Source organism: Narcine bancroftii, chromosome 1, assembly GCF_036971445.1.
Source record: "Narcine bancroftii isolate sNarBan1 chromosome 1, sNarBan1.hap1, whole genome shotgun sequence".
Classification (NCBI taxonomy): domain Eukaryota; kingdom Metazoa; phylum Chordata; class Chondrichthyes; order Torpediniformes; family Narcinidae; genus Narcine; species Narcine bancroftii.
This window is the reverse complement of record NC_091469.1, coordinates 159,692,020-159,810,729: the sequence shown is the minus strand read 5'-3', so window position 1 is coordinate 159,810,729 and position 118,710 is coordinate 159,692,020. Positions and strand designations below refer to the sequence as shown.

Genomic DNA, 118,710 nt, shown 5'->3' with positions numbered 1-118,710 from the left:
TACTCGTCACGAGTCCCCTTGTCCCTCTCTATCCCCGTATCACCCCTTCTCTCCCAGAGTACACCTGTCCCTCTCTATCCCCGTGTCCCCCCTTCTTTCCGTCCCCCTGTCCCTCTCTATCCCCGTATCACCCCTTCTCTCCCTGATTACCCCTGTCCCTCTCTATCCCCGTGTGCCCCCTTCTCTCCCTGTCCCCCTGTCCCTCTCTATCCCCATATCACCCCTTCTCTCCCTGAGTCCCTCTGTCCCTCTCTATCCCCGTGTCCCCCCTTGTCTCCCTGTCCCCATGACCCTCTCTATCCCTGTCCCCCTTTCTCTCCCTGAGTCCCCCTGTCCCTCTCTATCACCGTGTCCCCCCTTCTCTCCCTGAGTCCCCCTGTCCCACTCTACCCCTGTCCCCCTTTATCTCCATGACTCCCCCGTCCCTCTCTATCCCAGAGCCCATTACTTGTCACGAGTCCCCTTGTCCCTTTCTATCCCCGTATCACCCCTTCTCTCCCTGTCCCCGTCCTTATCTATCCCCATCCCCCCTTCTCTCCCTGAGTCTCCCTGTCCCTCTCTATCCCCGTGTCCCCCCTTCTCTCCCTGTTCCGCTGTCCCTCTCTACCCCTTGTCCCCACTTCTCTCCCTGTCTCCCTGTCCCTCTCTATCCCCGTGTCCCCCCTTGTCTCCCTGAGTCCCCCTTTCCCTCTCTATCCCCATCTCCCCCTTCTCTCCCTGAGTCCCACTTTCCCCTCTATTCCCAAGTCCCCCTCTGTCCCTGTCTCCTCCTCTCTCCCCGTGTCCCCTCTTCTCTCCGTGTACCCTCTTCTCTCCCTGTGTCCCCACTTCTCTCCCCATGTACCCTCTTCTCTCCCCGTGTCCCCTCTTCTCTTCCTGTGTCCCCTCTTCTCTTCCCATGTCCCCTCTTCTCTCCACGTGTCCCCCTCTAACCCTGTGTCCCCTCTTCTCTCCCCATGTCCTCTCTTCTCTCCCCGTGTCCCCTCTTCTCTCCCCGTGTCCCCTCTTCTCTCCCCGTGTCTCCTCTTCTCTTCCCGTGTCCCCCTTCTCTCCCCGTGTCCCCTCTATTCCTGTGTCCCCTCTTCTCTCCCCGTGTCCCCTCTTCTCTCCCCGTGTCCCCTCTTCTCTCCCCGTGTCCCCTCTATTCCCGTGACCCCCCACTATCCCTGTGTCACCTCTCTATCCCCCTCACTATCCCTGTGTCCCCTCTTCTCTCCCCGTGTCACCCCTTCTCTCCCTACTGTCTCCCCTTCTATCACCTCTGTCACCCTTCTCTCCCCTCTGCTTTCCCCGTCTCTTCCCTCTGACCCCCCTTCTCTCCCCTCTGTCCCCCCTTCTCTCCCCTCTGTTCCCCCATCTCTCCCCTCTGTCCCCCCATCTTACCCCTCTGTCCCCCCTTCTCTCCCCTCTGTCCCCCATTCTCTCCCCTCTGTCCCCCCTTCTCTCCCCTCTGTCCACCCTTCTCTCCCCTCTGTCCCCCCTTCTCTCCCTTCTGTTCCCCCTTCTCTCCCCTCTGTCCCACCTTCTCTCCCCTCTGTCCCCTCTTCTCTCCCCTCTGTCCCCCCTTCTCTCCCCTCTGTCCGCCCTTCTCTGCCCTCTGTCCCCCCCTTCTCTCCCCTCTGTCCCCCTTCTCTCCCCTCTGTCCCCCTTCTCTTCCCGCATCCCCCTCTCTCCCCTCTGTCCCCTTCTCCCCCCGCGTACTCCCCCTCCCCGCGTCCACCCCCTCCCAGCCTCCCCACCACCCCGCCTCCCCCTCTCCCCCCGCGACCCCCCTCTCTCCCCGCATCCACCTCTCTCCCCACCTCCCCGCTCACTCCCCGCCTCCCCCTCACTCCCCGCCTCCCCCCTCCCTCCCCCTCTCCCCGCCTCCCCCTCCCTACCCCCTCCACCTCCCTCCCCCCTCCCTCCCCCCTCTCCCCGCCCCCTCCCTCCCCACTCTCCCCGCCTCCACCTTCCCTCCCCCCCTCTCCCCGCCACCCCCTCCCTCCCCCCTCTCCCCGCCTCCCCCTCCCTCCTCCCTCTCCCCGCCTCCCCCTCCCTCCCCCCCTCCCCCTTCCTCCCCCTCTCCCCCTCCCTCCCATCCTCTCCCCGCCCGGATACCCAGGTCTGCCAATCACCCACGCAGTCCTGCCCTCGACCCAGCCCAGCCAATCATATACCTAGCCACGCCCTCTAATTGTCCCTGGTGCCAATCATAATCGTTACCCCGCCCCCTCCTACAGTGTGGCCAATCAGCAGCCAGACATGAGTGAGCTGGGAGAGCAGATGCTGGGCTTTGCAGCCGCAAACCTCGGACGAGCGGCCTGAAGCCGGAGGGAACGATGGCAGGTAGGAGCAACGTTCCAATGCAAAGGAATGTGATCCAAGTCTGAAATTAGGCCACGTGTTTCCCTTTGCTATGAGTTTATTGTCAAGTCCACTTTGGAGGGAAAATCTCTCGAGGTCGAGCAGCTTCCATGGGAGAGAAAGAATCGTCAAATGTTGAAGCCAAACCCCCTTTATCGGGATTACATGTCCATCACTAATCCAGTCCCACCCATCCCTGTCCATCACTAATCCAGTCCGGCCCATCCCTGTCCATCAGTAATCCAGTCCCGCCCATCCCTGTCCATCAATAATCCAGTCCCACCCATCCCTGTCCATCACTAATCCAGTCCCGCCTATCCCTGTCCATCACTAATCCAGTCCCACATATCCCTGTCCATCACTAATCCAGTCCCGCCCATCCCTGTCCATCACTTATCCAGTCCCGCCCATCCCTGTCCATCACTAATCCAGCCCCGCCCATCCCTGTCCATCACTAATCCAGCCCCGCCCATCCCTGCCATGAATAATCCAGCCCCACCCATCCCTGTCCATCACTAATCCAGCCCCGCCCATCCCTGTCCATCACTAATCCAGCCCCGCCCATCCCTTCCATGAATAATCCAGCCCCACCCATCCCTGTCCATCACTAATACAGCCCCGCCCATCCATGTCCATCACTAATCCAGCCCTGCCCATCCCTGTCCATCACTAATCCAGCCCCGCCCATCCCTGTCCATCACTAATCCAGCCACGCCCGTCCATGTCCATCACTAATCCAACCCCGCCCATCCCTGTCCATCACTAATCCAGCCCCGCCCATCCCTGTCCATCACTAGTCTAGCCCCGCCCATCCCTGTCCATCACTAATCCAGTCCCACCTATCACTGTCCATCACTAACCCAGCCCTGCCCATCCCTGTCCATCACTTATCCAGCATTGCCCATCCCTGTCCATGACTAATCCAGCCCCGCCCATCCCTGTCCTTCACTAATCCAACCCCGCCCATCCCTGTCCATCACTAATCCAGCCCTCTCTCATCCCTATCCATCACTCATCCAGGCCTGACCATCCCTGACCATTGCTAATCCAGCCCAACCCATCTCTATCCCAGCCCTGGCAATCTCTGAACACCACACTCTCCCCACACACCAAAATCCCAGTCCTCTATCACTAACCTGTCCATCAGTTCAGTTCCCTGCCCTCCGAATCCTAGCCACACCCACCAGAATACTATCCCTGCCCACCCTAATCCCATCTCTCCCAGCCCTGCCCAAGTGTCCCAAGCTCCACCTAACTGACCCAGCCCCACCCAAGTGTCCCAAGCTTCACTTATTTGACCCAGACTCACCCACCTCTCCCAGCCCCGTCCAGGATTATCCATCCTTCGCCATTACAGTTCCAGCCCTGCCTATCACTGATCCCATCCGCTCAACATCATCCCTACCCTGGTACAGGAGTCAAAAGATGAACACTCAGCGGCAGGACAGCTTCTTCCCCATTGCCATCAGATTCCCACATAATCAATGAACCAAAGGCACTGCCTTACTTTTAGTGCACTATTATTTATATTTTTTTATAGTTGTAGCAGAATAAGTTAATACAATTATGGAATAAAATATAGCTGAAGGGGTAAGGTTAGGATTTGGGGGTTTAGGTATTTGTTTGGGTACACTTCACAAACAGACATCTCAGTAACATTTCATAAAAGACATCTCATTTGAAATGCAAGAGCTGTGCCTAAGCATAGACTTCATGTCTGCCAGTGCCCTTACAGAAACCATGAAGAGTCCCGATGAAGACTTCACAAGGAGGTGTTAATGGAACTGATGCTGTAGAATTGAATTGGACTATTGTCTTTAAGGGAACAGATGTGCAGGCTCAGAAAATGATAAATCTGTTGTTATTGAGACTGGTGCCAGAAGTTAAATTGCTGGTTGAAGGTTGCTGTTTTAAGAGGGGACGTGTTGTTTTGCAAACAGAGAGAATCAGTTTACTGCAGCAGGTTCATGGTGAAGGCTGCAAAATTAGGAGACTTGCTAAAGACCCCATTTGAAGACGGGTTTTGTGTTCTGAGTTGAGCCTATTCTAAACCCTTGTAGTCAATTACAAGAGGATGTGGCTGGTTAATGTGTTTCTCCTGGAATAGGAGAAAAGGAAGAACTCTTTGTGGTAACCTAGAAGAAGAGGTTATCTTTTGGGCAAAACCCATAAGGGGGAAAGTTTCTTTGGCAAGACATTGAAGTGGCTGATTAAAGGAGATCAGTTTGTGTGTCCAACGAACATCGAATATCTCAACAAGAGCTTCCTGAGTAGTAACATCTTAAGTTAAAGCACCAGATCCTGGGAAAGATCATCAATGTTAAATTCTGGGCACAGGATGGAAGATTGTCTAATACCAGTGAACTTGGAGAAGTGAAAAGTGAAGGATTAGACAGTGAAACAGAGAACTTTCCTGAACTCATTACATAAGCATGCACTTCATATTAGAAGGGAGTGAAGTGAAGTTAAATATTGAACTTTTTATTATGTTTGAAGAAAACTAAACATGTTTTTGTTTAAGTTACTGTTGTCTTTCTGTGGCTGCTGGTTATTGAGAGTCGTCTGGGCTCGGAACATAGTAATGTTGAAGGTGGTTAGAATATGAATGTTTGCGCTGTGACGCTGCCGCAAAACACCAAATTCCATTGCAATAAAGCCTGATTCTGAGAGACACAAGGGATGGCAGATGCTGGAATCTTAACGCGCTGCTGGATGAACTTGGCCCGTCGAGCAGCATCCGTGGGACTGTCATCTCAAGTTGAAACCGTTTATCAAGTCTGGGAAACTGTAATAGTGAAGCCAGAGTAAAGAGCATAGGGTGGGACTGGTGAACTAGGTAGAGGTAAATCTTGACCGACAGAGGCAGAGGATTGACAGATGGCCCAAGATGCCGGCACGAATACTTGGCAGTGGTCATGAGGGGCTGCATTCTCCAGGGCAGAGCCAGACTAGTGCAGGGCACCAGAAATGGGGAGAACACCACCACCCCCCCCATTTAAGAAGGAGAGGTAGCGAAGATGACCCTAGGAACATTGACCACATTGGTGGGCCAGCAAGGGGCTCTGGGGCTGAAGGACACACACACACAGGCAGAGAGCTGTTACTGACTTAACGGTCGAGGAACCCACAACAGGCTGCAGACTGCTGGAGAGTGGCTCAAGAGAAACAGGTTTGGGAACCGGGATTCGAGAGGGTGCTGAGGGCAAGGAGGGCTCTCAAGGGCCTGATCATGTTGGAGGTTTGGTCTGGGCTCAAGTTGGCGATGGTTTGAACTGAACTGAGGCCGTGGGAGTGTTGACACTAAGGGGACTCTCTGGCACTTCTCTTTCTCAGACTGCAAGGGGTGCTCGGTAATGGTAACGGGGAATCCTTGTCTGATTTATGGCAGACTCAAGGTCATTTTATGTAATGCAGTAAGATCCCTAATACCTGTGGGGATTGGTAGATCCCGGATAAGTGAATTTTCCAGTTGCTTGAGACTGCGTGTTGTGTGAATGGAGAACTAACAGCAATTTTAAACTTCTGTATTTTTGATCCATTTATTTTCCATGATTTTTTGGGACCTGTTGCTTGAGGTTGCCACTTGCTGGAATTCCGGATAACTGTTATAATATTTCTGTTTTATTCCCATGAGAATAAATGGTCTATATCTCAGGCCAAGCTGGGGTCTCAAGCAGATCACCAAAATTGCCAAAACAGCAAAACTCTGATTAAAATGCTGGAAATCCGAGGGTAAAGCAGGAAATCCTGGAAGTTCTCAGCAAGTTATTAACAGGATCAGAAAGAACGAGACTTAACGTTTCGTCAGAACTGGAAAAATGACTGGAACTTGTGGGATTCAAAATGGACTGAGGATGGTGGAATTTGGAAATAGGAAAATGCTCATGTTCTCCAGGGTTATTCTGGTTTATGAATTCATTTATTCAAATAAGGAGTAATCTTCCTTCAAACCAGTCTTTCTGAGTCTTAAAGTACTGACAGAAGTGACGATGCAGAGAGCGTTCCATCACCTCTGTTCGTGATTCAGCCGGGCTCAAACTGATTGTGAAGAACAACTACTCCTTATTTGGAAAAGACAGTAAAAGACTAAAAATCATTGGATAAGGGACAGGACCTGGAGTACAAATTCTAAGAAACATGGCAAAGGACTGTATATCTTTATTTTAGTTCCACACATACAGCACGGTAACAGACCATTTTGGCCCACGAGTCCGTGCTGCCCAATTGCACCCAAGTAACCTTCACCCCTGGTACATTTTGAACAGTGGGAGGAGACCGGAGCCCCCCCCCCCCCAGGGGAAAACCCCACATAGACACGGAGAGAATGTACAAACTCCTCACAGACTGCGTGAAATTCAAACCCTGGACGCTAGCGCTGTAACAGCGTTGCACTAACCGCCACACTAACTGAATGTTCTGGAAAGCTGGATGTTTGTCAGTATAAACAATGCAGCCTGTGAGCCACACAGAAGACTCCCTTGTGGTGAGACCAGCTACATGCTCCAGTGCCTCTTGCTGTCATAGAGTCCTTATGCGTTGCAAAGCAACATTGGGCAGCACGGTGAGCACAGCAGTCAGCGCATCGCTGTTACAGCACCAGTGATCGGGACCAGGTTTGAGTCCCGTGCTGTCTATAAGGAGTTTGTACGTTCTCCCTGTGTCTGTGTGGGTTTCCTCTGGGACCACGGTTCAAATCCCGCGCTGTCTATAAGGAATTTGTATGTTCTCCCGGTGTCTATGTGGGTTTCTTCAAGGACTGGTGTTTGAATCCCACGCTGTCTATAAGGAGTTTGTACATTCTCCCTGTGTCTGTGTGGGTTTCCTCCAGGACTGGGGTTTGAATCCAACACTGTCTATAAGGAGTTTGTACTTTCTCCCTGTGTCTGTGTAGGTTTCCTCCAGGACCGGGATTTGAATCCCATGCTATTTATAAAGAATTTGTACATTCTCCCTGTGTCTGTGTGGGTTTCTTCCAGGTGCTCTGGTTTCTTCCCCCATTCAAAACATAGGTTAATTGGATGTAATTGTGCGGCTCAGGCTCGAGGACCGAAAAGGCCTGTAACTGTGTTGTATGTCTAAATTTAAAATTTTTTAAAAAGTACAGTGAAATTTGTAGCATACTTGTTTGTCAAGTCATCACAGGTCCACTTCAAATTACAGGAAGTCCCTGGGTTAAGAACATCCGACTGATGGGCAACTCATACTTACGAATGGACTACACGCGGCTTCAGCGGTTCGTCGGCTCGAGGAAGAAGAACGCCATCTGCCACTTTAAGTCGGATCACGTTGCCATTATCACTGTGTTGAGAGTGTGACTTTGCATTTGGCTGAAAATATTCACTTATTTACCCTTGTAACCGTGCCTCCAAAGCATGAATCCAATGAAGGTGTTGGTAAGGCAGCAAAGAAAAGGAATTGAAAACTATCACCACTGAAAATAAAGTGGAAATATTAAAGTGATCGGAAAGAGATGAGAGGCCATTGGTCAATGGAAAAAAGTAAGGCTGTCAGTCAGAGATCGGAACCATTTTAAGGGATAAAGTGAGAATAATGGAAGAAATGAAAGGCCCTGTCTCGAGGAAAGCTACAATTATTACAAAGCAACAAAGAGGTTTAATTATTGAAATGGAAAGGCTATTCATAATTTGCATAGAAAGTTAAAATATAAACTAAATGCTAAGACAAACATTTGACTTGCACTCAATAAAAAAACATATGTGCCTGTTCCGGCTTACCTACAAATTCGACTTAAAGACAAGACGTAGGAATGGATCTTGTTTGTAACTCGGGCATTGCCTGTACTGATTATAGAGCGTGGTTTCGAAACATTGGATCTGATCAAGAAAGATGTTCCATGTTAATTGGATTCCATTAAGTGGATTCTAAGTCTACTTTTGCCTTCAATTTGTCCTTCAGCCTGTTGGTGTGTGGCTTTTACATCCTTGAGCCTTGTCAGTAGAAGGATCAATCAGTACATTGGCTTCCTTTCCTAGGCAGCGGGAGGGAGGGAGGTTTGCGTGATGTTCTGAGCAAAGAACAAGGGCAAGGCCATTGGCCATTATGATGTCAGCCTTCTCCAGGAGCTCTACTGAGAGCGCCCTGGCCGGCTGTATCACAGTGCGGTACAGTTGCTGCAGAGCAATGGATCAGAGGTTAATCCACAGGACCATAAGAGTGGTGGGCGACCCAGGGGATTGCGTGTGTCGTTGCTGAGAAAAATTACGTTTTAATTTGATGTGTAGTAATGTGAAACGGAGATTACTGCTTCTCATGGTTCTGTGCCACACCTATTGTGGTTTTTAGTTGTAGTTTTGTGTGTGTTTCGTCTCCTGTAATGTAATTTGAATAAGGTTTGAATGTTTAAAAAAACCCCACCTTCTTCACCAACCTGCGCGTTGCAGACTCCGGGGGAGCAGCGGAACGGTGCAGGGCACCAGAAGCAGGGATAACACCCTCTTGTTGAGAAGGAGAAGCAGAGGAGACAACTCTACAGGACGTTGACCATGCAGGCGGACCAGCGTGGGACTCAGCGACTGAGAGACCCACACAGGCTGCAGGCGACTTGCGGTCATGGGACCTGCATTGACTGTTGGCCGCTGGAGATCAGTTCATGGGAACTAGGTATCAGAGCTGGGATTTGAGAGCGTGCTGAGGGCAAGAAGGGCTCCCAAAGGGCTTTGAGCACTGAAGGCTTCCTGATCGTGTCAGAGGTTCGGATTTGGAGCTTGTGTTGTCCATGGATTAAATAGGAGTCTGTGCAGCTACAGAGGCTGCGGGAGGGCTAGAGGCGAAACCAGGAATCTCGGTGACTCTGAAGGGACTCACTTTTGCTTCTCCTTCTCTCATACTGTAGGGGGCGCCAGGCAACACTAATGGGGACTTTTGTCTGCCTTTCACGAGGCAGAAGGCAATTTCATGTAATATTACATGTTATATACTATTACACAACAATAATAAAATCTTGAATCTTTACTTACATGTCACTACACTTGTTCCTTGATGTCTCTTTTTTTATTTGTAAAAGTTTTAAAATTTTATACAGCCCAGGCCCACACCTCTCTTCTACAACACTCTCATGATCGATAACAATCTGGACACCATGCCAACGATGGAATTCATGTCTCATAATCTCTTGGTAAAGCAGACTTAAAGCAAACAGATTTTAGAATGGCTCTATGAAGTGCTAGGATCGATCGCCTGTGCCGCACCACATTGTAAACATTTTGTAGCTCTCTGCTTCAGCAAAGAGAACGTACTTCAAGTTGAAATATCCAAGTGAAACTGTGAAGTGAATCGGTTCTTTGCCATTGAGAACCATGTGGGGCGATGGGAATTTTTCGCCTCTCAGAGTGGTCTCGAAGGACCAATGTCTCCGCCCGTGCCGAGATCTCAGCTCCAAGTTCAGAGCCGCCTGTCATTACTATCTCTGCATTAACGCAACCTTTGTACATCCAAACCTTTCGGCCTGACGGCTGTGTTGTGGGGAAACAGTGTAACATTGTGTTCGCTGATCAGCGGGTGACGTGTTGCTTTATCACAATCGTCGCTCACCCATCAGCTGAGCAGACCTTTAGCCTCCTGTAAACAGGCAGTCGAGACAACTCTCGAAAATACATCCAAGAATTGCACTAATCGCGGTTTAAATCTTGTTTAAAAATAACCAGATTTAAATCATGTTAAAGATCAAACAGCAACCCTTAGATTTGGGGAAAACTCAGGCCTGTACATTTGGAAAATCATGGACTGATGTGTGGTCAGTGTGATTTTGTTAGGGGTCAAGTCATGTCTTACCAAGTTGGGTTTTTTGAGGAGGGAGATGACAGGATGATTGATGAGGGTGGGCCAACGGATGCTGTCTACATGGACTTTACATTTTAAAAAATTTAAACATATTTCATCCCAAGAGCCCGTGTCGCCCGGTTACACCCAATTAACCCACAACCAGGCTACATTTTCAATAGTGGGAGGAAACTGGAGCCCCCAGAGGAAACCCACGCAGACACAGCGAGTACAGACAGTGCTAGGTTCGAACCCGTATTTCTGGCATTGTAACAGTGTGGCGCTAACCACCTCACTAACCATGCTGCCTAATGACTAATCACTAATCTACTTTAGTAACATGTTTGACAAGATCCCTCATGGTTGGGTGGCCCAAAAGCTGCTGATGCAGGGGATTCACGGTTAGTTGATAGTTTGGATTTGAAATTAACTGGTCCACAGAAGAGTAGGGGCGGAAGAGAATGGACATATGTGTGCAGTGGTGTTCCATAGGGATCAGTGTTGGGAACCCCTTTTGTTAATGATATAACACCTTGAGACATAGGACTAGAAATAGGCCATTCAGCCCATCGAGTGTGCCCCACCATTTAATCTTCAGCTGAACTGCCTCTGTCACTTTTTCACCCCACTCTGCATCCTGTCCTGGTGTAACCTTCAACACTATCCACGTCATCACCTATTTTACTCTCATCTGGTTCTGTTTCAGAACACTCTTCCTCAGCTGCAGCTCGTGGACTACTCACTGTGTTCAGTTCTGGTCACCTCATTACAGGAAGGATGTGGAAGTTCTGGAGAGGGTGCAGAGGAGATTCACCTGGATGTTACCTGGATTGGAAAATAAGTCTAATGAGACAAGTTTGGCAGAGCCTGGACTTTTCTTTTTGGAGCTTAAAGGATGAGAGGTGACTTAATAGAAGTCTACAAGATTATGAGAGGCATAGATAGGGCAGGAATAGCCAACACCAGAGGACATGTGTACAAAATGAAGGGAGGGAAGCTGAGGGGAGACCTCAGGATTAAGGTTCTTTTTACACAGAGTTGTGGGGGCCTGGAATTCCTTTCCAGGGATGGTGGTGGAAGCTGGAACATTAGGGGCATTTCAAAAGACTCTTAGACAGGCACATGGATGGAGGAAAAGTGCAAGGTTACGGGGTAGGGAGGGTTTAGTACTTTTTGTTAGGAATATATGGGTTGGCACAACATCGAGGGCTGAAGGGCCTATACTGTGCTGTAATGCTCTATGTTCTATGTTACCAGGGCTGGAAGGATATAATTATAAGAGAGGATAGACAGCCTCAAGGAGAGATTTAGAAAATCACAAGGGGCACAGATAAAGAAAACAAACTGAGCCTTTTCCCCATGGTACGGGAATGTAAAACTGAAAGGTTGGGATTTAAGGTGAGAGGGCAAAGATTTAAATTGGGATGTGAAGAACATCAATTTTATACTGAGGTGTAAGCTGCCAGAGAAAGTAGAAGAGATGAGAATAATTGTTATATTTAAATGAAATTGAGACAGCTTTTTTGATCTGAAACTAGGCTTTTTCCACCGAGGGTAGCCAAGATACAAACCAGAAGACGGGTTAAGGGTGAGAGGGGAAAAGTTTAGGGGAACATGAGGGAGAATTTCTTCACAAAGAGAGTGGCTGGAGTTTTGGTCACCTAACTACAGGAAGGATATCAATAAGATAAAAAGATGTTGCCCGGACTTCAGGAACTGAGTTACAGGGAAAGGTTAAACAGGTTAAGAATTTATTCCCTGGAGCATAGAAGAATGAGGAGAGATTTGATGGAGCTATTTATAATTATGAGGGGGACAGACAGAGTAAATGTAGATGTAGATAGGCTTTTTCTACATGGGTTAATGCTGAAAAGGGAAAAGTTTAGGGGGAACTTCTTCACACAGAGAGTGGTGGGAGTGTGGAACAATTTGCCAGGGAAACATCTTTTCCACATCTGCCCTGTCTAGCCTTTTTGAACATTTGAAAAGCTTCCATGAGGTTCTTCCTCTCATTCTTTTGAACTCCAAGGAGGATAGTCCAAGAGCAGTCAAACATTCTTCATATGCTAACCCTTCATTCCAGTAATCATTCTTGTGAATGCGGGCTCAATTTTAACATTTAAGAAGAATTTGGATGGGTATATGGATGGAAGGGGTATGGAGGGCTGTGGACTGGGGGAATGTCAGTGGGACTAGGCAAAGAAAAAGGTTTGGCACAAATTAGAAGAGCCGAAGGGGCCTGTTTCTGTGCTGTAATTATCTATGCTTCTATGAAGGGTTTGGAGGAAAATGGGTCTGGCTTTGTTAGCATGGGCAAACTGAGCTGAAAGGCCCGTTTCTGTGCTGTAGAACACTATGACTCTCAAGTAAAACCTCCTGAGTGGCACGAGCAAATCTCCCTATCTGTCAGGTAGAAATCCCAGCCAATAGCTGAGGAGTAAGGAATGAAGCCAGTATAATTTTCACTTAAAGGGCATTGCAATATTGAAATCAGTGACTGGGTAACGGGATTATAGTGAACAATGGTGATGGGTCCAAAAAATGACTGGGTTCAGCTCTGGTGAGAGCAAGGATTAAAGTTTACAGAAGAGGGGTGTAAACGAGATGGAATGTTTCACGGGCATTACCACCCGAGTGCTTTCAAGACAAAGTGTTCAAACAGTTCGACTGTACTCATTCCAACCTGCTGACCTAGCAGTTTTTTAAAGATTTTACCACAAGATATAGAAGTAGGCCATTCGGCCCATCAGGTCCGCACCACGATTCCATCATGAGTTGATCCATTCTTCTGCTCAGCCCCACTCCCCACTCTTCTTCCCGTAACCTTTGATACCCTGACTATTCAGATACCTATCAATCTCTGCCTCCGCAGCACCCATGGCAGCAAATTCCGAAGGTTCACCACTCTCTGGCAAAAGAAATTCCTCCACATCCTTGTTTTAAATGGGTACTGCTTGTCCTCGACTCCCATACCATGGGAAACAACTTTGCCTCATCGAACCTGTCCAGGCCTTTCAAATTTCAAAAAGCTTCTATGAGGTCCCTCCTCATTCTTCTGAACTTCAAGGAGTCCAATCCAAGAACCATCAAACGCTAATCCCTTCATTCCAGGAATCATTCTTGTGAATCTTCTCTGAACCCTCTCCAATGCCCGTGCATCTTTTCTTAAATAAGGAGCCTCAACATCACATCCCTGCTCTTACATTCTATTTGTCTAGATAGAAATGCCAACATTGTTATCAATTTTATCTATTGTTACCTATGTTATCGAAGGAGAAGCAGCAATTATCAAAAGTGACGTTCTGATCCTGGAAGTCAGATTTCAGTTGTGTGCAGTGTGAAACCCAGATTGAGGTGTAGGTGTGGTTAAAGTAGCAGGAGTCTACTTAATATCTGTTGTGCAGATACTTTGGACATTCTTTCCAGTCAGTGTTACTTCTGAAGAGATATTCATCTGTTAGTACCTTTAGAAACAAGTTATTCCCAAATATTACAAAACAAGTGGCACGTATAGCGTAGAGGTTAATGCAACGATGTTCCAGCGCCACTGACCGGGATTCGAATCCCGCGCTGTCTGTAAGGAGTTCGTACGTTCACCCTATGTCTGTTTGGGTTTACCCTGGGGGCTCTGGTTTCCTCCCACCCTTCAAAAACGTAGGTCAATTTGGTGGAATTGGGCAGCTCAGGGTCTTGGGCTAGAAGGGCCTGTTACCATGCTGTCTGCCTAAACTTTAACATTCAAAATTTAAAATTTTTAAAATGTAAACTTGGTGTTACATGCTCATGGATTGCCCATTAGCGATCTCCAGAAAATTACTGGCTCAAAGAAATCCACATCAGTACGGCAACCAGTCATAGCCAAACCTTGCCTTTGGATAGAACACAACAGCTGTAACTCCCCCTTCCTCCTGTATAACGAGAAGGGATAGTGGGGAGATGCCCAGATTCACTGACCGCAAGATCCAGTCTCCCAGCACAGCACAGTAACAGGCTTTTGACCCATCAGTCTCTGCCGCCCAATTTACACCCAATTAATCCCCAGTATATTTTGAAGAGAGGAAACTGGAGTCCCCGGGGAAAACCAAGGCAGACACGTAGAGAATGTACTAACTTCTTACAGACAGTGTGGGATTTGAACCTGAGTTGCTCGTGCTGTAATAACTTTGAAAGAAATTCATTAAAAAAAAATTATTTACAGCACGGTAGAAGCCGATCCCAGCCATTTAAACTTGTGCTGCCCAATTACACCCAAATTTACCTACAACCTCATATACATTTTGGTACATTTTAATTGGATCAATTACAACTAATCAGATATTATTAACCAGACATCAGCTATGGTGACGATTTGCAATAATACTGTCCCAGCCCAGCTTCCTGGAACCGTAGAACATTACAGCGCAGAAACAGGCCCTTCTGCCCTTATAGTCTGTACTGAACCATTCTTTTGACTAATCCCATCAACCTGCACCCAGTCCACAGCCCTCCATACCCCTCCCATCCCTGTACCTGTCCATATTCTTCTCAAATGTTAAAATTGAACCTGTATTCTCCACCTCAGCTGGCAGCTCGTTCCACATTCCCAACCCTCTCTATGTGAAGAAGTTTCCCTTCATGTTCCCCCTAAACCTTTCCCATGTCCTCTGATTTGTATCTCAGTGGAAAAACCTACCTCCATTTACTCTGTCTGTCCCCTTCATAATTTTAACTACCTCCATCAAATCTATCCTCATTCTCTCCACTTTACAGAATAAAGTCCTAACCCTGTAACTCAGTTCCTGAAGTCCAGGCAATATCCTAGTAAATCCTCTCTGGCTTCTTTTTATCGTAGTTCGGTGACCAGAACTGCACACAATCCTCCAAATTTGGCCTTTACTACTTTACCATAACATTCCACTCCTGTACTCAATATGAAGGCCAATAAGGCCAAAACCTCTCTTCACAACCCTATCCACTTCCATAATTGGAGATTTCCCTAAATCTAAACTGATGCATTTTACAGAAGTGAGATTTTTTAACAATATAAAACTTTAGTAAATAAAGGAAAGATATTTCTAATATTTACCAGAACTCACATGTAAGCCAATTTTCCAAAATACATTCTGCAGATAAATATACTTTTCAAATGTTTATTTTACTTTGATGAAGGAATGGGATCAACATAGAACACTACAGCACAATACAGGCCCTTCAACCCTCAATGTGCTGACGTACATATTCCTTTCTAAAAAAAAGATCTAACCCCTCACTAACCCGTAACCCTCTACTTTTCTTCCATCCATGTGCCCATCTCAGAGTCTTAAATCCCCCTAATGTTACAGGCCCCCACAACTCTCTGTGTTTAAAAAAAATATGTACCCATGATGTCTCCCCTAAACTTCCCTCCCTTCACTTTGTACACATCTCCTCTGGTGTTTTCTTCTCCTGCCCTTGGAAATAGGTGCTGGCCGTCCACCCTGTCTATGCCTCTCAGAATCTTGTAGACCTCTATTAAGTCTCCTCTCTTCCTTCTCTGCTCCAGAGAAAAGTCTCAGCTCAGCTAACCTTGTTCAGTTCTGGTCACCTCATGACATGAAGGATGTGGAAGCTATGGAGAGGGTCCAGAGGAGATACACCAGGATGTTGCCTGGATTGGAGAACTTGTTTTGAGGCAAGGTTAGCAGAGCTGAGACTTTTCTCTTTGGAGTGTAGAAGGATGAGAGGAGACTGACTAGAGGATTATGAGAGGAATAGATAAGGTGTACAGCCAGCGCCTGTTTCCTAGGGCAGGATCAGCAAAGACCAGAGGACTTGTGTACAGTGAAGGGAGGGAAGTTTAGGGTAGACGTTGGTGGAAAATGTTTTCTACCCAGAGAGTTGTGGGGGCCTGGAATACCTTACCAGGGGTGGCAGTGGAGGCTAGAACATTAGGGGTATTTAAAAGATTCTTAGACAGGCACACGGATGTGTTTTCTCTCTCTATATTGTACGGTCAGTTTGTTTACATTTATTTATTTGTTTACAGGTATATGTTGAGTCAGGCCTTTTTTTTGCACTATCGATTATTGGAAATTCTGCCTGGCCTTAAGGAAAAAGAATCTCAGGGTTGTATGTGATGTCAAGTATGTACTCTGACAATACATCTGAAATCATTTTTTTGAAAACTTTATTTAAAAGATTTTAAACAACTTACAGTCAAACATAACAGAAGAAAAAAACCCAATTTTTATAAATAGAAAAAAACCCGCCCATCCTCCACCCCTTCAGCCAGCTCCCTTAAGGGGAGCCAAATATAAAAATAAAGCATAGAATATAGACAGAATTTCAAAGTATTTCTAAATTCATGTACTCCAAATAGGAAGACCACATTTTAACAAAAAAAGAAAAATTGTCATGCAAGTTACATGTAACTTTTTCCATAATTATACAAGTTCTCAATTCATTATGCTAGCGTGCTATATTAACCACCACATTATCTTTCCAAGTACTAGCTACACATTTTTGTGCTACAGACAGAACTCGACGTACAAATGCAATTTTAAATTTATCCAACCCTAGTCCTTGCAAATAAACCATATAACCCAACAAAAAGATCGATGGGTCTAATGGTAATTTAATCTTAAAAAATGTTTCCAAGATCAATCTGATTCCTTTCCAAAATGGTTGTACTTTAACACAAGACCAGACTGCATGTAAAAAAAGTTCCAGTACATAGTCCACATCTAAAACAAGAATCCAAATTGCTAAACCCATATTTTCTCTGGAGTCAAATATAACTGATGTAAAAAGTTATAATTAACCATTCCATATCTGACATTCGTCAATTTAGTTACACTGTCGTGACACATAACCTCCCAGTTACCTTCAGGAAAAACGTAAGTTAAATCACTTTCCCATTTAAGCCGAGACTTCTCCCATTCCGTTTTATCCATACTGTCTTGTAACAAATGATACATATTCAAAATATAACCTTTCTTAGCTTTAGATTTCGTCAACATAGGAAAATTTATCTCTTTACCATAATTATCTTTTATCAGAGCTCTGAGTTGATAATACACAAATAAAGAATTTACAGAACTATTGAATTTCTCCCTCAATTGGTTAAAAGAAAGAAACGGGCCTTCTTCGAAACAGTCCTGAACTATCTTTAGACCTTTAGAATTCCATCTCCCTAAATGATTATTAAACATTGAAAAAGGAATAAGCTGATTATTATATAACGGGGTTTGGTTTGATAATTTATCTTTTGATCCTAAAACCATATTTCTCTTAACCCATATTCTTAACAAATCTATTAATACCGGCATATTACATTCCCATAATAAGTTCACATTCCATTTATATATAAACTGGTGTACCTCAGCTTCAGAAATACAAGCCATTTCCACCTTTGCTCAACTCGGAGGTTGGTCCATATCCATCAATCTACTAACAAATTTCAACTGAGCTGCTTCATAGTAATTTTGAAAATGAGGTAACGGCAATCCACCTAATGCATATTTCCATGTAAGTTGATGCAAAGCTACTCGTGCTAATTTTGCCTTCCATAAAATCTCTTGCACCGCTCTATTCAGATCCTTAAAAAATCTTTTAATGTCCACGGTTTGAACAACCCAATTAAGCGCAAACGCGTTTTGGCTTATTTAAGAAAAATGAAAGTTGATTTTTTTTTTCCAAGAAACACACTTGACCGAAAAAGAACATTTGAAATTGCAGAGAGTGGGTTGGGCATGTGTTTTCTTCTTCTTTTAATTCTAAGGTGAGAGGTGTAGCTATTTTAATTCATAAGAAATTACCGTTTGAATTGGAATCATTTGAAGGAAATGCTGGGAGGGTTTTGATGGTGAACTGTACATTTTTTGCTGAATCATGGACTTTATTAAATATTTACGCACCTAATGTAGATGAATGGTTTATGTCAGAGGCTTTTTTATTGTTAAATCAGGCCAATAATAATATTCTGGTTGGGGGAGATTTTAATTGTGTTTTGGACCCTTTATTGGATAGATCTCCGAAAAATATAAGGAACTCAAAGGTGGCAATACAAATAGAAGCTTTGATGAAAGATGTGAAACTGGTTGATGTTTGGAGGAGAGTAAACCCTATAGAGTCACGATTCATTTTCTAGAATAGATTTTTTTTTGGTTTCGGCACACTTGCAAGGTAGACTACTACAGCCTGAATATAAAAGTTGGGTTGTATCAGACCATTCCATGTTATTTTTCTCCTGTGTCAGTCCAGAAGTTGTACAATTGTCTTATAGATGAATGTTTAAATACAATGCTACTGAAGAAACCAAGTTTATTATTTTTTGTTAAGCAGATTACTTTGTTTTTGGCTGAGAATGTCAATTCAGTACATAGTAATTTTGTATTGTGGGATGATTTGAAAGCATATTTATGAGGGCAAATTATTAGTTATACCATGAAAGTTAAAAAGCAATTTGTGGCGGAAAGTTTAACATTGGAGAAACAGATGACTGAGTTGGAAAAGGAATTTCAGAAAGATGTTACAGAAGATTTTAAAAAGCTGCTTAACTGAAGTTGAAATTACGTTCTAATACATTACAAACTTATCAGTATGAGCGTTTAATTTACCGATCTAAGCAACGTTATTATGAATTGGGTGAGAGAGCTCATAAAGTATTAGCATGGCAATTAAATACAGAACAGATATCACAAACTATTTGGTGTGAAAAAGAATTCAACAGTTACCTATAAACCTCAGGAAATTAATGCCCAGTTTCATTCATTTTACCAAAATTATATACGTCTGAGGGAAAGCAGGACGCTGGTTCTATTGAATCCTATTTATCTAAATTAAATTGACCTGTTTTAGGGGAGGAGGAGGTTCAAGAATTGGAAGCTCCATTGACGGATTTTGAGATTAAAGAGGCTCTACAGGAGATGCCGAATGGAAAGTCGCCAGCAGATGATAGATTTTCATTTGAATTCTATAAAGTATTTTATGAAGATTTATCCTCTGTATTTGGAGATGTATTGCAGCAAGTAACTGAGGAACAGTTGTTACCAGAATCTTGAATTACTGTGATTCCCAAGAAAGATAGGGATCCGTTGAAAGTATCTTCATTTAAGGCCAATTCCTTTCTTAAATGTAGATTATAAAATTATAGCGAAAGTGTTAGGGAATAGATTTGCTAAATATTTACCTCACTTGATTGGTTTTATTAAAAATAGAAATGCGTCTGATAATATTCTCAGATTCATAACATTGGTCAATGCATTTAGACAGCAACCCAACCGCACTGGATGCGGAACAAACCTTTGATAGGATTGAATGGAAGTTTCTATTTAAGATGTCAGAGAAGTTTAATTTGGGCCCTTATTTTAATGGTGGGATTAAGGCTTTATAGACAAACCCAATTGCCAGGGGGGTGACAAATGGCCAAATTTCTTTACCATTTAAATTAATGCGATCGACTCGGCAAGGTTGTCCATTGTCACCAGCCTTATTTGCATTGGCTATCGAAACGTTAGCTCAGACAATACGACAAAACAATGAGATTAGAGAAAGGAAATTGCGGATGATGAATATAAGATTAATTCATTAGCAAATGATGTGTTGGTATATTTGACAGAACCGGAATAATCTTTGAAATATTTATTGGACTGTTTGATGAAATTTGGGGAGTTGTCTAGATATAAAATAAATTGGGATGAGAGTGAAATATTGCCAGTTGGGGATGGAGATTATTCAGAATATAAAAATAAAGTGGTCAGATAGAAATAAATATTTAGAAGTTATAATAAATGCATATTATCAATCTTTAAATAAATTAAATTATGTTCCTTTATTAAAAAGGATTAAAACGGGTTTGACTAAATGGAAAGATCTGCCATTAACATTAATTGGTCAAGTAAATTGCATTAAAATGAACAGTTTTCCTCAAATCCAATATTTGTTTCAGTCGATACCATGTTTACTCCCAAATCTGAAATGTGAATGAAAGGAAAATAGAGGGTTATGGGTTTGAGGTAAGGAAGGTTTAATTTGTTGAGTTGGTTTATATAGTTTAACATCGTTCGCCGAAGGGCCTGTACTGTGTTCTATGTACAAAGGGAGCGAGAACCAATAACATAAGATACTATTACCCTCAGGCAGCCAGTGCATACATAAATGAAAACAATATGGATTTTTATTGATCTGGTGCAAATACAGAGAAAGAGAAGATAATGCTGTTGTTGATTCAGAGAACAAACATATGTTTTTACAAGTTGATTAGTGATACAGAAATAAATGAAGGTAATTCCACTATCCTGTTGTTTAGCAGCGGCTTGTCATTACTAACACCCTTTTTCAGCAGAGGGACAGCCTTAAGACCACCTAGAGGCATCCCCGATCCAAACACTGGCACCTCCTGGACTACATCCTGGTGCGAGAAAGTGACAAACGAGATGTGCTCCACACCAGGGTCATGCCCAGCGCGGAATGCCACACTGACCACCAGCTGGTTCGCTGCAAGCTCAACCTTCACTTCAAGCCAAAGCCCAGGAACAGTAAAGCCCCCAGAAAGAGGTTCAATGTTAGAAACCTGCAGTTAGACGAAGCGAGAGGAAACTTCTAGGCAAACCTCAAAGCAAAGCTCGACGATGCAATCCGCCTCACGGACCCGTCCCCTGAAACCCTCTGGGATCAGTTGAAGACTACCATACTGCAATCCACTGAAGAGGTACTGGGCTTCTCCTCCAGGAAAAACAAGGACTGGTTCGACGAAAACAGCCAGGAAATCCAGGAGCTGCTGGCAAAGAAGCGAGCTGCCCACCAGGCTCACCTTACAAAGCCGTCCTGTCCAGAGAAGAAACAAGCCTTCCATCACGCATGCAGCCATCTTCAGCGCAAACTCCGGGAGATCCAAAATGAGTGGTGGACTAACCTCGCCAAACGAACCCAGCTCAGCGCGGACATTGGCGACTTCAGGCGTTTCTACGAGGCTCTAAAGGCTGCGTACGGCCCCTCACCCCAAGTCCAAAGCCTGCTGCTCAGCTCAGACAGCAAAGTCCTCCTCAGCGACAAGATCTCCATCCTCAACCGATGGTCAGAACACTTCCAATCTCTTTTCAGTGCCAACCGCTCAGTCCAAGATTCCGCCCTGCTCCAGCTCCCTCAACAGCCCCTAAGGCTAGAGCTGGATGAGGTCCTCACCTAGGATGAGACATATAAGGCAATCGAACAACTGAAAAGTGGCAAAGCAGCAGGTATGGATGGAATCCCCCCAGGGGTCTGGAAGGCTGGCGGCAAAACTCTGCATGCCAAACTGCATGAGTTTTTCAAGCTTTGTTGGGACCAAGGAAAACTGCCTCAGGACCTTCGTGATGCCACCATCATCACCCTGTACAAAAACAAAGGCGAGAAATCAGACTGCTCAAACTACAGGGGAATCACGCTACTCTCCATTGCAGGCAAAATCTTCGCTAGGATTCTCCTAAATAGAATAATACCTAGTGTCGCCGAGAATATTCTCCCAGAATCACAGTGCGGCTTTCGCGCAAACAGAGGAACTACTGACATGGTCTTTGCCCTCAGACAGCTCCAAGAAAAGTGCAGAGAATAAAACAAAGGACTCTACATCACCTTTGTTGACCTCACCAAAGCCTTCGACACCGTGAGCAGGAAAGGGCTTTGGCAAATACTAGAGCGCATCGGATGTCCCCCAAAGTTCCTCAACATGATTATCCAACTGCACGAAAACCAACAAGGTCGGGTCAGATACAGCAATGAGCTTTCTGAACCCTTCTCCATTAACAATGGCGTGAAGCAAGGCTGTGTTCTCGCACCAACCCTCTTTTCAATCTTCTTCAGCATGATGCTGAACCAAGCCATGAAAGACCTCAACAATGAAGACGCTGTTTACATCCGGTACCGCACGGATGGCAGTCTCTTCAGTCTGAGGCGCCTGCAAGCTCACACCAAGACACAAAAGCAACTTGTCCATGAACTACTCTTTGCAGACAATGCCGCTTTAGTTGCCCATTCAGAGCCAGCTCTTGAGCGCTTGACGTCCTGTTTTGCGGAAACTGCCAAAATGTTTGGCTTGGAAGTCAGCCTGAAGAAAACTGAGGTCCTCCATCAGCCAGCTCCCCATCATGACTACCAGCCCCCCCACATCTCCATCAGGCACACAAAACTCAAAACGGTCAACCAGTTTACCTATCTCGGCCGCACCATTTCATCAGATGCAAGGATCGACAATGAGATAGACAACAGACTCGCCAAGGCAAATAGCGCCTTTGGAAGACTACACAAAAGAGTCTGAAAAAACAACCAACTGAAAAACCTCACAAAGATAAGCGTATACAGAGCTGTTGTCATACCCACACTCCTGTTCGGCTCCGAATCATGGGTCCTCTATCGGCATCACCTACGGCTCCTAGAACGCTTCCGCCAGCGTTGTCTCCGCTCCATCGTCAACATTCATTGGAGCGACTTCATCCCTAACGTCGAAGTACTCGAGATGGCAGAGGTCGACAGCATCGAATCCACGCTGCTGAAGATCCAGCCGCCGTGGGTGGGTCACGTCTCCAGAATGGAGGACCATCGCCTTCCCAAGATCGTGTTATATGGCGACCTCTCCACTGGCCACCGTGACAGAGGTGCACCAAAGAAAAGGTACAAGGACTGCCTAAAGAAATCTCTTGGTGCCTGCCACATTGACCACCGCCAGTGGGCTGATATTGGCTCAAACCGTGCATCTTGGCGCCTCACAGTTTGGCGGGCAGCAACCTCCTTTGAAGAAGACCGCAGAGCCCACCTCACTGACAAAAGGCAAAGGAGGAAAAACCCAACACGCAACCCCAACCAACCAATTTTCCCCTGCAACCGCTGCAACCGTGTCTGCCTGTCCCGCATCGGACTTGTCAGCCACAAACAAGCCTGCAGCTGACGTGGACATTTACCCCCTCCATAAATCTTCGTCCGCGAAGCCAAGCCAAAGAAGAATAAATGGGGAACAAATTTGGTTGGAAATGAATGAGATATTCAGTATCACTGGCATTTTCTCCCAAAGGTCAACTTGACTCTTCCTGTACTTCCAGATATGCAGCGCTTGTGTTTGGTACCGACATCGATGGGTTGAAGACTCCGGGGGTGTGGTGCAGGGCACCAGTAATGGGGAGAATGCCTACCATTTGAGAAGGAGAAGCAGAGGAGATGACCCTATGGGACGGTGACCATGACGACCAACTGGTGAGGGGCTCAGCGACTGAAGGATACGCACAGGCTGTGGACTGCTAGCGACTCGAGGCAAGGAAACCACACAGGTGGTGAACTGCTATCGATTTCAGTTGAGGAATCCCATCAAGTGGCGGGGTTATAACGCTTTGAGATGAGGAACACTCATGGGATACGGGATTCTGGAGACTTCAGGTGAGGAACTCATGCAGGCAGCGGTCTGCTGGCCTCTCAAGGCTAGGAACCCCTGCAGGTGGCGGGTTGCTGTCACCTAGAGGCAAGGAACTCACACAGGCGCGGATTTGCTGGTGAATTGAGTCAAGGAATCGCTGTAGACGGCGGATATCTGGCCACTTGGGCCCAGACTATGACCCCTTGTCCTCGATTCACCCAGCAGGGGAAACATCTTACCCACATCCACCTTGTCTAAACTTTTCAATATATGAAATGTCTCTATGGGATCTCCCTCTCATTCTCCTGTACTCCAACGAATATAACCTAAGAGCTGTCAAACGTTCCTCATACGTTACCTCTTGCATTCTGGGAATCATCCTAGTAAATCTCCTCTGCACTCTCTCCAACAACATCACGACCTTTCTAAGACAGGGGGCCCAAAACTGCACACAGTTCTCCAAATGAGGCCTCCCCAGTGCCCCATAGCCTCATCAACACCTCTTTACTCTTGTACATTATTCCTCTTGAAATGAAGGCCAACATAGCATTCGCTTTCTTCACTACCAATCCCACCTGGTCATTAACATAGAAACATAGAAACATAGAAGATAGGAGCAGGAGTAGGTCATTCGACCCTTCGAGCCTGCTCTGCCATTCAACGAGATCATGGCTGATCTTAAAGTTCAGTACCCCGTCTCCGCCTTCTCTCCGTAACCTTTACTACCCTTATACTGAAGAAATAGATCTAATTCCCTCTTAAATATATTTAATGAACCTGCCTCTACTGCCCACTGTGGCAATGAATTCCACAGATTCACCACCCTCTGGGTCAAGAAATTCCTCCTCATCTCGGTCCTAAATGGTTTGCCTATTATCCTCAAACCATGGCCCCGGGTTCTGGATTTTCCTATCCTTGGAAACATCCCATCTGCATCCATTCTGTCCTGTCCTGCCAGAATTTTATAGGTCTCTATGAGATCCCCTCTCAATCTTCTAAACTCCAGGGAGTACAATCCCAATTTGCGCAATCTTTCCTCCTAAGTCATTCCTGCCATTCCAGGTATCAGCCTGGTGAATCGCCTCTGCACTCCCTCCATTGCAAGAACATCCTTCCTTAGATAAGGTGACCAAAACTGCACACAATACTCCAGATGGGGTCTCACCAAGGCCCTGTACAGCTGCAGTAAAGTATCCTTGTTCCTATACTCATACCCTCTTGATATGAAGGCCAACATACCATCTGCCTTTTTAAGCGCCTGCTGTACCTGCATGCTCGCTTTCAGAGACTGATGTACAAGTATCCCTAGGTCTCTCTGCACTTCCCCATCTCTTAATCTATTGCCATTCAAATAGTAATCTGCCCTCCGGTTTGTATTACCAAAGTGGATAACCTCACATTTTTCCACATTGTAGTGCATTTGCCATGTATCTGCCCAGTCCCTCAATTTATCCAAATCACTCTGGAGCTTCCTGACCCCCTCTTCCGTGCACACAACCCCTCCTAGCTTAGTGTCATCTGCAAATTTGGAGATATTACATCCAGTCCCCTCATCCAGATCATTAATGTAAATTGTGAACAGCTGGGGTCCCAGTACAGATCCCTGTGGCACCCCACTGGTCACCGCCTGCCACTCAGAAAACAAGCCATTTATCCCAACTCTCTGTCTTCTACCTGCCAGCCAGTTCTCAATCCACATCAATACTTTGCCCCCAATCCCATGAGCCTTGATTTTGGAAGCCAGTCGTTTATGCGGGACCTTATCGAAGGCCTTTTGGAAGTCTAGGTACACCACATCCACTGGCTCTCCCCCATCTATTTTACCTGTCACCATCTCAAAGAATTCCAATAGATTTGTCAAGCACGATTTACCTTTTGTAAATCCATGTTGACTCCATCCGATCCCTTCTCTGCTAGTCATATGCTCCGCTATTACATCCTTAATAATGGATTCCATCATTTTGCCCACTACTGATGTAAGGCTCACCGGCCTATAATTCCCCGCTTTTTCTCTACCCCCCTTTTTAAATAGTGGGGTAACATTAGCTACCCTCCAATTCATGGGTACTGATCCTGAGTCTATCGAGTTCTGGAAAATAATTCTTAAAGCATCTGCTATCTGAATGGCCACTTCCTTGAGTACCCTAGGATGTAGATTATCAGGCTCTTGTGATTTATCTGCCTTCAATCCCATCAATTTCCCCAAGACCATGAGAGATACTGATTTCTTTCAGCCTCTCCCTTGCATTAGTCTCTATGTTTCCCAACATCCTTGGGAGGTTATTTGTATCCTCTCTTGTAAAAACAGAACCAAAGTAAGAATTTAATTGGTCTGCCATTTCCTTATTCCCCATTATATATTCCCCTGATTCCGACTGCAAAGGACCTACTCTGGATTTCACCAATCTTTTCCTCTTGACATATTTATAAAAGCTTTTGCAGTCGGTTTTTATATTTGCCGCAAGCTTACTTTCGTAATTTATTTTTGCCCTCTTGATTAATCCCTTTGTCCTCCTTTGGTGCATCTTGAACTGCTCCCAGTCTTTGGTTGCGGTACTTTTTTTGGCCAATTACTCTATTTGCAGACCACGGTGGTGGGGGGGTGGGGGGGAGGCGGTGTGGTGGGGGAGGTGGAGGAACTTGCTCAGTGTGATGGTCTTGGAGTTGCTGTAACCAATCCAGACTGCCTGAGATCTCCCCAACAGGAAGTTGAGAATCCAATTGCAGAGGGAGGTGTTTAACCTTTAGGTTTCCCTGCACGAGGACACCCAGGTCCCTTTGCACATCTGAGGCCTGAATTTTCACCCCATCCAAATAATATTCTGCCTGTTTATTTCCACTGCCAAAGTGTACAACTGCACCTTTCTCTATGTTAAATCTCATCTGCCATAAATTTTGCCAGTTTCCTCATCTGTCTTTTTCCTTTACACGTTGTTTCTATACTTCCTTCGCTGCCACCTATCTTGGTGTCCATCTTATTGATTTATTTCCTGTAGTTCGGTGACCGAAACTGCACACAATCCTCCAAATTTTTTATACAACTTCACCATAACATCCCAACTCAATACTTAGATTTATGAAGGCCACTATGCCAAAAATTCTCTTTACAACCCTATCCACCTGTGATGCCACTTTCAGGGAATTCGGTATCTGTATTCCCAGATCCCTCTGTTCTACAGTGGATGGGTGGTCAGTGCCTGAGGGACCTCTCTGTGTTTACCACCTTCGATGTCCCTGGGCAATGAAGGACATTATTGATAATTGCCCACTAGCAGTTAGCTTTTTTGAAAAAACATCCAGGATAACTGAATTGAAATTTTACACTAACAAATGTGGAATCTGAACTCAGGCCTGTGCATGTTCAATAGTTGACATCCAAGGATGGTAACCACACTGAGCCCCCAACATACCCACACAGTAAAAGCAGATACATTCAATAATAAAAATGGCGGTGCCTCCAGAGCTACTGTAATGGCAGTACTGCCACTGGTGTGGACCCAGGGAGAGCGGGGAGCATAGACATAGTGCTTCCCCACCAGGTCCTACTGTCTGGTCCTACTACCAACGGTTCCCCTGAGGCTTTAAATTACCAGTTAAAGGAGCTGGTGGTGTTTTATTTCAAATCACTGAATCACAGATTCAGTGGGACCAGGCAGAAGAATGGTTTGGCACAGACTAGAAGGGCCGAAAGGGGCCTTTTACGTACTATAATATTCTTATGGTTTGGGTCTGGGGTGAAGATGGCTGCGCCTATGCTTGGCCATGGCCATGGGGGAGCAGTGGATCTCTGAGGGGGAGAACACCCTCCGTTGAGAGGAGACAACCACAAGGGCGGTGACTATGGTGGTGGACCAGCCAGGGGCTTCTACAGCAGAAGGACCCTCACAGGGTGGTGAGCTGTTGGTGACTTGTGGGCCAGGAACCCACACAGGACATGGGCTGCTGGCGACTCGAGGTCAAAGGGCTCACACCACAGGCTGCTGGAGCCCAGCTCATGGGAACCAGGTATCGGAGCCAGGATTCTAGAGGGCGCTGAAGGCAAGAAGGGGCCTTGGGCGCTGAAGGGCTTCCTGATCGTGCTCGGACCTGGAGCCTTGGGTGGCACTGTTCCCAACGCCAACCTCCTGTGGAAGGAGAATAATTTTTCATGCGGGGTGGCCTTTGTCACTGTACAGAGGAGGGATTTTCTGATGTGGAGTGCCTCTGGTAGGACCTCTTGCCTCCAGGTGATGGGCAGCCCATTTGGCTTGAGTGCCAGGAGGAGTGCCCTTGAAATAGTGCCATTCTCCCTTTCCACCAGGCCATTCCCTCAGGGGGTTACAGCTGCTGGTCCTGCTCATGGCTATGCTTTTGGCCAGCAAATATTCACGCAATTCATCACTCACAAAAGAACTGCCCTGGTCACCGTGGATATAACTCGGGTATCCGAAGACCATGAAGAGTTTACTCGGGGACTTAATGACAGTGGCCGTAGTCATATCTGGGCAGGGGAGGGCGAATGGGAATCATGAGTATTTGTCAACAATGTTGAAGAAATACACCCTCTGGTTCATGGAGGGGAACGGGCCCTTGAAGTCTATACTTAGATGTTCGAAGGGGCAGATGGCCTTGATCAGATGAGCTTTCTTCGGCTTGCACTCCACACAGACCGGGCTGCTGTGGGTCAGCTCCCTGATGTCCTTAACTGAGTACAGTAGGTTGCGGGCTCTCACAATGTGATAGAGCTTGGTGCCCTCGGCTGGCAGAGCCTGTTGTGTAGGGCTTGGAGACAATCTATTTGATTTTTGGTGCAGGTACTCCAGCACAAGGCATTGGGAGGCTCATTGAATTTCCTGGGCTGGAACAAGTTCTCGAATTTGTAGGTGGACAGTTCAATTCTCCACCTCAGGATCTTGTCATTCTTAATTTTTCCCCACTGTTTGTTGTTAAACATGAATGTGACTGCACGTTGGCCAGTCAGCAGGGTGATGGTTTGTTGGTTAGGTAATGCCTCCAGTGGTGTACAGCTTCCACTATGGCCTGGGCCTCTTTCTCAATGGCTGAGTGCTGGAGATCAGGGTACGGGAGAAAAATGCCACTGGCATGCTTGCCTGGTTCAGCATAGCAGCCAGGGGAAAGGCATCGCTCTCCACCTGGAATGGGATGGATTTGTCTACAGCGTCCGTCGCCACCTTGGCAATGGCGCCTTTGATGCAAGTGAAGGTTGCTTGGGCCTCGGTCGATGGGTGAAAGGGGGTAGTTTTTACAGAGGGTGGGCTTTGTCTGCATAATTTCGGACCCCTGGATAGTATGAAAAGTATCCCAGGCACTTTTTCAAGGCCTTGAGGTAATGGGAGAGTGGGAGCTCCAGCAGGGGCTGCATATGTTCAGGGTCAGGCCCAATGGCTCCATTGTCTTTCACGCTCCCTAGCATAGTCAGAGGCAAAGTGTGGAACACGCATTTCTGCTAGTTTTACATGAGATTTAGGGCTTTTGCTGTCTGGAGAAATGTTTGCAGGTTAGCATCATGGTCCTGCAGGTCATGGCCACAGATGGTCACATTGTCCAGGAAGGGAAATGTGTCTTGCAGTTGGTGGTCATCCACCATTCAGTCCATCTCTCTCTGGAAGACCAAAACTCTGTTCATGACTCCAAAGGGGACCCTGAGGAAATGGAAGAGATGACCGTCCACCTCAAACACCTTGTATGGCCTGTCCTCCAGTCAGATTGGGAGCTGGTGATAGGCCGACGTGAGGTCAATGGTGGAGAATACCCAGTATTCAGCATGTTGGCTATGCGGCGGAGGGGGTAGGTGTCCAAGAGGGAAAACCGGTTGATGGTCTGGCTGTTGTCCATGGTCATCCTGTACTTCTCTCCGCTTTTTACCACCAGCACCACCTGCACACCCCAAGGGCTGATGCTGGGCTCTAGTATGCCCTTTGCCAGGAGTCGCTTAACACAGCCTTGATAAAAACTCTGTTCCAGGGACTGTATCACCTGCTCTTGGTTGTCACCTGCTTACAGTTGGGAGTGAGGTTTGTGAACAGGGTGGAGGGTACCTGGAGGGTGGACTGACCACATGTCGTCAGCAGTGGGCAGTGTTTGGTCGCTGATTGACTGTGTGCGGGGAGGCAGCAGGCAATTTAAAAGGTGGTTATTACGGACAGGGAGGGAGGGGTGGGGCCCGTCATATTTGATCAGAGGGTTTTGTGGATGAGATAAAGAAAACCGGATGGTGGTTTGCCTTCCTGGTGCCAGGGTCCAGACTGTTTCTGGGAGAGATGGGACCAATACTATAAGGATGGGTTACATCTAAATCGCAGAGGTACCAGTCTCCTGTCAGGGGCATTTGCTAGGGCTTTAAACAAGTAAGGTTGGGGACAAGGGTTCATGTCAGGGAGGAGAGCAAGAACAGAGTCTTTAGGCAAAGTAAAAAGGCATTTTCACACAATCTGGAGGTGGAACAGTGGCAAGTAATAAATAGTGGCCATAGCAACAATTGTAGAGAAGGTGAGAGGCAGAAAGTTAAAGGTGGAAGATCTCTGAGATGCATTTATTTCAATGCAAGGAGTGAGGTAAACAAGGTGGATGAACTGATGGTGTAGATTGACATGTGGTGTTATGATGTGAAAGCAATTAGTGAGACATGGTTGAAGGAAGGTTGTGACTGGCAGCTAAATATTCCGGGATTTCGCTGCTTTCGACGTGACAGAATTGGCGGGGTACGAGGGGGAGGTGTGGCATTGCTTGTCAGGGAAGATATTACAGCGGTACGGAGGTAAGATAGACTGGAGGATTCATCACACGAGGCTCTGTGGGTTGAACTAAAAAAATAAGAAAGGTGAGGCTACAAACATAGGGGTATATTATAGGCCGCCCAAAGAGGATAGGGAACTGGAAGAGAAAATGTGCAGGGAAATAGCTGAGATGTGTAGTAGAAACAGGGTTGTGATAGTTGGGGATTTCAATTTTCCTAACATTGATTGGGAAACACAATCAGTGAGAGGGCAGGATGGCTTAGTCTTTGTACAATGTGTTCAGGATTGCTTTTTACAGCAGTATGTTGAGATGCCTACCAGAGGGGAGGCAGTGTTAGATCTATTGTTAGAGAACGGAATAGGGCAGGTGACAGAAGTGTACATTGGTGAGAACTTTGGATCCAGTGATCATCGGTCCATTAGCTTCAACTTGAATATGGAAAGGGATAGGTCAGGTCCGAGGTTGAAGGTCTTTGAGTGAGGGAAGGCCAGAATTGAAGAAATGAGAAGGGATTTGCAGAAAATTGTGTGGGCTGATCTTTTTTCAGGAAAGGATGTAGAGGAGAGGAGATTTGGAGGGTATTTAATGAAGAGATATTGAGAGTACAGGATCTTTACGAGCCAGTCAGATCAAAAGGCAAGGCCAAAAGCTTAAGGGAACCGTGGTTTTCTGGAAAAATTAGGAAGTTAGTTTGGGATAAGTGGGGGGCTTGTACTAAATTTAAGAAGGAAAAAAATGGATAAGATGGATGATTATTACATAGATTGAAGAAAAAAACTGAAGAAAGAAATTAGAAAGGTAAAAAGAAGGTATGAGGTGTCAATAGCTGATAAATAAAAGTGAATCCTTAGGGATTTTACAGATGTGAATACTAAAAGGAGGGTTAAGGATAGAATAGGACTGCTGGAAAATGAGAGTGGTGAACTGTGCGAGGAACCGTATCAGATGGGAGAGATATTAAATGATTTTTTCTCATCTGTGTTCACGAAGGAAAAGGACTATGTGAGATAAGTGAGGCAAATGGCTTAGTTATGGAAAAGATAGGGATTAATGGAGAAATAGTAAGATGGGTTCAGAGGAGGCTGGAGGAGAGACAGCAGAGGGTCATGGTGGACAACTGTCTGTCAGGATGGAAGCCTGTGATGAGCGGAGTACCTCAAGGATCGGTGCTGGGTCCCCTGTTGTTCAAAATTTATATTAATGATTTGAATGATGGGGTGGTTAAATGGGTAAGTAAGTACGCAGACGATACGAAAATAGGGGGAGTGGTGGATAGCGAGGAAGGTTTTCAGAGATTACAGAGGGATTTGCTTTGTCTGGAGAGTTGGGCTGAAAGATGGCAGATAGAATTTAATGTAGAGAATGTGAGGTGATTAATTTCGGTAAAAATAATCAATATAGGACATATGTAGTAAAGGAGAGGACATTGGGGAATGCACAAGAACAAGGTGATCTTGGAGTTATGGTGCAGCGTTCCTTGAAGGTGGATTCCCATGTTGACAGGGTGGATAAGAAGGCATTTGGTACGCTAGCCTTCGTAAATCATAGCATAGCATGGGAAGTGACGCTACAACTGTTTAAGACATTGGCGAGGCCAGGTTTGGAATATTGTGCTCAGTTCTGGTCTCCAAATTATAGGAAGGATATAGATAAGGTGGAGAGGGTGCAGAGAAGACTTACAAGGATGTTGCCTGGCTTAAAATACCTCGAGTACAGAGAAAGATTGAAGAGGTTAGGACTTTATTCATTGGAACGTAGATGGATGAGAGGGGATTTGGTAGAGGTGTTTAAAATTATGAAGGGAATAGATAGACTAGATGCAAGTAGACTCTTTCCTCTGAGAGCAGGGGAGGTTGAAACAAGAGGACACAAGTTGAGGGTGAGGGGGCAAAATTTTAGGAGAAACATTAGAGGATGTTTCTTCACTCAGAGAGAGGTGTCTGAATGGAATAATCTTCCAGAGGAAATAGTTGAGGCAGAATCAATACTTTAATTTAAGAGGTGACTGAATATATACATGGATAAGAGGGTTGAGCGGGTTATGGGCGGAGAATAGGTGGGGGAGCTAGTGGAGCTACTCGAGTGAACCGACGTGGACTTGTAGGGCCGAGATGGCCTGTTTCCATGCCATAAACTGTTATATGGTTATATAGAATACTTTTAAGTTGCCACTGGAAGTATAAATGGTGAACAGAGCTGTGGCAACATGAGCAATTTAAAATTCTTGTCCTTGGTGGCACCCATGGTTAGTGTTACTATGCAGCTCCCTTGGATTTTGGTCGAATGGGACTTGGAGGGCAATGAGATCTTACACTTGACTGGGGTCACTGTGAGGGAGCAACGCCGCACTCTACCAGGGTGTATAAAGCTTTCGGTGCTTCCCGCTTCAAACAAACAATTCATGGTGGGCCTTGCTAATTGATGTGGGCTGCACTGATCCAGAACGATGGATGCTCGCGTCATTTCATTGTCTGACTCGCTGCAATTGTATGTGTGCGTCGGCAGCCTCCAAAATGTCCGTCCTGAAGATGGCTGTCCCCATCGTTCGCTGGAAGTGAAGCTAGAAGTGACATCAACCCTGGTTCTGAATAAGTTCAGAACCTTTGTATCCGAATAAACTCTGTCACACTCCATCTTAATAAAGAATTTCACCCTATTGTGGTCACACTTGCCCAAGGGGCTTTGCACCACAAGATTGTGAACTAACCCTTCCTCATTATTCAATCCCCAGTCTAGAATGGCCTGTTCCCTCGTTGCTTCCTCAACGCGCTGGTTTAGAAAACAATGCCACATACATTCTAAGAAATCCACTTCCTCATTACCCTGACCAATTTGGTTCACCCAATCTCCATGTAGATTAAAGTCACCCTTTCGAACTGCTGTCCCTTTGAGGCACACATTTCCAATTTCCTGATTAATACCATGCCTAACCTCACTGCTACTGTTAGGTGGCCTGTACACAACTCCCACTAGCGTCTTCTGCCTCTTTGTGTTTCACAGCTCTACCCACATCGATTCCACATCCTCCATGCTAATGTCCTTCCGTTCTATTGAGTTTACCTCCTCTCTAACCAACAAAGCTACCCACCTCCTTTTCCCTTCTGTCTATCCCTCCTGAAAATCGAGTAGTCCTGGATGTTGAGCTCCCAGCCTTGGTCTCGCTGAAGCCATGTCTCTGTCATCCCAATTATATCATATTCATTCATAGCTATCTGCACATTCCCCAATAGCACTACCAAACAAACTCCCTGGAACATTGGTCCTGGCCCTGCCCTGATGTAGACCATCCTCGGTACTGGTCCCATCTGCTCCAGAACTGAATCTTCTCAATCCAAAGCCTCGGTGCCCCAATCCTTTCCTGATCTGCTCACTCCCTGGCCGCTCCTCGCTGGCCACTCCTTTCACTTACCTTCCTTTGAATGGCCTTCTACCAATTTACCCCTGTCACTCTCTCCTCATTCCTCCTCTTCTGGCCGCCTCCAACTCCAACTCCTCATCCGAACCATTAGGTCCTTTCATGTTTCTTGTCCTTTATATTGCAAAGGTTAAAATATCTAACTGATGTTTTGGGCCTGAAACTTTCATCATGGTATCAAAAAATGTCGGCAGGAATCTGAACAAAAACGTAGGGAGGGAGGTCCCGATCATGGCCATGTAACAGCATTGCTCAATCTGGAAAGGGGGTCAATAAAGTTTGAACTGTGTCCTCAGAGGGCCAGAGGCGAAAATGGTTGAGAATGACTGAGTTTGACCATCACACCCACACATCCCCGTCCCCTCCATTAATTCCTCCCTCTGTCTTGGAAAAGCAGCCGTCGTATTAAAGGACTCACCACACTCATTTAAGCATTTCATTGTTTTTTCTTTTTGTTCTCACTGCATTACAGTTGATTTACATTCGTTATCTGTTTACAGTTCTTTGTTTTCATGTTTTACTCTGTGTAATGTTTGCACTACCAATTAGTGGTAATTCTGCCTGGCCCTCAGGAGAAAAGAATCTCAGGGTTATATGTGATGTCGTGTACGTACTCTAACAATCAATCTGAAATCATCTTTGTACCTGATGGTAGCAGATTGAAGAGAACATGGCCTGGGTGGGGGGGGGGGGGGGGGGTGGTGAATCCATGAGGGTGGAGGCTGCTTTCTTAAGACACCGCCTCATGTAGATGTCCTCGATGGAGTGAAGCCTGGAGCCCGTGATGTTGCTGGCCGAGTAAATGACCCTGTGGAGTTCTCTCTTGTCTTGAGCATCGGCCCCTCTGTACCAGACAGTGATGTGACCGGCCAAAATGGTCTCCACAGTTCTCCTGTTGCAGTTTGAATCTTCAGTGACATATCGAATCTCCTCAAACTCCTCACAAAGTATCGCCGCTGGCGGGGCTTCAACATGATTATATCAACATGGAGGCTCCAGGAGATGTTGACACGCAGGAATTTGAAGGTCTTGACCCTCTCCAATCCTGAGCCTCCACGAGGACTGGGTCATGTTCTCCGACTTCCGCCATCCTTGGGCCTAGTTTTTCCCATCTCTCACGATAGGAAATTCCCTAATCCTGTCAACAACAAACACAAAATGGCAGCACTGGCAGAGCTGCTGCAACGACAGTACTGCCACTAGTGAGGACCCGGGAGAGTGAGGAGGGGAGACACAGCACTGCCCCTCAGGGTCCTACTGCCTGGTCATGAGGCCAAGTACTCTGTACAGCCATTAAATGGCCCATTGAAGGAGCCAATGTTTCTTTTAAAATCCTGCAAACCACAGAGGTCTGTGTCCAAGCTGGCGGTGCCTGAACTGAGTAGCTTTCCATGAGGGGTTGCAGAATCTTGGGGAGCAGTGGACTGATGCAGGGCACCAGATCTGGGGAGAACACCCCCTCCCTTCACCACGAAGAAGGAAAAGCTTGGGAGAATTTCATCAATGTATGAGAAAAATGACGGCAGGCGCCCAAACGAAATGGTGGGGAAGGGGCAGCGGGAGAAACAGAGTCCCACAGGCTGGAGGTAATAGGTGGAGAAGGGAGAGAGGCACAGCAGTGAACTGGGGGAGGGGGGAATTTCTCTGTGAATGGAGAGGGAAAAGGGAGGAGTGTTGAAAGAAAGACAGGGGAAATGAGGGAGGGAGGGAGAACAGGGCGTGGGCTAGCAGAAACTGGAGAAGCTGATGTTAATGACATCCGGTTGGAGAGAACCCAGACAGAATTTTAGGCGTTGCTCCTCCAATTTAAGGGTGGTTTTGGGTCTGTGCTCCTTCCACTCCTCTTTCTCTCACCCACCATTTTGTTCAGACACCTGTCCACATTTTGTCCCAACCTTGATGAAGACCTCAAGCCCAAAGCCTTGGTTATAGATCTTTACCCACAAAGGACACTGTTTAACCTGCTGAGTTTCTCCAGCGTCATGTTTTTACTTCACCTTCAGTGTCTACAGACTTTCCTATTTTACCTTGGCTTCATCTACTCTGTCCAGACCTTTCAACATTGGAAATGCTACTATGACATCCCCCTTCATTCTTCTGAGCATCAAGGAGTACAGTCCAAGGGCCAAATGAGCCTCATATTCTCATCCCTTCAGTCGAGGAATCTTTCTTGTGGATCTTCTCTGAATCCTCTCCACTGCTAACACATCCTTTCTTCAATAAGGAGCCCAAAACTGTACGCGTACTCCAGGTGATGCCTCACCTGGAGGCCTTTATAAGTGCCTTATAAAGCCACAAACCCACATCCCTGCTCTTGAATCCTGTTCCTCTAGATATGAATGCCAACATTGCATTTGCCTTCTTTACCACAGACTCAACCTTCAGGGGATCCTGTATGAGGACTCCCAAATCCCTTTGAATTTTTCCGCCATCCAAATAATCGTCTACCCTTTTAATCTTTCTAACAAAATGCGTGACCGTACACTTTCCTACATTGGATTTCATTTGCCAGTTCTTTGCCTGTTCTCCTTTGACATTGGTGACCCTCTGTAATGACGTCCGTTCCGATGCTTTGCAGCTGCCGTCCCACACAATGATGCAGCCAGAGCGGACCCTCCCAATTGTCCTCAGGTTAAATGTTGTGAAGAATATTTGACACTTCTCCCTGAGGAAAAAGACTCTGATCATCCACCTTAATTCCCCCCCTCATCATTTTTATAAACCTCTATCAGGTCTCCCCTTGGCCTCCCACGTTTCAGAGAAAAAAATCCCATTTGTGCAATCTCTCTCCATAGGTGTCCTCACACCCCCCCCCCCCCCAATCCAGACAGTCCCCTGGCAAATCTGAACCTTTTCCAAATCTCCACATCCTTCCCTTGGGCAACTTAGCGCCACACTATTACTGTGCCAGTAACCCAGGTTCAAATCCAGCGTCGTCTCTCAAGAGTTAGTACCGTCTCCCTGTGACCTGCAAGGGTTTTGTCCGGGGGCTCGGGTTTCATCTCGCCCTCCGAATGTGTACGGGGATTATAGGTTAATTGAGCAGCATGGGTTTCATGAGCAGGAAGGCGCTTCTACCATTCTGAATCATGAAATTATTTTAATTTAAATTCAGACATTCAACGTGGTAACAGGCCCACTCAGCCCACGAACCCCTGCTGCCCATTTACACCCAGTTAACCTACAAACCCCAGTACATTTTAAACAATGAGAGGTGTTACAAGATGAAACCAGCAACCACAAAGAAGGCAATATCACATGGGGGTAAAGATGAACAATTACTTTATTAACAAATAATTCACCTTCAAAATCCCCCATTGGTTACTATGCAAATCTCTATAACAGTGTAAAACTAATACATTCCCCAGCTTAAATATAACATATGTAATTAAAGTCTAAGTTATATTTCCAACCAGCCCACAGAAAAACTTAGACACAAAACAAACACAAAAACACACAAGACTCATAAAACTTTGATCTCAACCGAAGCAAAGATCATGAACAAAATTCAGTTTGTTTGGTAAACTGAAGCCAAAAGATCTTTGCGAAAGAGAGAAAAGAGTCGCCTTCTTGTGTTGCTGCAGAGAGAGGAACAAAGGCTTGGTCCAGATCCTTCTGGCTGCCTTTGGAATGTTCCTCCCTTTTAAAATGCCCAACATTCCAAACTGTCCTCCAGACCATAACTCATGCTCTGGGCCTCCTTCCACTCCACAGCCACCCCAAGTGGTGGTTTATCATCCAAGTCCAGAGATTTCTAGATCATCTTCTGCACATGCCCCGTCCGACTCCCACTCTCTGCAGTCCACCTTCACCTTGGCTTTCTAAGGCAAACTCACTTTTTATCATAAAACCACACAAAGCATAGGCCAATACACAAACGAACTCTGTAACATTACACTGTTGTGCCCCGCGGGCAGGCGAATGCAGTTTCATCGCGTTGTCCTGGTCCAATCAGATGACAAATAAATTTGAACTTGAGGAGGCTGGGTCATTGGATGTATTTAAGGCAGAGATTGATTGGTTCTTGATAAACCAGGGCATCAAAGGTAATGGGGAGAAGGCTGGGGAATGGGGTTGAGTAGGGAAAGGGGATACGCTTGTCAGAAATAAAACTTCTCACACATGAGTCTCTTTAAAACTGATGACACGACAAGCTTTATTTACAAGTCTGCAGAGTTGGACTCAACTGGTTTCTCACCAGTTAAGCCCCGATACATACAGTGCATTGATTTTTATACCTTTATTATTTGCCCTTCCCCTTCTTATTAATACTGTTTTAATTGGTTAGTATTACAAAAACGTTCTAAGTATAACTGCATTATTAATTATCACGTTCGTTACGTACGCTGTGAACTCTACATTCACTAAATTCTGTTTCTCACACTTCTTATCAATCCTTTGTCTCCTGCATGTCTCTCACTATGACCATGAAAAGATAGGTTTAAAAAAACATATTCAGCAGATCCTTCTGTCCTTGACTGCTAGTAAACTCTCTGTCCGTTCTGGCTTCCCTGTTTATGATTAATCATCACATTTTAACTTAAGTCTTTTTAACCTAAATTCTCTATATAACAATCCACCCCTTTCTCTCTTTAAAATGTGTTGAATATATGTATAGATATGAATGGGGATTCTAAGCTAGGGAAGAGAAATGTTTTATGATACATTAATCTCACGCTGAAATAAAAGTCTTACAGGGTCTCCCATTCCCCCTGGTTGCATAGCTTGTTCGACCATGGAAATCACCAGGCTGCGTAGACAGGGAATAATACAGGGCAAAATAAGTAGGAGGAATAAAATACCTCCGATGACCCACAAGAAGGTACGCCACCAGGTTCCTCCAAACCATTTGTCCATCCAATTAAATTGTGGGAAAGGATGCCAGGTTTGAACCGGTACATGGGACAATGTACGAATATTATCAGCGATTTTACGAACGGCTTTTCCATTATCATCAATCTGTAAGCAGCAGTTAGTCAAATTAAGCTTGCCACATACACCTCCTTCCGTGGCTAGGAGATAGTCTAGGGCTAGACGGTTCTGATATATAGCAGAGCGCATTTGACCTTGCTGGGATGCAAGTAATTGCAGGGCTATAGCTGTTTGATTTGTAACAATTTCAAGGACTGCTTGTAAGCGAATTATACGATTTAACATATATATAGGAGTACGATAACCCCAGGATCCATCTTGAGCCCATGTAGCGGGACCATAATATTGAATTATGCGTTCTGGAGGCCAATCATCTCTCCATTGTCCCAAATGTACCGTGGTAGAGCGGGGTTGACGATGTAATGTATCAAAGACCTTCACGCCTAATTTATGACCGTGATCGTGGGGTAGAAGGAAAAATTCTGGGCGGATTATTCCTAGGAAACAAGTTCCACTCCACTGTGAGGGAAGACGAGTATAAGCTTTATTACCACATACCCAGAATAATCCATTTGGGGATACTCCATACCCCCTTTCCCAAACTCTTTTAAGAACGGGATTTGATTGGTATGGTCCTGTGATGGTGGAAGTGGTACAATTCCAAAACTGAATACTGCTATTAGACAGGGGTAGGCAATTAGCTTTAAAAACAGTGGATAAGAACCAAGTCTGAGGTTTAGGAAACCAAGTGAAAACACCAGGCGAAATGCGAATCCATACAGCCTTGCAGGGACTTTCTCCTACTGGGTATTTGCCGGCTCGTGAGAGACAATAAAAACCAGAGGGGACGTTAGAGAGAGACCAGGTTTCTCTTGATCTCGTTCGGTTAGTTGTCCAAATCCGGGAAATCATGGTCAATGAATTGAAGGGTTCCCCCCACCAAGGCCATTGTTCTGACATCCGTGGACCCCCGCAGACCCAACAATTGGTTACATTAAAAGTTCCTGCAATTTTAGTTGCCAGATCTACAAAAAGGTTATCTCCCCCAATTGCATTACCGAAACTTACATGGTTATTTGGATGGACTCCAACTAAGTCCGGCTGTCTTAAAGGGACAGGCAATTTCGAGTGTGGAGTGTAACTTTTCATTGGAACAGTACGTTGGTGTATGCAAAACCAGAGTCCATCAGGGCATGGTGGGCTTGAGTCACCTTTCCAACCGTTAAGAGGGAAAGGAGTGGTATTAGGAATCTGTATATAATGACCCATATTATTTCCTTCTTTTTCCACACAAGGGGTATATGGATGTTGGGTGGTATTTTCTGCCCAGCATTTCTCAGGAACTGAGGTATGGGAAATGAAATTACCTTCCTTTCTTCCCCAAATGTGGTCCTGAAACAGGACCACTGTATCTCTGCATTTCTTACATTTCACATCTGATAAAGACATAGGCAAACTAAGAAAAATCAAAGAACATAACAATAACATTGTGAATTAAGTCTTTTTGCGAAATCGTAAGGTAAGAGGTTTTTCTCCAGGAATACAAGTCCAATCTGAGTTCGTATCAGGGTCCTGAGGCGCCTCTACAGGTCCCTTAAATCTGGATGCGTATGTCCACCCCTTCTCTCTTGTTCGTGCTGCAGCTTCTGTAGTTAAGAGAACTTGGTATGGACCTTCCCACTGGGGCTGGAGTTTTTCAGTCTTCCAGGTCTTGATGAGAATCCAGTCTCCTGGTTCCACTTTGTGTAAAGAAAAGTCTAGAGGCGGTGTTTGTGCCAATAGTCCTCTCTTTCGTAAATCTGTAAGAGAGCGTGACAGTGCCTGTAAATAGTTCCTAACAAATATATCCCCTTCCCCCAAGGTGGGACACCCCTCAACTGTACTCCAGAAGGGAAGCCCAAACATCATTTCATAAGGGGACAGCCCTACATCTTTTCGTGGGGCAGTACGAATTCTCAATAAGGCCAGGGGCAGACACTTTATCCAAGGCATTTTAGTTTCCACCATTAACTTTGTCAATTGGATTTTTAGTGTTCCATTCATACGTTCAACCTTCCCTGAGCTTTGTGGATGCCAAGGGGTATGTAATTTCCAAGAGACCTGTAATGCATTACAAATCAATTGCTGGATTTTTGAAGAAAAATGTGGACCCCTGTCTGAGTCTATAGAATCCATTATACCATATCTGGGGATTATCTGCTCTAGGAGGAGGCGAGCTACTGTAGAGGCTGTAGTATTTATTGTTGGGAAGGCTTCTACCCATCGGGTAAAGTGATCTATTATCACCAACAGATATTTCCATCTTTGAACTTGAGGTAACTCTGTGAAGTCGATCTGGATACGTTGAAAAGGGCGTATGGCTAATGGTTGACCTCCCATGGTCCCTGTCCTCATTATTTTCTTATTAATTTTTGTGCATAGGTAACAATTTTGCACCTCTTGTTGGGCCAAGGTGTAGATTCCCTTACACACATATTCTCGAAGCACTGTGTCACATAAGGCTTGGGTGCCCCAGTGGCTCTGATGATGCAGGTGTTTTAAAATATTGCAAGTTATTTCTTTATTTAGAACCATTCTTCCATCTGGTGTTTTCCATGTTCCATCAGGTAACTGGCTTGCGCCCAGCTGATCCATGTTCTTTTCTTCCTTAGCAGTGAAAATGGGAGCTGTCTTTATGCTTTGCCTTATTGGGATTAAAGTCAGCAAACGGACTTCTTGTTGCATGGCTGCTCTTTTGGCTTCTTCATCAGCCAGTCTGTTTCCAATTGCTGTCGGGTTTTCTCCCCTTTGATGGCTTGGTATGTAGACCACTGCTATTTCTTGGGGTAATGTTAAGGCTTCTAAAGTCAGAGTAATCATCTGTTCGTGTGCCAATTCCTTTCCTCTTGATGTAATTAGACCACGCTCCTTCCAGATCTTACCAAAGGTATGCACTACCCCGTATGCGTATTTGGAATCTGTGTAAATCGTTCCAATTTTCTTTGACAGTATTCTGAGGGCTCTCTGCAAGGCATATAGTTCACAGGATTGTGCTGACCAGCTTCCGGGTAGTCTTGTGGATTCTACTACTTTCCAAGTATTTCCTTCTATTATAGCATACCCATTTCTTCTCATTCCGTCAACACATCTGGCGGAGCCGTCAATGTAGAATTCATATCCTTCTCCCAGCGGAGTATCGCAAAGGTCTTCTCGGGTCTTGGTCTGAAGATCTGTCAACTCGACACAGTCATGCTCCACCTCTTTTTCTGTTTCACTGCCGTATAAAAATTAATAGCTGGGTTGCAGCTATTAATTTTTGCAAACTGTAAATCTTCTCCAACCATTAAAATGGTTTCATACTTTAATATGCGAGAATCAGTCAGCCATCGATGGGCAGTTTGTGTTAATAAAACATTCACAGAATGGGAGGTGTACACAGTCATCTTTCCTCCAAAAGTAAGTTTACGTGCTTCCTCTACCAACAGAGCAGCAGCCGCTACTCCCTGGATACACGTCGGCCATCCGCGAGACACTGGGTCCATCATTTTGGAAAGGAAAGCCACTGGGTGTCGCTGACCGCCTTTTTCCTGTGTTAAAACTCCCACAGCTGTTCCTTGGTTATGAGTGACAAATAGCTGGAAGGGCTGTTTTAAAGAGGGCAGAGTGAGTACTGGGGCTCGTGTTAGGCGATGTTTCAAGTCCTTGAACCATCCCTCCTCCTCCTGGGTCCATTTCAATGGATAGTCATTTTCATTTGTCAGTTTATCATACATAAACTTCACCAAAGCTGAGTAGTCCTCTATCCATAACCTACAGTATCCTAAGAGTCCCAGGAATTGTCTTATTTCCTTCTTATTACGGGGTAAAGGCATTCTAGTGATTCCCGCAATTCGTTCAGGGGTAATCCGTTTCTGTCCTTTACTTATCTGGTGTCCCAGATATAGCACAGTTTTCTCAACAAACTGTAACTTGTTCCTGGACACCCGTAGACCCTTTTTCCCCAGATAATTCAAGAGTCTAATGGTCTCTCCCCTCATTTCTTGTTCCTTGGGTCCTGATAATAGTAAATCATCCACATACTGCATTAGTTGGGAATCATCAGATTGTGGATAGTCCATCAGGATTTGTTCTAGCATTTGTCCAAACAGGTTTGGAGATTCAGTGAACCCTTGGGGCAATACAGTCCACCGAAACTGTCTCCGTCTACCTGTCCATGGATTTTCCCATTCAAACGCAAACATATCTCTACTTTCCTCTTCTAATGGACACGTCCAGAAGGCATCCTTCAAGTCGATAACACTAAACCACTCATGGTCTGGGGGAATCCGACTCATAATAGTATAGGGATTAGGCACCACTGGGTGGCGGGTCTGAACAATAGCATTCAAACTTCTTAGATCCTGAACTAGGCGATAGGATCCATCTGACTTTTTTACTGGGAGTATAGGGGTGTTATAAGGTGACATGCATTCTTCTAATAGTCCGTCTCGTATTAAAGTCTCAATTACCGGCTGTAGCCCTTTTCTCCCTTCCAAAGAAATAGGATACTGACGTTTCCTTACCGGCTGATGACCTGGTATTAATGTGACATGTAAAGGTGGGATGTCCAGACCTCCTCGATTTCCCTCCTTATACCAGACTCTCTCGTCAATCTGCCGTTCATCCTCTTCCTTTAAAGCGCAGAGGTGGACTCGCACTTCTCCGTCCACAGGGAGAGCACCCAAACCTAGGAGAGCCTGTAAGTCCCTTCCTAGGAGGTTAAATCCAGCCGAAGGTAATAACAAGAGGTCTTGTACCCCTTCTCTTTCTTCCAGTTTCACTGTTATTTGGGGAATTATTGATACCATTCTGGGAGCCCCTTCTATCCCAGAAATTGTCAAATTACTTTTTATAGGCTCAGTTCCGATTGGCACAGTTATTACACTACTTCGTTCCGCTCCTGTGTCCACCATAAACACCACCTCTTCTCCCTTGGGACCAATTTTTAGTTTTACCAGGGGTTCCCTCTTATATTTGGTCCCTAACATTTGGAACCCCTGACACCCCTAATCTTCTTCCATAAGTTCGAGGGCACGCAATTCCCTCTTGTATCGGGGGCATTCCCTCTTAAAGTGTCCTTCCTCATTGCAGTAATAGGACTTAACGAACCTCCGGGGTCTTCCCTCTCTTGGATATCTTGGATTGTTTAGAGGAAGGTTTTGTTTTCTTTCCCCTCTGGATTCAGCATTCATCTGTCGGATAGTCTGTACCATAACCTTTGTCGCCTTCTTTTGATCTTCTTCTTCTCTCTGCACATATACTTTTTGTGCCTTTTTTAACAGTTCACTTAGGGGTTTTTCACTCCAGTCCTCCTCCTTTTCTAGTTTCTTTCTAATGTCTTGCCATGATTTGGAAACAAATTCAATTCGAATAAGCTGTTCACCCATTGGTGTACTAGGGTCCACACCAGCATACTGTTGGACATTCTTTCTCACCCTCTCCAAAAAATCAGTAGGGGACTCGTCTTTCCCCTGGTGGTTCCCAAATGCCTTGGTAAAATTGTGACCCTTTGGCACAGCCTCCCGTATCCCTTTAATTGTCCACTCTCTATATTGTCTCATACTTGCCAATCCCTCGGGTGTTCGTTTGTCCCACCTGGGTTCATTTAAGGGATATTTTTGTTCATGGGGTCTAGGGTCCCCAGGTTGTTCATATTCCCACATGAGGAGGGCAGCCCGTCGAATCATCTGCCTCTCCTGGGGTGAAAATAATGTTCCCATTATTGCCTGCATCTCTTCCCACGTATATGTGTTTGGTCCCAAGAATTGGTCAAGCTGTTCAGCCAGTCCTATAGGATCTTCCAATAACTTTTTCATTTCTTTCTTAAATCCCCGCACCTCTGTACTAGTTAGGGGAACATTCACATATCCCGTTCCCCCTCCCGGTCCTCCCATAGGAACTTCTCTCAGGGGATTTAGGTTTATTGAAAACTTTGATGGTCCTGGACCAGTCTGGGATCTTGTCCAGGGTCGGTTTACCGGTGGAAGTTTAGGGTCCGACTCCCTTAATTCATCCTTTTTTTCCCGGCCCCCTTCGGGGCAATCAGATTCATCACCTTTCCCTTCCGGTAATAAGCTTTCCTCGGGCGCAGTAGGCACCGGGGGAATATAAGGAGGGGGAAGGTTGTCCAGAGGTTCCCATTTCTTTTCTCCTGCTACCCTCAATTTAAAACATTTTGTTAAGGATCCTGGCCAGGGAACCCAACAAAATGCATATGCTGACTCTTCTTGATTCACCTTTGGTCTCGAATTTACATATATGTTTAATGCTTGTCTAACCCAATCCTCATCAGATCCAAATTTCGGCCACCAGACCGAGGAACCTTTAATAGGTTGTTTTGACCAAAGGAGACAATATTGGACCATCTTTTTCTTGTTTTTGTCCCGATATCTTTTACTATCCCAATTTTCAAACATTCTCCCCAAAGGGCTGTCAAGGGGAACTCCCAGGAATTGTCCTGAATTTTCAGACGAGCCCTTAGATTTTGATCCTCCCATTTTCCCACCTAGATCTGTTTATCGTTGCTGAGGACCCTCTCGCTCTGGACCCTACTCCCTTCTTCTCAGACGCCTCGTCGGAGGTGCTGTCCCTCCTTCGGTTACCGCTGAGGTTTTCCTGGGGTTGACCCCTCTCTTCTCGGCACTTCGTCGGAGGTGCTGTCCCTCCTTCGGTTACCGCCGAGGTTTCCCTGGGGTCTATCCTAGAGTCCCGCGACAGGGTCCTCACACCACGACAAAAGATCTATACTTAATCTATTCCGTTAGGTTTTTATCCAAACAGGTGTATCCCGTTACACCTGTTACCCAATCCCCACACCACAATCGTAAGTCGTCACTTACCGGTGTCTTCCCGGGGATTGAACCGTCACTCTTCTCCTCTCCATCTTGTCGTGTCACCCTGTCCGGATACCACTCGCTCAAGCCGCCCGAAGCGACGAGCAAGGGACTAGGAGCCGCTGAACTCAGCGGGGTGCACCGCCTCCGATGTCCCTCTTCTCGCCTCCCCTCACGGCTGGAGTGTAGATCCCGGACGAGCCCCCATTTGTCAGAAATAAAACTTCTCACACATGAGTCTCTTTAAAACTGATGACACGACAAGCTTTATTTACAAGTCTGCAGAGTTGGACTCAACTGGTTTCTCACCAGTTAAGCCCCGATACATACAGTGCATTGATTTTTATACCTTTATTATTTGCCCTTCCCCTTCTTATTAATACTGTTTTAATTGGTTAGTATTACAAAAACATTCTAAGTATAACTGCATTATTAATTATCACGTTCGTTACGTACGCTGTGAACTCTACATTCACTAAATTCTGTTTCTCACACTTCTTATCAATCCTTTGTCTCCTGCATGTCTCTCACTATGACCATGAAAAGATAGGTTTAAAAAAACATATTCAGCAGATCCTTCTGTCCTTGACTGCTAGTAAACTCTCTGTCCGTTCTGGCTTCCCTGTTTATGATTAATCATCACATTTTAACTTAAGTCTTTTTAACCTAAATTCTCTATATAACAACGCTCATGATTGAATGGCGGGGTAGTCTCGATGGGCTGAAGGGACTTTTCTGTTCCTATATCTTATGGTGCTAATGAGGCTGGAATATTAGTGCCAACTCCCAACACAGGGACAGGATGGACAGCGCCAGGGAGCTTTTCATCCCAACCAAATATTGCAGAGTTGGGAGTTAGTCCAGACCAGTCACGGGTTCCCAGCCCAGATGAGGGAGGGGACGGGGTCTCCCTGGGTCCAGCCGTCATCCATGTTCGGCACCTTCATTGGTTCATCCCCACATTGATGTAAATGGCACCTGAAACACAAGAAGCAAGATGGTGCTTGCACACTCCAGGATGGGCGCACCCGGACCCGAGATCCGTGGGGTTTCCAGGCGCAGAAGCAGCATCAGTGTGAAGGGCAGGTGACAAAGACCCCCCCCCCTCCCCTCCCTCTCCCTATGCCGAGTTGCAGCCAGCATCCCGGCCCGGCAGATGGTGCATTGATGCCCGACTCACATGCATTTCAACAGGGCTGGCCTTTCCACTGGTATCACGGACTCCCGAACCCAGTCCTCCCCAGTGGAGTACTGTGGGCAGTTACACAGAAACGCAGAACACTATGGCACACAAAAGGGTCCTTCAGCCCATCTAGTCTGTTCAAACTATACTGCCTCGTCCCTGTACCCAGACCCAATCCCTCCATACTCCTCCCCTGCACGGACATGTTCACATTTCCATTCAATGTGAAGATCAAGTCTGCATTCAACACTTCATCTGGTAGCTCATTCCACACTCTCAGCCTCTCTACATGAAGAAGTTCCCTGAACTTAAGTTCCCCTAAATATTTCCCCTTTCACCCTTAACCCATGCCCTCTAGTTCTTCTCTCACACAACCTCAGTGGGAAAAGCCTGTTGCATTTACTCTATCCTGTTGCCATTATTACACGAAGAGGGTCAATCAGTCAGGAAGAGCTCAGGAAGTGCTCAGGAAGTTGCCGGGGAGTGGGGGGGCATCAGGTACAGGGAGAGGTTGGACAGGCGGGATCTTCATTCCCCGAGAGGTCAGCCTCTACAAGAAATCAATCGAGGGCATCCTGGCCGGCTGCATCACAGTGAGGTTCGGTTACTGCAGAGAAATGGAAATTTTGGTGGTTTGATGGAGGTTGGGGCCTGTCACTGACGGGAGGCGGGGTCCTGACACTGACGGGAGGCGGGGGCCTGACACTGACGGGAGGTGGGGGCCTGACACTGATGGGAGGTGGGGGCCTGACACTGACAGGAGGCGGGGGCCTTACACTGACGGGAGGTGGGGGTCTGACACTGATGGGAGGTGGGGGTCTGACACTGACGGGAGGTGGGGGTCTGACACTGATGGGAGTTTGGGGCCTGACACTGACAGGAGGCGGGGGCCTGACACTGATGGGAGGTGGGGGTCTGACACTGAAGGGAGGTGGGGGTCTGACACTGACGGGAGGCGGGGGCCTGACACTGATGGGAGGTGGGGGCCTGACACTGACAGGAGGCGAGGGCCTGACACTGACGGGAGGTGGGGGTCTGACACTGAAGGGAGGTGGGGGTCTGACACTAACGGGAGGTGGGGGTCTGACACTGATGGGAGTTTGGGGCCTGACACTGATGGGAGGCGGGGGCCTGATCTTGATGGGAGGTGGGTCCTGATACTGTAGGAGGCGGGGCTTGACACTGACTGGTGTTAACGGGAAATTCTGCAGCGACTGTGACTGTGGTGCCATCCACCAATGTGTTGGACAAACTCAGCAGGTCATGCAGTGTCCACAAGAAGCAAAGAGTAACCAACATTTCAGTCCTGGGCCCTTCGTCAGAAATGAACAAAAAGCAGGAATGTGCCTGAATATAATGGTGGGGGTGAATGGGGGAGGGGAGGTGGGGGTAGAGGGGAGGAGTGCAGCCTCATAGGTAAAAAGTCGGTGGTGAACATATATGGGAGGGCAGAAGGTGAGGGGTAGGGGGAAGAGGGGTGCTCACTGAATGGAGAGGGAAGGGGTGGGGAGCTGGTGGAACGGAGACAGAGGGGTAGGGGGAGAAAGAGATTGGGGGAGTGGGTGTGTTAACAGGAACTGGAGAAGTGGATATTAATGCCGCACGGTTAGACAGTACCCAGACGGAATATTAGGTGTTGCGGTTCCCTTGTGGAATTAGCCAGGGTTTGGCCTTTTGACGTGTGGTGGGACCCGATACTAAATACTGAGCTCCAAATTCTCACTTTCCCTTGTCCCTCTGACTCCTTCCCTCCATCCCCCCATCCCCTTCCTCTCTGTGAGGAGGGAGCATCTTTCTCTGCCCCCCCCAGCCCCCTCCCCACCAGCTCCCCCCCCCTCCCACCTATCACCTTTACACATTCCCCCTCCCTCCAGTTTATACCTATGGTCCTATCATTCAAACCCACTGTGGGTGTTTTGCCAGGTGAACACGTTCAAGAGTATCTTGAAGGATAGAGTTGACTCACCCCCATCTGAAGCTCTGACTCCGATCTTCAGGTCTCCTGGATCAGAAGGAGAAAGTGAATTTTATTTATTTATTTATTTATTGTTTTAATTAATTGAAAGATACAGCATGGTAACAGATACTTCCAGCCCACGTACCCGCACCATCCATCCACATCTGATTGACTGATTAACCTACGAACCCCATAGTTCTTTGGAATGAAAATCAGAAGAAATTGGGGCAGGACTCGGCTATCCGGCCCATTGAGCGTGTTCCACTATTCAATGAGATCACGGCTGATCTGATGATTGGCTCATGTCCACCTTCCTGCCTTTTCCCCATATCCCTCAATTCCCCTACTACGTAGAAATCTATCTAACCTTGTCCTAAATACATACACTGAGGTCGTCTCCACTGCTTCAATGGGCAGTAAATTTCAGATTCACACCCCTCTGGGACAAGCAGATCCACCTCATCTCGTCCTAAATCTACGACCCTGTATCTTGAAGCTACGTCCCCCAGTTCTAGTTTCCCCCACCAATGGAAGCAACTTACCTATCTCTATCTGATCAATGCCTTTTACAATTTTATACATTTCTATGAGATCCCATCTCATTCCTCTAAATTCCAGCGAGTACAGGCCCAGATATCTCAGTCTCTCCTCATAGGCTCACCCTTTCATCCTTGGAATCGACCTGCTGGACCTCCCCTGCACCGTCTCCAAAGCCAGGACATCCTTCCTCACGTAGATCTGCAGGCAGTTCTCCAGATACAGCCTCACCAGTAACTTGTTCAGTTGTAGCACAACCTCCCTGCCCTTAAATTCAAACCCTCTAGCAATATGGGCAACATGAAGGAGCCGACAAGGTTGGTGTCGCCGTTAGTGCACCGCTTTTACAGCGCCAGCGATCGGGACTGGGGCCAACCCTGCGCTATCTGTAAGGAGTTTATACATTCTCCTTGTGTTTGTGTGGGTTTTCTCTGGGGGCTCCAGTTTCTTGCCACTGCTCAATATGTACGAGGGGTTGTAGATTAATGGTTGTAAATTGGGCAGCATGGACTTGTGAGCCAAAATGGTCTGATGCAGTGCTGATGTCTAGATTAATTTTTTTAAATTAAGCATTCCATTTCCCTTTCTGATAACCTGCTGAACTTGCAAACAACCTTTTGCGATTCACGCACAAGCACTCCCAAGCCCTTCTGTACGGCAGCGTGCTGCAATCACCTACCATTTAAATAATATTCTGATCTTCCACTTTTCCTTCCTTCCAACGTGGATAACCTCACATTTACCAACATTGGACTCCACCTGCCAGCCCCTTGCCCACTCACTTAACCTATCAATATCTCTCTGCAGATTCTCTGTATCCTCTGTACAATTTGCTTTTTCACTCTATACAGTGTTATCACCAAACAGATACACCCCGCTCTGTCCCCTCTTCCAGATCAGATCGTATATGTATATTGTGGACAGTTGTGGGCACAGCACTGACCCCTGTGGTACCCTGCTCACCACTGATTGCCAACCAAACTGGAGTTCCCAGAGGAGTCCCAGGCAGGTCATAATGAGAACATGCCAACTCCTTACAGACAGTGAGGGATTGGATCCCAAGTCACGGAAACTGCAACAGGTTTGTGCTAACCTCTACACCAGGGGTGTCAAACTCAAATTCACAGAGGGCCAAAATTAAAAACTTGGACTAAGTCGAGGGCCGAACTAAATATTTATTGAAAATTTTCAACAACATCTGCATGTTTTCTCTTCTTTCAACATATGTAATGTTAAACTTTTATTAAAATAAATGTTTAATAATAGTTTTGGATAAACTCTTTCATTGTCATTGTCATTGGCCCATTTCCTTTGGAGATCTGAAACCGTGCACATGACGAGTCAATGAGGGATGATTAAAGCAGTGGTCTTCAAACTTTTTCTTTCCACCCACAGACCACCTTAAGCAATCCCTTACTAATCACAGAGCACCAATGGCACAGGGACGCGAGTGGAAAGAAAAAGGTTGAGAACTGTTGTATTGTGGTAACTCCACATCTGATTAGGTTAATTGTTAGGCAAGTGGTCAGAGAAGGACCCCCCCACCCCAAGAAAGGCTTAAATCACAGGAACAAAATAAGCTTCCGTCTCACTGCTCCCAATCTTACACACAGTCCTGATGTGGAATGTGGGGTCGCAGCTCCACGTTCACCCGAGTTCAGGTGCTGTCTGTGTGGAGTTTGTACGCTTTCCCCTTGTCTTGGACCAACAGGTCGGTCGCCTGACGAAGTCACCCGAACCCCCCGTTGAAACGCCGGCGTCTGGGGCAGTGGAGGAATTGGCTGAGAAGAGCGCGTTGCTCCCACCTCCCTCCCATGGTTGGAGAGGGATTAAACTGCGATCTCATGGCACCGGGCTCGTCTCCAACAAAAGGAGTGGGAGGCAGGGTCTGCCGCGCACAGAGCGAGGGGGAAGGCATCGCCAACGAGACGTTCGGCCCAGCGTCGCCGCTGAAGCGCAGATCCAGCGAGGATGGTCCCCAACTCCAGCCGCGTCTGTGTGTCCAGGAGCCGGGCGGGCTGAGTGCGGCGCTCCGATCCCCGGGATTCGGGACTCTGAGATCCCTCCACACCTCCGGCGTCTTCATTTTCACCTTCAGCGGCCAGTGGGCCAACTCTAATATATATTTAATATGATCTTGCAGGCCAAATATAATTGGCCCGCGGGCCAGAGTTTGACATATGTGCTCTACACTAACCATGTCACAAGATCAAGGAACAGAAGTAGGTCATTCAGCCCATCGAGTCTCCTCTGCAAATTCACCCTGAACTAAACCGTTCTCACATCTAGTTCCCAATTCCTGCTTTTTCCCCATGTTCCTTGATACCCTGACTAATTAGATACCTGACAATCTCCCCCCTTAAACTTCCCCAATGATCGGGGCTCCACAGTTCTATGTGGCAACGAATTCCGAAATCTATGACCCTCTGGCTAAAGAAATTTTTCCTCCTCTATTTTAAATGGGTTCTTCTAATTCGAAGACTGTGCCTCTTGTCCGGGAAGCATCCCATTCACAGCCACTCTGTCCAATCCTGTCAGCATTCAAGATGTTTCTGAGATCCCCTCTAATTCTTCTACACTCCAATGAATAGAGTCCAAGAGCTGATCAACCTTCCTCAAATGTTAACCCTTGAATTCCAGGAACCATCTTGGTAAATCCTCTCTGTACACTCTCCAACATCATTACATCCCTTCTAAGATAAGGGGCCCAAAAATGCACACACTTCTCCAAATGGGCTCTCCCCAGTGCCCCACAGAGCCTCATCAACACCTCTTATTCTTATACACTATTCCCCTTGAAATGAAGGCCAACATAGCATTCGCTTTCTTTACTGCCGACCCAACTTGGTGGTTAAACTTTAGGGGATCCTGCATGAGGACCCCAAGTCCCTTTTCACTTCTAAATTTTGAATCTTTTGCCCATTTAATAATAATCTGCCTGTTTATTTCCTCATCCAAAATGACCAACCGTACATTACTCAACATTGGATCTCATCGGCCGTTTCTTTGCCCCTCTCCCAAACTGTCCAAGCCTCTCTGCAACCTTTCGGTTTCTTCAACACTTCCTACTCCACCACCCATCTTGGTGTCATCTGCAAACTTGGCCACAAAACCATTCAATCCATAATCTAAATAATTGGTATACATTGTGAAAAGAAGCAGCCCCAACATTGATCCCAGTGGAACGCCACTCGTAACCGGAAACCAACCGGAACAGGATCCCTTCATTCCCACCCTTTTGCTTCCTGCCCATCAGCCAATGCTTCTCCCTCTCTAATCTAATATAAATCCTGGAATTCCAAGGGCTCTCCTCTAATGTGGCAGAAATTCAAGACATCCACATTGACAGTAGGGAACACATCAGGGGTTTGTCAGGGCCCGATGGCAGGCACCTTGCCTGGTACATTTTACTTGACTTTACTTGATTGGGATGGAATGGGACCCCACTCCCCACCCCCCACCCCATCCCTCCCTCAGAAGGATGATAGATCAAGAAGGCAGGGGGCTGAGATACTCAGAACTACACATTAACTGTGCTCCTATGAAATGTAAATATGGTGGCCAAATTTTCAGAAAAACGTTCTGCTTTTCCCTTAAGTTACAGATAATTTTCTCCAGGGGACACAGCTTTGCATTTCTGCATTCTAGCTGCAATGCCCAAGTGCGAGTCAGATAGCCAGGGAACCGCTCTGCACTTCCTGGCCACGGCCAATGCAATCATTACACATTGGATTTGGAGTTTGGACGCCTTCATCTTGAGCATCATGTCCATCATGTTCCCAAAAAGGAACAGCTCTGCATCCTGGGAGAATTCTTTACCTCTGATTTTAATCTCAGGCTTGGCCCAGTTCCACCCAGAAGGGTCCCTCCCTTGGTACACGTCCAGGATCTGTGTACAAAGGTTCTCAATGCCACATCTGAAGAATTGGTCTGAAATTTATGGTTTAGCCTTATTCAATTTATGTGGTGTCAAATATAGCCGGTGGAGAAAGTTATACTGCACCCGCCAATACCAGGCATTAATAATCGTGGTCATACTGTTCCGACATAGGTCCGACCAGCACCGCACATCAAGTCTGACTCCCAACTTTGCCATGATTTGTGAAGGGTCGGTTTTGGAGTAAGGAATACATCCTGAGATGAACTTCCCTGTATTCCCCCTTCAAATCAGGGACTCTTTGGGGACAGCCCCACTCCAGACCCTACGTATTGATTAATTTTGTTCCATAGAGAAATTATGTGTTTTAATATCATGTGGTCTTTTTTTCCAATTAAGTGTCCCACTTGTAAATAAAATCTCTTCCTACCTTTTCACCCACTGTGTGCAGACCAATTTGTGCCCTGGATGGTGCATCTCCCCCTCAAATAGTCAGGCAATATACCTCGACTGGGCTGCCCAATCATATTTCTTAACATCTGGTAGCCTTAAACTGCCCAGTCGAAAATCCCAGAGCGTGTGCCACAAGCAAAAGTCCTGAGATAACCAACCTTGAGGTCCCGCCTTTTAACTTCTTTCCTAACTCCCTATACTCCCTCTTCAATATCTCATCATTATGTCTCTCAATGTCATTGGTCCCACGTGGACCACAACATCTGGTTGCTCCCCCTCCCACTCCAGAATTCTGTGTACTCAATCCGAGACATCCCTGACCCTGGCACCTGGAAGAGAACATACCAACCTGGAGCTCCATTCTCATTCACAGAAGCCCCCATCCATTTGTCTAACCAAAGTGTCCCCAATCACTAATGCTCTCCTCTTCTCCCCTCTTCTCTTCTGAGCCAGGATGTCAGCCTCTGTGCCAGAGGGGTGATCACCTTGACTTATCCCTGGTAGGTCGTCTCCACCCACAGTATCCAAAATGGTATATCTATTATTGATGGGAATGGCCACAGGAGTTCTCTGCACTGCCTGTACCTTCCCCCTTCTCTCCCTCTCCTGACAGTCATCCAGCCACCTGCCTCTTGAATGTTAGGGGTGACTGCCTCCCTGAAATTCCTGTCTACCACTACCTCCTCCTCCCTCAAGATCTGCAGTTCCTCCAACTCCAGCTCCCTAACTCAGTTTGGAAGGAGCTGCCGCTGGATGCACCTTTTGCACGAGTAGTGGTGTACGCTCACCCAGATTTCCCACATCCTGAGGCCGGACCAATCCACGGCCACAGGTGTTTTCTTTATCTAAATTTAATTTAAGGATTTAAACCACCTCCCTTGGTCTTACCTCTCTGGCAGCAAGCCAGCTCTTCCGCAGCCACTGCTCGCTGAAGCTTCTTGAGCCAAAGCCTCGCGCTCCACTACTTCCCTGTGCCTCTAACACAGGGGGCTGCTCCTTTACCTCCCCCTCCTTTTATTGGACCCTGCCAATTAACTCAATTACCCAATTTCTCCTTCCCTCAAAACTACACTCAGCTAAACTCTTTGCCGTCCGTGCCCTTTTCAAGCTTTCCAACAAACGTGGACTCACCAATCACTTGCCCCTCTTCCGACTCGACTGGAAATGAAATGAGAAGTGAGCCTCTAAAGCTGCTCCATTTCTCCACTGGCTGGAATCCAAGTCACCTGGGAGGTTGCGATGAAGAACATTGAACTTACCTGCACCGTGGGCTTCAGGTGCTTGGGCTTCTCCACCACCGACCACAAGGCTGGCGTACGTGCAGGTATCTGTAAGTCAGGCAGGGATGACTGCCGAGGTGCAGGTTGTCTGCAGATGTCCAACTCCACATACACGGAATCTCAATGAGGGTGGAGTTGTGATGGGAGGGCAGGGTCAGATAATGACTGGAGGGGGGGGGCTTGATACCGACAGGAAGTGGGACTTGATACTGATGGAATGTGAGAGTTTATATTGACAGAATGTGGGGCCAGATATGAATGGGAGGCGGAGCAATGATACGATAGGATGGTGGGGCCTGATGCTGACAGGAGGTGGGACCTGACACTGACGTAGGAGGGGCCAGATACTGAGAGGAGGTGGGGCCTAATGCTGACAGGAGACAGGACCTGATACTGACAGGAGGCGGGACCTGATACTGACAGGAAGCGGGGCCTGATACTGACGGAGGCGGGGCAAGATTCTGAGAGGAGTTGGTGCCTGATACTAACGGAGGAGGGGCCTGATACTGACAGGAGGCGGGGTCTGATACTGAGTGGAGGTGTGGCCTGATGCTAATTGAGACGGGGCATGATACTGAGAGGAGGTGGGTCCTGATGCTGACAGGAGGTGCGACCTGACACTGACGTAGGAGGGGCCAGATACTGAGAGGAGGTGGGGCCTGATGCTGACAGGAGGTGGGACCTGATACTGACAGGAGGCGGGGCCTGATACTGACGGAGGTGGGGCCTGATACTGACAGGAGGCAGGGCCAGATACTGATAGAGGCGGGGTCAGATACTGAGAAGAGGCGGGGTCTGATACTGAGAGGAAGTGGGGCCAGATACTGACAGAGGCGGGGCCTTATACTGACTGAGGCGGGGTCTGATACTGAGAGGAGGCGGGGCCAGATACTGAGAGGAGGCGGGGCCTGATACTGACAGAGGCGGGGCAAGATTCTGAGAGGAGTTGGTGCCTGATACTAACGGAGGAGGGGCCTGATACTGGCAGGAGGCAGGGCCAGATACTGACAGAGGCGGGGCCAGATACTGACAGAGGTGGGGCCTGATACTGAGAGGAAGCGGGGCCAGATACTGACAGAGGCGGTGCCTGATACTGACTGAGGCGGGGTCTGATACTGAGAGGAGGCGGGGCCAGATACTGAGAGGAGGCGTGGCCAGATACTGAGAGGAGGCAGGTCCAGATACTGACAGGAGGCGGGGCCTGATACTGACAGGAGGCAGGGCCAGATACTGACAGAGGCGGGGTCAGATATTGAGAGGATGTGGGGCCTGATACTGACAGAGGCGGGGCCTGATACTGACAGGAGGTGGGGTCTGATACTGGAGGTGTGGCCTGATGCTGACGGAGGCGGGTTCTGATACTGAGAAGAGGCGAGGCCTGATACTGAGAGGAGGCGGGGCCAGATACTGAGAGGAGGTGCGGCCAGATACTGAGAGGAGGCAGGTCCAGATACTGAGAGGAGGTGGGGCCAGATACTGAGAGGAGGTGGGGCCAGATACTGAGAGGAGGCAGGTCCAGATACTGACAGGAGGTGGAGACAGATAGAGAGGAGGCGGGGCCAGATACTGAGAGGAGGTGGGGCCAGATTCTCAGAGGAGGCGAGGCAAAATACTGACAGAAGGTGGTGGCAGATATTGAGAGGAGGCGGGGTCAGATACTGAGAGGAGGCGGGGCCATATAATGAGAGGAGGCGGGGCCCAATACTGACAGGAGGCGGGGCCAGATACTGAGAGGAGGTGGGGCCACATACTGAGGAGACACGGCCATATACTGAGGGGGCGGGGCCATATACTGAGAGGCGGCAGGGCCAGATACTGACAGAAGGTGGGGAAAGATACTGAGAGGAGGTGGGGCCAGATACTGAGAAGAGGCGGGGCCAGATACTGAGAGGAGGTGGGGAAAGATACTGAGAGGAGGTGGGGCCAGATACTAAGAGGAGGTGGGGCCAGATACTGAGAGGAGGTGGGGAAAGATACTGAGAGGAGGTGGGGCCAGATACTGAGAGGAGGTGGGGCCAGATACTGAGAGGAGGTGGGGAAAGATACTGAGAGGAGGTGGGGCCAGATACTGAGAGGAGGTGGGGCCAGATACTGAGAGGCGGCAGGGCCAGATACTGAGAGGAGGTGGGGCCAGATACTGAGAGGAGGTGGGGCCACATACTGAGGAGACAGGCCATATACTGAGGGGGCAGGGCCATATACTGAGAGGCGGCAGGGCCAGATACTGACAGAGGCGGGGTCAGATACTGAGAGGATGTGGGGCCTGATACTGGCAGAGGCGGGGCCTGATACTGACAGGAGGCGGGGTCTGATACTGAGAGGAGGTGTGGCCTGATGCTGATGGAGTCGGGTTCTGATACTGAGAAGAAGCGGGGCCTAATACTGAGAGGAGGTGGGGCCAGATACTGAGAGGAGGTGGGGCCAGATACTGAGAGGAGCCAGGTCCAGATACGGAGAGGAGGTGGGGCCAGATACTGAGAGGAGGTGGGGCCAGATACTGAGAGGAGGCAGGTCCAGATACGGACAGGAGGTGGGGACAGATAAAGAGGAGGCGGGGCCAGATACTGAGAGGAGGTGGGGCCAGATTCTGAGAGGAGGCGAGGCAAAATACTGACAGAAGGTGGTGGCATATATTGAGAGGAGGCGGGGTCAGATACTGAGAGGAGGCGTAGCCATATAATGAGAGGAGGCGGGGCCCAATACTGACAGGAGGCGGGGCCAGATACTGAGAGGAGGTGGGGCCACATACTGAGGAGACAGGGCCATATACTGAGGGGGCGGGGCCATATACTGAGAGGCGGCAGGGCCAGATACTGACAGAAGGTGGGGAAAGATACTGAGAGGAGGTGGGGCCAGATATTGAGAAGAGGCGGGGCCAGATAATGAGAGGAGGTGGGGAAAGATACTGAGAGGAGGTGGGGCCAGATACTGAGAGGAGGTGGGGAAAGATACTGAGAGGAGGTGGGGCCAGATACTGAGAGGAGGTGGGGCCACATACTGAGAGGAGGTGGGGAAAGATACTGAGAGGAGGTGGGGCCAGAAACTGAGAGGAGGTGGGGCCAGATACTGACAGGAGGTGGGGCCACATACTGAGAGGAGGTGGGGAAAGATACTGAGAGGAGGTGGGGAAAGATACTGAGAGGAGGTGGGGCCAGATACTGAGAGGCGGCAGGGCCAGATACTGACAGAGGTGGGGGTTACCTAAAGCCGGGAACATGGAGATTGTTGCTGGTGGATTGGAGGGTGCCCGGGAGTAGATGACGTGTCGTTCTGTACGATCCTCAACAGTGGATGAGGCCGAGGACAGACCTGTCCATGTGGGAATGTGGACAGGATGGAAACGGCCGGGAGGTCAAGCTGGAATCTGTTGATCAGGTGACCCTGTACCAGACACGGATCTCTTGTCCAAAAAGGTGCTGGAGTTTACCTGTCTCCCTGTTGGTCATCAGGGCTTCGTAAGTCCTGTTGTTGTCTCCTGGAACACACATTAAAGAAGCAGGATGGAGATATTCAGCTTATCTTGGTTTATGCGGAGCCTATTGTGGGCAGGTCCTGGTGGGGATAGGGCCCGGTGGGGAGTTGGTGGGGCAGGACCCGGTGGTGACAGGGCATCTTTCTGCTGGGGTTGTAGCCTGTGTGGGTGTGTTCTGGTGAGTCTGGGACCTGGTGGAATTCTGGACACTACCTGCTGCCAATCCATTTCCCCATCCCACGATGAATCAGGTTTTGGATCTTAACACGTCCATGGTTTCCTCAGTCTGCACAGCATTGTGGGCCGAAGGGCCCACACTGTTCTGGAACATTCCATGTTCTATAACAGCTGTGACATGGCCCTCTGACCCTTCTCAGTCTCAATGCTGAGTTTCACGGGTCTGACAAAAACAGCATCCCTCTATTTAAAACTTTTCCCTCTGAGGTTGGAGTGAGACAGGAACTGGAGGACATGGGGTCTGGAGGAAGGAGAAAGGAAAATCCCGCCACCACAGGGTCCGCATCCAAGATGGTGGCACCAATGTTCGGCAGCATCAACGATTGGTTGCAGACTCCAGGGAACTGGAGGGGACTGGCTCAGGGCAGCATAAAACGGAGAGAGCAGCCTCCCATCCCCCTGTCTGAGAAGGAGAAGAAGAGGAGATGACCCACAGGGCGGTGACCAGAGAGGGGTTCTGCGGCCAAGGTACCACACAGGCTGCGGGATGCTGGAGACGGCGGTCAAGGGGCTCGCACCAGGCTTTGGGCTGCTGGAGACGGTGGTCAAGTGTCTCGGTCCAGCTGTGGGCTGCTGGAGACAATGGTCAAGCAACTCGGTCCAGGCTGCGGGCTGCTGTAGACGGCTGTCAAGGGGCTCGCTCCAGGCTGCGGGCTGCTGGAGACGGTGGTCAAGTGTCTCAGTCCAGGCTGCAAGCTGCTGGAGACCATGGTCAAGCAACTCGGTCCAGGCTGCGGGCTGCTGGAGATGGTGGTCAAGGAACTCGCACCAGGTTGTGGGCTGTTGGAGACCACGGTCAAGGGTCTTGCACCAGGCTGCGGGCTGCTGGAGACGGCGGTCAATTGGCTCACACCAGGCTGCAGGATGCTGGAGACGGTTAAGGGGCTCACACAAGGAGAAGGGCTGCTGAAGACCACATTCAAGCGGGTCAGTCCAGGCCATGGGTTGCAGGAGATCACAGTTAAGGGGCTCGGATCAGGCTGCGGGCTGCTGGAGACGGTTGTCAAGGGATTCGCTCCAGGCTGGGCTGCTGGAGACCACGGTCAAGGGGCTCACACCAGGCTGCAGGCTGCTGGAGAAGGAAGTCAAGGGTCTTGCAACAGGCTGTGGGCTACTGTAGATGGCAGTCAAGGGGCTTGTACCAGGCTGCGGGCTGCTGGGTACCATGGTCAAGGGACTCAGTCTAGTCTGTGGATTGCTGGAGACGGTGGTCAAGGGGCTCGCTCCAGGCTGCGGGCTGCTGGAGACGGTGGTCAAGGGGCTCACTCCAGGCTGCGGGCTGCTGGAGACGGTGGTCAAGGGGCTCGCACCAGGCTGTGGGCTGCTGGAGAAGGCGGTCAAGGGACTCAGTCTAGGCTGCAGGCTGCTGGAGACGGCGGTCAAGGGACTCAGTCTAGGCTGCAGGCTGCTGGAGACGGCGGTCAAGGGATCGGTCCAGGCTGCGCACTGATGGAGACGGTGGTCAAGGGACTCGGTCCAGGTTGTGGAATGCTGGAGATGCCGGTTAAGGGATCAGTCCAGGCTGCGGGCTGCTGGAGACGGTGGTCAAGGGGCTCGCTCCAGGCTGCGGGCTGCTGGAGACGGCGGTCAATGGACTCGGTACCGGCTGCGGCTGCTGGGGAACACAGTCAAGGGACTCGGTACAGGCTGTGGGCTGCAGGATACCACGGTCAAGGGTCTCACACTAGGCTGCGGGCTGCTAGAGACCGCGGTCAAAGGACCTGGTCCAGGCTGCTGGAGACTGGCTTGAGACTGGATGACGGGGAACTAGGTATCGGAACTGGGATGTGAGACGCTTAAGGGTTCCTAATCGTGGTTTGGAACTGGAGCTCAAGTAGCCGATCGTTTGGACTAGTCTCTGTGGTTGCGGGGAGGGGGAGGTGCGGGAGCGCTGGAGGCGAATCCAGACACTCGGTGACTCTGTTGGGGGGGGGGGGGTCCTCTCTTTTGCTTCTCTCTCTCTGACTGGAAGAGGCACTTCAGGCATTTTCTGCCAATGGCGAATCTATCTGCCTTACCACAGGCAAAAGTCCATTTTGTGGACCATGACACTGTTTTTATGACATGAAAATAAATTGAATCTTGAGTCCTTGAAGAAATGCAGTGACCTTGTCAAATGCCTTATTAAATTCTGTGGTTCCCCTTCCTTCCTCTCTACACCATCCACTCCCATTCTTATCTCTCGCTTTAACCTTCCCACGCTCCTGTCACTTCTCCCTCTTCCTTCCTCTCCACGTTCTGTCACCCATCATCTCCTGCCACCCCACCCCCCCTCCAACTTCCTTCCCCGCTGGTATCGTGGATATCTGTGTTCAGTTCTGGTCTCCAAATTATAGAAAGGATATAGATAAGGTGGAGAGGGTGCAGAGAAGGTTTACAAGGATGTTGCCTGGTTTACAGCACCTGGATTACAGGGAGAGATTAAGGAGACTGGGACTTTATTCATTGGAACCTAGACATCTGAGAGGTGACTTGATAGAGGTTTTTAAAATTATGAAAGGAATAGATAGACTAGACACAAACAGACTCTTTCCCCTGAAGGCAGGGGAGTTTGAAACAAGAGGCCATGAGTTTAAGGTAAGGGGGCAAAACTTTAGGAGAAATATTAGAGGTGGTTTTTCACTCAGCGAGTGGTGGCAGAATGGAATGAGATAGTTGTGTCAGGGTCCCTTCTGTCATTTAAGAGAATGTAGGATGTGTACATGGAGGTGAGGGTGTTGGAGGGTTATTGGCGGAGAGCAGGAGGTCTGAGCTAGTTGAGTTGTTCTAGTGAACCGATGTGGACTCGAAAGGCCGACATGGCTTGTTTCCGCTCCATAAATGGTTATATGGTTATGTATTGCCCCATCCCACTTGTCTTGATAGAGGGTCTCGACCCAAAACGTTGCCAGTTCCAACTCTGTACCTGACACAGACTGTTGCTTCTTCTCCCCTCTCCCACCAGATCTGGTGGAACTTGGAGTGTTCCTGTCGAAAATGGAACCAAGGTTAAGAGATCACAGCACCATCCTACTTGTGACCTTCCTCCACCCTCACTGTGGCCCCTCTCCCCCACACATGAAACAAAGGCAAATATTAGAGGCTAATTTACAGAGTGATTCAATATGACACCCATGACCCATGCTGCCAAACACACCCAATTAACCTACAACCCAGTCTGTTTTGAAGGGTGGGAGGAAACCAGAGCGGACACAGGGAGAACGTACAAACTTCTTACAAAATGCACAGGATTGGAAGCCTGGCCCCAATCGTTGGCACTGTAATGGCCCAGCATTAACCGCTACATTAACCAGGCAGCCCCTACACCCATGGATGTAAGAACAATAACGGGTGGTGGGAGTGAGGGAGCAAAGGGCAGGATTTCTGTGGAGTAGGTTTACATGGGTCAGCACAACATTATGGGCTGAAGGGCCTGCGGGTCAGCACAACATTATGGGCTGAAGGGCCTGCACTGTGCTGTAATGTTCTGTGCTGTAAAAACAACACATTTTTGCAATCCTAGCCGATTCTGAATAGTTATTATTTTATTTTCTCTTCCCTTCTGTCGATATTTGTTATCATCTGTTTTTCCTCTTTGTGACTCGGTACGTTCCGGAACCTGTTGTGAGTTGTTCTTTGTGTCACTGGGCAAGTGTGACAAGGACGACTTTGCCTGCATCTGGATATTGTACCTCAGCATTCAATCTCCTGCAAACATGGCATCTGAGTCTAAAATCTTGGACATCAGCAGGGCGTCCGTTTAAACCCGAGGGGAATCGGAAGTTAATCCGAGAACAGGGGACACGGGAGTTGGAATCAGAATGATTCTCAACTATCGTGTAATCATAGAGCCATAGACCATGACAGCACAGACACAGGCCATTCAGCCCATCTGGTCCATGCTGAACTATTTATTCGGCAGCCTCCCATTGGCAAGCACCCGGACCATATCCCTCTCTACCCTCATCGATATACCTGCCCAAATTTTCTGTAAATGTCGAATTGTGCCCTGAGTCACCACTTCACTGGCAGCTCGTTCAACACCCCCACCACTCTCTGTGTGAAGAAGTTCCACCTCATGTTCCCCCTAAACTTTTCCCCTTTCAACATGAACCCATGTTCTCATGTTCTTGTCTCACCCAACCTTAGTGGAAAAAGCATGCTTGCCTTTACTCTATCCAACCCCCGCATCATTTTCTACATCTCTATCATTCTTCTAGACCCAGGGAATAAAATTCAAACCTGTTTAACCTTTCCCTGTAACTCAGTTCCTGAAGTCCAGGCAACATCCTAGTAAATATTCTCTGCCCTCTTTCTATCTTATTGATATTGTTCCTGTAGTTCAGTGACCAAAACTGCAAACGATTCTCCAAATTTGGCCTCACCAATGTCTTATCGAATTTCAACACAACATCCCAACACTTACACACAAAATCTCGATTTCTGAAGGCCAGTGTGCCTAGATCTCTCTTCACAACCATCTTGTTTAATCATTTTCAATGACCCTGATCTTCACCACTACTTCAGCTTACACAATGAACGAAAAATTAAATCGGACGAAGGGTGGATCACTTTGTAAATGAGGGCAGGGGTCCCTGAGGCCCATAGGGTCACATTGAGGCAGTTACCCTTGGCCTAATAACTGATAATCTTACCTTTTTGGATCACTTGAACATATCATTGGACACAGATTCACTGAAGGAATAAAAAGATGCGGAAGTATTAATCTTCAAACCTGATATCCACCCTGTCTACCAAGAGGGGCAGAATAAAAAATGGCAAATCAATGTCATGGATCAGGGGGACTCATCCCACCACTGACTCTCCCCCCGGACACTCTCCCCCATCACTAACTCACCCCCCAGACACTCTCCCCCGTCACCCACTCTCCCCACAGACATTCTACCCCATCACCAACTCTCTCCTCAGACACTCTCCCCCGTCATTCACTCTCCCAATGGACACTCTCCCCATCACCAACTCTTTCCATGAACACTGTCCCCATCACCAACTCTCCACTCAGACAATCTCCCCCATCACCCACTCTCCCCACGGACACTTTCCCCTGTCACCCACTCTACCCATGGACACTCTCCCCCATCACTAACTCACCCCTCAGACACTCTCCCCGTCACCCACTCTTTCCATGAACATTGTCCCCATCACCAACTCTCCACACAGACACTCTCCCCCGTCACCCACTCACCCCCCTGGACACTCTCCCCCGTCATCCATTCTCCCCACGGACACTCTCCCCCGTCACCCACTCTCCCCACAGACATTCTCCCCCATCACCAACTCTCTCCCCAGACATTCTCCCCCGTCACCCACTCTCCCCACGGACACTCTCTCCCGTCACCCACTCTCCCCATGGACACTCTACCCCTAACCCATGGACACTCTCTCTTATCACTGACCCCATCCCCAATGAATCCCCTCCCACACCTTGGATTCACATGACAAATTCAGCACGAAATTTATAACCTCACTCACCAAGCTGTAATCACACCATTCAGCCACATGAACAGTGAGCAGAATTGAATGGAGATTTATCACAACAGCAGTGAAGTATGAGGCCATTCGGCCCATGATATCCATGCTAACTTTGGACCCAGTTCTCCGCCAGTCCCTGAGATCCATCTCCAGTTTGAACCAGCTGATGGTTTGTGTGGGCAAGGAGTGGACCAGTGGGAATCGCCACAGCACAGGTGGGTGGGAACTCCAGGTCATGGCATGATCTAAAAGGAGGTAGGTGCCTGAATAAAAAGGTGGGGAGGGAGAAGGAGGGAGGAAGGGGAAGGGGGGGTGAACACAGGCTGACAGGTAAAAGGTGGAGACAGGTGGGAGGGAAGAAGAGGAAGAAGCTGAGAAGTGATGGGGGGAGGGTAATTCTCCGAATGGAGAGAGAAGGGGGGGGGGGATGGAGGCAGAGGGAGAGGGAAAAAAAGTCTCAGAGAAGGGGGTTAATGGATATTGGAGGTCGTCTCTTGTTGGAGGGGGCCCAGATGGAATATTAGATGTTGTTCCTGCAATTTGTAGGTGCCCTTGGTTTGGCCGTGCGTCAGGTCATGGACAGACATGTCAGTGTTTGAATGGTGCAGGGAACTAAAATGGTTGGCCACTGGGAGGTCCTTGCTGTAGACGGAAAGAAGGTGCTCAGCAAAGCCATGTTCCAGTCTGTGCCCCGTCTCTCCGATGTAGAGGAGACCACAATGGGAGCACCGGATGCAGTAGATAACCCCTGTAGATTCACAAGAGAAGTGTTGCTTCACTTGGAAGGACTGTTTGGGGCCCGAAATGGTGCTGAGGGAGGTGGTGTGGGGGGCAGGTGGAGCATCTCTTGCGTGAACATGGGTAGGTGCCAAAGAGGCGATCGGGTAGGAAGGAAGGAGTGGACTAGGGAGCCATGGAGGGAGTGGTCCCTGGGGAAAGTGGTTTGAATGGGACGTTGGGAAACCAGGCAACTAGGGAGGGGCAGCAGAGATCACCCAACTTCATTTAAATTTGGACATGCAGCACAGTAACAGGCCCTTCTGGTTCATGAGCCCGTGCCACACAAATACCCAAATTAATCTAGAATCTCTGTATGTTTTAAAGATTGGGAGGAAACTGGAGCACCCAGGGAAAACCCACGCATGTCACGGAGAGAACGTGGAAACCCCTGACAGACAGCGCCAGATTGGAACCTGGGTCTCTGACGCTGTAACAGCGTTGCCCTAATCACTATGTCAACTGTGCCATCCATCTTCTGTTGGATAATCCGCTCCCACTTCACCCCCCTACACCCAGCACCGGCAGTAAAACAGAGATGGGTTAGCGACCTGATTAGTTCGGCCTCCTTCAGAGAGAGATGTGTTTGTTCAGCGAGAGAGGAGCTCACCTTTTTTCCGGAAGATGAGAAGGATGATGCCAAGTGTGATCAGGAGAACCAGGAGAACCGGCACATAAATGAAGGTGGGGTTCAACGAGACTGGGAAAGAGAGCGAGAACAATGTTGGTGCATTACACGTGAAGTCCTTGCCCCTCAAAGGATGGAGGACAAATGAGACTGCTGCACCCCCCAACACCCACCAGGTTCCATCTGGTCATCTCTCTCTCCTCTCTCACTTCCCCATCCCTTACCTGACCCCCTTCTCCCCTAACTGGTTCCCCCATCACTTCACTAAACCATCCCACTCACTCCTTCTGGTTTCCCCATCATTTACCTCCTCTCCCCCACTTAGTTCTATCTGCCTCATATCCACCCCAACTTGGTTTACCCAGATGCTGTCAGAACTTAAGGAATTGAGTTACAGGGAAAAGTTCAACAGGTTAGAACTTTATTCCCTGGAGTGCAGAAGAATGAGGGGGATTTGATAGAGGTATTTAAAATTCTGAGTGGGATAGACAGAGTAAATGAAAGCAGACTTGTTGCACTGAGGTTGGAGTGAGAAAAGACCTGGAGGACATGGGTTAAGGGTCAAAGGGGAATAGTTTAGGAAGAACATCAGGGGGAAAGTTTTCATAAAAGAGAGTAGAGAGAATGTGGAATGAGCTGCCAACTTGAATTTGACAAACAAGAAAAATTTGGACAGTTACATGGCTAGGAGGGCCCTGCAGGGGTATGGTCTGGGTGCAGGTCAGTGGGAGAGGACAGAATAATAGTTTGGCACAGACTAGAAAGGCCAGGGGCTTGTTTCTTAGTGTAAGTGTTTTATGTTTTATGATTCTGTCCCATTCCCTCTACCCGACCTGGTACCAACTGAAAATCATCTACTGGCCTCTGTACCACTCAACTAGTGACCTATCGTGGACTTAAGTAATGACCTATTATGGACACGCAACATCTCCTCAATTGTCAGGTAGGCACAATAGTGCCTGCACTTCAAGAGAAGGCTGAGGCGGGCAAGGCTACCTGCCACCATGATGTCAACCTCCTACAGGAGATCGACTGAGAGTCTCCTGGCCGGCTGCATCACTGTGTGGTACAGTTGCTGTGGAGAAATGGATTGGAGGTGAATTGACAGGACCAGAATTGTGACAGAGAGGATCTCTAGAGTCTCTCTGCCCACCATTGATGTGATCTACCAGGATCGTTGTCTGAAGAGGGTGTGTAAAATTATTGAGGACCCCTTCCAACCTACACACAGCATCTTTCAGCTGATCCTGTCGGGGAAGAGATACAGGAGTATCAGAGCCGGCACCACAAGGCTGGGGAACACCTTCTTCCCACTGGCAGTGAGAATGCTGAATGACCAAAGGAACTGCTCACACTGACCATCCAAAACTCTCATATTCATAAAATAATATTTATATCGATAAAGTACTTGTCCCGCATGTGTATTATTTGTCTGTACATGTGTGATGTCTGGTTGTGAGTCTACGAGTTTGAATCGAGGACTGGAGACACTGTTTCATTGGGTTGTACTTGTACAAAGAGATGTCAATAAACTTGACCCTTTCTCTCCCACCTGGTTCCACCTATCATCTACCAGCCCCTGTCCCATCCCCCTCTCCCCTACCCAGTTCCCTGAACACTGACCTGTACCACACCCCAGGCTTCCCCAACTGGATCCTCTATCATTTACCTGTTTCCTCTCCCACCCCAACCTGGATCTCTCATTATTTAAATGTTCCCCCCCCCTCTAATCTCGTTGCCCCACTATTTATCCATCCAAACCCCCCTCTCCCCCACCCCTTAGCTAGTTCCCATTCCCATATTTGTCCCACACCTCTCTCCCCCTCCTGGTTCCCCCATCGCTTAACTGTTCCCTTCTTCCCCAGATTCTATCTGTCCAGAATCCACCCTCACTTGGTTTGCAGGAATGTTGCCGGGACTTGAGGAACTGAGGTAAAAGGAAAAGTTAAACAGGATAGGACTTTGTTCCTTGGAGCGTAGAAGAATTAGGGGATATTTAATAGAGGTATTTAAAATTTTGAGGAGTACACACAGAGTAAATGCAAGCAGGATTTTTCCACTGAGGTTGGGGTGAGACAAGAACTGGAAGACGTGGGTTAGGGGAAAAGTTTAGGGAGAACATCAGGAGGAAACTTTTCACAGAGCGAGTAGTGGGAGAGTGGAACGAGCTGCCAAAGTGAACTTGACATACAAAAAACATTTGGACTGTGACATGGATGGGAGGGTTAGCAGGAATATGGTCACTGGGACTAGGCAGAATAAGAGTTTGGAACAGACTGGAAGCGTTGAAGGGCCTGCTTAGAACCATGGAACATTACAGTACAGAAACAAGCCTCTTCGGCCCTTCTATTCTTTGCTGAACCATTTTTGCCTAGTCCCACTAACCTGTACCCAGGTCATATCTCTCCATACCCCTCCCATCCATGCACCTGTCCAAATACTTCTTAAATGTTAAAACTGAGCCCACATTCAGCTGGCAGATCAGTCCACACTCCCATCGCTCTCTGTGTGAAGAACTTTCCCTCAACATTTTTGGAGTTGGAGTCAGGAGGCTGCAATTGAGTTAATTGATTAGGGCCAGGGAGCCATTCAGATAATAGATGAGGACATGGAAAAAGAGGGAGAGCTGTTAAAGCAGCCAGTGATGGGGGGTGGGGTTGTGGGGGTGGGGGGTGAGTGGGACATGGTGGCCTTATCCGCGGTGGCTGAGGAAGAATTTGCTCCCAGTAAGGGAAGAGTGGAAAGTTTCTTTCATTAAGCTAGTTAATTAACTGAGGAATTGGGTAATAGAGGCAGTTGTTAGGCCAGTCCAGTGTTCCGCCTGCAGGATGTGGGAAGTCAGGGACATCACTTTGTTGCCAATGACGACACCTGCAAGAGGTGCATCCAGCTGCAGCTCCTGATAAACGGAGTTAGGGAACTAGAGCTGCAGCTGGATGAACTTTGGATCATTGGGTCGGCAGAGGCAGTGATGGAGAGGAGTTTGAGGGAGGCAGGAACCCCTAAGAGTCAGGAGGCAGGCAGCTGGGTGACTGTTGGGAAGGGCAAAGGAAGGGGCAGAAGGAGCAGAGAACCCCTGTGGCTGTTACCATCACCAATCAATCTACTGTTTTGGATACAGTTGGTGGGGAGGAAATTATCTCTGATGCATCTATTTCAATGTGAGGAGTATTGTCGGTAAGGTAGATGAGCTGAGGGAGTGGATGGGCACGTGGGATTATGATGTTATTGCTATGAGTGAGACTTGGTTGCAGGGCTGGCAGTTCCATGTTCTGGAGTTCTGTTGTTTGAGACGGATAGAGGGGGAGGGATGAAAGGGGAAGGTGTGGTGTTGCTAGTCAGGGAAATTATCACAGCTGAGTTTAGACAAGACAGTCCAGAGGGCTCATCTACAGAAGCCTTTTGGGTGGAACTATGAAACGGGAAAGGTGTTAACACATTAATCGGCTTGTATTATGGAGCACCCAATAGTTTGAGAGAATTGGAGGCACAAATCAGTCGGGAGCTGGCAGACCATTGTAAGAAACAAAGTTGTGGTAGTAGGTGATTTTAACTTTCCACATATTGATTGGGACTCCCATACTGTAAAAGGACTGGGTGGCTTGGGAGTTTGTCAAATGTGTACAGGAAAGTTTTCAAAATCAATATGGAGATGAACCGATGAGAGAGGATGCAAAACTTGATCTCCTATTAGAGAACCAGGCAGATCAGTTGGCAGAAGTCTGTGTCAGTGAGAATTTTGGGTCCAGTGACCATAATGTAATTAGATTCAAGTTACTTATGGATAAGGATAGATCTGGTCCTCGAGCTGAGGTTCTACATTGGAGAAAGGCCAATTTTGTGGAAATGAGAAAGGATCTTGGAGGAATCTACTGGAACAAGTTGTTTTCTGGCAAGGATTCATCAAACAAGTGGAAGGCATTCAAGGGCGAGGTTTTGAGGGTGCAAAGTTTGCAGAGTCCTACCAGGATTAAAGGGAAAATTAACAGGCATAGGGAACCTTGGTTTTCAAGGGATATTGGTAATAGGATTCGGAAGAAGAGAGAGTTGTGTAACCTGTTATAGGCAACAAGGAGGAAATGAGGTAGTCGCAGTGTATCGAAAATGTAAGGGAATACTAAAGAATGAAATCAGGAAGGGAAAAATGGTCCCCTGGAGGATCAGAGTGGTCAACGATGTGTGGAGCCTCACTAAATGGGGGAGGAATTAGACAGTTTATTTTTACATCAGTATATCCTCAGGAAACTGGTATTGTGCATATGGATGGAAGGGAAACAAATAGAAGTGACATGAAACGTATGGAGATTGATCGCTGCCTGACAACGAAGAAAGGTAGACAAATCTCTTGGGGCAGATCTGATATTCACTCGGACCTTGAGAGAGACCAGTGTTGAAATTGCAGGGGCCCTGACTTATTCAACATGTTCATAGCCACCGGAGAGGTGCGAGGGGATTGGAGTGTGGCTCCTGTTATCCCCCTGTTTAAGAAAGGCTCCTGGAGTAAACCAGGTAACTATGGGCCAGTGAGCCTGACGTCAGTAGTAGGTAATTTATTCGGAGTTCTGAGAGATAGGATGTTTAGGTTTAGTCCAGACATGGACTGATTAAGTCAGTCAGCATGGATTTGTGCATGGTAGCTCATGGTTAACAAATCTTGTTGAAGTTACCAAGAAGGGTGGATGAAGGAAATATTCCACAAGGGAGGTTAGTTCAGAAGGTTAAGACATGAGTGTTAGAGGATATGTTAGAATAATAATGGGTAAACTTGGAGAAGTGAAAAGTGAATGATTGCACAGTGAGACAGAACTTTCTTGAACACAAACACATTACATCCATGTGCACTTAGAATTAGTAGGGGATTAAGTTAGTAGTAATAAGTTAAAGTTTGATTCTGTTTTTATGTTCAAACAAAATTAAAAGCTGCTTTGTCTTGGTGAATTTCTACTACTGCTGGGTTTTGGGGCCCTCTGGGCTCGTAACACTACGTGTACATAGAGTGGTTGTAAACTGGATTCGAAATTGTCTGTGGGTGAGAAAGCCGAGTGCTCGTGGATCATTGCTTCTCAGACCGGAAGCCTGTGATGAATGGTGTGCCTCAGGAATCTGTGTTGGGACCATTGTCTATATCAATGATCTGGTTGATAACGTGGTAAATTGGATCAGCAAATTTGCCGCTGACTCAAAGGTAGGAGGCATTATGGACAGTGAGGAAGGTTTTCAAAGCTGGAAGAAGGATCTGGACCAGCTGGGAAACTAGGCCAGTAAATGGATTTTTTTAGAAGTTTTTAAAATTTTTCACACTATGAACCATACTGACGAAAATACATACAGACATTTTTCTCTTCAATATATACAGTGTCATTTTCTCCCCTTTGTCCTCCTCCCTTCCCTCCCTCCCTCACCCCCCCTCCCATTTATTCAAAGTTCAATCTATAAGATACATTAAACCCGTTAAACAATGTCGTCACTTAATAAAAAAAACAAGAAATTTTACTGAGTCAGTTCTTTTCGTCTTCTTCTCCTTCTGTCATTTTAGGGGGTGGAGGTCCGCAGTAGGCCCTCTCTGTCGTGTTCCATGTACAGTTCCCAAATTTGTTCGAATACTGTGATGTTATTTCTTAAATTATATGTTATTTTTTCCAATGGAATACATTTATTCATTTCCATGTACCATTGCTGCATTCTCAGGCTCTCTTCTGATTTCCAGGTTGACATAATACATTTTTTTGCTACAGCTAAGGCTATCATAATAAATCTTTTTTGTGCTTCATCCAAATCGAGGCCAAGTTCTTTACTTCTTATATTACTTAGAAGAGTCTAGGAACAAGGATACCTTACTGCAGCTGTACAGGGCCTTGGTGAGACGCCACCTAGAGTATTGTGTGCAGTTTTGGTCACCTTATCTAAGGAAGGATGTTCTTGCAATGGAGGGAGTGCAGAGGCGATTCACCAGGCTGATACCTGGAATGGCAGGAATGACTTAGGAGGAAAGATTGCGCAAATTGGGATTGTACTCCCTGGAGTTTAGGAGATTGAGAGGGGATCTCATAGAGACCTATAAAATTCTGGCAGGACTGGACAGAATGGATGCAGATGGGATGTTTCCAAGGATGGGAAAATCCAGAACCTGGGGCCATGGTTTGAGGATAATAGGCAAACCATTTAGGACCGAGATGAAGAGGAATTTCTTGATCCAGAGGGTGGTGAATCTGTGGAATTCATTGCCACAGAAGGCAGTAGAGGTAGGTTCATTAAATCTATTTAAGAGGGAATTAGATCTATTTCTTCAGTATAAGGGTATTAAAGGTTACGGAGAGAAGGTGGGGACGGGATACTGAACTTTAAGATCAGCCATGATCTCGTTGAATGGCGGAGCAGGCTCGAAGGGTCGAATGACCTACTCCTGCTCCTATCTTCTATGTTTCTATGTTTCTAAGAAAGATCTCTGGATTTTTTGGGATGTTGCTTTTTGTAATTTTATTTAATACCTGATTGAGATCTTCCCAAAACTTTTACACTTTCTCACATGTCCAAATTGCATGTCCTGTTGTTCCCGTTTCCTTCTTACAAGTAAAACATCTGTCAGATACTGTTGGGTCCCATTTATTTAACTTTTGGGGTGTGATGTATAGCCTGTGTAACCAATTATATTGTATCATGCGTAACCTCGTGTTCATTGTATTTCTCATAGTTCCTTTTCATTCTTTATCTTTATGTTTAGATTTTGTTCCCATTTTTGTTTAGGTTTAACATTTGTTCCCTCGTTCTCCTTTTGTTTCAGTTTGATGTACATGTTTGTTATAAATCTTTTAATTATCATTGTGTCTGTAATCACATATTCAAAATTGCTTCCTTCTGGTAACCTCAGCCTGCTTCTCAATTTGTCCTTCAAGTAGGTTTTCGGTTGGTGGTATGCAAACATTGTACCGTGAGTTATTCCATATTTGTCCTTCATTTGTTCAAAAGAATAATTTATTTCCCAAAAAACAATTTTCTATTCTTTTGATCCCTTTTCTCTCCCATTCTCTGAAGGAAAGGTTATCTATTGTGAAAGGGATTAGTTGATTTTGTGTCAATATTAATTTTGGTAGTTGATCATTTATTTTATTCCTTTCTACGTGAATCTTCTTCCAAATGTTGAGCAGATGGTGTAATACTGGTGAATTCCTATGTTGCACCAATTTTTCATCCCACATATATAGTATATGTTCAGGTATCTTCTCCCCTATTTTATCTAGCTCTAATCTGGACCAATCTGGTTTTTCCCTCGTCTGATAAAAATCTGATAGGTATCTCAATTGTGCTGCTCTATAATAATTCTTAAAGTTTGGTAGCTGTAAGCCCCCTTGTTTGTAACATTCTGTTAATTTATCTAGTGCTATCCTCGGTTTCTCCCCTTTCCATAAAATTTCCTTATTATTTTCTTTAGCTCCTTGAAGAATTTCTCTGTTAGGTGAATTGGTAATGATTGAAATAGGTATTGTATCCTTAACCATATAACCATATAACCACTTACAGCACAGAACAGGCCAGTTCGGCCCTACTAGTCCATGCCGTAACAAATCCCCACCCTCCTAGTCCCACTGACCAGCACCCGGTCCATACCCCTCTAGTCCCCTCCTATCCATGTAACAATCCAGTCTTTCCTTAAATGTAACCAATGATCCCGCCTCGACCACGTCTGCCAGAAGCTCATTCCACATCCCCACCACCCTCTGTGTCAAGAAATTTCCCCTCATGTTCCCCTTATAATTTTCCCCCTTCAATCTTCAACCATGTCCTCTAGTTTGAATCTCCCCCTTTCTTAATTGAAAAAGCCTATCCACATTTACTCTGTCTGTCCCTTTTAAAATCTTAAGCACCTCTATCAAGTCCCCTCTCAATCTTCTACGCTCCAGAGAAAAAAGCCCCAGTCTGCACAACCTTTCCCTGTAACTCAGACCCTGAAATCCTGTCAACATTCTCGTGAACCTTCTCTGCACTCTCTCTATTTTGTTTATATCTTTCCTATAATTTGGTGACCAAAACTGTACACAGTACTCCAAATTTGGCCTCACCAATGCCTTGTACAATTTCATCATAACCTCCCTACTCTTGAATTCAATACTCCGATTTATGAAGGCCAACATTCCAAATGCCTTCTTCACCACACCATCTACCTGAGTATCAGCCTTGAGGGTACTATTTACCATAACTCCTAAATCCCTTTGTTGCTCTGCACTCCTCAATTGTCTACCATTTAATGCATATGACCTATTTAAATTTGCCTTTCCAAAATGCAGCACCTCACATTTATCTGTATTAAATTCCATCAGCCATTTCTCAGCCCACACCTCCAGCCTTCCATTTTTTTTTTCATTTTTTTTAAATTTTTTTATTTTTCACACCATAAATCACATTAGCCATGATATACACTTTTTCTTTTTCACACATATACAGTGACTTTTTCTCCCCCCCCTCCCTCCTCCCAAGCCATCCCCCCACCCCCCCCCCTCTCATCCATTTTAGGTATACAATCTAGGTTGCATTAAACCAGTCAGACAATGTTGTCATTCAACAAAAATACACCGGAAATTCTACTGAGTCCATTCTTTTCTTTCATTCTCCTTCCATCAACTTAGGTAATGTTTGTCCCCGGTAGGTTTTCGCTATTGTATTTAATGTAAGGCTCCCATATTTGTTCGAATATTTCAATATTATTTCTTAAACTATATGTTATTTTTTCTAATGGAATATATTTATTCATTTCTATATACCATTGTTGTATTTTCAAATTATCTTCCAATTTCCAGGTTGACATAATACATTTTTTTGCTACGGCTAGGGCTATCTTAACAAATCTTTTTTGTGCATCCTCCAAATCAATTCCAAATTCTTTGTTTTTTATGTTACTTAGGAGAAAGATCTCTGGATTCTTTGGTATATTGTTTTCTGTTATTTTATTTAATATCTGATTGAGATCTTCCCAAAATTTTTCTACTCTCTCACATGTCCAGATTGCATGATTTGTTGTTCCCATTTCTTTTTTACATTGAAAACATCTATCAGATACTGTTGGGTCCCATTTATTTAACTTTTGAGGTGTAATGTATAGTCTGTGTAACCAATTATATTGTATCATACGTAGCCTCGTATTTATTGTATTTCTCATCGTTCCAGAACATAATAACTCCCATGTTTCCTTTTTTATCTTTATATTTAAATCTTGTTCCCATTTTTGTTTAGTTTTACCATTTGTTTCCTCAATCTCCTTTTCTTGCAGTTTAATATACATATTTGTTATAAATCTTTTGATTAACATTGTATCTGTAATCACATATTCAAGGTTACTTCCCTCTGGTAAACTCAAATTGCTTCCTAATTTATCCTTCAAGTAGGATCTCAGTTGGTAATATGCCAGCGCTGTATCTCCAGTTATATTGTACTTATCTCTCATTTGTTCAAAGGATAAGAATCTACTTCCTGAAAAACAATTTTCTATTCTTTTAATCCCTTTTTTTCCCATTCTCTAAAGGAAAGGTTATCTATTGTAAAAAGGAGTAGCTTATTTTGCGTCAATATTAGTTTTGGTAATTGATAATTTGTTTTATTTCTTTCTACATGAATCTACTTCCAAATATTGAGGAGATGATGTGATACTGGAGAAGTTCTATGTTGTACCAATTTTTCATCCCATTTATATAATATGTGTTCAGGTATCTTTTCCCCTATTTTATCTAATTCTAATCTTGTCCAGTCTGGTTTTTCCCTTGTTTGATAAAAATCTGATAGGTATCTTAATTGTGCGGCTCTATAATAATTTTTAAAGTTTGGCAATTGTAAGCCTCCTTGTTTATACCATTCTGTTAATTTATCTAGTGCTATCCTCGGTTTCCCCCCTCTCCATAAAAATTTCCTTATTATTTTCTTTAACTCTTTGAAGAATTTTTCTGTCAGTTGTATTGGCAATGCCTGAAATAAGTATAATATCCTTGGAAAAATGTTCATTTTAATACAGTTTATCCTTCCTATCAGTGTTAGTGGTAGATCTTTCCAATGCTCTAAATCGTCCTGTAATTTTTTCATTAGTGGATTATAATTGAGTTTATATAATTGGCCTAGATTTTTGTTTATTTGTACACCTAGGTATCTTATTGCCTGCATTTGCCATCTGAATGGAGATTCCTCCTTAACTTTTGAGAAACCGGCATTATTCATTGGTATTGCTTCACTTTTATTTACGTTTATCTTGTAACCCGACACTTCTCCATATTCCTTCAATTTCTTATATAATTCTTTTATTGATAGTTCTGGTTCTGTTAAGTACACTATAACATCATCCGCAAATAGACTGATTTTATATTCCCTGTCTTTTATTTTTATTCCTTTTATATTATTATCTATTCTTATCAATTCTGCTAGTGGTTCTATAGCTAGCGCAAACAATAAAGGTGATAGTGGGCATCCCTGCCGCGTTGACCTGCTTAAGTTAAATTGCTTTGATACATGTCCATTTACTGTCACTTTCGCTAACGGTCCCTTATATAATGCTTTAATCCAATTAATATACTTCTCCGGTAAACTGAATTTTTGCAATACTTTGAACAAATAATTCCATTCTACTCTGTCGAAGGCATTCTCTGCGTCTAAAGCAACTGCTACTGTAGGTGCTTTATTCCCTTCTACTGCATGAATTAAGTTAATAAATTTACAAATATTGTCTGTTGTGCGTCTTTTTTTGATAAATCCAGTTTGGTCTAAATTTACCATTTTCGGTACCTGTTCTGCTAATCTGTTTGCTAATAGTTTAGCTATTATCTTATAATCTGTGTTTAGCAAAAATATTGGTCTATATGACGCTGGTGAGAGTGGATCTTTCCCTTGTTTTAGTATTACTGTAATTATTGCTGTTTTACATGAATCTGGTAAGCTTTGTGTTTCATCAATCTGGTTGATTACATCCAGGAGGGGCGGAATTAATAAGTCTTTAAATGTTTTGTAGAATTCTATTGGAAATCCATCCTCTCCTGGTGTCTTATTATTTGGTAATTTTTTTATTATCTCTTGTATTTCTACTGTTCCAAATGGTTCTGTTAATTTATTTTGTTCCTCTATTTGTAGTTTTGGTAGTTCAATTTTAGTCAAAAATTCATCTATTTTCCCTTCATTTTCAGTTCGGTATAATTGTTCATAGAATTCTCTAAAGTTTTCCTTAATTTCTTTTGGATTATATGTAATTTGTTTGTCTTTTTTCCTTGATGCCAATACCATTTTCTTAGCTTGTTCTGTCTTAAGCTGCCATGCTAGGATTTTGTGCATTTTTTCCCCTAGTTCATAATATGTCTGTTTTGTCTTCATTAAATTCTTCTCTACCTTATATGTTTGTAATGTTTCATAATTTATTTTTTTATCCGCCAATTCTCTTCTTTTAGTTGTATCTTCCTTCGTTGCTAATTTTTTTTCTATGTTTACTATTTCCCTTTCCAACTGCTCTGTTTCCTGATTATAGTCCTTCTTCATCTTGGTTACATAACTTATTATTTGCCCTCTAATGAATGCTTTCATTGCATCCCATAGTATAAACTTATCTTCCACTGATTCTGTATTTACTTCAAAATACATTTTTAATTGTTTTTCAATAAATTCTCTAAAATCCTGTCTTTTAAGTAGCAAGGGGTTTAATCTCCATCTATACATTCTTGGAGGGAAGTCCTCTAGCTTTACTGTCAATATTAAGGGCGAATGGTCCGATAGTATTCTCGCTTTATATTCTGTTTTTTTTATTCTATCCTGCATACTTGCTGATAACAAAAATAGGTCTATTCTTGAGTATGTTTTATGTCTAGCCGAGTAATATGAATAATCCTTTTCTTTTGGGTTTTGTTTCCTCCATATATCCAAAAGTTTCATTTCTTGCTTTGATTTAATTATAAATTTGGTTACTTTGTTCTTTCTGTTAATTTTTTTCCCCTTTTTATCCATATTTGAAACCAAATTCAGGTTGAAATCCCCTCCTATTAGTATGTTCCCTTGCGTATTAGCTACCTTCAAAAAGATATCTTGCATAAACTTTTGATCTTCTTCGTTAGGTGAATATACTTTAAGTAGATTCCAAAACTCCGAATATATCTGACATTTTATCATAACATATCTCCCTGCTGGATCTATTATTTCCTCTTCTATTTTAAATGGCACATTTTTACTAATTAATATAGCCACTCCTCTTGCTTTTGAATTATACGATGCTGCTGTTACATGTCCTACCCAATCTCTCTTTAATTTCTTGTGCTCCAATTCAGTTAAATGTGTTTCTTGGACAAATGCTATATCAATTTTTTCCTTTTTCAGTAAATTTAGTAGTTTCTTCCTTTTAATTTGGTTATGTATTCCATTAATATTTAAAGTCATATAGTTCAGCGTAGCCATTTTATACTTTGTTTATCTTCTCTTTCCGTTTTTCCATCATTACCTTTCCTCCTTTTCCATTTCTGTTTTCTTATTTTCAACTCTTTATAAGACAACATTCCTACAACATCAAACATTTTCCTTATTCTCCTATTTATATCTTCTTTCTCCCCAATCTCCCCTTCCCCTCCTGAGTTGTCCTTTATCCCTTGTCGGACAACCACATCTCCCCTCTCCATTTGGGTTTGCGAATCCACTCGCAAGCGTCAACTGATTTTGCAGTGACCGCTATTTCCCCCCACCCAGCCCCCCCAGAAAAGATTTCACTTTTCATATGTCACAAAGGTCACTCTTTTAATTCCCTCCTTATTCTCTCTATTTCATTACCTTCCCTTATTAATTCTTGTCTCTACTATCTATATTTTCCTCTAATTACAGATACAATCACGTATGCACATTGTCTCTATTCACTCTTATGCCTCTTTACCCGCATACATATCAATCGTGATTATTTTTACTCTCATTACCCGTCTTCATCCCTCAGTCTATTTTTGTAATTGTTCTGCAAATTTTCGTGCTTCTTCTGGATCCGAGAATAGTCTGTTTTGTTGTCCTGGAATAAATATTTTCAATACCGCTGGATGCTTTAGTATAAATTTATACCCTTTCTTCCATAAAATCGCCTTTGCTGTATTGAACTCCTTTCTCTTCTTCAGGAGTTCAAAACTTATATCTGGATAAATGAAGATTTTTTGCCCTTTATACTCCAGTGGTTTGTTGCCCTCTCTTACTTTTTCCATTGTCTTCTCCAGTACCTTTTCTCTTGTAGTATATCTTAGGAATTTTACTAAAATAGAGCTTGGTTTTTGTTGTGGTTGTGGTTTAGAGGCCAATGCTCTATGTGCCCTTTCTATTTCCATTTCTTGCTGTAGTTCTGGACATCCTAGGGTCTTAGGGATCCAATCTTTTATAAACTCCCTCATATTCTTGCCTTCTTCATCTTCCTTAAGGCCCACTATCTTTATGTTATTTCTTCTGTTATAATTTTCCATTATATCTATTTTCTGCGCTAACAGTTCTTGTGTCTCTATAACTTTTTTATTAGATTCCTCTAATTTCTTTTTTAAGTCCTCTACCTCCATTTCTACTGCTGCTTCCCGCTCTTCCATCTTGTCCATTTTCTTTCCCATTTCTGTTAAGGTCATATCTATTTTATTCATTTTCTCTTCTGTGTTGTTTATTCTTCTTCTTAAATCATTAAATTCCTGTGTTTGCCATTCTTTAAATGACTCCATGTATCCTTTAATAAGAGAAAGTATATCCTTTATCTTGCCTTTCTCTTCTTCTTCTACTTCACTGTACTCTTCCTCTTCTTCTTCCTCTTCCTCCAGCCTTCCTAAATCACCTTTTAATCTACGATAATCTACCTCACTGTCCACAACACCACCAATCTTTGTGTCATCCGCAAACTTGCTAATCCAATTTTCTACCCCTACATCCAGATCGTTAATATATATAACAAATAATAGTGGACCCAGGACCGATTCCTGAGGAACTCCACTAGTCACCGGCCTCCAATTGGACAAACAATTTTCTACCACTACTTTCCTTGGGAAGATGTTCATTTTAATACAGTTTATCCTTCCTATCAGTGTTAGTGGTAAGTCTTTCCAATGTTCTAAGTCGTCTTGTAATTTCTTCATTAACGGCTGATAATTTAGTTTGTATTGATGGCCGAGATTTTTATTTAGTTGTGTACCTAGGTATCGAAGTGCTTGTGTTTGCCATCTAAATGGTGATTCTTCCTTAAACTTTGTGAAATCCGCATTATTCATTGGCATTGCTTCACTTTTATTTGCGTTGATCTTGTACCCCGATACTTCTCCATATTCCTTCAATTTCTTATGTAATTCTTTTATTGATATTTCTGGTTCTGTTAAGTATATTATAACGTCATCTGCAAATAGACTGATTTTATATTCCTTCTCTTTTATTTTTATCCCTTTTATTTTATTTTCTGTTCTTATCAGTTCTGCCAGTGGTTCTGTAGCTAACACGAACAGTGAGGGAGATAGTGGACAACCCTGCCTTGTTGATCTGCTTAATTTAAATTGGTTTGATATATATCCATTTATTGTCACTTTCGCCAATGGTCCCTTATATAATGCTTTAATCCAATTATTCTATTTCTCTGTTAGGTTGAATTTTTGTAGTATTTTGAATAAATAATTCCATTCTACTCTGTCAAAGGCTTTCTCTGCGTCTAAAGGAACCACTACTGTTGGAGTTTTGTTTCCTTGTACTGCATGGATTAAGTTAATGAATTTACAGATATTGTCCATTGTTCGTCTTTTTTTAATAAATCCAGTTTGGTCTAGTTTTACTATTTTTGGTACATAGTCGGCCAATCTGTTTGATAATAGTTTAGCTATTATCTTATAATCTGTGTTAAGTAGAGATACTGGTTTATACGATGCTGGTGTTAGTGGATCTTTCCTCATCTTTGGTATTACTGTAATTATTGCTGTTTTGCATGGATCTGGTATGTTTTATGTTCATTACTTCCAGGAGAGGAGGAATTAATAAGTCTTTAAAATTTTTAATAGAATTCTATTGGGAGTCCATCCTCCCCCATTGTTTTATTGTTTGGTCGTTTTTTTAATATCTCCTGTATTTCTTCTATTTCAAATGGTTTTATTAATTTATTTTGCTCCTCTGTTTGTAATTTCGGTAGTTCAAGTTTAGTTAGAAATTCATCTATTTTGTCTTCTTTCCCTTGGTTTTCAGTTTGATATAGTTGTTCGTAGAATTCCCTGAAGTTTTCATTAATCTCCGTTGGATTATATGTAATTTGTTTGTCCTTTTTCCTTGATGCCAATACCATTCTTTTAGTTTGTCCGGTCTTAAACTGCCACGCTAGAATTTTGTGTGTTTTTTCTCCTAGCTCATAATATTTCTGTTTTGTCTTCATTATATTCTTCTCCATCTTATATGTTTGTAGTGTTTCATATTTTATTTTCTTGTCTGTCGATTCTCTTCTTTTAGTTGTGTCTTCCTTCATTGCTAATTCTTTTTCTATATTTGTTATTTCCCTTTCCAACTGCTCTGTTTCCCGATTGTAGTCCTTCTACATCTTAGTTACATAACTTATTATCTGTCCTCTGATGAACGCTTTCATTGCATCCCATGGTATAAACTTATCTTTCACTGATTCCGTATTTATTTCAAAGTACATTTTAATTTGTCACTCAATGAATTCTCTAAAATCCTGTCTTTTAAGTAGCGTGGAGTTTAATCTCCATCTATACATTCTTGGTGGAATGTCCTCCAGCTCTATTGCCAATAACACGGGTGAGTGATCTGATAACAATCTAGCTTTAAATTCCATTTACTTAACTCTTCCTTGAATGTGGGCTGATAACAGGAATAGGTCTATCCTTGAGTATGTTTTATATCTATCCAAATAATATGAGTATTCTTTCTCCTTTGGGTGTTGTTTCCTCCATATATCCAAAAGTTGCATTTCCTGCATCGATTTAATTATAAATTTGGTTACTTTGTTCTTTCTGTTAGTCTTTTTTCCAGTTTTATCCATGTTTGAGTCCAAATTAAGGTTAAAATCCCCTCCTATTAGTATGTTCCCTTGCGTATCTGCGATCTTCAAAAAGATATCTTGCATAAATTTCTGATCTTCTTCATTAGGTGTGTATACATTGAGTAAATTCCAAAATTCTGAATTTATCTGACACTTTATCATTACATATCTCCCTGCTGGATCTATTATTTCCTCCTCTATTTTGATTGGTACATTTTTATTAATTAATATAGCTCCTCCTCTGGCTTTTGAATTATATGATGCTGCCTTTACGTGCCCTACCCAATCTCTCCTTAATTGCATTGTGTTCCACTTCAGTTGGATGCGTGTCCTGCACGAATGCTATACCAATTTTTTCTTTCTTCAGTAAATTTAACAGCTTCTTCCTTTTGATTTGGTTATGTATTCCATTAATATTTAAAGTCATATAGTTCAACGTGGCCATTTCAAACTTTGTTTATCTTTCCTTTCCATTTCCTCATCACCACCTTCCCTTCTTATCCATTTCTGTTTTTTTTTGAACACATTGTAAGACAACATTTCTAAAACATAAAATATTTCCACAATTCCCCTATCTAAAATTCCTTTAACCCCAATAGTCCCTCCCCTCTCTGAGTTGCCCTTTGTCCCTTGTCGGGCAACCACATCTCCCCTCTCCATTTGGATTTGCGAACCCGCTCGCAAGCGTCAACTGATTTCGCAGTGACTGTTATTCTTTCCCACCCAGCCCCCCCAGAAAAGATTTTAATCTTCATATATAACAAAGGTCACTCTCTTAATTCCCTCCTTACTTCATTTCTTCCCTTTCTTTCCCTTCTTAGTTCTTACTTATACTTTATTCTTCTTTTTTATATATAGTTTGTTGTCACTTTTGTTCTTGTTACATCTCTTTATCTCTCCGTCTGTTTTGTAGTTGTTCTGCAAATTTTCCTGCTTTATCCAGATCTGAGAATAGTCTGTTTTGTTGCCCTGGAATAACTATTTTAAGTACCGCTGGGTACTTTAGCATAAATTTATATCCTTTTTTCCATAGGATCACTTTTGCTGTATTAAACTCCTTTCTCTTCTTCAGGAGTTCAAAACTTATATCTGGATAGAAAAAAATTTTTTTGACCTTTGTATTCCAGTGGCTTTTTGTCTTCTCTTATTTTCCTCATTGCTTTCTCCAATATATTTTCTCTTGTTGTATATCTTAGGAATTTTACTAGAATGGATCTTGGTTTTTGTTGTGGTTGTATTTTCGGGGCTAATGTTCTATGTGCCCTTTCTATTTCCATTTCTTCCTGTAATTCTGGTCTTCCTAGGACCCTGGGGATCCAATCTTTTATAAATTCTCTCATATTCTTGCCTTCTTCATCTTCCTTAAGGCCCACTATCTTTATATTATTTCTTCTATTATAATTTTCCATTATATCTATCTTCTGAGTTAACAGCTCCTGTGTCTCTTTAACTTTTTTATCAGATTCTTCTAATTTTTAAAAAAAAGTCATCTACTTCCATTTCTACGGCTGTTTCTCGTTCTTCCACCTTGTCCACTCTTTTTCCTCTATCTGTCATGACCATCTCTAATCTATTCACTTTTTCTTCTGTACTTTTTATTCTTCTTTTTATTTCACTGAATTCTTGTGACTGCCATTCTTTTACTGATTCCATATATTCTTTAAAAAAAATATATCCATGTACTTGCCCTTCCCTTCATCTTCCATTTCTCTGTGTTCTTCCTCTTCTTCTTCTGAGTCCACTCCAGGATCTGTGCCCTTTACCTCTGTCTCTTCTGGTTTTCTTGTTGGGTTGTTTGTTTTATTTTGTTGGGTATTTTTGGTCTTCTCATTTTTATTAGAAGTGTCTTGGTGTTGGTCTTCTTCCTCTGGATTGGGCATCTGATGTTTCTTTGATTTCCTATTTTTATTCTCTTCCTTCTTGTTCCCGTTATTTTCTATGTTTTCCTGTTGAGAGTCTTGCTGTTGTGTTGTACTTGTCTGTTTCAGCTGTGGAGATTTAATCCTCAGCAGGTCCCCCCTCCCGTCGGTTTCGTATTTGTCTTGTGCCTCGCGCATGCGCGGTTGCACACTATTGTTTGGCTCCGTGAGCCATCATTTTAGTCCTGTGTTCGGGGTTTCCACTGACCTCAGGGAGCGGGCTTCTCTCTCCATGGCGGGCCTTCACCTTTCTCTTCTGACATCTTTCCTTCTTCTTTTCTTCCCGTTGTTTTTGGTTTTTGGTTTTTCTTTCTTTCATTTTCTCCACACTTCTATTTTTAATTTGTTCTGGTTTCTGTGTTTGTGGCTTTGCTTTTTCTTTATTTTTTTTAACTTTTCTGGAGAGGGCTGGTATTTTCTTACCAGTCACGACTCCATCTCATGACTTCCTCCGGCCAGTAAATGGATGATGGAGTATAATGCAGACAAGTGTGAGGTGTTGAATTTTGGAAGAGCAAATCCAGAAAAGACCTTCACTGTAAATGATCAGGCACTGAGCAGTGTGGAGGAGGAAAGGGACCTGGGAATACAGGTACATTGTTCCCTGAAGGGGGTGTCACATGTGGACAGGTTGTAAAGGAAGCTTTTGGCATCTGGCCTTTATAAATCTAAGTATTGAGGATAAGAGTTGGGATGTTACGTTGAAGTTATTTAAGACATTGGTGAGGCCAAATTTGGAATATTGTGTGCAGTTCTGGTTGCCTAGCAACAGGAAGGCTATCAATAAGATTGAAAGTGCAGAAAAGATTTACTAGGATGTTGCTGAGTCTTCAGGAGTTGAGTTACAGGGAAAGATTAAACAGGTTCGAAATTTATTCCTTGGAATGAAAAAGAATAAGGGGAGATTTAATCGAGGTTTACAAAATTGAAGGGTATATTCCAAGTAAATGGGAGAAGGCTCTTTCCACTTAGATTAGGAATCTGAGGCGCCTGCAAGCTCACACCAAGACACAAGAGAAACTTGTCCGTGAACTACTCTTTGCAGACGATGCCGCTTTAGTTGCCCACTCAGAGCCAGCTCTTCAGCGCTTGACGTCCTGCTTTGCGGAAACTGCCAAAATGTTTGGCCTGGAAGTCAGCCTGAAGAAAACTGAGGTCCTTCATCAGCCAGCTCCCCACCATGACTACCAGCCCCCCCACATCTCCATCAGGCACACAAAACTCAAAACGGTCAACCAGTTTACCTATCTCGGCTGCACCATTTCATCAGATGCAAGGATCGACAATGAGATAGACAACAGACTCGCCGAGGCAAATAGCGCCTTTGGAAGACTACACAAAAGAGTCTGAAAAAACAACCAACTGAAAAACCTCACAAAGACAAGCGTATACAGAGCCGTTGTCATACCCACACTCCTGTTCGGCTCCGAATCATGGGTCCTCTACCGGCACCACCTACGGCTCCTAGAACGCTTCCACCAGCGTTGTCTCCGCTCCATCCTCAACATCCATTGGAGCGCTTTCATCCCTAACGTCGAAGTACTCGAGATGGCAGAGGTCGACAGCATCGAGTCCACGCTGCTGAAGATCCAGCTGCGCTGGATGGGTCACGTCTCCAGAATGGAGGACCATCGCCTTCCCAAGATCGTGTTATATGGCGAGCTCTTCACTGGCCACCGTGACAGAGGTGCACCAAAGAAAAGGTACAAGGACTGCCTAAAGAAATCTCTTGGTGCCTGCCACATTGACCACCGCCAGTGGGCTGATAACGCCTCAAACCGTGCATCTTGGCGCCTCACAGTTTGGCGGGCAGCAACCTTCTTTGAAGAAGACCACAGAGCCCACCTCACTGAGAAAAGGCAAAGGAGGAAAAAGCCAACACCCAACCCCAACCCACCAATTTTCCGCTGCAACCGCTGCAACCGTGTCTGCCTGTCCCGCATCGGACTTGTCAGCCACAAACGAGCCTGCAGCTGACGTGGACATTTTACCCCCTCCATAAATCTTCGTCCGCGAAGCCAAGCCAAAGAGAAGAAAGAGGAGAGAGAAATACGAGAGGACATGGCTTTAGGGTGAAAGAGGAAATGTTTATGGGGAACAGAAGGTGGTGAAGTGAGGAACGATCAGTGATTAATGTGGGCTCAATTTTAACATTTAAGAAGAATTTGGAAAGATACATGGATGGGTTTGGTATGGAGTGATATGGACTGGGAGCAGGTTAGTGAAACCAGAAGGGCTGAAGGGCCTGTTTCTGTGCTGTAGTGTTCTATGCCCTCTGAGGATTCACAAGTGGTGTTGTTTCATTTGGAGTTGGAGAGATGAGCCGAGACCCTACATAGTGTCCTCTTTCCTTCCCTCACCCTGTACAGGACATGTGTGCCCAGTGATTGCTGCCGGTCCCATGGCCCTTGGTGAATAGCCACCGGTCCACACATGTTAGGGAGGCAAGGCTCCGCTAGACCGTGACACCTTCCCATAGTCGGCCTGAGTGAAGGAGGGTCCAAGGTCAAGGGGTGTAAGGAAGCAGACTGCGGGCGCTTGAATCCAGAGCCACAGACAATCCGCTGGAAAACTCAGTGGGTCGAGCAGCATCCGTGGGAGAGAGAGAACAGTCAACATTTTGGGCCAGATCCCTTCATCAGGGCTGAGGGTGTAGGGGAGATGGGCTCAGTGTAAATGACAATGGGCGGTGCTGGCGGAGCTGCTGTTACGGCAGTGCTGCCGCTGGTACAGACCTGGGAGAGCGGGGACACGGGGCTGCTCTGAAGGGCTCCAAATGCCAGCGGCTCTGTACAGGCTTTCAACGGCCCGTTAAAGGAGCCCACGGTGTCTGGAAATCAAATCCTGCATCCACAGAAGACTGCGCCCAAGATGGTGGTGCCGGAGGATTCGAGAGGGAGCTGAGGGCAAGAAGGGCTCCCAAATGGCCTCGGGGACTGAAGGCTTCCTGATAGGATCAGGGTTTTGATCCTATCAGGGTTGTTGATGGATCAAACAGGATTCTGTGTGGCTGCAGAGGCTGCGGGAGGGTTGGAGGCAAATCCACGGACACTCAGTGACTCAGAAGGGACTCTCCTTTGCTTCTTCCCCTCACGTGACACTAATGGCCACATTCTACCTGATGGAAACCGATTTCATGTAATATTACATGTTGTGTAACATTACATGACAAAAAGGGAATCTTAAATAATTAAGTCAGGGTGGGAGGGGTTGGGCAGGAGTCAGAGAGAGATTGATGTATCAGGGAAGGTTCATGGTTGATGGACAGAGGCCGGTGATCGGCAGGTGCCGAACAACAGGTGAGACAAATGGGTGTCAAGGAAGGGAGTTTGCCCAATTCCGGCAGCGACAGATCTGACCTTCAGCTCAAGGTTCTGGACATTGGGCGCAGGTCGCAGCTAAATGCCTGGTGTGTCCAAGCCTGTGACAGACTCTCCACCCCTCCCTCCACCCTGCCCTCCCCCTCACCACACACTGGAGAAAGTGCCAATTGTTTCTTACCGGGAGAGTCCACCAAATGGGCCTCGCACTGGCTCAGATAAATATACGGGGTCTTCACACGATCATATTTCGTTGGGTAACGGAAATCAGCTGGTTTCCTGGACTCCACCAGACACAGGTAGCCGTGACTGTCTCGTACACTCAGCTGGTTTATCCGGGTTGAGGCATTTCCATGTTCAAGGTCCCCAACGAGCTCGTATCGAGTTGCATCACTTTCTGCCACCCACGATCCATCAGATCTGTGCCTGAATGTGACAACGTGCCAATAGGGATCCTTCATCATCCAGGTGACTGTGTGCAGGGTGAGGTCAGACAGAGGCCGTTGGAACACACAGGGTAAGGTGACTGAATCTCCCTCAGTCCCACTCACCACTGAGTCCTTCCCGTCAGGAGCTGAGGGAAAGAGAGACACCAGAATGTATCGGTCGACCCGCCCCCACCTTCACGGTCAATTCCTGCCAAAATTTCCACCTTGTAAAATAATAGTCGTGGGGTTGTAGAGCACAAAACAGGCCCTTTGGCCTGACTCCTTCATACTGACTCAGCTGGCATTCTGGGCCAGACCCATTTGCCTGCATTTATCCCATATCTTTCAAACCCTCTCATCCGTTCACCCCACCAAATGTCTTTGGGATGTTGCAATCGTGCCCATTTCTACAGGATCCTCTGGCAGCTCATTCCAGATGCAAACAACTCTATTTTAAATTTGAGATGTACAGCACAGTTACAGGCCCTTTCAGCCCACAAGCCCGCACTGCGCAATTAACCTACAACCCCCAGTACACATTGAAGGGTGGGAGGAAACCAAAACTCCCGGAGGTAACACACACAGACATGGAGAGAACATGCAATCTCCCTACAGACAGGGTGGGTTTTGAACCCCAGTTCCAATTGCTGATGTTGTAACCACAACCCATTTCTGTGTGAAAAGATGGCCATCAGGTCCCTCTTCTGTCTTTCCCTTCTTACCTCAAACTAAGGCCCTCTGGGTTCAGGATCATCTACCTTGGGGACAATTCTGTGAGCATTCACTTCATCCAGGTCTCTCATCTTCCTCTGCTCCAAGGAATAAAGACCCAGCCTATCCAACCTCCCCTTTTACTCAACCCTTCCAATCCTGGCAACATCCTGGTCAATCTTCTCTGCTCCCCTTCCAATTTTATTGAACAACATAGAACACTCCAACACAGCACAGGCCCTTCAGCCCTCAATGTTGTGCAGACCATATAAACCTACTCAACAGTCTAAGCTTTCCCTATCTCACACACACAACCCTCAATTTTTCTTGCATCCCTGAGTCTGAGTTTTTTAAATGTCCCTATTATACCAGGCTCCACCACTACCCCTGGCAACGTGTTCTAGGCACCCACTGTAACACAACTGATTGCACTCAGAGACTTGAGAGGAGCACAGACACACTTTTAATAACTTACAATCAATGGCCAGTAGATACAATGGTCCTTGGGTGAATCTGAGGTAAGGTGGGAAATCCAGCATTTATATTGAGGGGGTAAGGGTGGAGCCAAGGGAGGAGCCAACCATCTGAACTCCACATAGTCGGTGAATTACAGTTAACTGCACCCACTAGTCTCTGTCTAAAAACAAACTTACCCCTGACATCTCCCCTAAATGTCCCGCCCCTCACCTTGTACACGTTTTCCTTTGGTGTTTCCTGATCTGGCCCTGGGGAACAGGCGCTGTCTGTTCACCCCAGCTATGTCTCTCCTAATCTTGTCAACCTCTGTCAAGTCTCCTCTTGTCCTTCTTCGCATCAAAGAGAAAAGTCCCAGCTCTGCTAAACTTGCCTAATAAGTCTTGTTTTCCAATCCAGGAAACACCTTGGCCAATCTCCTCTGCACCCTCTCCTTAGCTTCCACATCCTTCCTGTAACACGGTTGTGGTCTAACAGGATATTTGTCGAGCTGTGACATTATCTCAGAACTCCTCAGCTCAATCCCCAACTAATAAAGGCCAACGTACAACAGGCCTTCTGAAAGACCCCATCACCTGCGGCTGGTCTCTGAAGGACCGGATCCTGTCGAACTGCCGATGAAGCTCCTCACTCAAGGAATGTGCATGAAGGGAACCCTGAAGTGACCTGAGATGGAAAATGGATCCTCGTCTCGGGAAAACTCAGCAGGTCACTGAGCATCATTAGGAAGTAAAAGGAAGTCAATGTTTCGGGCCTGAGCCCTCTGTTACCACCTGGATAAAATAGTGGGGGGAGGAGGGGCACAGGCCCACCAGCAAAAGGTTATAGGTGGGTGGGTCACCATGGGTTGGCGTAACAGTTACCACAACGCTGTTACAGCACCAACGATCGGGATAAGGGTTCAAATCCTGCGCTGTCTGTAAGGAGTTTCTACGTTCTCCCCGTATCTTCGTGGGATTTCCCCGGGGGCTTCGGTTTCCTCCCACCATTCAAAAATGTTCCAGGAGTTTAGGTTAATTGGGTGTAAATTGGACGGCACGGACACGTGGGACGAAAGGGCCAGTTACCATGCTGTACATCTAAATTTAATTAAAAATTAAATTAAGGGAAAAATGCTGAGAAGTGTTAGGAGGGAGGGGGGCTTTCTGAAAGGAGAGGGAAGAGGGAAGTGGGGCACTAAGGAAAGAAGACAGAAGGATGGGGAAAGAGAAAGAGAGACGGGGGCATGGGGGGGTATTAACGGAAATGGAGACATCGGCATTAACGCCGTCTGGTTGGAGGGGGCCCAGACGGGATATGAGGAATTGTTCCTCCAATTTGCGGGTAGCTTTTGTCTGGCAGTGCATGAGGCCAGGGACAGAAACGTTGGTGCAGGAGAGGGGTGAGGAGAATTGAAATGATTGGCCCCTGGGAGCTCCTTGCTCTGGCAGTGAAGGTGCTCAATGGTCGGCATCCAGCCTCCCCAGTGTAGAAGAGACCACAGCGGGAGCACCAGATGCAGTAGATGAGCCCTGCAGATTCACAACTGAAGAGTTGCTTTGTTTGGAAGGACTGTTTGGGGCCCCGAATGTAGGGGGTCTCAACTCAACCATGTGCAGACTTGGGTTGTGAATGAGTATGAAGAATTATCCTGCTTTATTCCACATGTAAGTTATGAAAACAATATGATTAGCTGGGGGAGGAGTGAAGACCGTGACCCACTGCAGCAGGTGGGCTCTTTGCTCACCTCTCACTGTCAGGTTCGTTGCAACAACAGTTTGAAAGCTATTGATATTGAGATCCATGCGGCACCAATACCAAGCTTCGTCCTCCCGGCTCAGACGATCCATCATGACCGAGGCGTCTCTCCGGCTCAGGTTCCCCACGAACGTGAAACGACGCCCTCCGACCTCCTGTGTTGCCCAATCACATCGGGAGGATCCAAGGCCGGGATATGTACAGTTAAACACAAGTTGAGGAACTGATTTAACTCCTGATTTAATCTTGTACCACTTGATGGTACCAGTGAGGGTCTTCTCCGTGGGTGGGTGGGTGAAATGAAACGGCAACACGGCAGAGGCCCCTTCCACGGCTGACACCACATCAGCACCAGACATTGTCCAACCTTGGTAGGAATAATCTGCAGGGAGAGAGGGGAGGGGAATCAGTATTGGAAGAACTGGAGAAAACACCGGGAGTTTCAGGATGCGAATCTGTTCATCACACGTCGTCAGATGCTGCTGGGTCTGATTGAGACATAAACACAGTAGAACAGGGGTGTTCGAGGCAGGAGGAGCTCAGGGTGATTATACCTACAACAGAGGAGTAAGAGGCTGGAGGGGCTCAGGGCGGTTATACCTAAAACAGGGGAGATACAGGCTGGAGGGGCTCTGGATGGTTATATCTACAACTGAGGAGATACAGGCTGGAGGGGCTCAGGGTGGTTATACCTAAAACAGGCGAGATACAGGCTTGAGGGGCTCATGGCGGTTATACCGACAAAAGGGGAGATACAGGCTAGAGGGGCTGAGGGTGGTTATACAAACATCAGGGGAGTTAGAGGCTGTAGGGTTTCAGGGTGGTTATATGTACAACAGGGGAGATACAAGCTGAAGTGGCTCAGGTTAGTTATACCTACAACAGGGGAGATACAGGTTGGACGGGCTCAGGGCGGAGGTACCTACACCAGGGTGATACAGGCTTGAGGGGCTTAGAGTGGTTATACCAACAACAGTGGAGATACAGGCAGGTGGGGCTCAGGGTGGTTATACCGACAGGAGGGGAGATACAGCCTTGAGGGTCTCTGGCGGTTATACCTACAGCAGGAGGGATACAGGCTGGTGGGGCTCAGGGTGGTCATACGCACTACAGAGGAGATACATGCTGGAGAGTCTCAGGGCAGTTATACCTACTACAGTGGAGGTACATGTTGGAGGGTCTCAGGGTGGTTATACCTAAAACAGGGGAGATACAGGCTGGAGAGGCTAGGGCGGATATACCTACAATGGGTAAGATACTGATAGGAGAGGCTCAGGGAGGATATACCTACAATGGGGAGATACAGGCTGGAGGGGCTCAGGGTGGTAGGCTGGAGTGGCTCAGGGTGGTTATATCTACAACAGGGAGATACAGCCTGGAGGAGCTCAGGGTGTTAGGCTGGAGGGCCTCAGGGTGGTTATATCTACAACAGGTGAGATACAGGCTGGAGGGGCTCAGGGTGGTTATACGTTCAACTGGGGAGACACGGTAAGGAGAGTCTCAGGGTAGTTATACCTACAACAGGGGAGATACAAACAGGAGAGGCTCAGGGGGGATATACCTACAACAAGGGAGATACAGACAGGAGGGTCTCAAGGTGATTATACCTACAACAGGTGAGTTAGAGGCTGGAGGGGTTCAGGGTGGTTATACCAACAACAGGGGAGATACAAGCTGGAGGGGCTCAGGGTGGTTATACCAACAACAGGGGAGATACAGGCTGCAGGGGCTCAGGGCGGTTATACCTACAACAGGGGAGACACAGGCTGGAGGGGCTCACGGCAGTTATACCGGCAACACAGGAGATACAGGCAGGAGGGCCTCGAGACGGTTAAACGTACATCAGGGGAGATACAGACAGGAGGGGCTCAGGATAGTTAGACCTACCACAGGGGAGATACAGACAGGAGAGGCTCAGGGTGGATATATCTACAACAGGGGAGATACAGGCTGGAGGTGCTCATGGTGGTTATACTGACAACAGGGGAGATTCAGGCAGGAGGGGATCCGCGAGGTTATACATGCAACTGGTCAGATACAGGCAGCAGGGTCTCAGGGTAGTTATACCTACAACAGGGGAGATACAAGCTGAAGTGGCTCAGGTTAGTTATACCGACAGCAGGGGAGATACAAGCTGAAGGGGCTCCGGGTGGTTATACCTACAACAGGGGAGATACAGGTTGGACGGGCTCAGGGCGGTGGTACCTACACCAGGGTGATACAGGCTGGAGGGGCTCAGGGTGGTTATACCTACAACAGTAGAGATACAGGCTGGAGGGGCTAGGGCGGTTATACCTACAATGGGCAAGTCACTGATAGGAGAGGCTCAGGGAGGATATACCTACAACAGGGAGATACAGGCTGGAGGGGCTTAGGGTGGTAGGCTGGAGGGGCTCAGGGGGGTTATATCTACAATGGGGAGATACAGGTTGGAGGGGTTCAGGGTCGTTACATCTACAACAGGGGATATACAGGCTGGAGGAGCTCATGGCGGTTATACCGACAACAGGGGAGATACAGGCTGGAGGGGCTGAGGGCGGTTATACAAACAACAGGGGAGTTAGAGGCTGTAGGGGTTCAGGGTGGTTATATGTACAACAGGGGAGATACAAGCTGAAGTGGCTCAGGTTAGTTGATACCGACAACAGGGGAGATACAGGTAGGAGGGTCTCAGGGTGCTTATACCTACAACAGTAGAGATACAGTCTGGTGGGTCACAGGGTGGTTATACATACAACAGGGGAGATACAGGCTGGAGGGGCTAGGGCGGTTATACCTACAATGGGCAAGATACTGATAGGAGAGGCTCAGTGAGGATATACCTACAACGGGGAGATACAGGCTGGAGGGGCTCAGGGTGGTAGGCTGGAAGGGCTCAGGGTCGTTATATCTACAATGGGGAGATACAGGTTGGAGGGGCTCAGGGTCGTTATATCTACAACAGGGGAGATACAGGCAGGAGTGACTCAAGGAAGTTATACCGACAACAGGGGAGATACAGGTAGGAGGGTCTCAGGGTGCTTATACCTACAACAGGGGAGATTAAGACAGGAGGGTCTCAAGGTGGTTATACCTACAACAGGGTAGTTAGATGCTGGAAGGGATCAGGGTAGTTAATCCTACAACAGGGGTGATACAGGCTTGAGGTGCTCAGGGTGGTTATGCTGACAACAGGGGAGAATCAGACAGGAGGGGATCCAGGAGGTTCTACCGACAAGAGAAAAGGTTTTGGCTTTAGGGGTTATTCCTACATCAGGAGAGATACATGCTGGAGGGACTCAGGGTGGTTATACCGACAACAGGAGAGATACAGACAGGAGGGTCTCAGGGTGGTTATACGTACACCAGGGGAGATACACGCTGGAGAGTCACCAGTAGTTATATTTACAACAGGGGACATACAGACAGGAGGGGCTCAGGGCAGTGATACCTACAACAGGGGAGATACAGGCTGGAGAATCTCAGGTTAGTTACACCTAGAAAAGGGAAGATGCAGACTGGAGAGTATCAGGGGGGATAAACCTACAACAAGGGAGATACAGGCAGGAAGTGCTCAGGGTGGTTATATCTAGAAGAGGGAATATACTGACAGGAGAGGCTCTGGGATGATATACGAACAACAGGGGCGATACTGGTTGGAGGGACTCTGGGCAGTTCTACCTACAACAGCAGAGATACAGGCTGCAGGGGCTCAGGGTAGTTATAGCTACAACAGGGGAGATACAGACAGGAGGGTCTTAGGGTTGTCATACCTACAACAGGGGTGATATAGGCTTGAGGGGCCTGTATTACCGCTCAGAGCCCTTCAAGAGAGTATCTCCCCTGCTGACTGTATGAACACCCTGTCTGTATCTCCCCTGTTGTAGGTATAACCACCCTGAGCCCTCCAGCCTGTAAGACCCTTGTTGTAGGTAGATCCACCCTGAGTCTCTCCTGTCTTTATCTCCCCTGATGTAGGTATAACCGCACAGAGACCTGCCTACCAGTATCTCCCCGGTTGTCGGTATGACTGCCCTGAGCCCTTCCAGCCTGTATCTCCCCTGTTGTAAACATAGAAACATAGAAGATAGGAGCAGAAGTAGGTCATTTGACCCTTCGAGCCTGCTCCGCCATTCAACGAGATCATGGCTGATATTAAAGTTCAGTACCACGTCCCGCCTTCTCTCCGTAACCTTTAATACCCTTATACTGAAGAAATAGATCTAATTCCCTCTTAAATAGATTTAATGAACCTGCCTCTACTGCCCTCTGTGGCAATGAATTCCATAGATTCACCACCCTCTGGGTCAAGAAATTCCTCCTCATCTCGGTCCTAAATGGTTTGCCTATTATCCTCAAACCATGGCCCCGGGTTCTGGATTTTCCCATCCTTGGAAACATCCCATCTGCATCCATTCTGTCCAGTCCTGCCAGAATTTTATAAGTCTCTATGAGATCCCCTCTCAATCTTCTAAACTCCAGTGAGTACAATCACAATTTGCGCAATCTTTCCTCCTAAGTCATTCCTGCCATTCCAGGTATCAGCCTGGTGAATCGCCTCTGCACTCCCTCCATTGCAAGAACATCCTTCCTTAGATAAGGTGACCAAAACTACACACAATACTCTAGGTGGGGTCTCACCAAGGCCCTGTACAGCTACAGTAAGTTATCCTTGTTCCTATACTCAAACGCTCTTGATATGAAGGCCAACATACCATTTGCCTTTTTAACCACCTGCTGTACCTGCATGCTCGCCTTCAGAGACTGGTGTACAAGTACCCCTAGGTCTCTCTGCACTTCCCCATCTCTTAATCTATTGCCATTCAAATAGTCATCTGCCCTCTGGTTTGTATTACCAAAGTGGATAACCTCACATTTATCCACATTGTAGTGCATTTGCCATGGGTCTGCCCAGTCCTTCAATTTATCCAAATCACACTGGAGCTTCCTGACCCCCTCTTCTGTGCACACAACCCCTCCTAGCTTAGTCTCATCTGCAAATTTGGAGATATTACATCCAATCCCCTCATCCAGATCATTAATGTAAATTGTGAACAGCTGGGGTCCCAGTACAGATCCCTGTGGCACCCCACTGGTCATCGCCTGCCACTCAGAAAACGAATCATTTATCCCAACTCTCTGTCTTCTACCTGCCAGCCAGTTCTCAATCCACATCAATACTTTGCCCCCAATCCCATGAACCTTGATTTTGGAAGCCATTCGTTTATGCGGGACCTTATCGAAGGCCTTTTGGAAGTCCAGGTACACCACATCCACTGGCTCTCTCCCATCTATTTTACCTGTCACCATCTCAAAGAATTCCAATAGATTTATCAAGCACGATTTACCTTTTGTAAATCCATGTTGACTCCGTCCGATCCCTTCTCTGCTAGTCATGTGCTCCACTATTACATCCTTAATAATGGATTCCATCATTTTGCCCACTACTGATGTAAGGCTCACCGGCCTATAATTCCCCGCTTTTTCTCTACCCCCCTTTTTAAATAGTGGGGTAACATTAGCTACCCTCCAATTCATGGGTACTGATCCTGAGTCTATCGAGTTCTGGAAAATAATTCTTAAAGCATCTGCTATCTGAATGGCCACTTCCTTGAGTACCCTAGGATGTAGATTATCAGGCCCTTGGGATTTATCTGCCTTCAATCCCATCAATTTCCCCAAGACCATGTCCTTAGAGATACTGATTTCTTTCAGTTCCTCCCTTGCATTAGTCTCTATGTTTCCCAACATCCTTGGGAGGTTATTTGTATCCTCTCTTGTAAAAACAGAACCAAAGTAAGAATTTAATTGGTCTGCCATTTCCTTATTCCCCATTATATATTCCCCTGATTCCGACTGCAAAGGACCTACTCTGGATTTCACCAATCTTTTCCTCTTGACATATTTATAAAAGCTTTTGCAGTCGGTTTTTATATTTGCCGCGAGCTTACTTTCGTAATTTATTTTTGCTCTCTTGATTAATCCCTTTGTCCTCCTTTGGTGCATCTTGAACTGCTCCCAGTCTTCGGTTGCGGTACTTTTTTTGGCCAATTGATATGCTCTCTCTTTGGACCCAATGCTGTCTCTAATTTCCCTTGTTATCCACGGTTGAGTCACCTTTTTTGGTTTATTTTTATGCCAAACCAGTATAAACGATTTTTGCAATTTCTCCATTAGATCTGTGAATGTTTTCCATTGTCTCTCCACCGTCAACTCCCCCATAAACACCACCCAATCAATCTTACTCAACTCCCGTCTCATACCATCATAATTCCCTTTATTTAAATTCAGGACCTTAGTCTCGGTTTTAATTTCATCACTCTCCATGTCGAGTGAGAATTCAATCATATTGTGATCGCTCCTACCCAAAGGGCCTCGCACAACAAGATTGTTGATTAGCCCCTTATCATTGCATAATACCCAGTCTAAAATGGCCTGCTCCCGAGTTGGTTCCTCGACATATGGGTCTAGTTAACCGTCCCGTAAACATTCAAGGAATTCCTCCTCCTCTGTATTTTTACTAATTTGACTAGTCCAATCTATATGCAAATTAATGTCTCCCATGATGACAGCTGTTCCCTTATTGCATGCTTTTCTAATTTCTCTTTTAATGCCTTCCCTCACCTCTACACTACTATTTGGAGGCCTATATACCACCCCCCACTAACGTTTTCCGCCCCTTGCTATTCCTCAGTTCTACCCATATAGATTCCGCATCTTCTGAGTTGATATCCTTTCTGTCAATCGTGTCGGTCCCTTCTCTCACCATCAATACTACCCCACCCCCTTTTCCTTCTTGCCGATCCCTCCTAAATATCGTATACCCCGGGATGTTAAGTTCCCAGGCTTGCCCACCCTGCAGCCATGTTTCTGTAATCCCAATCAAATCATATTTATTTATCTCTATTTCCAAAGCTAATTCATCTACCTTGTTCCGAATGCTTCTTGCATTAAGATATAAAGCCTTCAGATTTGTTTTTTTCACCCTCCTTGCTCTTTCTGATTTTTTACTTTCGCTGCCTAACCTAACTTTTCCTGTTTTATCTTTTCTGTCCTTTGCCCTATCATACAGGTTCCCACCCCCCTGCCAAATTAGTTTAAACCGCACCCGACGGCTGTACCAAACCTACCTGCCAATATATTGACCCCTTTTCGGTTTAGGTGTAACCCATCCTTCTTGTAGCGGTCATGCCTTCCCCGAAAGAGATCCCAATGATCCAAGAAGCCAAAACCCTGTCCTTTACACCAGCCCCTCAGCCACACATTCATTTTTCTTAACCTTCCATTTTTGTCCTCAGTTGCACTTGGCACAGGTAGCAAACCAGAGATCACCACCCTGGCGGTCCTGTTTCTTAGTTTCTGTCCTAGCTCTCTGTAATACTTTTTCAGTACTTCCTCCTTTTTATCTATGTCATTGGTACCCACATGTACCAAGACATCAGGCTGTTCACCTTCCCCTTTTAGAATACCCTGGACCCGATTTGAGATATCCCACACCCTTGCACCAGGGAGGCAGCACACCATGCGGGCATACCTATCTGGCTCACAGAATCTCCTGTCTGTATTTCTGACAATGGAGTCCCCAATGACCACTGCATTCCTCTTTACCTTTTGGTCCACCATGCCAGGCTCAGTGCCAGCGACCTGGTCACTGCTGCCAGCTTCTGTCAGGTCATCTCCCTCAACAGCATCCAACAAAGTATACCTGTTACTGAGAGGGATATTCACAGGTGTGCTCTCCATTTTCCTGGTATTTTTCTTCCCTCCCCTGACAGTTACCCACTTACCTGACACATCTGGTCTTGGGGTAACCATGTCCCTGAAAGTTGAATCTATCAACTCCTCACTCTCCCTTACCAGCCGTAGGTCCTCAAGTTGCAGCTCCAGTTCCCCAACTCGGTCCTTAAGGAACTGCATCTCGGTGCACCTGACGCAGATGTGGCTATTTGGGAGGGTGGGGCTCACCCATAGTTCCCACATCTGACATCCAGTACAAAGCACTAACCCCATAGGCATGACTGAGCTAAAATAATGCCACTTACCTTTCTCCTTGCCTGCTTTTGCCTAAGCCTGTTGAGCCAAAGGCTGGAAGACCCACTCCTTCAGTGCCCCACTCACTCAGTGATAACAGGGGAGATTCAGGCAGGAGGGGATCCGGGAGGGTATACCTACAACAGCCAAGATACAGACAGGAGGGTCTCAGGGTAGTGATACTGACAATCGGGGAGATACGGGCAGAAGGGCCGCTGGGCGGTTATACCTACATCAGGGGAGATACAGACAGGAGAGACTCAGGGATGATATACCAACAACAGGGTAGATACTGGTTGGAGGGACTCAGGGCAGTTCTACCTACAACAGCAGAGATACAGGCTGGAGGGGCTCAGCGTGGTCATACCTACAACAGGGGAGATACAGACAGGAGAGGCTCAGGGTGGATATACCTACAACAGGGGAGATACAGGATGGAGGGTCTCACGGCAGTTATACCTACAACAGGGGAGATATAGGCTGGAGGGGCTTCGGGCGGTTATACCTACATCAGGGGAGATACAGACAGGAGAGACTCAGGGATGATATACCAACAACAGGGGAGATACTGGTTGGAGGGACTCAGGGCAGCTCTACCTACAACAGCGGAGATACAGGCTGGAGGGGCTCAGCGTGGTCATACCTACAACAGGGGAGATACTGACAGGAGAGGCTCAAGGTTGATATACCTACAACAGTCGAGATACAGGTTGGAGGGGCTCATTGCGGTGAATCCGACAACAGGGGAGATGCAGGCTGGAGCGGCTCAGGGTGGTTATACCTACAACAGGAGAGATATAGACAGGAGTGTCTCAGGGCGGTTATACTGACAACAGGGGATATACAGGCTTGAGGGACTCAGGGCTGTTATACCGACAACAGGGGAGCTACAGGTAGGAGGGTCTCAGGTCGGTTATACCTACAACAGGGGAGATACTGACAGGAGGGTCTGAGGGTGGTTATACCCACAACATGGGAGTTAGAGGCTGGAGGGGTCCAGAGTGGTTATACCAACAACAGGGGAGACATACGTTGGAGATGCTCAGGGCAGTTATTCTGACAACAGGAGAGATACAGACAGGAGAGGTTCAGGGTGGATATACCTACAACAGGGGAGATACAGGCTGGAGGGTCTCACGGCAGTTATACCTACAACAGGGGAGATATAGGCTGGAGGGGCTCAGGGTGGATATACGTACAACAGGGGAGATACAGGCTGGAGGGTCTCAGGGTGGTTATTCCTACAACAGGGGAGATACAGGCTGGAGGGTCTCACGACGGTTATACCTACAACAGGGGAGATATAGGCTGGAGGGGCTCAGGGCGGTTATACCTACAACATTGGAGATACAGGCTGGTGGGGCTAAGTGCGGTTATACCTACAACAGGGGAGATACAGGCTGGAGGGATTAGGGCTGTTATACATACAACAGAATAGATCCAGTCTAGAGGGGCTCAGGGCAGTAATACCTTCAACAGGGGATATACAGGATGGAGGGGCTCAGGGTGGTTATACCTTCAACAGGATTGATACAGGTTGGAGGGGTTCAGGGCGGTGATACTGACAACAGGGGAGATGCAGGGTGGAGGGGCACAGAGTGGTTATACATATAACAGTGGAAACACAGGCTGGAGGGGTTCAGGGCAGTTATACAGACAACAGGGGGGATACGGACAGGAGGGCCTCTGGGGGGTTATACTGACAGGGGAGATACTGACAGGAGCGGCTCAGGGTAGTTACACCTACAACAGCTGAGATACAGGCTGGAGAGTCTCAGGGTCCATACCTACAACAGGGGAGATACAGACAGGTGAGGCTCAGGGTGAATATACCTACCACAGGGCAGATACAGGCTGGAGGGTCTCAGGGTGGTTATATCAACAACAGTCGAAATACAGGTTGGAGGGGCTCAGGGCGGATTTACCTACAACAGGGGAGATACAGACAGGAAGGTCTCAGGGTGGTTATACCTACAACAGGGGAGATACAGGCTGAAGGGGCTCAGGGCAGTTATACCTAAAATAGGGAAGATACAGACAGGAGGGGCTCAGGGCGGTTACACCTACAACAGGGGAGAAACAGACATGTGGATCTCAGGTTGGTTATACCTACAACAAGGAAGATACAGGCTGGAGTGGCTCATTGTGGTTATACCTACAACAGGGGAGATACCGGCTGGAGGGGCTCAGGGCGGTTATATCTACAACAGGGGAGACCCTCTAGCCCGTGTAAGAAACCTGCATAGGAGAAGGCCACTCCGATATAAAACCTACGACCCAAGGACCTCGCTGCCACGTCCCAGCTTGCTTGGCCACGGCACACAAACCAAGGGTGTAAAGGGTGGGGCCAGTACTGTGCACATTGCACTCCACCTAAAAGCTCCTTTGCGCAGGCCCGAGGACATGTCCACGTCCTCCCCCTCCACGTCCTCCCCCTCAAAACCGCTGCAACCCTGACTGCCTGTCCCGCATCGGACTTGTCAGCCACAAACAAGCCTGCAGCAGACGTGGACATTACCCCTTCATAAATCTTCGTCCGCGAAGCCAAGCCAAAGAAAAGAAAGAAAAGAAAAGGGGAGATGCAGGCTAGAGAGGCTTAGGGCAGTTATACCGACAATAACCTTGCACAGTTCTGGTCACCCCATTGCAGGAAGGGTTAGATTTTTGTTAAGGTTTAAGATTGGGTGACATGGTTATTGGAGTGATTTATGAAACGCTGTTACAGTGGCAGTGATCAAGTCAGGGGTTTGAATCCCGTGCTCTCTTTAAGGAGTTTGCATGTTCTCTGTGTGTCGATGTGGACATTCGCCAGAGTCTCCAGTTTCCTTCCACCGTTCGAAATGCACCAAGGTTTGTAGGTCAATTGGACATAATTGGGCAGCACAAGCTCGTGGGCCGAAAGGGCCTGTTACCGTGCTGTATGTCTATATTTAAATTAAAATTATTTAATGATATAGCACAGTAGAAGCCCCTTCCTGTTCATGAAACCCATGCTGCCCAATTACCCCCAATTAACCTGTAACCCCGTACATATTTGGAGGGTGAGAGGAAACCAGAGCCCCCCAGGCAAAACTCATTGCCATCAAGGAGAGATCATACTAACTCCTTCAGGAAGGCAATGGATTCGAACCCGGGTTGCTGGTACATCAAAGTCAGTACAAAACTGTAGGTTGACTGGCGTCCGAACAAAATGGAGGGTGGTAGAAAGGTGAAGGGGAAGGAGCACAGTCCCACAGGCAGCCGACATTAGATGGAGAAGGGAGGGAGGGCACAAGTGCATACGGGGAGGGGGAATGGCTCTGTGATTGGAGAGGGAAGTGGTGGAGAGTTGGAGATAAGGCAGAGGGATGGGGCAGGGAGGGAGAATGGGGAGTGGGCTAGCAGGAATAGGAGTAGTCAAAGGGCAAGGTGCTGCATTTGGGTAAAGCACTACCAGTGCAGGACTGACTCTGTTAACGGTGGGTCCCTAATGAGTTCTATGGAGAGGGAGAAGCCAGGGGTGCAGGTTCATCACTCTTTAAAGATGGCAGTACAGGTAGATAGCGTTCTGAAGAGAAGGTTTGGGATGCTGGATGTGGTGAATGTCGGCCAAGCTTCCTGTCTCCCCTCTGGCGGGCCTTGCTGTACTAACATTGGCTGTGCATTATCTCTCCTGTTAAGGACACTCCCCTTGTGTATAAATGTATATGCACCTATTGTCTTTCATTATTGTACCATGAGTTTCTGCTAATAAAAGCCATGATTATTGTTTGACCACATCGTCTTTGTCTATTTCATCAACTGGCACTTCAATGGGTTAATCGATAGGGGCACTGAACACAAGTGTGGGAACAAGACATCGGTGGGGACACATTTGGAATATTCTGTGGAGCTTTGGTCACAGCTGTGGGAAGGATGATATAAAGTAGGAAAGGATAGAAAAGAGGTTTAGAAATTCCTTTTATTGTCACATTACATAACAAAAATGGAATTTACATGAGATGTTACAACATTTGTCTGTTGTAAGGCAAAAAAAGTCCGTGGATTCGCCTCCAGCACTCCCGCAGCCTCTGCAGCCAAAGAACTCCTCAACAATCCATCAGCAACACGAGGTCCAGATCCAAACCCCCGACTCGATCAGGAAGCCTTCAGGACCCAAGGCCCCTTCAGGAGCCCTTCCTGCCCTCATCACCCTCTCGAATCCTGGTTCCAATATCTTGTTCACGTGAGTCAGTCTCCAGCAGGCCACAGCCTGTGTGGGTCCTTCAGCCGCTGAGCCCCTTGCTGGTCTGTAGGGTCGTCTTCCAGCTTTTTCTTCTTCATGGTGAAGGGAGGGGCGGTCTCCCCAGATCAGGTGCCCTGCATCATTCTGAGGCTCCCCCAAAGTCTCCAACCCCTCATGGAAATCTGCTCAGTACAGGCACTGCCACTTTGGGCACGGAACTCCATGGGTTGCAGGATTTGAAAAGAAATATTGGGTTCTTCAACAGGCTGTTTAATGAGTGCTCAGTATCACAACTCGGCACTAGGACCCTACGGGCACTGCTGTCTCTCCCCTCCTCACTCTCCCGGGTCTGTTCTAGCAGCAGCTGAGCCGTTACAGCTGTGACAGATTATGCTATATTTTATATTGTGCATAGATATGTTTTGAAGGGGATAAATTGTGGCAGGTTTTTTAGTGTAGATCACATACAAACAAACTTTGAAGAATTCCTACAAGGATATTACTCGTCGGAGTTCATTGGACATGGTGCGGAATAATGGATTATTGTTTTGGAAAGCAACAGATTAATGGACTTGAAGATGAGGTCCAGAGCCGCAGTCTGTCTGAGTGCAGTTGGCTGTTCTAACAGGGTCATGTGGCTTTCTGTGTGTGTGTGAGAGAGAGAGAGGGAGACAGACAGAGAGAGAGAGAGACAGACAGACAGACAGACAGACAGAGAGAGAGAGAGAGAGAGAGAGACAGACAGACAGACAGACAGACAGACAGACAGAGAGAGAGACAGACAGACAGACAGAGAGAGAGAGAGAGACAGACAGACAGACAGACAGACAGACAGACAGACAGACAGAGAGAGAAACAAAAGACAGAGACAGAGACAGAGAGAAAGTGAGAGAATTCAGTTCTACAGCAGCTGGGACTGGAACAGGACAATCTGGAAAACTTTGGAAGACAGGTTGTGAGTGCTTAGTTCAGCCTGGCCAAAGTCCTTGTGGTCCATACAAAAGGAAATGGTAAGCTGTATAATTTTCACTTGAAATAAGCAAAACAAAAGGAACTGTTGTGACCTGAAAGAAAAAGGTTGTCATCTGGAAAACCCCTGATGGGGCAAGTTTCTTCAGCCAGACACTGATGTGGCTGATTAAAAGGGATCAGTTCGTGTCCAGGAACAACAAATCTCTCTCTGAAAACCGACAAGATCCTTCCTGAGCAGTAATCATTCACTTTTGAAGCACCAAAGCCTGGTGAACTTTATAAATGTTAAATTCTGTGCACGCACGAAGAATTGCCTGCAACCAGTGAACTTGGAGGAATGAGAAGTGAGATTGGACTGTGAACCAAAGAACTTTTCTGAACTTACACACACATTACATACACGAGCACTTAGAATTAGAAGGGGGGTGTTAGGTTAGTTAAGTTAATAGTGATAAGTTAAAGAGTGATTCTATTTTCATGTTTAAAGATAATTAAAAGCAACTATTGTTTGTAACCATTTGTCTTGGTGAATATCTATTGCTGCTGGGTTTTGGGGTCCTCTCGGCTCGGAACACTTTTGGGGAATCGTCCTTTCGGATTGAACATTGGAGTTTTGGGATCTTAAACTTTTGGAGTTTTTGTTATTTATTAGTTAGTTGGTTTCTCCAAGCTAATTTGTTGTTCTTGGACACAAACTGATCTCTTTTAATTCTTGTGTGTGGTTAAACAGCAGCAATGGATGTTGGTACATTTTTATCACAACCATCCGCTGCAGAGCTGGAGAGCAAGAGATAAGAGGAAATGATGGTTATTTCTAAAGCATTAAATCTGACAGAAGTCAAGCATTGGATGAGGAATATGCAAATCCAAGGGATCATAGAGAAATATGATATAGGTGAGGGATAATTTATTGATAAAGGCTTAGATAATTTTCCAGAGGATAGATCTTTTGAGTTGGATTTGGAGAAATTGAGGGTGGAAGAAGGAAGAGAAAAACAGAAGGTGGAAGAGGAAAGAGAAATGGAGGGTGTTAGAGGCTGAAAAAGAGAGAGAGGCAGAAAAACAGGATAAAGGAGGCAGGAGGCAACTGAAAAGTGGAGGAAATAGGAGTTAGAGGGAGCTGATAAACAGAGGGAGGGTGATGAAAAGCAAAGAAAATATGACTTGGAAAAGATTGAAAGGGACAGACGTTTCAATTAGAGAAGATAAACATTGAGATGGAGGGAAGTCAGAGAATTGAGGCTGTAACTCCTGGGGGGATTCTTAACTCAGCAGGTGGTGAGCGCATGGATTGAGCTGCGGTGGAGATAAGGACGGTACGTTCCTTAAGAAACACGGATAACCACTGATGGGAGAGGATTGGAGGGGAATGGGCCTGATGCTGGCATGTGGGACTAAAAGCAGGAAGGCAGGTTGTTCGACATAGACAGGCTGGGTCTGCTGGCCTGGTTCCCTGCTGTCAGACTGTAGGAGTCTCGCATTGAGGGGAGAGGACGGGACAGTAGGGAGAATGCTTGGGACCAGGCAGCGGATAGTCGAGTGTTCAGCTCGGGCTGACTGCCTGGCCCTCTCCTGAGGACATCTGTGTGTCCCTGGAGAAGGAGCACTCAGTGCTCACGGACAGTTTGGAGCGTCGAGTGTTCAGCTCGGGCTGACTGCCTGGCCCTCTCCTGAGGACATCTGTGTGTCCCTGGAGAAGGAGCACTCAGTGCTCACGGACAGTTTGGAGCGTCTCCAGAAATGGTTGGCTCCCCTAAGGGTTCACCAGATATAAGAGCCAAAATAGACCCATCGGCCCATCGAGTCTACGCCACCATTCTAATCATGAGCTGATCCATCCTTTCATTCACCCCCATACCCCAGCCTTCTCCCCATAATCCTAGATGCCCTGACTCATCATATCCCAGTTGATCTCTGCTTTAAATACCACCAACGACCTGGCTTCCACATCTGCCTGTGGCAACAAGTTCCATAGACACACAACCCTCTGCCTAACAAAATTTGTCCACATATCAGTTTTCAATGGATACTCTTTTATCCTGAAGTTGTTCCCTCTTGCCCTTGACTCCATGTACTAACAGAGATAATCTTGTTGGAATTTGTATTTTAGGTTGTAAACTTTAAATGTTATTTTATTTTATTTTGATATACAGCGCGATAACAGGCCTTTCAGCCCCACAAGCTCGTGCTGCCTAATTACAACCCTCCCAGCCACATTTGTTTGAATGTTGGGAAGAAATTGGAGCCCCAGGGAAATCTCACACGGACATGGAGAGAAGGAACAAACTCCTTACAGACAGCGTGGGATAAAAACCCCAGTCCTGATCGCTGGCAGTGGAAAAGCGTTGCACTACCTGCTACGTCAAATGTGCCGTTATGACACCAGAAACCCTGGCAAATTTCTGCAGGTGTCGGGTGGAAAATGTGCTGACCGGCTGTATCATGGTCTGATATGGTGACACCAATACACCTGAGTGTAAAGCTCTCCAAAATGTAGTGGACACAGCCCAGGACGTCACAGGCAAATCCCTCCCCACTATTGAGAACATCTATATAGAACGCAGCCATCGGAGAGCAGCAGGAATCATCAAGGATCCACACCTCCCAGCACAAGCTCTGTTCTCGCCGCTGCCATCAGGAGAGAGGTCTCAGTGCCACAGGACTCGTACCCCCAGGTTCAGGAATAGCTGCTCTCCCTCCACCATCAGACTCCTCAACAACAAACTCAGAGACTCACTTAAGAACTCTTTAACATAACATATAACATAACATAACAATTACAGCACGGAAACAGGCCATTAGGCCCTTCTAGTCCACACCGAACCAAACACTCCTCTCTAGTCCCACCTACCTGCACAATGACCATAACCCTCCACCTTCTTCTCATCCATATACCTGTCCAGCTTTTTCTTAAATAATAAAATTGACTCTGCCGCCAGTATTTCTCCCGGAAGCTCATTCCACACCGCTACCACTCTCTGAGTAAAGAAGTTCCCCCTCATGTTACCTCTAAACCTCTGCCCCTTAACTCTTAACTCATGTCCTCTTGTTTCAATCTCTCCTACTCTTAATGGAAATAGTCTATCCACATCCACTCTGTCTATCCCTTTCATAATCTTAAATACTTCTATCAAATCCCCTCTCAACCTTCTACGCTCCAAAGAATAAAGACCTAATCTGTCCAATCTCTCCCTATACTCTAGATGCTTAAACCCAGGTAACATTCTGGTAAACCTTCTCTGTACTCTCTCCACTCTGTTTATATCCTTCCTATAATTAGGCGACCAGAACTGCACACAGAACTCCAAATTAGGCCGCACCAACGTCTTATACAATCTCAACATCACCTCCCAACTCCTATATTCCATGCAATGATTGATAAAGGCCAGCATACTAAAAGCCTTCTTCACCACCCTATTCACGTGAGTTTCTACCTTCAGGGAACGATGTACTGTCACTCCTAAATCTTTCTGCTCTTCTGTATTCCTCAATGCTCTCCCATTTACCACGTATGTCCTGTTCTGATTCTTCTTACCAAAATGAAGCACCTCACACTTATCAGCATTAAATTCCATCTGCCATTTTTCAGCCCACTTTTCTAAGCAGCCCAAATCCCTCTGCAATCCTTGAAAACCTTCTTCATTATCCACTATTCCACCTATCTTAGTATCGTCTGCATATTTACTAATCCAATTCACCACCCCATCATCTAGATCATTAATGTATATAACGAACAACAATGGGCCCAATACAGATCCTTGAGGCACACCACTGGTCACCGGCCTCCAACCTGACAGACAATTATCCACTACCACTCTCTGGCCTCTCCCTTTCAGCCAATGTTCAATCCATTTGACTATCTCAAAATTTATACCTAAAGACTGTACCTTCCTAACTAACCTTCCATGTGGTACCTTATCGAAGGCCTTACTGAAGTCCACATAGACAACATCCACCGCGCTACCCTCAACCACACTCCTAGTCACCTCTTCAAAAAATTTAATCAGATTGGTCAAACAGGACCTTCCGCCCACAAATCCATGTTGAGTGCTCCTGATCAGACCTTGTCTATCCAGATATTTATAAGTACTATCTCTAAGAACTTTCTCCATTAATTTACCTACCACAGACGTCAAACTTACAGGCCGATAATTGCCAGGCTTCCTCCTTGAACCCTTTTTAAATAACGGAACCACATGCGCAATACGCCAATCCTCCGGCACTATCCCCATCTCTAATGACATTTGGAAAATTACCGTCAGAGCCTCTGCTATTTCCTCCTTTACTTCTCTCAATGTCCTGGGGAAGATCCCGTCTGGTCCCGGAGACTTATCCACCTTTATATTCCTCAAAGAATATTCCTTAAGAATCAAGTTTATTTTATCGTCATGTAATAAAACAGGAAATGTAATATTACACGAAAGGCAGACAAAGATTCGCTCCCAGCAGAAATTGCCTGGTGACCCTTAGACCCAGGAAAGGGAAGCAAAGATCTCTCCCCACACTCACTGAGTGTCCATGGATTCGCCTCCAGTGCTCTCGCAACCTCCGCAGCCACATAGTCGACAGTCCAAACCCTCCAACATGGTCAGGAAACCTCCAGCGCCCTCAGCACCCACTCACATCCCAGTTCTGATACCTGGTACCCCTTCTGTTGGTCTCCAGCTGGTCTCCAGAAGTCCACAGCCTGGTGTGAGACCCTCAACCACGGTCACCAGCAGCCACAGCCTCCGTGGACTCCTCTCCTCAGGTCACCATGTATGACTCTGAACATTATTTATTACTGAATATTTATTTCCTGTATCGTACAGTTTGTTTACACGTCCTTCTTGTTTACAGTTCTCCCTTTCTGCATCTTTCCTTGAGTCCAGGTTTTTTCACCACTGATAATAGAAATTCTGCCTGTCCTGCAGGAATAAGAATCTCAGGGTTGTACGTGATGCCACATCTGTTCTCTGACAATACACCTGAACTCAAAGAATATACTCCAGAACAAAATAAACAGGAGCAGGATGCGGCCATTCGGCCTGTTGAGCCTGTTCCGCCGTTCAATGCGATCACGGCTGATCTGGTCATGGACTCAACTCCACTTACCCAGCTGTTCCTCACAAACCTTAACTCCCCGACAGTGTAAAAATCAACCTGTGTCGTAAATAGAGGCCACCTCTAGTGGTTCATTGTCTTGTGATTCACGACTCTCTGGAAAAAGCAGTTCCTCCTCATCTCCGTCTTAAATCTGGACGTTTTAAAGTTGGCATACATTTTGTATATCACGCTTTAAAATATTATTTTGTGACAATAGAAGGAACCTTGAAATCTGTAGCCCCATATCGTGAGGTAACGTCCCCTCGTTCTCGTCTCATTTCCCATCCTATTCCCTTGCTGACATGTCTGTTCACGGCCTCATGCACGGTCGGACTGAGACCAGCCGCAAATTGGAGATTCACACCTCATCTTCCATCCGGGCACCCTCCAACCCGATGGCAACAACATCGGCTTCTCTGGTTTCCATTAAACACACCGCCACCCCCATCTTTGTCCCCCTGACTCCTTTCCTCTTTCTCTGTCTCCGTCCCTCTCCCCTTTTCGCCCTGTCGCTTTACACAGAACCAACATCAATTCTCACCTGCCCTTTTGTTTTGAAAATTTTATTTATACATCATAATAAATCATACAACCAGAGTACAATCCAAAACATAATTCTTTATCCCATATAAACCCCGGCCTCGACCCTCTCCCACCCGCCCTTCCCAACCCCCCTCTAAACTAACTGAAAGGAAGAGGAGATGAAAACATTTTGCCCTTCGATTATTTGCCCTGGATTGGGTCAACACCATCAATGCATGGGAAAGAAAATATTAATAATTAAATCACATCTATTCCATATATGGGCTCCAAGTTTTAACAAAAAAGGAACAATTATTTTGTAAATTGTATGTTATTTTTTCCAATGGAATACAAAACCTCATTTCCAAATGCCATCTTTCAATACTCAAATTAGTCTCATTTTTAAGTAATTGCGAGACATTTTTTAACCACCCTAAAGTCAATCTTAAAAATGCAATTTGAAATTTATCTAATTTTAAATCCAAATTTTTGAATCCCCACCCCCACCACCAACTGCCATGGAATGTCCCAAGTTCTGAACGATAAGGTTAGCAGAGAAGGTGAGAAAGAAAGGAGGCAGGGAGGTCAACAGAAAACACCTACTGTACCCCTGGATGGGAACCGACAGCAAGAGGACTTGAACGACACAGGTACCTACCATGTTGACCCATGTTGAAGTATGTATGACCCACGTAAAGTTCGACCTCCCCCCCCCAAATTTGATCCGAAAATTTGGACCTAAAAAGTGGACTATTACACGAGTATATCCGGTTATTTCATTTTATTTTTTCACTACCTGCTGAACTATGTCAATAGATAGCACATAAAACAAAGCTTTTCACTGCATCTGGGAACATTGGAGACATTAATTCAATGCACTGCAGCCAAAAGCTTTCCCCATAACCAGGGAGGACCAAGGCAGGAAGCCTGAAGACGAACACCCAGTGGTACAGAAACTGCTTCTTCCCCTCCGCCATCAGATTTCTGAACAGACAATGATCCACAGACACAGCCTCATCTTCTCCTCTTGTCCACTAATTTATTTATTGTTTAAATTTCATTTGTGATGTGCAACTAGTGCTGTTGCAATACAACAAATTTCATAACGTTCATGACATTATAGCATGACCAAAACAGGGCCACCCTCCTCACCCTGGTTTTCCCGTCAAAGCCTTTCCCGCATCATGGAAATTCCAAAGTCCCAACCACAACGTTAACAGAGATTATACAGAAAAAGACCTACTGTAACCCTGGACGGAGATCGACAGCAGGATCCCACAGAGACAGACCCACTGAGAACTCATCACCAACGTTTCAGTGTCGACTTCTCTCAGCAAAATACTTCTTATTTTCCCACTGTCAAAAATAGATGTGGCTGCAAATGTTTCTTCACTTCCTACTGTGGACACTCATCGTCTACTCATGTGTTCAGGAAGGTACAACAGTGACTGCACTTCCTGAGAAGAATGAAGTGGGCAAGGCTACCGTCCATTATGTCAACCTTCTACAGGAGCTCTATCGAGGATGTCCTGTCGGCTGCATCACGATGGGGCTGCAGAGAATGGAACAGAGGACAATCCACACGATTATAAGAGTGGCAGAGAGGATCAGTGGAGTCTCCTTCCCCACCCCACATTGACGTGATCTACTGGGATTGTTGCTTGGAGTGGGTGCATGAAATCATTGAGGACCCCTTCCACCCTGCGCACAGCATCTTTCAGCTGTTCCTATCAGGGAAGAGATACAGGAGGATCAGAGCCAGAACCACCAGGCTGAGGAACAGCTTCTTCCCACGGGAAGTGAGAATGCTAAATGACCAAAGGAACTGATCACGCTGACCATCCGAGACTGTCATTTATACAAAACAATATTCATTTATCTTTATTGAGGAAATACAAAGTTGGGTTCTACTTGTTCAATCAGACAACAATAAACTTGACTTGACGAGACTTATCTTTGCCATATAAAGGAAACTCATTGACCAGCTGAGTTTCTCCAGCATCGGGTTTTTACTTCAACTGCGGTGTCTGCACTTTTGTGTTTTTCCCTCTGATTGAGTTTGTGGTTGAGGAGTCTGATGGTGGAGGGGGAGCAGCTGTTCCTGAACCTGGTGGAGCGGGACTTGTGGAATCGAGACCTCTCTCCTGATGGCAGCAGAGAGAACAGAGCATGTGCTGGGTGGTGTGGACCCTCGATGACTGCTGCTCCTCTCTGACGGAAGCGTTCCCTGTAGATTTTGAAGTGGGTGGGGAGGGTTTGGCCTGTGATTTGCTGGGTCCATGATCTTTTGCGGGGCTTTCCACTCAGAGTTCTTGGTGACCCCATACCAAGACCATGATCTGACTTCCAGGAATGCATCATGGTGCACTTTAGCAGATCCACCTGTCAAATCTCCACCCAACTTTCCAACTGTTTTACCTCCTGATGTCTCCTTCAACAGCCTTTCATGGGTTGGAACGTTCACCCCGTGTCTGTGTGGGTTTTCCCTGGGGCCTTCCGTTTCCTTCCAGCATTCAAAACGTACCAGGGGCGTAAGTTAATTGTGTGTAAATTGGGTGGCACGGACTCGTGGGCCAAAATGACCTGTTACTGTGTGTATGTCTATAAGAAATGAATAAATTACTAACCACCTATTAAAGAAATGTGAGAGGGTACATCGAAGAGCAAGGTCACATATGATCTTAAGACACGAGCAGAAATACACCATTCAGCCCATCGAGTCAACCCCACCATTTAATCATGTGCTGATCCATTTTCCCACTCAGCCACACCGCCTGGCCTCTCCCATAACCTTTGAAGCCCTGGCTAATCAATAACCTATCAATCTCTGCCTTAAATACACCCCAATGACCTGGCCTCCCCACCCAAATATGGCAAAAAATTCATCACCCTCTGGCTGAAGAAATTCTTACGGGTCTCTGTTTTCAGTGGACACCCTTCAATCCTAAAGCTGTGCCCTCTTGTCCTAGACTCTCCCACTGTCGGAAATAACCTTTCTACATCTACTCTGTCCATGCCTTTCAACATTAGAAATATTTAAATGAGATTTCCCCCTCCCACCCACACATTCTTCATAATTCCAATGAGTACAGACCAAGAACTGTCAAATGTTCCTCAAATTGTAACCCTTTCTTTCTCTGAATCATCCTTGTGAACCTCCCCTGAATCCTCTCCAATGTCAGCACATCTTTTCTTAAATGAGGAGCCTAAAACTGCTCACAATTCTCCAAGTGAGGTCAATTCAGTGCCTTATAAACCTCAACATCACATCCCTGCTCTTGTAATTGATTCCTCTTGAAATGAACGGCAGCATCGCATTGGCCTTCTTCACCACCACCTCAACCTGCAAGTTCATCTTCAGACGATACTGCACGAGGACTCCCAGTCTCTCTGCATCTGAGTATTGTGAGAGATGAGTAAAACTAATATAAAAATATGAAAGATGAAGAAAACTAGTATGGATATATGTGTAATGAATAAAGCCAGAATGAATAGGATAAGGATAGATAATAGAATATAGGAAGTAAAGTTAGTCTGAATAAGATAAGGGTCTTCTAGCCTGAGACAGAATTAGCAAGTTCTGCATATAAGAAGTTAGTCAGCCCTGAGAGTCGGGAAGGTGTTGTGAGAGATTAGAAAAACTGATATTGCAATATGAACATGAAGAAAATAAAATTCATACATTAGTAAATGAATGTAACCAGTACAAACAGGATGAGCTTGGGAATTAGATGCAGGAAAGCAGAGTCAGCACGATTAACATAAGAATCTTCTAGTCTTTGTGACAAGATCAATGAGCCCACCATATGAATAAGATAAGGAGCGGTAAGGAACAATAGGGTGTAGGAAGTTGAGGTAGTCTGGATGAGATAAGGGTCTCCCAGCCCTAGACAGAAGTACCAAGTTCTACATATCTAATTAGTTAACCTTACACAGATTTACAAAGTTATACATATTAAATTAGTTAACCCTAGACAGGATTAGCGAACTCTACATATCAAGAGACTGTAGCTCCGAGAATCAGGAAGGTGTGAATAAGGGCAATAACATGAAGGGACACCGACAGGATACCCCCTGGTCCACCAAGTGCACAGAAACAGCACGTAGGCAGGCAGGATTGCCTGATGCCAAACCTCTCCAGCAGGAGGCAGAAGAATGTAAGGGGGAGGGTATTCCTATACTGAAATCAACTGTATAAAAGTTGGGTGAGCCCCAGTGTATGTGTGTATTCCCAGGGAAAGGGGAAGCACCCAACTTTGCATTGTTGTTGTAATAAATGTTCTTTGTTCTCAATATTTGTCTCGAGCAATTTCTTTAAAGGTACTTCTATTTCTAACAAATGGGAGCTCGTCCGGGATCACACTCCCTCCACTGACAGAGTGCCTGACGATGAGAATAGGTGCGCCCCAGCTGATTCAGCTGGACTCACGGACGACAGGTGGCTGGTCAGTGGAAGAAGCGAGTGATATCCGAGAAGAGGCATTGAGAACAAACGACGGAAGGAAGCGTGCTAGAACATTGCTACTGGAACTCGGTAAGAGGAATTTTACTTGCCTATCAGTATGGGAAGTGTGGGTAGCAAGGAAGAGAGTCCTGGTAAAGGATGTGAGAATCAGATAACTATGTACAGCCCGCCTGGGTTGATGTTATCTGAGTGGGGCACGGGAAGGACCCGTGGAGAGGACAAACTGACCATGGTCAGGTATTGTTGTAGGGACTGGGTTAAATACCCGATTAAAGGGAGCTCCGTGTACTGGCCAAAGCTCGGATCCGAGGATGACTGGATGTGTCAAGCTTTGAACATCTGGCTCTATCAAAACCAGAGAGATAACCTAGAGAGCAGGGAATATGCAGCCTGCTGGCTTAGGGGATCATGTGATCAATTGGTTTTGAAAGAAAAAGAGTACAAGGACAAGAGAGAGGAGGAACCTTTTGTCCCTGAAGCACAAGGGTGGGATGTGCTTACATTCCCTCCCTCCACCTTATGTTCCTCCTATGCCGGCTCCTATCTTTCCTCCCCCTCCTATGCCCTACCCTTCTGCACCTTCCCCTCCTCCCCCACAGCTAGAGAAAAGAGAAGAGAATAGGAGTGGTATGATGACTCGCTCACAAAGCACTCGATTACCACCTCTGTTGACAGGAGAGAGAGGTAACTTTAATTCAGAACAGTGTGAGACTCTTCAGGAAGAAAGGGCAGAACCCTTTGATTCATTTCCCAGGGAGCAGGAACCCAGACCTAATAGGCCAGAAACCAACTGGATGCGACCCCTGCGGGAAGTTCCCGTAGGAGAGGGTCTCGGTTTCGTAAATGTGCCCCTGACCAGTACTGAAGTGTGTAACTTTAAGAAAGAACTGACCTCTCTGATAGAAGATCCCCAGGGATGTGCCGAACAGTTAGACCAATTTTTGGGACCATATATATATACAATATGGGGGTCTCGACATAGAATCCCCAGCAGGGGAACAATTGATACTAACAGGTTTTGTTACCAACTCAGCCCCAGACATTAGAAGAAAATTACAAAAGACAGAAAATTGGCATGAGCAAGGAATTATCCAGCTTCTACAGATCACACAAAAAGCATTTGTCCAGACGTCTGAGGATAAGCAGAAAGCAAAGGCTAACATTTTGTTAGAAATTAAAGTACCTTTAAAGAAATTGCTCGAGACAAAAATTGAGAACAAAGAACATTTATTACTACAACAATGCAAAGTTGGGTGCTTCCCCTTACCCTGGGAATACACACACATACTGGGGCTCACCCAACTTTTATACAGTCAATTTCAGTATCAGAGTGCCCTCCCCCTTACATTCTTCTGCCCCCTGGATGGGTTTGGCATAGGCAATCCTTCCTGCCTACGTGCAGTTTCAGTACACTTGGAGGACCAGGGGGTATCCTGTGGGTGCCCCATCATGTCATTGTCCTTATTCACACCTTCCTGATTCTCTGGGCTACAGTCTCTTGATATGCAGAGTTGACTCATTCTATCTAGGGTTGGCTAATTTCATATGTATAAATCTGTGTATGGTTAGCTAATTAGAAATGTATGACTTGGTACTTCTGTCCAGGGCTAGGAGACCCTTATCTGATCCAGACTACCTCAACTTCCTACATTCTATTGTACCTTACCATTCCTTATCTTAGTCTTATGGTCTTGTCACAAAGACTAGAAGATTCTTATGTTAATCGTGCTGACTCTGCTTTCCTGTATCCTAAGCCCCAAGCTTATCCTGTTTGAACTGGTTACAGCCATTTTACTGATGAACTTCAGTTTCTTCCATGTTCATAATTTTAGATCAATTTTCCCATCTCTCACAATCCTCACCTTTCTTTTAGATCAGTAATACTGATCTTTCACCATGATCAGTGTTACTGATCTTTGGTTACTAGTGTCAGTGTGACTGATCCCCCCACCCCCTCCTCATTTTTCTTTTAGATCAGTAATACTGATCTTTCAAGTGTAAGGTGTAGTTTTACCCAGCTGGTCAATAACCGAAATGTAACACCTGTGTAAAGTCTTTAGGTAGGGGAGCACCATGAAGGTCAGAGTAGCAAGTCCAGCTGCTTATTAGGGTTGCGAGTATCAGGCTCCAGTTCTCAGTAAAGAGTCTAGTCCATCCCACATCAGTCCGAAGTTGCCACGTCTGAACATGGGCATGGGCAGATTCACGTTGAAACATTGAAGCCGTGTCTTTTAACCACCCGACTTTTTTAAGCATTGTCCTGACGAAGTCTGTGAGAGACGCTGCCTTCAGCAGCGAACGAGTAGCAGTAGTCAGGCGGTTCCGTTGAATTGTGGCTAGTATCTGATGTCCTCTTCAGCCCCGAACCCTAGGGCCACCGATCTCCGAAGGCTGTTTGGAGCCTGATATTAAAGTGTCAAGCAGCTCACGTTGTTGGAAACTGGTGCTCCCCTTCACGGGGTGATGAAAAGTGACCAAGCTGGGGGGGGATTGTTTCTTGTGATTTAACTGTGTGTTGCAGCTTGTCTGCTAACATTAGCATATGTATCATTGAACTTGTGAGTTGCAGCCTGTCTGTGTACATTAGCATATGTATTAACTCTCTCTCTCTGCTACATGTACAATCCTGACTACCATTCTGTCTGTCTTTGTCCCACCATGTCTTTTATGCTATCGCCTCAAAACTCTTGTCTTTAATACCTGTGTAGGCTAAGATACAAATTAAATGTACTCCACTAAAGCTGTTCAGTTCCCCTGGTCCGTATTGGAATCCCTTGTTAACCCATATTCCACTATGACTAGACATTAAATCTATGCCCTGTCTACATTCTAAAGGAGCACAATTGTAACCTCTGCTGCCCCTATTCCAGGGGGACTTAAAACATTAACGAACAATATTCCAAAAAATGAGTAAACAACAATGAAAGTAAAACCCATTGAAAGCAGCAAAAAAACAACAATAACTGAATAAACCACAAAAAATGTAAAGCTCATTGAAAACAGCAATAAAATACAACAATAACTGAATAAACCACAATAAATGTAAAGCTCATTGAAAACAGCAAAAGAATACAACAATAACTGAATAAACCACCATAACTGTAAAGCTCATTGAAAACAGCAATAAAATACAACAATAACTGAATAAACCACGATAAATGTAAAGCTCATTGAAAACAGCAATAAATACAACAATAACTGAATAAACCACCATAACTGTAAAGCTCATTGAAAACAGCAATAAAATACAACAATAACTGAATAAACCACCATAACTGTAAAGCTCATTGAAAACAGCAATAAAATACAACAATAACTGAATAAACCACGATAAATGTAAAGCTCATTGAAAACAGCAATAAAATACAACAATAACTGAATAAACCACCATAACTGTAAAGCTCATTGAAAACAGCAATAAAATACAACAATAACTGAATAAACCACGATAAATGTAAAGCTCATTGAAAACAGCAATAAAATACAACAATAACTGAATAAACCACCATAACTGTAAAGCTCATTGAAAACAGCAATAAAATACAACAATAACTGAATAAACCACGATAAATGTAAAGCTCATTGAAAACAGCAATAAAATACAACAATAACTGAATAAACCACCATAACTGTAAAGCTCATTGAAAACAGCAATAAAATACAACAATAACTGAATAAACCACGATAAATGTAAAGCTCATTGAAAACAGCAATAAAATACAACAATAACTGAATAAACCATTAAAAAAACGAATAAAATTGTAACATTACGGCACTTTGTCACGGCGCAGTGTAAGTTTCAGGTCTGATGGATGAGGAACTGCACGCCAGGTTGGGGTTTGAATCTGTGTGTCGTGATGTTGTGGTTCAGAAGCTGGTTTAATTCTTTGAATGTGGGTCCAGCCTTTCTCTCTTGTTCTTACTGCGGTGTCTGTAATTAAAAGTACACAGAAGGGACCATCCCAGGCAGGTTTTAGTTGATCCTCTTGCCATGCTTTTACATATAACCAATCACTAGATTTTAATAAAATGAATAACAATCTGACTTTCCTTTGTGTTAGTGTAAAAATTGTAAAATGAAACACAAACCATATTTGCATGGGTTTTGAATATGTTAGACCTTATTAAAATGCAGTTGGAGCTGCTTGTCTGTATGGGGCACAACCCTCCAATTTGTTAGAGTGAGTACATAACAGACATTGCAGCACAAGAGCCCCTGCAAGAGAACTTGAAACATATTCAACCTTTAGTTCTGCCTTAAGTAAAATGCCTTGTGCCACAGCTCACAGGAGCTGGCCTTATTTAAAACAGTCTGTAAAACAGGCACCAAAAAAAGTTAAAAGATGTTCTTATGAAGATTGCACACACAATCATTTAAGTACAGGCTAGTTTCTATTATATTCCACTTAAAAGTTCTGCTGCATGAATCCTGGAGCTTGTGGAGTCATTATTGAATCAAGAAATATTGGTACCATGCCAATCTCATTCTAACATGCCAATTTCTCCAGTCCTTAAGTCAAGATGTACTGAATAGCATCCGGTACAAGATCTGTGAGTTCTTAATGATATTATTATTCTTATGCACCCAATTGTTCTGAACTATGCCACCAATTTAAATCATATTCCACCTATTGCAGTACTCACACAGCACCATAGACCAGTTCGCAGGTTTATTTCTCCATTAAGCTGAATCCAGTTGCGCAGGGTTTACCTCCGTGATTATTTACAATGTAACTTCCGCACTACCTGATTTAAATATAAACCTGATGAATGGGGGAAAGTTATCATGAATTAAATAACAGCGGCAATAGAGAGAAATTGTGCTGAGGCATTAATTTCACTCCAGAGGAAAATGCACCAGAGAAATGAATGATTAAACTTATAGGAATCCCCATAGGAATCCCCAGAGGTATCTTTATTCTCCAGAGGTGGGTGATCTTTAAACTCACGGACCTTGACTGCTGAATGTGTAGAAGTAATGTACTAAATCTATTGATAGGACTCCATACCTCTAACTGCAAGACAAGAGCCTGAAACCTCAATTTCAAGTGCCACAGTGCACTTAAAGGGACATGCACACTCCCCCTTCAATTGGCTGATCCAGCCACTTTACACATCAGATCCTTTCTTTATCTCACATACACTTAAAGTTAAGATGTATAGAACTCACCCAATTTGCGCAAACATTTCTCCCTGCAAATGTTATAACATCACTCAACTCTTAGGTACTCCCTGTGCAAAATCACATTTGAATACAATTTATTTCATAAATTGGAATTAACTGGTAGTTAAATTCGCTAATTCTACAGTATTGAAAAATGATCCTTTATGACATTTAAATTTTAGCATGAATTTTAATCAATATTGGTCAGTGACTGAAGTGGGAAGTCGTGATTTATGAAATTATCTCTGGTCTCTACTCTCCCACTCCCTGCACTTCTCCCAACATTCAGGAGCTGGCACACAGTCCCTGCCTTTTTTCATGTTACTCATCTACTATTCCTTTAACTGCTTGCATCAAAATGTTAGCCTTTGCTTTCTGCTTATCCTCAGATGTCTGGACAAATGCTTTTTGTGTGATCTGTAGAAGCTGGGTTATTCCCTGCTCATGCCAATTTTCTGTCTTTTGTAATTTTCTCCTAATGTCTGGGGCTGAGTTGGTAACAAAACC

The 118,710-nt window shown here is 45.9% G+C and overlaps 1 protein-coding gene and 1 long non-coding RNA gene across 2 annotated transcripts; one reads left to right on the top strand and one right to left on the bottom strand.

Annotated features, from left to right (window-relative positions):
* The first annotated feature begins 2,239 nt into the window (after positions 1-2,239).
* On the top strand, positions 2,240-7,806 carry LOC138735533 (uncharacterized). The gene is made up of 2 exons (XR_011339749.1): positions 2,240-2,328; positions 7,507-7,806. It is a non-coding gene; the product is annotated as an uncharacterized lncRNA (long non-coding RNA).
* A 29,938-nt stretch (positions 7,807-37,744) lies between these two features.
* LOC138735525 (uncharacterized) lies at positions 37,745-109,958 on the bottom strand. Its single transcript, XM_069883567.1, has 10 exons — positions 109,818-109,958; positions 89,771-90,163; positions 86,613-87,005; positions 65,196-65,285; positions 62,971-63,010; positions 61,242-61,303; positions 58,055-58,102; positions 54,607-54,675; positions 48,490-48,525; positions 37,745-46,318 (listed from the first exon to the last, which is right to left on the bottom strand). Exons 1-10 carry the CDS (start codon positions 109,876-109,878, stop codon positions 46,284-46,286), a joined length of 1,227 nt encoding a protein of 408 aa, XP_069739668.1. The 5' UTR covers positions 109,879-109,958; the 3' UTR covers positions 37,745-46,283.
* Positions 109,959-118,710: the final 8,752 nt, after the last annotated feature.

Excerpts from the sequence above, each read along its gene's own strand:
- LOC138735525 (XM_069883567.1), bottom strand. The coding sequence starts at position 109,878 with ATGAGTTCTCAGTGGGTCTGTCTCTGTGGGATCCTGCTGTCGATCTCC. Across the intron at positions 65,286-86,612 it reads CCATTTGGTGGACTCTCCCG|TCTCGTTGAACCCCACCTTC; the intron begins GTAAGAAACAAT and ends TCTCTTTCCCAG. Across the intron at positions 48,526-54,606 it reads ACCTGAAGCCCACGGTGCAG|GAGACCTGAAGATCGGAGTC; the intron begins GTAAGTTCAATG and ends CTTCTGATCCAG.